General features: G+C 39.6%; 10 protein-coding genes across 20 annotated transcripts; 7 read left to right on the forward strand and 3 right to left on the reverse strand.

The window, feature by feature from the left end:
• Nucleotides 1-23,391: 23,391 nt before the first annotated feature.
• Nucleotides 23,392-37,340, forward strand: LOC122574340 (obg-like ATPase 1). Of its 5 annotated transcripts, XM_043741843.1 has the most exons (14): nt 23,418-23,506; nt 23,594-23,694; nt 23,771-23,932; nt 24,013-24,896; nt 25,270-25,451; nt 31,767-31,827; nt 33,271-33,398; nt 33,753-33,928; nt 34,511-34,588; nt 34,666-34,763; nt 34,909-35,049; nt 36,272-36,368; nt 36,444-36,566; nt 36,699-37,340. In XM_043741843.1, exons 5-14 carry the CDS (start codon nt 25,271-25,273, stop codon nt 36,807-36,809), a joined length of 1,194 nt encoding a protein of 397 aa, XP_043597778.1. In that variant the 5' UTR covers nt 23,418-23,506; nt 23,594-23,694; nt 23,771-23,932; nt 24,013-24,896; nt 25,270; the 3' UTR covers nt 36,810-37,340. The 5 variants fall into 5 exon arrangements, with proteins under 5 accessions (XP_043597777.1, XP_043597778.1, XP_043597775.1 ...); XM_043741840.1 differs by lacking the exon at nt 24,013-24,896; XM_043741841.1 differs by lacking the exon at nt 24,013-24,896 and having other exon boundaries at nt 23,431-23,506; nt 23,573-23,694.
• LOC122574343 (uronyl 2-sulfotransferase-like) lies at nt 25,382-41,514 on the reverse strand. 3 transcript variants are annotated; one of them, XR_006319007.1, is made up of 7 exons: nt 40,438-41,514; nt 39,654-39,863; nt 38,969-39,129; nt 38,756-38,827; nt 38,520-38,680; nt 38,175-38,445; nt 37,915-38,056 (listed from the first exon to the last, which is right to left on the reverse strand). XR_006319007.1 is itself a non-coding variant. In XM_043741853.1 (6 exons), exons 1-6 carry the CDS (start codon nt 40,591-40,593, stop codon nt 25,513-25,515), a joined length of 768 nt encoding a protein of 255 aa, XP_043597788.1. In that variant the 5' UTR covers nt 40,594-41,514; the 3' UTR covers nt 25,382-25,512. The 3 variants fall into 3 exon arrangements, 2 of the variants coding, with proteins under 2 accessions (XP_043597788.1, XP_043597787.1); XM_043741853.1 differs by lacking the exons at nt 37,915-38,056; nt 38,175-38,445 and adding an exon at nt 25,382-25,520; XM_043741852.1 differs by having other exon boundaries at nt 38,049-38,445.
• Nucleotides 41,515-41,645: 131 nt separating this feature from the next.
• LOC122574342 (protein kintoun) lies at nt 41,646-45,128 on the forward strand. 3 transcript variants are annotated; one of them, XM_043741850.1, is made up of 5 exons: nt 41,646-42,239; nt 42,324-43,544; nt 43,616-43,832; nt 43,890-44,040; nt 44,120-45,128. In XM_043741850.1, the coding sequence occupies exons 1-5, from the start codon at nt 41,715-41,717 to the stop codon at nt 44,394-44,396; spliced, it is 2,391 nt and encodes a 796-aa protein (XP_043597785.1). In that variant the 5' UTR covers nt 41,646-41,714; the 3' UTR covers nt 44,397-45,128. The 3 variants fall into 3 exon arrangements, with proteins under 3 accessions (XP_043597785.1, XP_043597786.1, XP_043597784.1); XM_043741851.1 differs by having other exon boundaries at nt 43,616-43,817; XM_043741849.1 differs by having other exon boundaries at nt 43,616-44,040.
• A 4,868-nt stretch (nt 45,129-49,996) lies between these two features.
• Nucleotides 49,997-79,193, forward strand: LOC122574341 (potassium voltage-gated channel subfamily H member 8). Of its 3 annotated transcripts, none has more exons than XM_043741845.1 (16): nt 49,997-50,320; nt 52,196-52,306; nt 67,228-67,461; nt 68,344-68,475; nt 69,079-69,206; nt 69,381-69,609; nt 71,026-71,189; nt 71,804-72,017; nt 73,334-73,513; nt 73,747-73,946; nt 74,217-74,466; nt 74,551-74,813; nt 75,125-75,273; nt 75,338-75,506; nt 75,579-75,951; nt 76,172-79,193. In XM_043741845.1, exons 2-16 carry the CDS (start codon nt 52,231-52,233, stop codon nt 76,381-76,383), a joined length of 2,973 nt encoding a protein of 990 aa, XP_043597780.1. In that variant the 5' UTR covers nt 49,997-50,320; nt 52,196-52,230; the 3' UTR covers nt 76,384-79,193. The 3 variants fall into 3 exon arrangements, with proteins under 3 accessions (XP_043597780.1, XP_043597782.1, XP_043597783.1); XM_043741847.1 differs by having other exon boundaries at nt 75,350-75,506; XM_043741848.1 differs by having other exon boundaries at nt 68,344-68,457.
• A 2,346-nt stretch (nt 79,194-81,539) lies between these two features.
• Nucleotides 81,540-83,955, forward strand: LOC122574101 (mitochondrial 2-oxoglutarate/malate carrier protein-like). The gene is made up of 6 exons (XM_043741254.1): nt 81,540-81,840; nt 82,166-82,381; nt 82,475-82,605; nt 82,672-82,842; nt 82,916-83,015; nt 83,094-83,955. Exons 1-6 carry the CDS (start codon nt 81,782-81,784, stop codon nt 83,296-83,298), a joined length of 882 nt encoding a protein of 293 aa, XP_043597189.1. The 5' UTR covers nt 81,540-81,781; the 3' UTR covers nt 83,299-83,955.
• Nucleotides 83,956-84,095: 140 nt separating this feature from the next.
• LOC122574099 (DNA repair protein REV1) lies at nt 84,096-88,392 on the forward strand. Its single transcript, XM_043741251.1, has 6 exons — nt 84,096-84,434; nt 84,512-85,886; nt 85,973-86,414; nt 86,482-87,667; nt 87,890-88,032; nt 88,195-88,392. The coding sequence occupies exons 1-6, from the start codon at nt 84,381-84,383 to the stop codon at nt 88,346-88,348; spliced, it is 3,354 nt and encodes a 1,117-aa protein (XP_043597186.1). The 5' UTR covers nt 84,096-84,380; the 3' UTR covers nt 88,349-88,392.
• Nucleotides 88,393-88,553: 161 nt separating this feature from the next.
• On the reverse strand, nt 88,554-92,586 carry LOC122574100 (GMP synthase [glutamine-hydrolyzing]). The gene is made up of 9 exons (XM_043741253.1): nt 92,435-92,586; nt 91,361-91,635; nt 91,034-91,246; nt 90,656-90,953; nt 90,011-90,488; nt 89,686-89,927; nt 89,422-89,592; nt 88,904-89,335; nt 88,554-88,781 (listed from the first exon to the last, which is right to left on the reverse strand). Exons 2-9 carry the CDS (start codon nt 91,579-91,581, stop codon nt 88,680-88,682), a joined length of 2,157 nt encoding a protein of 718 aa, XP_043597188.1. The 5' UTR covers nt 91,582-91,635; nt 92,435-92,586; the 3' UTR covers nt 88,554-88,679.
• Nucleotides 92,587-93,262: 676 nt separating this feature from the next.
• Nucleotides 93,263-94,101, forward strand: LOC122574382 (cytochrome b5 domain-containing protein 1). The gene is made up of 2 exons (XM_043741898.1): nt 93,263-93,760; nt 93,862-94,101. Exons 1-2 carry the CDS (start codon nt 93,263-93,265, stop codon nt 94,099-94,101), a joined length of 738 nt encoding a protein of 245 aa, XP_043597833.1.
• Nucleotides 94,102-94,218: 117 nt separating this feature from the next.
• Nucleotides 94,219-96,711, forward strand: LOC122574057 (probable malate dehydrogenase, mitochondrial). Its single transcript, XM_043741146.1, has 6 exons — nt 94,219-94,504; nt 94,576-94,865; nt 95,531-95,788; nt 95,868-96,000; nt 96,288-96,490; nt 96,547-96,711. Exons 1-6 carry the CDS (start codon nt 94,330-94,332, stop codon nt 96,640-96,642), a joined length of 1,155 nt encoding a protein of 384 aa, XP_043597081.1. The 5' UTR covers nt 94,219-94,329; the 3' UTR covers nt 96,643-96,711.
• A 10,256-nt stretch (nt 96,712-106,967) lies between these two features.
• Nucleotides 106,968-110,788, reverse strand: LOC122574068. The gene is made up of 9 exons (XM_043741172.1): nt 110,677-110,788; nt 109,905-110,241; nt 109,271-109,380; nt 108,970-109,143; nt 108,721-108,907; nt 108,211-108,445; nt 107,978-108,131; nt 107,712-107,873; nt 106,968-107,561 (listed from the first exon to the last, which is right to left on the reverse strand). Exons 4-9 carry the CDS (start codon nt 109,021-109,023, stop codon nt 107,406-107,408), a joined length of 948 nt encoding a protein of 315 aa, XP_043597107.1. The 5' UTR covers nt 109,024-109,143; nt 109,271-109,380; nt 109,905-110,241; nt 110,677-110,788; the 3' UTR covers nt 106,968-107,405.
• Nucleotides 110,789-144,179: the final 33,391 nt, after the last annotated feature.

Here is a 144,179-nt window from a genome sequence, read left to right on the forward strand (position 1 = left end):
CGTTCACGACGTAATCTCAATTATAGACGACTTAAATAATAATACAAATTAGAAGAATGGACCTCCTGAGAAGATAATTTCGCGGTAGCGGCCGATATTAGATACGGCTGAAGCGAGGAGAGTAGCAGGACCTCCCAGCTGTCCTCCCACTGCGCGCAGATTACAATAATTACCATTCTTATTTACCTTCTCTGGCTCTGCGGGGCCCTCGGCCTTTCTCCACGTCAATTACATCCGTCAAAGTTTCTCGCTTTAATCTCCAGATTAATCGCGGCCCTCAAACTTCGCGCAATTCCAGTTTCGGCACGTGGATGTCTTATCCAACGCGAAAAGATTATTTTCGTCGCCGATCGTTAACACAACCGAGGCGAACCTGTTGTGTCTCAAACGTTGCGTCATGGATTTCTAGTAAACGAATCGGCAAGATTCCACTCGTAGAGAATCTTTCTCGGCTTCTGTCGTGCACAGACGTTATTGTTCCAGATCTATGATTTTATGATTCGCAATTTCCACTCGCTGATTCCGACACGCGATTTCCTTCCGTAATACGATTTGGTTACGTCGTTTCGAAACAAAGTTACACACTGTGAGCTTTCTAATCTATTAATTCGTTGATCTTCCTTCTCGGCCCATTTAGCTACCTACACAAATTGAATTCTATTTGTCGATTAACGCGAGTGGACAAGCTTCTTTCGTTGTAATAACTTTGATTCGTTATTTTCTTCCTTCTTAATTTCTACTACATATTTCGGATCGTTATCGCAGCTACATACTTCTGATCCGATTATTACATTCCATGCGACTAGAAGGTGTCCCGATTTCCACGAACGGCAATGTATATACGCACTCACCGAGTCAGGTTCTCGCGTACCTGATCCGCTAAGGACTCGAAGCTTCGCCGCGTACATAGGATCGTATATAGGGGAATGGTATAGACGGGAATGCAGGAACGAGACGCGTCGGTCGACGTAGCAAGGTGTGAACGGGGCGCTAGTAAACCGAGCAAACAACGAAGACAATAAGTTGGCAAGTCTCACGGTGGGACGTAGGCAGGCGGTCGCACGTGCTGAGAGGAAACTCGAGACACCAGCAATCATCGCGGCGTCCACCGTTAAGGGAAGAGAGAAGCGAAACGAGTGAAAGAGGAGGGATAGTTCGGTGCGGCACCTCCTGGGACGATAATTCGATGTAGGGGCACCCTGAAGTACCCGGCGTGCCCCATCGGCAGGAGGTCACCGGTTACGCCCCTGAGATATGCGCAAGAACTGTACGCGGCCACCCTTTGCTGCTTTGCGGACCCGATACAAGCGTTTTCCTCTCGCGCGCTCTTTTCCCTTTCTCTTTGTGCCTCTTCTTTATTTCTTTCCACTCTTTTTTCTTTTTCTTTTTTTTCATTTCATTTCTTTTACCATAGGACGTCTGCAACTACGCAGCGGAGGGTTGCGCGCGTTGCATTTCGGCCGGTACCGAAAGAATCGCGAACCCGTTTTCACGTGAACGCCCACCGGAAACAGCTGAACTGGCGCCTGAATGGTCCGTCGATAGAAGATATAAAAGTACTGGGATCCGATTACGAGGACACGCGGTACGTTGGGTGACCGTTTCTCATTGAACGCGTGTCAAATCCTTTTGAGACATTCTCGCTTGGCCTTCTTTATTAATCGAAGCACGATAGTCGATCGACTATGCCCGCGGCTCCAACGATCGGCAGCCGTTCCCTCTTTCGATATTTGTTTTCTATGCATCGTGCGAGGGCCTGGCAGAGATTAAACGATTCGTTACGGCGCTTAACGAATGGAAGAAATATTGCATTTCGAGACGGGGTTCCTTTTCGGACCACGTTTCGACCAAACGGATGTCGGTAGAACAAAGGAAAATCCTTCGCGGTATCCTCGCTGGATGAAACTCCGCCTACTCTACCCTTATTACGACTTCTTTTCCGTTGCTTTTGTCGGCGAACTGAAATTCCTCAGGAAGCTATCGCGATCCCAGGAATAATCAGACTTTTATCTCAGGCGCAAATATAAGATTCGACGGCGGTACTCACGTTGAGATTTGAATCGAAGAACGAAAGGTGTCGTGTTAAACACGTGTTAACACATGGTGCCTCGATTTCCCGTGTCACGACGACAGACCGCAAAGGAGCGGTCCTCCAGATGTTGGAGATACGGTCACTTCGTTATATTTTCTGTGGAAGACGAGCATCGTCATCTGGGAGGCAACAGTTGGTCGCAAAAGCACGGTTTTCAAAACGTCAAGTAAAACGGTTCGTTTTAGTCTGCACCAACGATCAGTGTGTTGCTCGAAACGATCGATTAACGAACAGTAAGTCGGTACGCGAAATAAAGTTGAAAGCTCACGAAAGTATCGACTCGTTGGAACGTCCCATCTACCATTCTAATGTCGAAGGAAGCTAAAGTTTAATCCTTCGCAGCGTGCAATTTAACACGAACCTTACCAGGCCCGGTGACATAGGATTATATAAAACGATATAAGAATTTACATACAGTTAGACGAACAAAAGGAATAACGACGAATATACAACTGTAAATTAAATTTTGAAACCGGTCATTTCACCGGACCTGGTAAGGTTAATGTTGAAGCACTTGGTCATTATTCCCTGATAGTCTGTTCAACATAAATCTACTTAAAAGATAGAAAGCCGGGAAACTTCGAACGTTTCAAAGAATCTTGAAAAATGAAACGATGTTAAATAGGACACGCGATTATAACACGCAACAAACTTGATCATTGCGTACCAAGTTCAGGATAGAATTTTAAGACGTCAAAGCTAAGTGACTGAAATCCTAACTCCGACTCGTTACGTTATAAATAAAGAGAACAGAACGAAGGTAACGCGTGTCGCCGTCACGCGTTTTTCCTCGTTCGGTTTGCCTTGAATGTCGAAGGGCAGTCCAGGGGCACGCCCTCACCCCTGCGAGAATAATTCCGATTTTGGCTGGTACATGCGCTTCGTAGAGCGACGGGTGCAATCTTTATCCACGAGTGAATGACGCGTGTAGAGCTACCGGCTCCAGGGAAGTTCTTACAGCACGCGCAGGGGCGTATCAAGGACGCCTCGTACGAACGCCCCTGTCGACCCCTAGGTGGTCCAGGGCGTCACTGGGTGGTACGCTTTAATTCCAGACCAGCGAGTCCTTCCTTTTCACTCGTTGAGAGCCCATTCCATCTCGGTTCTACAGATTCTCCGTTACCGTCGTAAATATTATTTTCCATCGAGATGAACGCTACGATTTTAATAACCGACCGCGATGTTAATCGTAATTCGTTAGACGATAGAGGTCGCGTCACGAGAAACGAGTCGACCGCTTCTTTGATGCGGCGTTCTTTTTCTTTTTTTTCTTTTTTTAGAATGAATTTGAATCAAGTGGTATTTAATAAATTCCAATTAACGATGGGACAGGGACCAGCAGGATCCGGTAGTCGAATCGCAAATCGTATAAACACACACACGGCTCATTAGCCACAGGGAACAGGATCGGTTACCTTTTATAGTCGAAGGTGGCAGAAGACACCGCCTTCTACAGCAGGAGAAAGAGTGCAGGTTTACGACAGGGCATAAAGTCTATAGGCATCGGCCGAAGGAATATCTTCCCTGTGGTCCTTCGTTATTTTTTCCCCTCTTTTATTCCGACTATGATTTCCACGACGATACGCCACGCGGGTTCGTCATCATTTTGCGATTCTAAAAAGAAAAACCACGCGAGAATACGGCTTCCGTGATCATAGAAGGCTACGGTGTTTGTTCAAAGTTTCCATATAGACGTAAATAGGACAATGACGTGGATCAGTGGTGGATGAACGGCGCAAAGTGTATTTTTGCGTTAGTCGCGAATAACTGGCGAACCGAAAGTAGCTGGATTCCCGTGACAAAGAAAGTCACGCGGAGCGTTTCGAGAAACTGAGACCAAATTTCACAGTATTCGCGAAAACGAGCAAAAAATGATAGATTCGGTAGTAGATTCGGTCGATGAATCGTGGTACGTACCGCTGTAGTTTTAGTTTTCCGTAGAGACAAGAACGGTGACTGCACCGGTTGACAAGTTTGGTAAGATCGATACACTTTGAAAGGGCTGATAATGGGAAAACCGATGTGGTCTGAGCGTACCTTCACGGCGATAATAATACGCTTACGTTTACAACTTCTCAACGTAGGGATCTACCACTTCCTTGTGTATACGATTCGTAAGCCTTGGCCCGTGAGTAATAACAGACTGACAATAAGTAGTATCGATTGCGAGTACAGATGTTCAACTAGAAAACGTTTTCTTTTTCTCTTTTCTTTTCTTTTTCCCCTCTATCAACCAATTATCAACACGGAAGAATAAGAATCTACGTATGTACGTGGCATCTTGAAAAATCCACGTTGGATATAAACTCGTAACGAGTCTTTTTTCCCCGATAATTATGCTGGATTTCCAAGTAAACGCAATGATATGATACATAACGGTGAAAATGGCGCCGCAAGTGAATTTATGCGTATCGAGCCTGGCACGCGAACAGAATCGAGAATAATACAAGGAGGGTTGTTAAACAGAGTTGAGATAATTGAAGCACCGAGTCGTCCCATTTTCGATTCCCATTTTCTGCGGCTGGTAGCAAGTGAATTCTAGTTTGCAAGGGAGGGCCGACGATTCTCTACGGTACCTGCGAATCACGAACGCGCAAGATAACTGATAGAAAGACAGAGTAACGGTAACGGCAATTCAGAAATCGAGGAACGGGTTGTAATTAGTTGGCATGGAGCAGAAAGCAAAGGGCGTCGAGCCAGCGTCGGCGGTGGCGTAGCGGCAATTGCGCGTTTGTAATTAATTAAATAACGATATAATTGGCTCATAGAGCAATTAGTTGATTGATACGCGAGACTCTGACGAGCGAGGGAAGAGAGAGAGAGAGAGAGAGAGAGGCGGCGTATAGACGGGACAAGCGAAACGGAGAAAGAGAGGAACAGAGAGCGATGCGAAGCCAGAGGGAAATTGTTTCACAGAAGTTGCATGCCAGTCAAACGATGAATAGGGGTGTAATTTATTTGTAATTTGCATTCGATTTACGTGTGAAATTTATCGCGATTCAGTCTGCCTCGGGGCAATAAATTAATCGTAAATTAAACGTAAGGCTACAAAAAGTATCTTGTATATAATTCATCATTCCGCGAATTCCGCTAGGAACTGAAAGAAACTAACGATCGTTGTTCCCGTGCGCTAATAGTCTGAGAAAAAACGATTAATTGAGATCGAAGATAAGTCAAGTGTGAGAAGGCAAGCCAAGAGTGAAAATAACCTAACAGTGGTAAACACGAAGAATTCTATCTGTAAGCGATCAATTTGTCGCAAGAGAGATCGTTCCTTCGATACTCTTTCACACTCTGTACCTTCTTAGCATTCGCCGACTTATCTCCGTCGGAGGGAATTTTCCGTGCGAAACAAAGGAATAACAACGTGTAAAGTCCGATGTAAGTCATCGTGTAAGACGTCGACGTGGTTCTTCGGTGAACGCAGGCGGCGCCAACGAATCCTTTGATGGTTCGCCGCATGGTCGCTTTTTCAGGTAGCCACAGACGCATTAGTCACTCTTCTCGTTCTCTTCGCTTGTCTCTCTTCAAGGCAGAGGATGCTGAGCGCACAGGTATCTAAATGAGCTGCTCAGAATTGTTAATAGGCGCTACAGCCGCGAACAACGCGTGTCTCATCGACGTGAATATTTCCTTTTCATAGCCGTATCATCCCCAAACCGTGTCACGTTCTTTCAATTAAGAACAGTCGTGCCACGTCGCCGGTCCAACAATATCGCCAAAATACGAACGCCGGAAAGTTTCGCGAAGCTCGTGTAACAAAATGTCGAGGGGGAAAAAAGAGCAACGCGACAGGGACGTATCGTTTTATTTTTCAGCGAAAAAGTGGTTCATTCAAGTTCCAGCGTCTTTGTTCTTTAGGAAATCAAGTATGAAGCCATCAAGCTGCCAGTAAATCGCGAGCCGCGGCACAGCCTCTGTTTTTCTGTACCTCCAATCTCGGCGCCAGTCAGAAAGCCAAATCATGGCCTCATTATAAAGTAATTAAAACCCATTACTAATGCTATCCTTTATCGAGAGAAGCAAAGGGCAGAAGCCGACACAATGAAACGGCAGTCAGACCCTCGTCTTCTCGCCGCGGCTCGTATCTAGAACCTCGATTTTGGCTGCATAATCCAATAGTAATACGAAGCACGACAGGACACCTCAAAGTCGGACCCTTCGATCCGTCAATATCCGTCCTACGATGAACTTTCAATAGGGTTTTCGCGTGTTTTAATAGAATTTGCTCGCCGATGAACGACGAACGAGAAACGTCCGTTGCCGTGGTGGACAAGCTTCTCGATATACTTTCATTTTTTCCTGTTGCACGACGATGACTAATGAGTTTGAATCGTTCCACAGCGTAGCACGACTCGTATCGTTGGATCGTTGCGAAACTGTATTTCGTGAATGTAAGGACAATTTTACGAGATACGCGAGAACAAACGTCAGGAAGCTCGTTATCGAGTTAAGCACAGTTAGTATCAAGAAAAACTAGAAGTAAAACTTGCACTGCAATTTACTCGATCGTCCGTTTCGTCTTATGGAAGCCCATTCTTCAAAAAGTCCCACGATTATTATCGAAATCGTTCGTTCTGAATTTTCCGCCATCTTATCACGCTGTCGAAGAATCAGTTCGCTGCAGAGTCACAGTTTCGTACACGCGGAACGTCGACGTAATTAGAAAAATCGACCAATCAGCTTTCAGGAAACGACGGCGACAAAAAGTGAGCTGGAAGAAATAAAACTATGACGAGGCCAGTGGCGCCAGGGCTCCTCCAACTCATTACTCGATTCTCCTCGCTAACCCTTCATCAAGTTTCGAAACTCAGTTTCAAAATTTACTTCGTGCACTAGTTAATATATCGTACGACGAAAAGAAAAAAGATTGTTTTTTTAGAACAGCGTAAATGTCGCTATTAGGCGACGCATACCGATCGAAACGATTCGAAACGAGTGGAAATCCGGATGGCGTTACTAATTCGTTCTCGATCGAGGGAAAGCGGCGATTTTAAAACGGGATCACCTCGCGTTTGACCGTGGCGAACGAAACGAAAAGAAGGATAAACAAACGGGACGGTGTTCATCGATCATCTTAACGAAGGGAACGAATTCAGGTACCTCAAGGGCCGGCAGAATGGTCCGAACAATCGAATTCCAAGCCTTTAAACATTTCCCGAGAAGACTGATAATTCGCAAAAGGCATTCATTCCGTCCGTTAAAATTTCCTCCTTTGGAACGAACCTTCATTTTCTCCGACTGGTGAGATGGTTTGTGATTAGAGAGGTGCGACATTTTCGCGATCTTATCAACGAGTTAAGTATCGCGTTTCGTAGTCCGACAAAGCCGGCTTGGCAAAGGTACTTGCGATGATGGGTGTAGATACAAATTGGGGTCGAGAGAGTAAAGGTCCAATCGACCAGCAAGAGATCTTATCCGTCTAATGGACAAAAGCCACTGCAGGCAAAATCAAGAGTCGCTTAGTTCAAGATCTACGCGCGAGCTAGTCGCTTTCTGAAATTGAAATTCTTTTAATCGCCTGGCTACGTTCCCTGTGCGCCTCGTTCTTACGAACGTGGAAAACAAAGGAAGGGAACGTGGAGTGGCTGACAGAGGCGGATTAAAAGACAGTTAATTCGATTCGAACCGTCACCTTTTACCATTTACGTTCGTCTCGTTAATCCGTAAAAAGAAATGGAAGCTGTCAGGGAGCACAATGGCTTCGAGAACCAAGTGGTGACTGGTGGGAATTTTGGCCGACCAACGTTTCCATCGTCCGATCGATTACGAAACACGTAAGTTAATTAGCCACTTTGCTGGCCAAGTACGATCCATGTTCTAAACCGAATGGATCGTTAGCCACTTGTACAAAATACTTTCTGTTCGATGCCACTGATTTCCGACGATTATACTATCCGCCGGAGACGCGAAACGGCGTTTCTCTGAAAATCTAAAATTCTCTTTCGGCGGCGACGACGACGAGAAAGCGAAGAGAATGGTAAGAATCCGGCTTCGCCAGTAGATTATCGTGTAACGTAGATAAAAGAAGCGCAGAAGATGAATCAGTGTGCGAGAGAAATACCTTGGTCCTTTATAGATTTACTCACGCCCCCGGAACCTTGTTTACGTGGCCGTAACCATCCGTCGCTAAACATTTATCGTCTCCTTGAACAAAACCTCGATAACGTTATTATTACCATTATACTGTACCCGAGGCGTTCCCTAAGTGCTTTTCGCTCTGAAGTATCGAAAGTGCTTTTTAAGATGAGATCGCGCCTGGATCGAGAAGCATCTCCCGTTGCATCCGGGATCGTCCGAACGCGGTAATGCTGCAACCGTAAATTGATGGACGTTCACCGTACAGTAATTGAAACTCTTGAACTTAGCAAATGAAATCTCGGACCGGTGATTGGTATTATTATTCCGGACAAACGTTCTGGCGAAATTATAAGCCTCGTACGCGTAACTTTATCGAAACTCTTGTAAAATTCACGGTCTCCTCTACGCATATGTAATTGCACGTATTTCTGCGTCCTTTTATTTGCCTTTCCACCATGTTTCGCTTAATAAAGGCGTATTCTATAAAACGCGAACCGTCGTATCGTAAAGTTAGCGCAACCATAATCCCTGCCGTTGTCCAGATTGTTCGTCGTTGACGAGGTGTTAAGAAAGCATCGTTCCTCGCGTGGCTATTTACGCGGACCGTGATTTACAGCATCGTATTCAACGTCGCGCCGTTTCTAAAGACTCGTAGATCCCGTTGACCGGGAGTAGAAGTTTGAAACATCCTCGAGTTTCACGTTCAGCGTTCTGCGTTTCCCTTTGGAGTACGCGCGGCGGCCACCACTTTCAACTTCCACGTCCCGATCTTTTATAGGACGAGAGAATCGATGCTGTTTGGTGGACCGTCGTAAATTGTACGCAGGCTGGCGCGTATTGTGCTCGGTGATTTACCGGTGCAAGTCCATTAGTCGTAAAGCAACGCTCCTCTCGCCATTGCTAGATGACGGACGATAAGACAAACTGCGTTTCCAGCGTATAATACCTAGCGGCGGTGGCTCTATGCAGGAACGACGCGATCGCTAGTGCCAGCAACGGTTCCAACTTCTCTTTCATCGACAGTCGAAGCTTCGCTCTTTTTCTCCGCCGATCTCCGTTCCACTCGCCGCCGTAATTTACGATCTTGGCCTCGTCATTACGAGTCGAATGGCTCGACCTTCGTTACCGCTCTTCGCAGATAGGCAAAGATAAAACCGACGAACCCCTTTCTGCTCGGTAATGCGCGTTATAACCCTCCTATAACGAGCTGTACTATACTACGAATCGTTGAAACAACATAATCCATGCTACCTGTCTGTGTTCGTTCCTCCAACGTTTCGTGATTCGTAGATTTCGCTTAATAAGAGTATCACGCAGCGAGAATTATTTATCAAGCAAATACCAGTTCGTTTAAAACATGCCGCGTGCAAGAAAAGTTTGTAATCTTCGCTAATAGAGACAACAGCGATAAAAAGGGACGATTCGGTTCTTTTGATAGATACCGCGGCGACGACGTTTAATCACGCGAGCGCGGAATATTATTCGCGTTCTGCGATCGCCATCTTTCCTGTAAGGGAGATTTTAATTAAACTCCGAGCCCTATTCGCTGCGTTGTAACGCGCAACGAAAATTTACAACAGCCCGTTTGTTTGCCATTTCGATCGTCGCTGAGTATAATTATCCGCCTAAGACGTAGGTAGCATATACCGGCGATTCTAACGATAGCCCGCGATAGACCGCTTTCGTAGCAAGATTTAAACACATTTTACAACGTGACGCGGCAAGAAAACGCTCGAGTTCTTTCCACCCTTCACTCGCATATCTTATGCGAAGGCAGGGTTCATCTGGACGATGAGGCAGATAACAAGGCTCCTGCACGCGTACACGGTAACCTCGATACAAAATCCTCATTACGCTCCGTGGAACTCTATTTTTGTTCGACAAATAATGGTAATTACGTTGGTAGCGAGCGATTAAAGACGCAAATGAGGCAGGATACGCGGGCATCGCGCAGTTTTGCCAACGTTCCGCCGTGCAAAATCGCGTCCGCGGAAAAACTGGACGATAGGCGAACGCTCGTCCTACGTGTAATAATTGCCACCCCGCAAGAAACCTAACGAGATGGACATTAATGTAGCCGTTGCACGCGCATGCCAGAAAGGATGTCTACGATTTTATGAGATTTTGCACGCAGCGCGAGATAACGTTCGATGCTGATACGTAAAACGAGCATAGGCGAGTACTCGCGATTTTAGTTCGATATACGCGAAATACCTAACGTCGAAGTAAGCGAAATACGCGAAACGCACGATTGTGTCCATGTTCGTGGGCGGTCTAACGTAATAAGAGTATGATAGACGATGTTCCCGTAAATGAACGACAGAGATCTATTCGTGTATTATACATCCTTCCTGTGTGCTTAATTATAGGCACGATTGCGTCACGGCACAGGGAAACAATGTATGCCACGAAACGACGGTCTTATTATTCAGAAAGGATGTTCATTTACGTATGTTTGTTGGTAAAATCGACGCTATCGAACTGGACTCGCTATACCGGAAAATAAGAGTGAAGCAGGCTTATCCAAGTCAGCTAAGATTAGATATCTCAAAGCTCGGTCTCCGACTTTACACAGAATAATCGAACTCGTTGTATCACGTATTTCCAAACGATCTGCGTCGACAGCAACAATTATTTACACGTCGTTGTAACATTTGTATACCGATGGAGTGCAAGTTCATTAAATATCATCATTGACAGTACGCTCTCGTGTCGTATTTAGCGACTACAAAAAGCTTGCTGTTACGAAAATGGCATGTAGAGTCTGGTGAAAAAATCGTCAAACTCGGCTAACCTCGACAAGTCTATTTTATCATATATATATAGATATATATTTCTCGTAATTGAATTTAACGAATTACGAGATGACGCGAGCACCAAAGAGATATTTCGCAGCTTTGGAAATCGGCGTCTCGACAAATTCAAAGCAAATGTAACGGTACTTTGGAATCGCAGCTAGTGAATATATTTACCAGTCTGGTTTTCTTTGTGATGCTGCATTTCCGTGACGAGCGACGGGTCCGGTTCTTATTGTATCGATTTTCCTAGTCGGTTTCCTAGATCAGAAAAAGTCCTAGCAGGATCGCGACACAATGTTCCGTCTTGCTATCGTACCTGGTCCGAGGAACATAATAAAATTGTAAAACGTATCGGACAGGAAGCGTCCGTGGGCGTATCAAAATTTGTATACCGTGGAAAATATATATCGTTTTACGAGTAGCAAAGGTGGACATCGAATCGCCTACCTAAATGGCTAAATCGGACAGATTTCACGGTAATTTTTACCTCTGTTTCTTGCAGCTGTGGTTTAAAGATACACGCGAATTTTCTAGCGAAAATTTTTCTAGGAAAGTTACCAAGTGCCAATTGCTTTCTACGATCATCGGAGATACACGTGGCTTTTTCGGGACATCAGCTGCCGAAGGATACCGAATGGTACACGCATACTGCTTTAGAAAACAACGTGCTTATTTCGTGATTCGATCAGATACCATTGTATCGTTCGCGATGATTGCAGTCATTACGTGCCCGATGCCGCATTAGAATTCGTACCGGTAGAAGAACGATTATTCGGCATCGAAACGTACACGGTCGGCAACAGATTTGTAGGAAATTTGATCAGATGTATTCAAACAGAAGCGAAAGACCAACTACTGTTTTACGAATTATCGTTATTCTCGGTTATTTAATAAATGGCAATAAACTTTCACTGGGGTAAAAATGACATAAATTGCAACGGTCGGGGGAAACTTTAATAATTTGAACTCGAGACATCGATAACGCGATGGAAACAGCTTTCGTTGTTCCAGCAAAGAGTCGTATATCTTAAAAGTACCAAGGGATTCTTATTTAGCTTTTTGTTTGATCGAAGGAAAGTAAGATGTATGAAAGGCGTACCGTTCGAATAATTACGAACCGCGCTGTAGGCTTTTCAAAATATTGAAATAGTTGGTAAATGAATTCCCAACGTTGTACGTATAGACGATTAACAGGATCAGAGATAAAATACTAAGAATTATAGCGACGTGAAAGACAGATTGTGATTTAAGCAGCCTGCAGGGGCATGAGAATTAATTAATCTTCGAGGTATCATTAATCAGTTTCAACAAGAAAAACAGGTTGGTAACAGTTCTTCGAGATTCGAAAGATTTCAGGTTAAATCCGTTCATTGGATTGTAATTAGTAGATTGCGGATATTTATGCAAATGTATACTTTTATGAATAAAACTGAACCAGTGTAACCTAAATGGAGATTTCTTTCGCTATTTAAATATTACTTTAGTCGAACATTTGGTATACTTCAAGTACGCTTTTGCATATTTAAATTCCCCACAAATCAGTGAATAATAACGAATAAATGTTCCACAGTAGGGAATAAATGATCACAGTGTAATAATCATGATCGACAACTGCCATTTTTTCCTTCCGATTTGCGGGTAGCGGGCCTACGACATTTATATTGCATTTTCTCTATCGATTATAGTTAGGATAAAAACGATTGTAATATACCGTATAATTTGAAACGTTTTCTTTTTACTTTTTCTTTTTTTTTTCTTTTGTTTTGAATAGCGATTAACATACTAGATATTCGATTACGTTGAGAGCACAATTATCGTTGCTAAATTTGACGGCAATTCGTGGAAGCAAAGGAGCTTGACAAAGTTCCATGAAAGGAGCGCGAAGCTCAAAGACGGCTAAATTTCCTCAAAGGAGCCGGAAGTCTCCTGAAAACGGAGAACACACTTTCTCGTTTCGTTCTTCCTGTCACTCGAGACCCTTTTACCAGCACCCTAAAAACCCGCTCCTCCCTCCGCCGCACGTTAATAGCTGATTCTTTACCTAATGGGGTTGCTGCTGGTCGGCATTCGTCATTCTTCTTTCGACGCTCGCTGTCGGATGGAAGCGCTTATTATTTGGCAACAGGACCATCGGTTCTGGTGGGAGTCGACGGTCATGCCCATCGCACGAGTCTCGATATATTGTATTTTTAGGGCGTGCACGCTTCGAACCTTAACCTCTGTTTGTCAATTTGCACGTACGTGTCACTGCGCCATCATCGATGATCGTACACTATCGTTCAAAAGTACGCGGACACTTGCTTACTTTTCCGTAGAATGTAATTTAGTTACAAAATCACGAATACAAAGGTCCGAAACGATTTTATCCTTTGTTTGAGTTATCGTAAATTATTTATTTATTTACTTGTTTTCGATCAACGAGTCGCACTCTTTGATAAGATTCGTACGGTAATATAAAATACACGCGAACACAGACCTATGACTCGACGAAATTTATTTTTAAATGCTACTGCGTAAGAAAATGATCGTTGTCCGTAAGAAATTTACTAGAAAGCGGCAATTAACGCTTTCGATCGTTAGCTTTGATCGCTGGTATTAATTCGTTCGTTTCAGTAACATTCGCGTACGGTTAATGTACCGGGTTGGCAACTAAATAACTGCGGATTTTGTCATTACCACCTAATGACAAAATCCGCAATCACTTAGTTGCCAACCCAATAAATCGATCAGAGTAACAACACGCGAGAATCGATCGTACCACGACTACAGTTAATAAAATCGGGTAAACAGTCTCCCTTTAGCACGAATCAAAGAGAAACCTCGAATTTCCGTACAAACTGCGTTGTATCCATATAAAATTCTACTCGTTACGCAAATTAATAAATATTTCTCGTTCACACTTCTCCGAGCGATGTACGGGTCCGGTAGAGAAGACGCGTGCAAAGCACGAGTGTGCAGCTGCAACTATCACGCCCCCGACACACCCCTAGGGATGCAGGGGGTAGCACGCGTTATTCGTTTTCGAATAACAGTGTATTCACGCGAACGCGTGCTCCCTTAGCACTCCCTCGTCCTCTATGCAAACGAAATACACGGTCGACGCGACACCTTCGAATTCCAAACACAGACTGGCTAAAATTTCACAAATAGGATCACCTTAGCTCCGAAGACACCGATACCTGTCATCGAGGACAACCTTGAAGATATATAGGATTATTCTCTCGCTAACGTATACAAAGTTACACGTCGAAGCTCGTGTATACTTAAAAAGTGCCATTTTCATAACCGGATATTTTTCTACTCTGTTATTTCAATTCAAATCACTCCCTTTATTTTTTCTCGCTACGGTGACAACTTGTGAAAGTCTAGCAAGTTTGGCCCGATGCTTCTTTTTATAGAATTTCCATTCATTCGGATTATATTGGTCGAACTTGGAACTGATCTGAAGATAGAACGTAGAAGACATTTATTGCAAATATATATTTGGCAAATGGTTAGTACACGGCATGAATAGCCACTTCAAAACTATAACATTGAAAGAAAATATTGAAACTTATCAATGTAACGACTAATCGACCGTTTAAACGCTTTCGCGATCTCTCGCGAACGTCTCGTGGCTTCTACGTGCGATTTCGGATTTGCTTGAAACTTTACCGATACAACTACGATGCAACTAGGATATTCCATTTCGTTACAGTGCTATTCTAATGAAATTTCAGAATGCTTCGTACTATGTATAAAAGATGCCTACAAATGTTGGAATATTTTCACGTACGCGAACTGTACAGATATATCGACGAAACATGGAAGAAGAAGATCATTGACGATGTTGGAGTTTTCCAGTGAGTCTTCTCTATCCAGCAGTGTGGTAGATCATGAATGGGTGGGGAACCCTAAGGGTCCGCCTTTCGAGTAAACTACTACAACTACCAATATCGGTACCAGCACTACCACCTCCACCGACGCCGTGGCTGCCACCCCCGGGGGCAGTAATCTCGCATGGAGATCCGGCTTAAACGATAGGCCCTGTTTCCAGCGCCGCCCTCGTACGCGAGACTCTTAATTTCCAAGCAAAACGAGTACGCCGCAGCCACCACCCGATCGCTCGGTTTCCACGAAAATACTTTGCGTCCAGTTCTTCGTCGCCGTTTACCGAAAGAACCGCTCGATGCCATGTTATTATACGTGGCTTGGATATTTCCATATCGCGCGACTAGGCGAGGTTAATGCTACCATCAGAACCGAGCCAACCCCTTTTTCGAAGATGGCGCGCTATTAAAGAGATTCCCTTTTTCTCTCTTCCTCCGGAGAAAATGGTCCCATGTCCCTAGCACCGAGTTGCCAAGCTACATAGTACGGCTACGTGCTGGTTATGTTGCAAACTCGAGCGACTCGATGCATGTATCGCTTAATCGTCCATGTTACGCACACGGTGCATCCTTGCCAGCCCGATCCCTCGATATCGACGCGAACGAGACGATTCGTTCCATCGCACGCAACGCGCCACAGTTCCTTTTGTTCTGTAATTAGCGGAGGAAAGATTGTCAAAAGTATATACACTGTAGAGCATAGAGCGAAGGATGAGGTTAAACGCGATCGCGTGGAGGGAAAGAAGCATCCGTTTACACAGAGAAGAAGAGCGAAATTGCGGGCGAGGTGGAGGGAAAGAAAGGCAGAAAGGGACGCAGAAAAGTAGACGGCCATGATGGTTTGATATAGCCTGGAGGAATATAAAACGAGGAGAGATATCATCGCGCCGGTGAGTCGGAATAAAACTATAAACCGGAGGAAACAATTACCCTGACTGCTCGGTAGAAGATGCGGCTAATGATAAGTGGTTGGCTGCTCTCGGGCCCTTCCATAGTCGCCGTATTGCCTTTGGTCGTCTCTTCCAGCGCCATTTTCACCGCGCCGATAGTTTCTATCCGTCCTCGCCTCTTTCTTTCTCCGTTTTCTCTTCTTTATTTTTCCCGATTCGCGTAATCATTGCGCAAGATCGTTGCAACAACGCGAGCAATTATTTTATCAAGGCAGCCGACCTACCGGTCGACCATCTCGCCGAAAGCCAGCGCAACATTTTTCCGTTTTTATACGCGCCGAGATCGACCGGCAAATCCCGGTCATTTTCAAGATTACACGGACAGGTGACACGTAGCTATGTAAAAAGTAAGTAAAGGGCGGCCGTATGAAAAATTCATGTGCACGTCCGAGATGGAAAGCAACGTTTCAACCGCGACTAAGTCGTAAACGAGCCTATCCGCAATTACATCGATTACGCTCGATGTTTTCCGTTTATTCCACTTTACCGAAGGAAGTCCACGCCGAGTGGTTGATACGAACACGCGCAAAAATCTTCCGACGATAGACACCTCTGCTCTATCTGCACGTTTATGGTTTCCTTTCGGTCGCTCGTATACCAACGTGAAATCGGAAGAAAAAGAAACTCGCGATCGGTAGAACACGGTGCTCGCGAGAGCACCGGCAAAGCGATTTTCGTATTTCAATTTCCTTGTCTGACCGGGCAAAGTATGCATCTTCTAAAAAGACTCGGGAGCTTTGCACACGGTCGTTTTCTTTCGCGTGGCGAAGATCACAGTGTTCACAGAAGGCATCTAATTGCCAACCTCTCGCATCTCGCGCTCCCCCATAAACTTAACGACCGGCTTAACGGTTGGCCCTGCCGGTATGCTAAAGAGCGTTTCTTCGGCTATTTCGCGAAGTACCCTGTTAAAGACTCCGATGGGCCGTTGTAACGTTTGAACGGTGCAAAAGACCGCGTTCTATGCGAGACGCCCGTTCATTTGGCCAATGCGGAATCGTAAAATCGCGAAATTAATACGTAACGGACTCATTAACGCAACGACCTATCGTTTTGTCCCGGTGTTTCGCGCACGAAACAGCCGAACGCGGTCAAACAAAGACACCTTTCGTCGAAGGTTTCTTCGCTACGCGACGTTTCCACGGCCGCGAAAGTCGATGATAAGTCGCGGATGCCGGTCGTTCGCTGCGTGTTCCAGCCATAGCTGACGTTATTCGATTTTTGCAACAGTTTGCATGATTCTGATTCGAGCGATTGAGAAAAAGTGTAGGGTTTTGAGGGGGGGAGGTGCAGACGGCGGAGGGTCCGTGATTGGTGGGACATTAGTGTAATGAGAGTCTTGAGTTAAGGGGTAAAACGTGGTAGCAGCTACCGCGGCGTGTATCCGCCATGATTAGAGCCTCTGCTGCATTTTCGCCGATATCGTGAGTTCGCGAAATCGCTCCTGCAATTTTAATCCGGTCTCGAGACTCTTCTTTCGTCCAAAGGGGAAAAAGGAATGTCGGTGGTGTACGATGGACTCGTACAAGCCGGCAAAAAATAAAAAGAAAGGCCGACTGAACGGAAGGCAGATCCAATCTTGCCAATCGACAGGTAGAGTTATATACCGATGGATATTCGTACGCGCATCTATCAAAGTACATTAATCACCAACACATCCAACGCGCGCAATGTGTGTGAACGATGAAAACGTTGTACGTTGCTATCAATATGATTTATGACTCGACGTAACGATGTACTCCTGGCGTCGCAACACGCGCTACGCGTTTGCTGCCGTGTCACGTTAACGGAGAACGCCGCAATTTCTGTATCATTGTATCTTTCCGAGTCTATCTTCTCGTGAATATTTTACTAAGGTTCTACGTCGTTTCCTAGTTCCCGTGTATTGCAATTTACCAACCTCGTGCAATCCACTTTTGCCGCACGACTTTTTCTCCAACCGATTCCTACACGTACTTACACGCACGCACGCCTTACCGGTTGCCTGCATTTAGGGGCACACGGTTCTCGCGAACTTTACGCTTTGTCCCGTAAAACTATTTTTACCCAATTATCCTTTCCTGTTTGCGATAGTCGTATGCGAACGATAAGCAATGGCAAAAAATTCGGAACCTTCGAGGCTATCGGCGCTAACCATGGGATCGTAGTCGAACACGATAAGCAGCGTAAATTTTGTAACAATGTTTCCTTCGCAGAAGAGGTTGTACCGAGGCACGATAGTCGTTGTAAGTTACAGAGTTACCCTCTAATCATAAACGCGAGTCTGACTGCAGTCCGGATGCGAGGAAGCACGTGTTGTGCCGGTTCCGCCAGCAGGTCGGCCAGTCTCGTCCATGAGCATTACGTATTCAGTGGCCAGCGCCATTTTGCCTCGACCATTTTTGCCGATCAAATCTTAATTGTTGGCTGGCGGCTGTCTAAGGAGGCGTGGCCACTGGTTGGTTCAGTTTCTGCCACGCGATGCACGAACGCGTTGCTTTTCTTCTTCTTCTTCTTCTTCTTCTTCCTCTTCTTCTTCTTCTTCTTCTACTACTACTACTTCTTCTTATAGCTGTACAAGAAGCGCGATACATCGCGACTTTCGAATCGTTTTTGATCCGCTGCCGTTTACTGGTTAAAACTGCTCAGCCCGTGCTCCAATCAGACCGGATCGTTCCAGCTATGCAAAATCAAAGACCGATGCCTCATCTTCATTCTCGCGTAATACTCGCGCAACGATGCACAAGCAACAAAACTGTAACATCGCGAACGCGCACCGTGCCTACCAATGTCGAAGATGTTACGTAGCGTCGAATATGTCGCTTCCTTTCAACCTGTTTAACTCATCGGGACGAGTCATCTCTTCGGTAAAATCATTTCTTTCCTTTATCAATCCTCTACTTTCTGCCGCGTTCTTTCATTTTTCGGCCAAATTAAATTACACGAGCAACGTTACTTATGAACGTTGCTATTTGAAATTGATTTGTCTCCGTTGATTTTGAATGTCGTAACTATAGAAATTTCCGTTTCTTCTTTTTATTTCTTGTTCACTGTGTGTACGTATACTGCTCTTCAATAAGTTAGCTGACAGAGCGTAAAACAAGTTTCAGGGTGAAATATCGTCGCTCCAACAGATCCAAACGTTGGAAAATGTCGATTATCCTGAAAGAATCGCAGGCACCGTTTGCGCGAATTTGCAACGAATCTGCAAGAATCAGTTTGTGAAAATATGCAACGGCAAGAGTGTAGATCAAGTATGTAGAAAATCTCGGAGCAACGATAGGCGGAGAACAGGTTCGCAGACTGAAACACCGGATTTCTGCGCTGTAAAACTCACTGTTGCGCCATCGTATGCCTTGTGTTAATTAATTTTCAACAAATTGTCCGTTGAACAGCGACAGTTAGAAGCGTGTTAAGAAACGAATTTTCTCTGTGTCTCGCTAATTAATTTTAATCATTGCGCGCGTCCAGATATAATAACAGGTGTATACGACTTACGCGCGTTATAATAATGCGAGATAATATTTTTATAGTTTGTTCTAATTAATAGCATCAACAGCCTTGAGATATTATTAACACCTTATCGATTAATCCCAGAGGTGTAGGATATTATTATATCCACGTTGCCGGTGGGACAAATCGACGTATCACACTCGTTTACCGCCTAACTATTAACGCGATATGGCGATCCGTTCGTGATACTTCGATGAGCGAAGCAACGACAAAAAATAATTAATGAAATTGTAGAATTTATTCGTTGTGTTCGAGTTCACGCGTGCAGAATGCGAACAACGTGATTACCCGTTGATAATTATCCAAATTAATATTGTTGTCGGGGCAATCTGTTCTGTAGGTACATGACAGAATGATGGTTGTGCGTATTGCTGCTAACCTTCTCGCTATAATGACACGTATTACTCTGATTGGTAACAATTGGTAACAATTGACGGGCGGAACCGAGCCTCGGAGGTTCCGCTACTTTGCCCGTGTTGTTTACGACCAGAACTTCGAAACGTTACACCTTAATTGCGTGGCTACATGCTCGAAGAATTATCAAGGCTTCTTTACGCCCCTATGCAATTAGTTATTAGGGATGTTCTTCTAGCCTATCTCGATACAGTGTTTATAATCTGTTTCATCCTGAACGCGTATAATTTGAAAGTTCTGTAGGATAAAAATCCGATGATTTCCACATTGACGTGCTGTTTTTCGATTTTATTTCGCGTTTCCTTCCTCCCCGAAAGCATAAAATCACAGCAACGTATCCTAAATTAGAAGATAACGTTACTTCTTAACGAAGAAGTTGTCGAAGGCAAAAAGGTATTTCCACGATTGCAACATTTCTCAGACAATCTCCGACGACTCGTTAGCTAACAAATTCTTTCTAATCGCCCCGTATCTTCCTGCGTAATTTTCCTTTTCCTACGGCCAGTCATGTGCCGAATATGGTTATGCAAAGGAAGAAAGGAAACGGCGAGTTATAATGCTCCTAAACGATGCAGCAACAGCTGAGAAAAGCGAGAGCGGTCATTCTATAATCTTCAATTTGCCTCGTAAAAACGTGAAACAGCGGATGCAACGTGGAAGCAGCATCGTATTTTATGAGCTCGTAATGCAGCCAATGAACCGTTTCTAGCGTTTATCCGACTTGCTGGCAACTTATTACAACATCGTTATCTTCCAGCAACATTTTTTTCAATTTTATTCGCGTTAAGTGGACCAAGTCGCTGGTTAATATCGAGTTATTGAATCCACTTATACGCGTGATTCTTGAAGCATCATGTGCGATCATGTGTACAATGATAGGTACACCAAAGGCTTTCCATCGAACCTAAATCAAGTTAAAAGTAAAATTACCATTTTATACGTATAATACGTGCCGCGTAAAACAAAATGGGATAATTTTCCAGTTGCTTGTCGTTACGCTTTAATAATTTTATGTCTGTAATTATCATGGTTCAGAAAGCGTCAATGCACTCGGTAGATCTAACAATTAAAGTTTCGTACTAATTACGTATCGATTTACTTGTTCAAATACCATGCACGTGTAAAGTTTGACATTTGACCGATTTTACGACCTTCCTATATCATGCAGATTATCATACCTGTCGACGGTTACTCGCTTCTTGCCATAAATCATCTTATAAATGTCCTTTCTCTCTGCCTGGTTTCCAATACCGATACGAAAGAGGCGAGAAACTCGAGAATATGAACGTCGAATTTAAAGTTAATTGGCAGCTTCGTGCACCTACTTTTCTAGTTTGGAATGTTAAGTAAAGATATCAATTAACGTAGACGTCGATTAAGTCATCTTTAACGGTGATTGTAGTGCGCGTATTATAGCGGGATACGAAACAAAAATTTTATGCGCCGTCTAATTGGCCCACGCTCGATGGTTTCGATGTTATTTCCTCGTAAAGACGAGTCCTGCATGTTTCTCATTAAACGATCGTTTTCTACATTTATTATCTACCAATGCAAACTCTGTTCTTATTTCTCGCACCCTGTTATTCGGTGCTCCATTTACGGTCCGTCTTCTATTTTTTCTAGTAATAAAAACACTCGGCATATTCGAGAACACCGCGACCAAACGACTGACTGCTCGAATGTTACGGTGTACAATCGCTTTTAAGTAATTGACAGCCCGTAAGGTGCGTACTATTTGAACAGATATTAAATGCCTTTTCTTTCTTCGATCTTTCCGCTTTCTTCGAGAGCTCGCTACTTTGGCCGCTGCTTCGAACGAGCAAGTTACTTTTTATTTACTATAGTTATTTCGCATTTCTTTGCTGTTTGTTTCGTAACTTTGCCATTCGCATTTGCTCGTGCCTCTCGATTCACTAAAAAGCTAATAAATATTGAATGTTCCGGATGCTTCTGATTCGATGGCCAGGTATTGCGGTTCGAACGAGTTAGGATTCGTTTTCTTCGTATTTGCGACTTCCAAAACACCGTTTAACGCGAACATGATTCAAATAGAAATTTCTTACGCAACTAATAAGATTATTCGTTCGTTGCAACCCGGCGGTGCATCGTGGTCAAATAAATCTTCGGGCAACGAGCAGCGCGTCGGCGTTTTCGCCGGAATTAGTAACGCAATCCTTCAATTCGGCGCATATCTAATCTGCCGAAATTCCTATAATTCGCCGGGCTTTAATATGCTTTTCATCGAAATTGTCGAAGCAATAAGAAAGGGCAGAAGGAAGGAGAGCTTCGATCGTGCGCTACGCTGGCAAGATGCTCCAGTGCACCAGTGACGTCAGCGAGTTTGCGGTCTTCAAATTACAATATCACGAAAACGAGCGAGTTGAGATGGTACGGACTACGGGGCCGAACAGAGGTAGGAGAAAGGTCCTTTCCGCCAGCCGTGCGCTCGTGGAATAATAGCCTGCTGATTATATGCATTATATGGGCCGAGATTGATACGGTTCGTAATAAAATAATTGAAATAATCATACGGCACAAGGTCGACACAATGTTAGAAATCTGTTCGCCAAATGAAACATCAGTTAACGCAATATCGTGCTCGCAAGAAATATGTCTGTGGCGTAATTGAAATCTCACGAAGTTATGCAAATTACATAATACGTTCGGCTTCCACGGTGAACGTTATGCGTTCTTGCAATTAAAGCGAACTAAGCAATTCTGGAAATTAAGAGAGCACGAGGAAAACTCTTTTCACGTAACGGTCATTTTCCTTTCTATGGTAGAAAACGAATTTCTCGTTGAAATACAATGTCGGTGTCAACGATCGTCGGCATCCTTCCCTGATCCAGTCTCACGGCGCCAGACATAAAGGCACGCATACACGCACACATCTGCATACTCGGTTATCCTTTTTTCTCCATTCCGAGGCAATCTTAATATTATCCTTCGAATTACGGCCCTCCGGTGATCAACGGCGTGCGTTCCCATCACATACGCACACCGTCGAATTAGACTCCGATAATCGCGGCCGTATTTCCAAGCACAACACTCCTCTTTGCATAGGATGTTGCGTTACGTAACGAATCACAGCCAAGTTAACGCTAGAGAATTGTCGAACTCGTGAAAGCGAAGAATAAACCATGGCATTTGCAGTGTTAGTTGCATCAACGATAGGGTTTAAAAGGCGCTTTTATTCCGCTCCAACGAAATCACAGTTTTACGCTATGATTTCAATCACGAGTATTTTTTAGCGTTGAAGTGGTTTTGCACATTTGTTTGGGGAGGAGCGTGCGTGTTTATGGTTTCCGCGAAAGCATTGCAATCAACCCTCTCTGATGGCCCCTTTTTCTCCCACGGATTAAAGGTAGCGTTTCATTCCACAAAGCTATTCCTAGAATCATAATGAACTTGTTTGAAGAATAGATACTTCAGGATCAGATCATTGAAACGAACGAAAGTATCGTTTCAAGAAAAGCACCAAGTAATTAAATATCGAAACAGCGAATAATAGTGTATAATAATGGAAAAAAGCAAATGAAAAGAGTACGATACTATTGTTCGAGATATAATTCAAAACGTACTTGATTACTCACTTTTTATTTTAATTTGTAGCTTCGTCGTTCCGTTTTTCCTTTATTTAATCTTCTTTTATCCAATCGACAAAGTTCTCGGCTGGTAATATAGATATCTGTTTCGCTACTAAAGGCCGGTCGAACGTGTGACGTCGACGTCAGTGCAGTGCTGTGTTCCTATCTTTGCCACGCGTTGTGCAGTGATATTTACCTAGGAACAATACGAAAAATACTCGAGGTATTTAATCGATACTTAATTATCCAATCATCTCTGTAGCGGGCGAGAACAGCGTTATTCTCGTAGATTTTCATATAATTTCCACAGAAGCAGGTAACGTACGTGCATGCAAAAATGATGCAACGTTTGTTGTGCTGATAGAAACATACACGTGGCTCTTACGTACGAACGAACGGCTCGAGCATACTGTAAGAATGTTAAAAAATAAATAACTGGAAATTGTTAAAGTTAGCAATCTATAAATAACTCGCTCTCCTTCTAAAGTAAGGTTAAGATCTGGTGTGCATCTTGCGTTTGCTTCGGGAATCTAGTGCTACGTGGCAGCACCGTACAATACACCTAAAGCTCGAAGCACCCCCAATCCAGCCGACACGGTACTAAGGATTGGCGCCTCTTTCGAATTTCAAATTTCGAAATGTATATCACGTACGTTTTACTCGATTCCTTTTTAACTCGACGAGCTATCGCCTTTAATAAAGTATTGCTATATTTCTATCGAGGTAAAGGTAGAACAGGTAGAAGAAGCGATCGATAAAGCGGAGGCAGCGATGGCGAGACGATGTCGTAAAAGCAGAGGCGACGGTGATACCACGGCGCCAGAGCGGCTGTTGAGTAGCATCGCGGGCGGGTCCTTTCTTCTCTTCCATTATCGTAATCTGCAAATTTCGTGGGCACCGTGATGAAGAACGGTTGGAGGTGGCGCGGTTTCGAGTTAAACTGTCCGAGAGAGTAGATAGTTTCGGGGATAGACGGAGAGGAAGAGGAAAGCCAGTCGGGATGGCTGATCGTGTGAAAAGGAACGAGAAAGGAAGGGTAGAGAGAGGGATCCGAAAGACGAGACAGAGGAAGAGGAATCGCAAAGTCGGTGGCGGATTGGCGGCCTAAGGCGCGGTTGCAGATTCCCGGCGTGATGCCGGTGATTCGCGGCTTTGGTGCCCAGTAATCGTCGGTCCCCTTACCCGACGTATTCCTCCTCCCTCGCATCTTTGCTCGGGAGAATCCACCTCGTCCCTTCTTCTTTCTCGTCGAATTCGCTTCTCCGCACTTTCGTTCGCCTCCCTTTGCTTCCCTTGGCCTTCCCCGGGTCTCTCCCTTCGCCTCCCGTAGGCGTCTCGTACCTGTTTCATCCTTTTGATATGGCGCGGGCCCCGTTGTACAGCGAGCGAAGGATGAAAAGAAAGAAGGGGGGCAATCTTGCGGTAAATACAGCAATCGCTTGATGTGCCGTCCGCATTAATATAATTAGTCACCCCGAGCGCTCGAAAGCGACCCGATGTTTGAGAAGCCGACTCTCTCCACTCTGCTCTCTTGCTTCATTCTACTCCGCTCTGTCCGCCGTGCCTTGATTCTGTTCGAAGTATCAAGAGGCCGGGGGGCACTGCGTGCATAGGTAGGTGAAACATGGTGGACTGTTAAAGATTCCGAGGGTTGGAGGAACAAGGGCGTGGCCGATGTTGGATCATTTTCATTTCTGTCCATGCAAACTGATATATCACCCCTCTCCACCCCCTCTCTCCCTATAAATATGCAGACGCGGTCATTTTTGCATGCTGCGTTAGTACGTAGACAAAGACGAGTCGGTAAACCTGGCCATCGTGAAGCGAATAGTGTCGCTGTGGAAATGAATGGAACTTTTCCAATCGAACCGAACCTTCGACAAACGTGTTACACGATTTGCTTCTAATCAGTGTTGAATTCTTGAGATCGCGATACGCTTTCGTATGAATGTGTGCAATGACGATACATTTATATTTCTGTCATAGAATGGCGCCAAAGAAAATCGAAGAACCTGAAAGGAAGCCGCTTATTGGCCGCGTAGGTACCAATTTGAAAGTTGGTATAGTAGGCATACCTAACGTAGGAAAATCAACCTTCTTCAACGTTCTCACGAAAAGCCAGGCTGCTGCTGAGAACTTCCCCTTCTGCACCATCGATCCCAATGAAAATAAGTATTCACATTTTCTTCTTATGCATGTTTATTATAGACTGCGGATTTCCGTGCAAATTTATATTTCTGCAAGTAAAGAACAAAAAGAAATTAAAGAAATGGAACTTGGCTGGAGACTCGTTTCGCTTACTAAAAGTTAGGACGAGTACTTCGCTTTGGAAATTTTCTGTATTTGTCTATATTATATTGACTTTACCTTTAAATTTCATCTATGATTGCATATACACTCGCAGTCTAACAATCATAATAGCGATATCGTGTTGTACGTCGCAGAAAATCTTTTGTACAGCACATGATACAATCGAATTGAAATTTAATTCAATTTTTTACTATACGAAGCAACATTTTTTAGATGCTCCGACCTAATAACTTTAATCGTACTTCGCGTCTGCCACTGCGAATATTTAACCTGATATTAAATCGCATGTCGTTTGTTTGCAACTCTGTGTAAAAGATTTATATAGTAACCTGAAAATGAGATATATCCAACGATGTGTGATAAAACATCGCGTCCCAAGATAAAGGAAGAGCACGAAGATGAGCACGAGAAGTTTTACGCAGATGCGTCGTTTATTATAAAGAAGAGTTTCTTCCGATTCATCAAGGGATATCCTCGCCCGAAGTATTCTCCTTCCTGGCCCGAAGCTCATCAATGTGTGTACCCAAAAGCTAACTCTTACTACGTCTTCCACGAAGATACGAATCCATTTACTAGATTTCCCGCCAAATGCGAGTCGAGAGAGTATGGAAATGTCCGAGCACACTTTGAACCCTCTCAAGAACCTCACGAGATTCGCGATCCCTACGACGAAACCGAAGCGAGAAACAAATATCTGGCAAGCGAACCAACTTGTTTCGTCGTTCTGGGAAAACCTGACTTGAACACTACGAAACTTGCGACTATGATCGCGGACTCTTGGAATTGCGTTTTGATTTCTCCGTTATCGCTTATGAAACAGGAAATCCAGCAAAATAGCGAAAAAGGTAAATTCATGGCAGACGTGTTGAAAACAGGCGAATGTTTAGGTCCAGAAATTATCATGAATTTGATAGCGAGTCGTCTTAATAAAAGGGACGTGTTTCACAAAGGGTACGTTGTAGAAGGATTGCCGTTAATTCCAAACGAGACACTCGATTATTCTTTCTATCCAAATATTTCCACCGAGAAGCTGGATCCAGAAAATGACGAGAATTTTATGAAGATTTTCAACACGTCGGTTCCTAGAACCTGTAACACAGCGAACGAAGAAGCGACCAAACATCACGACGTGTCGGATAATAGCAAAGATATTTCCACTTCTCGCGATCAGAAGGTAGAGAATCAAGTATGTATCGTATTGGAAAATCCACGTTACGAGCATTTTATCTCAAGTCAGATCGAAGATATTTTCGCAACGTGGCCCATAAAACCATCGATAATCGTCTACGTAATGTGCCCTGACGCAGATGCGACGATAAAGCGTGCACATTTTCGTATAGATCCGACAACTGGTCGCACCGTGGACACGAGTTTCGCTGGTATGAGCAAACATATCGAGATTTTATTTTCTCATAACAAAATGAAGAATAACATGAACGTTTCCTTTGAATTGTATCAAGAGTTGACGAAGGAAGAACGAGTTTTAGACGAGAACCAGGGGAAATACTTACTGAAACGACCTTCTGACGAAAGATCCAACGTAGAATCGCAATGTGCAGTGTACAAACGTCTGGCACTGCCTACGATCGAGAAATGGATCTTGCTGTACAACCCGCAGAACATAATTCGCGTGGATGGTCGTACACCTGTATCGCTAATGTTCCAAATTTTTATCTCGCGGCTACGCACATTGCCAGTGCCGCGTGTGATTGTTCCGCGAAGATTCGCGAATCACGCTGCGTTAGAATTCGAGGGTGAATCGCCAGTGATACCCGTAACTGGCGACGAATTCGAAGATAAGTCGAACGAGGAAGCGTTCCAAGATCTGAGAAACAGAGAAACCGTTTCGCCTCTATTCCCTTGGAGACTGTCGTCCTGGAATTTTCTTTGTCCCGTCGAATTAACAAAGGGAAGGACCGCGGAAGGATTAGCAAAACACGCCGTTCGATTTATGAACAAAGTCTTCTTTCTTTCGTCGAACGAGGCTGCTGATTTATTTATCGAAAATCCAAGAACTTTTATTTCTCCTCTGTCTCCACGGCCGACCTGTAAAATCGTAGTATTTGGACCTGACTATTCTGGCAAATCTGATCTCTGCGACGAATTGGCGCGAGCGTTAAAAGGTACGATAATAAACGCGAAGGAAATTGGAAAATCTTCGGCGAACGTTAACTCGTATATTTATTCGTCGGATCATGCGATTGTGGAAGCTATACGGAGGGTGCCGAGAGAAGAGATCGATATTGAAACATGGAGAGACGGAGGTTACATCGTAGATGGTATGTATCCCAATATCGATTCTTGGAAAACAATCGTGGAAGATTCGGAGATCATCTTCGAGGATGCGATTCTTTTGTTCGACGAGGACCCTTATGATTGTTTGATATCAAAATGGCGCAAAATTCGTGGCATCGAAAAGGACGAGCAATTCGAAGAAAGCTTCGAAGACCTTGGAGATGAAGAGGGCGAGGATGAGGTGCAAGGTCTGGTCGAATATATTCGACACATTCAGAGGTTTGAATCGGATTGGGAAGCGATACGAGAAAGAACGATGGATACTTGCAGAAATCTTATTACCTGCGATGTTGGTAAAATCACCGATGTCTCGAAATACGTTGTGGATCGAATCAAGGATCGTTACACGGATAAAGCAAGAGTTATGACTGACGAGGAGAAGGAAAGAGAAAGGGATCTTGCAGAATATATCGGCATGACCGATGACACGGAAAATATCGAGGAAGAAGAAGAGGAAGAAAGGGGAGGTGAAAGGGAAACGGCGGAATTACCTTCTAAGGAAGATAATCGTCGCTTTGGAGACACTAATTACTACTGTCCAGTGGCGTTATTAAGATACAATATATTTTGGAAAGGCAAAGAAGAGTTCAGCGCTATTTTTATGGATAAGATATATCACCTATCTAGTCTCACAGCTCTCGAGGAATTTTTACGTGGCCCGCAAAAACTGGGTCTTCCATTGAAAAGGCCTTTATCTTTAATTCCACCCCTTCGTATGAGTATCATTGGTCCATCAGGAAGTGGGAAAAGCACGTTGTCGGACGCGATATCTCGAGAATATGGTCTGCTTCATATAGATTACTTTAACTGTTTCACTACGTACATGGGAACCCGTGGAATGCGACCATTGTCCCACAGAGACGTTCTTGTTCTATCAAACGAACTTCCCAGTGAGGTAGAATTGCCGGCAGATCTGAGCGACGAGAGATACAACAGCGACTCTGATACAATTCTGACATTTATTCGAAGTTATTGGAGAGACGGCAGTGTGCTTCTTCCTGAAAGAATGCACGACGAATGTTTATCGCGATTTTTCAAAGGACTTTACAGCGAATCCGGTGCCGTATTCGATCAGTTTCCAAGCTGTCCGCGAGACGTAGAAACTGCTGTAAGAGAGTACACGGTGCCCGAGATAATAATAGAACTTCGTTGCGGTAGAGAGACGGTATCGGACAGAGTAATACCGAAATTACTCGCGTCATGGGAACAAAATTTGGAAGAGAAGAAACGTATCGAACAATTACGATACGCTACACAGCTTGAAGATTATCGAAGAGATCGAGATATTTGGATGAAAAGAACGCTGGATGAGATGATCAGTCAGCGATATATCGGGGAAGAAGAAGATAACGCGGAGCACGAATACAAGGACGAAGACGACATACTCATGGAGGAACACATGCCGAACGATGATACGGATTTGGAGGAAATGGAAGTGAAAAGGTTTGAATTAGAAGAAACGTGGTATCGAGAGAATCCCGAGCCTGTGCTGTTCACCGACTGGGAAGATTTTGAAACAGCGAGACGAAGAATCGAGCAGGAATTTTTCAGCAAGTATGAAACTGATTCTCAAAAGATAGCTGCTATCAGGAGCCTTCTGGAAAATGAATCGATACCGTATATCGTAGTGGATGCCGAAGCAGATATAAAAGACGTTTTACTACGAATTATGAGAATTCTCGAGCCTTACGTTCGTCGAGATATTTCTATCCTGGAGAAGATCTATACGATCGATCTTGAAACAGCCGACACTCTGCTTGATTGCGGCTATTATCTTTTAAGTTCCTTTGGCCGCTGGTGTCCTGTGCAGTTGCGTCAAAATAACGTTCCTCTGCAAATGTTTCTGCCACTGGAATCTGTGCAGGAGATTTATCCCGTCATACACAGACAATTCGTCTACTTCTTCGGCGGCAAAGACGCTCAGACCGTATTTTTAGAGAGTCCGTTCGAGTATCTCGAACGAGATTCTTGCGCGCCTATTATTCCATTTCGGCTCTCTATCGTTGGCCCACCGAAATGCGGGAAAACGACTCTTGCGCAACGATTTGCCAACAAATACGGCGTAAAGGTGATAACGCGAGGAGCCGCTCTGCGTTACATCGTCAAATATTTTCCTTGGACAGATTGGGCGCAATTGACGGAGTCCTCTCTTCGTGCAGGTCGGACGGTTCCAACGGAATGCGTAAACCTTGCCGTTGAAATGTATTCCATCGATCCTAATGTGATTTCTCAAGGTTTCGTGCTCGATGGTTTTCCCTTAAACCGCAAAGAATACGAGCAACTGACGTTTCTAGGTCTTCAACCAATGATCACCGTCGACCTGAAAGCGAATCTAGCTTTTTGTCTCGACCGTTTGTCTCGCGCATCCGACGAACGAACGACAAAACCACCTACCTTCTCGAGTAGCTTTTTATCTCATCGCTATGCCGTTTGGGAAGTCGATCAGGGACACTTTCGAACTTGGTTAAAAAGTTTCACTCAGAACGTAATAGAAGTAGACGCGGCTAAGTGTATGTGGTATGTGTGGAGCCAAGCTGATCGACGCGTATGTTCGAGATACACGATCATCAGATCGTACTTTCGTGAAAGTGACTACGATAAAATTCACAGCTTGAAATATATGAGCGTCTCGCCGTACGAATTTAGGAGACGACAAAGCCGGTTCGAGTCCTATTGTCCTCTTTGCTTGTACTACGAGAACACGATGAAGACTTCGGGACCTCCGGATCATCGAGGCACGATTCAATTTAGGGAACACTTCTACTGGATTTGTTCGCGACATATCAATGAATTTATTCAACGTCCGCAAAAATATCTTCCACCAGCGAACAACGCGTATCCACCGGCAGATCGTCCGCGAATTTTAACCGAAACGATCGACTTGGAACATTCGTGTTGGGCTAGACGTTTGCAAGTCAGAGGATTTTGCTTGGTAACGTACTTCGATGGACTACCAAGTCGCAAACTTGTACCTGGGAAAATAGTTCTAGCAGCTTTGTACAAAGACAATTTATACCTGTTCTGTACGGAAGATTGTCGCGATAAATTTTTAGCGCAACCCGATAAATACGCGAACGTTCAAATGAAATTTTTATATACGATGCCAACGATCGACGTGAAATCTCTGCCAAATGTTGGTTTCTTGGAGCAAACGGTTTCCAAGTTAATAATCAAAGCCGTAAACGAAATCAGCGTAGATCGGCCGAAATTACCAGGTTTATCGCCTTCGGCTACCGCCGCCGTTTACATCGGTGTATACTTAAAGGCTCGTAACACATGTTGCGGCTTAAAAGAAACTGAGTTGTACAAAACAATTAGCAGGAGAATGTACAGTCGTGAAATGATTATCAAAGCAGCGACCCGAACGATGAAGAAAAGGATAAACCCTTTCATACATGTACCTGTATATAAGAAACAGGTTAATCCTACTCGCAAATACGCTGGACGATTGTCTATGTTATCTCATATATACGTAACTAAGTCTAGTTCAATTACGTTTCGTCGAACATCACCGACACAAATTTTAGCCGATCCCGATGATAGAAAAACGTAGATAACATTAAACACATTGCGAACAGATAACGTGTCCTATTATTTTCTATTACAAATTTTATCGAATCTCGACGACGAATCATCGGACGAATAAATTAATTATTTCGTACTTTAATCGTGCCCAAATATTATTATAAAACTTTACATCTCAGTCTAATAAACACTTTGTAAATAGACAATAAACAACGTATAGATAATCTACTGTGTGACTGGAATTTCTTTTCCCAATATCCTATTATCTTTTCATTAATATAAAATGACGCGTGTTATTTGTTAAGAAAAATTAACCGTATTTGTCGTCTAACTAGAACTTTATCTTTCAGCACGTCGCGTACCCGTTCCTGACGCAAGATTCGATTACCTGTGCGAATATTTTAAGCCAGCTAGGTACGTATCAAACCTGCTACTACATACCGGTGAAAATATTGTTCGATCGTAACGACAAATATCTGATACGCGTTATTCTATTATCGAACAAAAGTGACAAGTCTACCAGAAAATGCGCCCTCGCAATGGGAAACGAGTTGGAATAACCATTGACATTTCCATACTCCTTTGCTTTTATTTCCACAAGGCAGGGATAGGGAGGAGAGAAAGCGGTACGTGATCTGCAATGCAGATTCGACAAAATTCGTCTACGCGACGTATAACTCACGTTGAATATCAGCCGACTTGACGTACGTTTTTCTTTTACTCGCTTGCGGCATACTATTATTTAAGATAACATTTCACAAGATATTTCGAAAACTTAGATTTATATGCGATATTGGCTGGATTATTTTGTGTTAGAAAGATCAATGTATGCCCTCCGAGGAGAGGCTAGAAAAGATTAATTAAAATTTCACGTGACACTCGAAACTAATCAAACGCGATGAAAGTTCCACCGAAACACATGGAAACCGCTATACGTGCTGTGGTATGCATCAACTTGTCGATGAAAGCCGTGTTTACCGTGCCTCGCGTTATCACGCTGGCTCGTTCACACGACGAGATTGAATGTACAGAGCAGCAGGAAGATTGGAAAGCAAAGCGTATGTTCGCTTCACGGTAAAATATTCTTCGACGCTGTTGTCGCTGGTAAACAGTTAAACTTAACCATGGCAGAGCGCAAAAGAGAAAGAGAGAGAGAGAGAGAGCGGCATAGAATCGATGAACTTCAAAGTATAACGAAGTAACGAAAAATTATCGAGTGAAAGACGAATCGAGTTTGCTTTGCGACACGTGCTTTCCTCGGAATTCAACTAATTTGAAGAGATTAAAACTCGCTACCGTGCTAGATCAAAGAGCGTGTCTTGCATCCTGGTCACCCATGGCACCCAACTCCGGAACACTGTCGCCAACGGCCAACGACACTGCAAAGTCCGAATGGCTGTCACGTGTCAGATGATTCAACGATCCCTAATGAAAGCCACCTAACATGGCACTCCCCTTCTTGCTCATTTTACTAACGCCTCTCTTCAAAGGCTAATTGTTTAATGATGCTACTTGCATTAGCATTTAAATACAGCTCGTTGTCACTGCGACACCCTCGTTTAAATTCTAGGCGCGTGCATGTTACAGTGTAAATACATCGTCAGTCGTATTCTATTCGTACTTACAAGAAAAAGTCGCGAATGCTCCCGGCTCCGATTTGGATGAATCTTTGTAGGGACGAGGAACAGCCGAAAATAGTATATATATATATATATATCTTTTAGCTGCGGTGACTCGGGTTCGAAGGCTGAAACCGCCCTCCAAAGTTCGATCTCTTAAGAGCAACAGAGTTCGCGACTTTTGCTTCTTGAACGAATCGAGAATCGCGATGAGACGCGTCCTTATTTGCGGTTTCAGCAAAGTTCCAGCTTTCTTAAATGTCGTGGACATTGCTGGCTTGGTCAAAGGTGCCGCGGAAGGACAAGGCCTGGGAAACAATTTCTTATCGCACATCAACGCTTGCGATGGGATTTTTCATCTTTGCCGTAAGTCCAGCATAAACATTCGATTCGATACGAAGCTCTTTATATAGGAGCAAGCGACGACGTTGCTGTCCCAGATGAACAATAAGTGATAAAATCGATTACGTTAAAGGGAAGGTAGCGTTGCCGATGAGATCGAGAGATTAGTTTATCATCGTGTTTGCTCCTTCCGTGCATTGCACATGCAATCATGGACACGAATTTATCTTGCAACACGCACGAGTAGCTTACAGACGCAAGAGTACTATATACGTTATAGCTTTGGTTAACAGTTTTCATAGAACTGTATCGATTCTAGAAAATAAATTCCCGAAACTAAGCGGATTAATATCGTATTTTCGACGATCTGTGACGTAGGAGCGTTCGACGACGACGACGTTACTCACGTGGAAGGAGACGTGAATCCCGTGAGAGATCTCGAGATAATTAGCGAGGAATTACGGTTGAAAGATATCGAGTTTTTAAATGGTCATCTGGAGAAATTGGAGAAGCTCGTTGTCCGAGGAAACGACAAGAAACTAAAGCCTGAATACGTAAGTAGTAATTTATGTCTGAAGATTTGATGCGTTTTAACGTCGTTAACCCTGCGCATCGAAAGAAATACATTAGGACGTTTAAAGAAACTCGTTCTCTTTTGACGTTCGGATTGAGAAACGAAGGAAATCATTGTAAATGTAGGCATATCGTAGAGTCTGAACGAAATTACCGAGGAAATTAAGAGAGCTCGGTCGGTACACTACTTCCTAGAACGAATCAATCGAATTACCCTCTTTCCGTGGATTGACCCACGGCAATTTCCGATCTCTCCCCTCGTTCTAGACTTTGCAATTTGCTAAAACTTTTCGAGAGTTCCAAGCTACCTCCTCGTCTTCTCTCTCGGTCAAAGTAATAGAGAGGCGTTTCGTTAGTGTACAATCCTCTAATCACAGTTCGATCTCGGGATTATTCCACTTGGTAGCGTACTTACTTACGAACTTACTCGTCTGGCCGACTATTATCGTTAGCGGAACACTGATCTTTTTCAAATCCAGTATTTTCGCACGGTAGTGGTAAAAAATACAATCTGTTGGAGAAAGCTAACGCTTACAGATATAATCGAGTGCTTTTCTGTGCAGGATACGCTATTGAAAGTGAAAGGTATAATGGTGGATGAAAAGAGGCATATCAGGTTTGCCGACTGGAGTGCTACTGACGTAAGTTAATCGTATCGCTTTGCAAATGAAAAATTTTAATGCTATTTCAATGTTATTCTGGTCGTTGGTGTTTTTAGATCGAGGCTCTCAATAAATATTTATTCCTCACGTCAAAGCCAGTCATTTATTTAGTTAATCTGTCCGAAAAGGATTACATACGTAAGAAGAATAAATGGTATGTATATATCGTTTATTATCTGGGATTTATATGTATATTATCATTATTTGACGCTTTAAACAAACGACGGTCGATCATTATAATATATTAATTAACATGCCAATTTTTCCTTATGCCTATAACACTCTCATGTAAATTTCAGGTTAATCAAAATCAAAGAATGGGTTGATAAGAACGATCCAGGAGCTATTTTAATCCCATTCAGTGGAACTTTCGAAAATAAACTTTTCGATATGGATGACGCAGAGCGTGCGAAATATCAAGAAGAGAACAAAGTTACTAGGTGAGTAACGGTGTCTGTAATTCGTTACATAGCTCTATCTGTATCTTTTAAATGAACGCGAAACTATCTTTATACTTGCAAATGAAACGACCGCCAAAATAAGCAGTGCGTTGCGTGAATTTGAAAGAAAAGAAAAAAATAGACAGAGGGAGAGGGAGAGAGTGAAAGGAAGGGAGAAGGACGAACGTAAAAATCGTAAAATTCGTAAAGCCTAATCCTCCCCTGCTTTAAAACCTAAGAAAGTCAGGTTCCCATATTTAGCTATGCACCAGGTTATCTACTAATGGTAATAACAATGGAGGGCTCGGTTTAAGCGTCTAGACTAGCCCTACTTTCATGTAGGGTGACCAATAAAAACTGCGGCATCTTTACTGTGGCGCATTATATTTTTACGAACGGCTATTCAAATTCTTGCAAAATTGCATAAAAACCCCTCCTATCCTCCCGGGCACACCGGTATAACCAGGGAGACGAGTGGAATGAGGATCAACCGGTTCAGTTGGCTAGTGGGTCATTCGCGAACAAACTCAACCCGTGTTATGCACGGTAAACTCGATCAAGTTCGTGTACATTTTCAACATTGTTATACTGTAACATACTATATGTTATGCCGATAAAAGTAATCGACGTACACAACTATAATGCGTTGGATAAAGAAAAATTTTCTTCGTTATATAAATTTATGTTGCAAATTATTTTGGACCGGAGGGCATTGCATAATTATAGCTAGCGTGGAAAATATAAAATCGTTACCAATGATACCTATAATCTGGCATTGATGGTTAGAAATCTAAATTCTTCGGCAAATTTTGTCGATCCCTCGAAATGATCGTATAAGGTAGGTTCTCTTGGTAATCACAGGGGACAAACGAAAGATTTCTAGATACCGCGATTTTATTTCGAGACCGCAGATAACCAAGGCGCCGAAGTAGATCTCGGACAGAGTTAGAGTGATAAAATTGCGGTATTAAGTCGTTCAGCTTTATGTGTATTCTCTGAAGTCTCGAAGTTCGTCGGGCTCACGGAACAGGATGGCTTCCCTTCTTGTACCCTGTCATTAGACGATATTCGGTTCGAGACAATCATATTCCACAGTCCTGTTTTTCGGCCACCCCTTCTTTGAACCAAGAATTCATTTTTTTCTGCCCTCCCCCCTTCTCTCGCCTTCTTTTTTCTAATACGAGTTGAAAATTTGCTGTTTCACCTTACGAATCGTTTTTAGCGCGCTTGACAAGATTATCGTTCAAGGATACAAAGCGTTGCAATTGCAGTACTTCTTTACAGCCGGGCACGATGAAGTGAAAGCATGGACGATCCAGGTAAATCAATCTTTTGATTGTGATCTTTTTCAATGTTCTTTCATGATCTTATCCGTGATTCTTTCGTTACTTCAGAAAGGTACAAAAGCACCTCAAGCTGCTGGGAAGATTCACACAGATTTCGAGAAGGGATTCATCATGGCTGAAGTCATGAAATTCGACGATTTTAAAAACGAAGGATCGGAAGCAGCGGTAAAGGTGAGTATCGTACTGTGTGATATTTAACACAAATCGAATGATTTTCATTGTTTTTATTTTCCAGTTGTTCTATCATACGTGTATGTAAATGTGGCTATATTAATCATTTCTTTTTTTTTCATTTTACAATAGGCCGCCGGAAAATATAGGCAACAAGGGCGAAACTACGTCGTCGAGGACGGAGACATCGTTTTCTTCAAGTTTAACGCTGGTGCTGGATTAAAGGATGCTAAGAAAAAGTGATGGCACGTTTTACTCATGTTGTTGCTCGTTCATCTGTACATCAACATGATCGCCATGTTTTGTTGCACGCGCGATTTGCGCATGAAACGATCAAAATCGCTTTCTGATACTCCTTAATTTCACTTTTCGTTCAATTTAAGATCGTATAATATCATAGTTGGTATCGATAGTAACGTTTTTATAGCAAGATTTCGAATTCGACTCAAATAGATATTTTTATATGTTCTATTACGCTATAAAGATAAAATATCCTATGCTTATACGATCAAGGTAATTTGTCAATTCTATCGTATCAATGTTGGTAATTACGTATAGATAGTACATATACCATTTCTTTTATTTTATACAAGATCTTAACTTGCATTTCTAAACAACAATAAATGTAAATAAATGATAAGAGCTTGATGATAATAATACGCTGCTTTCTACCACTCGGAATAACCAGTAAACCACAAAACGATCATTGTACGTTTTCTAATGTTTCTTTGTATATTTCCATATTTATTCTAAATATATTTCTTTAAAAGATAACTATCTAATACCTCCTCCCTCGAGAATAGTAAAATCGTGTTTGAAGTTTGCTTTGTACATTTAAAATATTACGATTATAAGGATAACTATCTAATCCAGCTATAATGTAGGTATTTTATCGGATTTTGCATCGTACGAACTGAATATCAACGAAATATCCTCTTTATATCATGCTTAAAGGGGACAAAATGCTTAGATTCTTATACTTTTAATTATATGCTAATAAACGTAATTAATATCAAGTTTAAACAAATTAGTATAGATTATTGTATATTACAATAACAAAAATATACGTATTTGGAACTTCGCATGACACAATTTTTGTACGTGCTGTGATTATTCCCAATCGATGATCACTGCTCAATAAAAGTTTCGATTTTTATCTACCCTATGAGTATTATCAGAGAGGAAATTTCTACCAATGCATCGAAAGACAACGAGGATACTTTAACGTAGTTTACACGTTGAAAACAGCTATTGTAGAAACATAAGTGTAACGCTGATGTGGAAAACGTATAAATTATTGCTACCGTTACGATAAATTTATAATAAAAATGTAAAAATTAATAAATTATAAACTATGAAGATTGAAAAGTAGTTTCTTCTGTATATCCTATATTTTCTAGAAATTCTCACTAAGCGAGTGGAGTCGACTCTAAGCAAATGAGACGCATATTGTTCCTGCGCAGTATTCTAATTTTATAGGAACTAAAATCCTGAAAGAAATCAGATATTTTGTTGCGCTCTGCACAATTTGGAACAGTACAATACATCTATCTGTCTCTCGTTTATACTATAGTAAAAATACAAAAGGGAAAGAATCCGTGATCATACCTTTCTTCCTAGAAAAATTTTTAATCAAATTTATTTCTGTATAAAATCATTATTATTGGAATATTTAATATCTTTGGTATATTTTGAAACTAGACACTTATCATCGTGTAAATTTCATGGCTTTAATCAATGTCGATCAATGTTTCGTTCAAAAGTCGATATTTTAACCACTGATAAAATTCTATCTCATCCTCAAGAAGCTTAAATAAAATATCTCTTTCTCGTGCTCTTAGCGTAAGTGTTGGATCGGAAAAGTGTCTTTTTCTCGGCTCTAAATGAAATGAATTGAAACTAGATTGAATCTAAAATCTTACCGCCTAATTATACTTAATTATAATTACTTACGAATCTTTCTGTAACTATGTTTAGCACCTCGAAAGAAATATGGAAATTTGTATTCCAGTACATCTATGGATTGTTCCATGTAATTTAATATACCGACAACAGGGTACCATTCAACGATGTTTGCCTTTGCCCGTTCTAACGCCCATTTGTTATTTATCTTTCTACAATTGATACGCGATACAGGGAAATAGAAAGGTTACCATGTACTACAAAGATGTAATTTACTAAATACTCACGCGCATCGAGGATCTTGACCACAGAACGTAGGTATGGCTCTATGAAGCATGTCACTTCGCCTTTCACGATATCTGAAAAGTAACAAATGCATCTTTAAGTACAATTAATAGTTGCGCACCACGTAAGCTTATTTACATGCATAATATACCAGTAACAATTAACAAAATACAAATAAAACGAAAAATTCTACCGAAAACAAATTTGATTTTTACCTCCGCAAATTGTGCGCACATATAGGATTTCTCACTAGGGAAATAAACGTCGGAGACTCTCTTCCAAACTTGGAGAAGTTCAGAAATCTAACATCTCCGTCGAAACTCAGAGGAATCGCTTCCTGTCTAATGATATTAGTAATTTCTTCTACTAACAGTTCCTGCAAAATAGTTAGCCAAAGTTATTTATAAGCTGAGTAACGCTGAACAACCGGCATCTGCTGTATCGTCTAAAACTGCAAACTAAAAATGTCACGATGATTATTTACCATACTGAAAATACATCGAATCTTTTAACATTTATCAACTTTTCTATCGTATTTCGTGCAGTCGCGCCACCTCTATCTGGCTTTAGCTAGACTTGCTCCAAATAGGTATTTCCGACACCGCTACTTTAATTGGAAAGATGAAAGTGGCACAACTTCGATTGCAACACTGAAAACCGACTCTGACATGAGCGTAAAGTGCAACAACCACTACACGGTACTATGATTAAATTTTCCCAAGATTTATGCGGCCAATGAATCAGCAGCTGATTCATATTTCTTACGTTATTGTTCTGCATTCGATCTATGCAGTTGCCATTTGAAATAGTACTACCATTATTTCGTGTTATTGGACGAGCATTAATATCGAGAACAGTAATTCAAAAACTATCTTATGAACGTCGTGTACGAGATTATACCTCTTGCAGAGTTGATAGAAGCCCATGATCGCCAGGTGGTAATCGTATATGTTTAAACGCATTGTAACCCTGCAGACGTTGTAGGATCAAGACTAACAATTCAGCTCCAGCATCAGGTACACGCGTCAGCATTAAAACATGCTGGTTCATTTTAGGCAAACTTCCACGAGCACCCAATTCAGCAAGAGAAGGTGTAACGTATCGATACGTCTGCACAGTAAATCATATTAATAATCGTTGTATCATAGCGGCTGCAACAAGCTAATAATATAATGGATTTATATATGCAAATTCAAGTTTATATGAGAACGGCTAAAAAAGTAGAAGCTATACAATGATTTGTTTTACTTAATAAATACTATAACGCGTACTACTGTATTTTGAATATTTTATTTATCGTTGCATATTATATGCATTTTTCCATCTTTTCCCGTGAACGTATAAAAATCTCTAATCTGTTAACAAAATCAACAAAATGTATAAAGTATCATACGTAATCAGGAAACTCTCCAATTCTCTATCATACGCAATAAACTCGTTTGTAAATCGTAAAAGGGAAAGATCGCTTTCCAATAATTACATCGTTCACAGACGCACTTTCACTGCACTACAATCTAAACGCGACCAGTATCCTATTGGAAAAGGAAACAATTTTCAAACAGTATCATATCAAATTGTATCGAAAGTCGAAAATATTTCATGGAAAGTGAAAGATTTCACCGTATACATACATTGAAGTACTTAGTTTGCCCTCGTCTGAATCGTTTAATTGGATACAATTTACCTGACCTTTATGGACTTCCTGTTCTCCAGCGTAAGGCTTTTCTATGCTACTTCCCGTGTCGTTTACAGTTTCCACTGTTGATTTCGAATTTAAAACAATGAAGAAAACTGTCAAGCAAACAGCGACACTAGTTAGCAAGCCACGATTTCGCCTCATCTCAAAACGAGACTCGACTGGTTGTGATCCTTCGATGACGGCTATCTTTCTTCTTCAGATACTATTTTGCCAATAATCCTGATCACGAACATCGAAAGTCTGAGTCACGGATTATCAGCGTTTGTTTCTACCAAGTAACTAAAGAGAATGTCAGTGGGTCAGAGACTTCGTACTGCTTGATCCCCACATCTTCACCTAAACTCCCACCAATAGTGGATCTCACGAAAAGCGAAACTTAGCTTTTCCAGATGCATTTATCGCGTTCACTGCATGCATAAACCGCGGTTTCCAACTAAACATCTGAGAGGTTTAACCGACTCGAGATATCAACAGAATAGACTAGAATACAGCTGTTTATGCATTTTGATATTCTTATGAACATAACGAAGGAGCTGCGAACTAAATAAAAATTCGTTTCATCCGCTAAGTATTATAGAAAGTACTTTACATTGGGTATATTCTATATATTTTTGGTTATTATACGCATTAAACTTTTGTACCTTTAAATTCTCGGGAGGTGCGAAATAACAAACCATTTCCATACGACATTTAGAATGTAGATCTATTCCTGTTCAACTAGGTTGCATCCTTCGTTTCTGTTACAAATTTTGTAGTGCATCCACCGACATACATATTCATAAAGTGAGACAGCAAAAACGGTGAAAGGCAGCGCAACTCTTTCATGCTAAATGATGATTCTACTTCTTTGCTATTCGATGCTTCTATCGACCTTCGTAACGCCGTTAATGTTTGTTCGATACGCCGGCATTTGCTTAAACAGCAAAAGAGGATGTTCGACTGAGAATTGAAAACGTTGAAATTAAGCAGATTCACACGATATTGCAACGTGATACTGTCTCTGCCAGTGAAAAAAGGTAAAGTGTCTTGACAGAGATCGGGAAAAAGGTTTTGTTTTAACAGCAAATATAGAAAAGACAGAGATACATAGAGCTAAAATAGAGAATACTAGAAAAAAGTAGCGCGAACGCCATTAGACGTTTCGAAGTTCCGTGTCTGACCGCTATTCAACCGGCCGGCGTAGTGGCGCAACCGTCCACGTGGTACAGCGATTCGCGATCATTCTACTGCGACTTTATTTGTAAACACTGTTGGGCTGAAAGATGGACGCTTACGATATACATAAGAAAAATTGGGAAGATTTAGACGTGACCAAAGAAGAGCTGAAAAATTTGACCGAGTGTCTGAAAAAGGAGGAGTTCCGCAAGATGTTGATCGAATACGTGGAAGAGGTGACTGATCCGAAAAATATGGAGGTCTATCAAAAAGAAATTACGTTGTTAGAGAAGAAACGGGGCGTCGACGTTACATTCGTTGCCCCACAGCCTAGTTACGTCATAAAAACCAGCATAAACGGAGACAAAAAATGTTTCCTAAATATTTGCACGAGCGAACTTACAGATCCGCCAAGCAGTCAACCTTCCTTCGAACAAGGTCATCATGGACAACAATGGTCTATTCCTTACTTGTTAACACCACCTCGTGATGACCTTGACAAAAAGAATGTGCGTTGTAAAGTCTTCGATGTGATATTTCATCCTGATACCATTTTCCTATCGACCAAACACACAGAACTTCGCAAAATCGTTAACAACACGGCTATAGATGGTGTCGAAAATAATTTTAATGTAAGTACCACTATTTTCTTGGATCATTGTACAAAGTTACTTATCTGTTCGTCCTTATCATTTGGTTTTTACTGAACGTGTTAGGTCAAATTGGATAGGAAAAATATAAAGTTTCCACAGATAAGATACAAAGGAATATGCCATCCAACTGTGATCAGAAAACCATCCAAGAGTCAACCTGAAGAGGAATTGGACATAGAACCAGAAATCTATCAGAAGCTAATGGCCAGTTACGACAAGAGCAGACAACCAAGACCCAAGCGTATGGAGAAAGTGCCAAAGCGGTCACCTTCTACCAAATATTATAACAAAAAAGCAAATAAAAGTGCAGACACAGATAACAAATTTACTACACCAAAATTTTCTATAAAACACCAATCCGACGTAGAGCTGGAAGATTTTAGCACTAACAGAAATGCAAAAATGAATGCTACGGTACCTAAGAGATTAATCATCACTATAGATCTACCGCTACTAAAAACTGCCACTGATGCTTCTCTAGATGTACAAGAACGTTATCTCAGCGTAAAGAGTATAAAACCTGCAAAATATTTATTGGAGCTTCCTCTACCTTATCGTGTGGATGCAGATGGCGGTAATGCTAAGTTTGATGCAAAACACAAGAAGCTTGTTGTTACACTGCCAGTTATACAACCAGTGGTATCGGTATCTAATACTAAAGAGGACAGTGGAGTAAATAGTGATCCTTGTAACTTTGGTAATACTGTGCCGCTACTACTAGAAGATTCTACAGAAGATTCTCCTAGTCAGAGTCATAAGAGTAACTCTACACCTAAATTAGTTGAAGAATGTGAAACAGTGCTTGCAACTACAAAAACGGAATATGAGAGCGAAAATGTAGAAGATTCTAGTGATACGACACTACGGACTAGCAAAAAGAATATAAGCACATTTTTAGATCCTAGCATTAAGTATTCACTGCCAACATTTATTTGTAATATATATAAGAATCAATTAACGATTACTGTAAATGTAAAAAATGTCAATCCAGATTCTATTCGCTATAGAATTTTACAAAATAATTTAGGGATACACACTTTACTAGCTTCTGTAGGTACAGGATTTTTTCCACAGCACTATTCGTTATGTTTAAAAATAACCGAGAATTCTGTAAATCCCGATTCGGTCACGGTCGAACCATGGGATAACAATGTTGTATTTACTATTACGTTAAAAGATTTGGAAAATTTAGCACAGTACTACGTCGGTATAGACGAAGATTTCATGGAACAGAAACATTTTCCTACCGTTGTGTCTTTCAAGAATCAACTGGAAGAATTATCGGTAAGTTTTTTAAATATCTATAGAAGTTGAAGCGAAAGATTATCTTGCACTCATTGACTCGTGCTTCACAGACTGAGGACGACGACTTCGAGGCGGATCGAAGAATCGACTTGCGAACAGAGGATGATGGTGTCCTTATAAATATTAGCTCGAATCATTTAGATACGGACGATGAAGCTGAACGACACAGTACAACATCAATGGAAGAACGATCAGATCATACTGTAACAAAGACTAGATCTGTTTCAGAGAGCAGCGGAGATGAGTTGATAAGTAATAATATAACAGGTACATTCCCAAAAAGTATATTAAGATCGCAACGCAATCATAATCTTTCGCGTTCAGTATCCGAATCGAGTGCCGATGAAATTGGAACGGCTGCATCGTCTATAGATTGCCATTACGATTCGATACCGGATCTAAATTCTGAATTAGATTGTTCCAGCTTAAAAAAGACAGTACGATTCAACGACGTAGTATCGCGACAACTATTCAGGTACTATCACAATAGCTATTGTATCGATACTTTCTTTTTTAATAATCATGTACATCGATCAACTTGTTTAATTTTTTAGATCGAATTCCAGTATTCTTGGTCAGCGTAAAAAGAACCAACGTAAATTACGAAATAAAAGGCGTGCTTATGAACGTAGAATGAGCGAAAGCGAAAATTCTGAAACGGAGGACCGTGATAAGTACAAAGGAAATCAAAAAAATACAGAAGTCTCTGAAACTGTAACGAGTATCAAAGAAGAAATGAATGAAATTCGTTCGAGCAACTCGGATGACACTGCCAAGGACGAGGTTAAAGCACAATTCAAGAACGACTTGATATTCGACCTTGATATGTAGATTTTGTTAGTTCACCAACAGAGGCGTTTTGTAATGTGTATGTGATAATTTTTTTAAAACAAATTTGAAAACTTTGAAAGCTTTTAAAGCGAATTAAGATGGTTTATTGACCGTCTTCGAGGAATGCGACAAAAATATGAAATCTACTTAGAATTATGTGATAATGTCTTGGTGAAATTGTATATTCGTACTAACGTAGAAGGTTCTCAAAGAAACAATACTAGATAGAATTTTTTCGTTCGATAGTTCAAAAACATCGACCTCACTCTATATAATATTTTATCTTCTATATTTATAAAATATAATGTGAAAATAAGAATCTTTTGAATGTTTCTCGCGCGATCTATTTTGAATTTTAACCATTTCGTATAGAAAAAGTAAAAGGATCGTGTTTTTAAAAATTTTTTGCGGAGAAATCTATTTTATAAAATGAATTATACGTAACGAGTACACCTTTACAACAATCACGATATAATCTACGTCACGATTAGATGTACAACATGTAACTCCATTGTTGGAGTAAATAACGCACTTGCTTTCTTAGTGAAGCGTTTGCCATATCAGCATGCACGTAACGCAATACTAGCATATTCTACTCAGCAGACAAATGGGAATAAAACTTCACGATACGATCGACTTTAATTCACTGTCGTTTCTATGAAATTTGATTCCAAAATTCTCAGACCGTACTATCATTATGAGAAACGTTTACAATATATTTTAAACAAATAACCAGTTGATTTTATTCACCCTATTTATATACCAAGTTATTTCCAACAGTGAATTTTCAAATTTTAATGAAACATCCGATGATTTTCTGTGTTTGAGAATCCTTGCCTCGTTGCTAGGCATTGTCTGTCGCGGCAGAACCGTTTCTATTCGAAACAGTACAAGTTCGCTTATCGTCGACAAGCAGTGGCCGTAAGGTGCGAAACAACGTTACATCGTAGTAGTAAAATGCGACAGAAAAGTGGGACAGCCAACACGGTGAAGGAAGTTGGCCCGCGGTAGGAGCTGCGGATGTGAGGTTGCTCGGAGTTGAAGCCCATCGATCCCGCTACCTGCGGGGGTGTAAGGTCGTTACACTCGCGTCTACCTATGTGCGAGCTGCATCGCATAGTTACTCGTATTATTCCTATTGATGCCCCGCCACGGGAGCGAGACAGCGACGACCCTCACGAATGCAACGTTCTAATTTCGCGGCACAGCCCCCTCTGCAACCACTACCACAGAATCATCGTGGTTCGCGACGACGGAGACGGGGTCGCGTCCTAATTCGCAAACACTCTAAGAGACGACCTAGGAGGACAAGGGCCTCTCGTCAAACACTACGAAGGTACTACCCTCTCTTGGGAATGCGAGCTAAAGAGTAGAACACATATCGCAAATCTGTCGACATTTCCAAGATTTTTTTATCTTCTCTCCGTTTCATCTTACCATCGATAGCATACGTTATATTATTATCATATTAAAAGGATTCGGTTACGAAAATATTTTTAGTACGATCAGCAACGAATGAAATAAAAATTAACCATTATCGCAGAGGATCGTTCTGTTTCGCGTTTCCTCGGCCAGCTCGATTTCAAATTGATTTAAGTTTGATAAAACTCACGCGATTAAATCGTGTAATAAATTTCGTGATTGAACCTGCTGACGAGATAAAGGTGGTAGGCCTGACTAGCACCAGGTCGATAAGTCGTCCACCTCTAGAGAGAGTCAGAGGTTGGCGTAGGTACACGAGGGTACACGTACCCCATGTACCGTAGTTACTGTAGACACGACATCGGCAATGCGGCAGCCGTTACGTCGTTATACCGTCCGGCCATCGCACCTGGCACCACTGGAAAACACAGACCAGGCCGACCGGTATCTAAAAGAGAATTACAGATGTTAAACGTCAGCGAGTTATTTGCCACAGCGGAGATCTTAGCAACCTCGTTCACCGGTAGAGATATTCGCACACCAGGATCACGTGGAACCAAAGAACTTATTGATAGATATTTATAACATAAATCCTCGGCGTGGGCGGTAGAATCACAATCGAATTCAATATAATAGTACCGAAGCTATCGGTTTCAAAGACTTATTAAAAATTTCTAATGTCTCAGACGTTTAAGTAATAGGAAATTTCTGTCTGCAACGATCGCGTTGTTTGTACAAAGATGTAATAACTCCTTTGAGCTTTCAAGAGGTCGGCTAACCTCGGAATAACTTCCCTGCGACCCAAAAGCGCATCCAGAAAGCTGCCATACATTCCGTGCTTAAACTAAAATAAACGTTTTGAGCATGTACTTTTATTATAGCGTATACATTTATATAATATACATTTATTCTGAGCACAATTCTTCGCACAAGTATTTTCTCGCCGCGAGAAAACTACGGTGCAGGAATATGTTAGTTTCTCGTTCAAAGGTAAAAGAAAAGTAAGGGTTGAATAGAACGGGAGGTAAGACGACGGGAAATGGACTCGTTAATTTTATCATCGTTCATGGTGAAATTGTTCGTACGACTTTTTGTTGTTTCGAACATTCCTTGGGGAAGCAAGGAAGATCCTTCAGTAAACCGGGAGGGAAAAGAATGGTAAGTATCCTTGGAACCTTCTTGCCTCTTTTTTATCTCAATTCGTCTCCTTTTCTCCATCCCTCCCTACGGAGTCAGGTATTCGAAGTAGTGGAGTATCGATTATATGGACCCTGCTTCGTGACCACGCGCCGTCTATACGCCGTGCTGCCCGGATAACCCACTGACACTGACAATTTTCGTGCAACACAGGCATTTTTTTATAGATTATTTTTTCTTCAGCCTATCAATATCGCGTTCTTTGCTGCATATTATTCGGTATTACGTTTCCATCTTATATAAGCAGAAAACATTCATTCACTTGTATCATGAGTTGATATTTCTCTCGACATGGTGAACTATTGTAAATTCGTGTTTGCAATTCCACGTTCGTATCCGTTGTAGCATGCACGATAGAAAAATAAATATATTTTCCACTTCGTGAAAGATTTTAGTCTCGCGCACTTTATAAAGACCTTCTGGCTAAGGGAACCCTACTTGGATTATTATAGAAAATGTATCGAACACCATTGTGGCAGACGAAGTGGGGTTCTATAAAGTAGGTGAAATCCACTTAAGAAAAAGCTGAGAAAAAATTCGAGAAGAGATCGAAATAGATTTTGATCGCGAAGTATCGAAGGAATTGACGTATTGGAATTTTTTCTATGAAATGGGGGATTACCAACTGATTGCAAGCTGATATGTTACCCCCAAGCGCTACGCTCGCAAGTGCATTGACGTCGCTGCTGAATTCGTGCCTGAAAATAGGCCGACATGTCGGATTTGCCTTTTACGTACATCACGTTTGAAGAAACTCTTTTTCGTTCGAGCAAAGAATATTTAAGTTGCGAAGATGACAAACGAACGGGAAAATTTTATTACAGGCGGTTGAAAAGATGTATACGTACAAATAACGGAAATTAATATAAAAATGAAAATGACACGAGGACGATACTCTAATAAGAAAGACATCATTGATCCTTCATTGGTCTGAATCTCTTGACTCCTGCCGCGTCTGCTATGTCACATACCGGTTCTACTGTCCATGTTTCGCTAAAACCATAGACTATAGAATTAAACAGTCGAAGGGGATTTTTTTTTACAACGATCTATATCAGAGACGCCTACAGATTGCATGCTCTGTTCACGATGGACTAACACGCAAATACAGTCATCGACCCTCTTCGGTGCGGCCATATTATACAATACTACGAAACTGACCTAAGTTAACGTTTCATTCAATATATACTCGTACGTACAATCACCACAAATACATATATCGAGTTGAGGGAAAAGTCGATGAAACGGTGCATGAAATCACAACGATGGTAATTTTCAGAGTTCCCGATCTATGATCGCGTTTCATTTATTACGGTACTTTCTACTCGCATATATTCCGTGGAAACAGGTTGATTGGAAAAGAAATAACTTTGATCTAAATAAACACGGATATATAATAAAGTGGCAGTATATAGTATAGTGGCGGCATAAATAGCTACAATGATAAGTACACGTTCTTCTGATAATTTAACTGAAATTATTTATTTTCGTTTATACGTTTCAGCCTGAAAATTATGTGCTCTTTAGGTGTCCGCTATAATTGCGAATAGATAGTTCTGTTCCTATTTACGTACTCAGAATTGTACATCGTGTTGCGATTAGCCGATAAACGACAAAATCGTCATACCGAAACTATCGAAGTAAATTTAAATTTTTCTGTCGACGGAAAATCGTTGGAAAATTCACGATACCGTGATAAGAAGCAAATTCATATATAGTCTACCAACATGGGCTTTAAAGGAACAATGAATTCCTTTATAGGAGCAATATGCATATGTGACTATAGAATATCCTACTCACTAGAGGCGGGTATCATGCATGCTTCGATATTACCATTTTCATAACGTTCAGCGTATTATGTATATGATATTTAATGCTATCTACGCGTTGATTTGTTGTGTCTTCTTAGAATGAAAGCTAACAAAATAAAAATCTTGCTTCGTTGCAAATCCTAGACAAAGACGCGAGACATTCTAAGTTATTTAAGATAATACCAAGCAAAGCACGTTCACATAACGAGAAGAAAAACTCGCTGAAATAAACGGGACATTTTCAAAGTCGTTGGGAATCTTTCGAGCATCTTTTTCTTTTAAATAATTCGTCTTGGATTCCGTATCGTCTTTTCTATAAAAGGGTTAATTGGGTTAAATTGGGTTAATTCCTACAATAATCTTTTACGAAAGTTTACTTCTGTTCAAGAAACTAATACTACGCGATGACACTATTGTTTATCCTGTCTGCTCTACAAAACAGAATAACAGTTTAATTAGTTTCTTCTCGTATGAAGAGATCAAATCTTTTTACGCATTGCGTTTCGCGTCGAAGCTAGACATAAAATATTAGATTTCCGCAATTTCGTTACATTCAGGAATTAGTCTAGTTTTACTTCAACGAAATCCTTTAATCTTTTAACGTATCACGAAGAAAAATTCCAGGCCGTGTTTCCATCGTTTAACCATTACGATCTTCGAAGTTTCTACGTCTCACTTTCGTTTCTACGGAAGAAAGTACTTCTAAGAAAATCCTTAACGTAAGATTGTAACGAGAGATCACGCATTGACGATTCTACCAATAACAAAGTACGATCCAAAAATGACTCAAAGAACGCGGGAGACTTCTTAATTTCTTATTCAACGCATCGTAGCCGATAAATCATACCGTTAAGTAAGATGTATTTGAGGTTTCGAACGTGATCAAAAATCTCCTATTTACATCAACGATCGTTCGATTGTTTTCTCGAACAGGACACGAGCCATCAATCATGCTGCCTGAGATAATCATCAAAGACTGTGCAACCAGCATGTTTGATCCTCGGTTGAAATCTTGACCCTGTTTTATGGCTCGCGGTACACACGCGTTTGGAAACGATCAACGCGCGTGCGTGTGCAGGTTACACAGTTTCGCATTAGTGTACTTATCAGAGTACACGTACGAACCTGCTTGTATGTACAGAGTAGAATAAGTGTATTGGTGTATACCTTCAACGGTTTACCACATGTTGCGCTTAGGTGCGCGGAGCGCAAGTCAGCCAGGAGCCCGGGCCATCAGGATAGAGAGAATTTCTCCCCTCGGCTCGGTCAGTTATGCGAGTACCAGCAAACGTTCCGCGTGTTTCCCGATTTCTTCGGTAATGTCGCGATAAAGCCTCGAATCAGTCGTAACGGGACGAATACGCGATTCACCTGGAACGTGTTCAGTGCACATTAGTGGGACACTTAAAGCAGAGGATACAAAAATAGGTGTAGTGTTTACGATACAATGCCTAATATGTTCTGCCACTGAGGTAGAACTTTTTTCTCGATAAGGTATGTATCTGTCACTGATTCTGCTTGCTAATTTCAATACTCGACTATCTGCATGCAAATTGAACAACAGGATGCAATCTTATTCGCATACACAAACGTCATTTTAAACGAATCACCGCTTACCCTAGATTCCTTTGTCATAATTCTCTAAGACCGTGTTTCGTGTCTAAAGACTAAAATGTGCTTCGTAAAATTGTAACTAGTATCTTGAAAACGTTGAAACGATGACAGTGTTGTTCGATCTATTAGGTAGCAATCGGTAGATCGGTAAATATGATGTCGTTAACCGATGTAAACGGTGATCCTTGAGCAAAGAATCCCTGGAAAGTAGATATTTTTTAGAATGTTTCGAATCAATTCTTTTAAAACATTACGCTCAATTTTTTGTAATGAAGTGAGTGACTGAAGAGAGTCGTTTGGCAAATGAGTCTATTTCGCACAAGAGGATAAACACGTAATGAATATATCCTATACCGTACCCTCTTCTCACACCTGTTACATTGCCCGAATCGCTATACGAATATATAGATTTGCTTTATAAATCAATCACACCTGTTTCGCGAATAAATGAAATGCTACGTTCCAGCTTTTTTTTAATTTTCCCTCAAAAAGAAGCAAATAAATTAAATCGCACGTTAATCTTTAGATGGGTTATTTTATACAAAGCCGTAGGTTAATTGCACTTGCTGGCAAGCAAGTCAAAATGAATGTTTCCACGCTGAACAATGACAAAAAGCGCAGAAACGAGCATTAATGCTTAATTGGTTCGCTATGCGTTTTTAATATAATTCATATATACATATATATCGTGTTTCATTTTAACTCTTCATTCGCGAATAATATTATTGTTTATTTACAAATAAATAACTCACCATTAAAAATTGACATCCCCTCTCCTTTTAATTTATCCTCGTTGAATCGAACGAATATTATTTCCAGCGTTCTCAGAAATAATCGAAGAGTTTTATCGTACCTGTAACCAAACTTTAACTCAGTATATACAATATGTTTCGGTGATAGCGGCGTTTAAGTTACAATGTTATGATACAATGACATGGTATCGCGATAATGTAAATATGAGATTCCCTGCGAACTATGTTAGTATAATTATAAATTAACGACTCGTATCCATGGATAATCCGAATGAAAGAAAAGTAAAATTTCAGTTGGATTAATTCCAGAAATCACAAATACCATTGAAGAACGTGAGTAACAATAGAACTGTCCAATAATGAAAAGCTATGAATATCACCGACTTCCACGCTTTTCAACGAGATCCCTGTTGCTGCAAATGCATTTCTGCGTCTACTCATAAAATTACACGATCAAGGAACGTGTGTGAAATCTCCTGTCAAAAAATATACGACCATTTCGCGGCTTTCAAAAACATAATTTGCGCGTATATATCTGAAACGAAAGAAAAGATTAAAGTCACGCTAAAGAGAACCACAGAGAATGGCAAAGATCGACGTGTAAAAATAGAATAAGAAAAAGATCGAAGTACATATTCTGTACAAGCTGTGTGGCCGCTTTCGGAACGTGTTAAATTAAAACTCTTGTCTAAAAATAACTTCATTCTAGTTTGCTTAAACCGCAATCATCTATCACTGCAACTACCGCACTACACGCAATCCTTTATTTTCATTGGACCACTGACCTACCTATCGAAGACTCAGACCTTTTTTCCTCATGCATATATTCCCAAGCTTTAGGCACGCTTATGCATAAAGCACAAACGATCTCAAGCTTTATATCCGAATATGCGCATTTACATTTTACGTGTGTATAAGTGTGTGCATACATGCCGAGCGCATAATTGGCGCAAGAATATCGCATGACTTGGACTGAAACAAAATTCTCTTCGCTATTTTACAGATTCGAGCGCCTGACAGCGCGGCGGGGCGGCCCCAATGCCGGTCAGGAAGGGCCTCCTCGCCCCACAAAATACTTTCTTAGATACTATCGCCACTCGTTTCGATGGAACCCGTAAGTATATTCAACACAATCATCCGATCAAATCTGCTTATTCAATTATTTCGAAAATGGACGAATTTGAAAAACTGCGGTCACTCGTACACAAGTTATACAAGTTGTCAGTGTTAATAGACGTGTTTGCTTCTTGATATACGTAACGAGTTTAATTAAAAGATAATTGAAACGTCACAAATAAATTTCAGAAATCACAAGTTACGCGATTATGCCATTTTACAAAGAAGATTATAAACTTCTGGAGAGACGTAGCTTGACACCGTTTACTTGTTCGTCCTAATATCATTAGCGGAATTTTACAAGTCACGAATCACAAGCGTTAATTAACTGCATATAATTGTCTAAACGAGACAAAAGATAAAAATCGGATTATAAAGTTTCATATGAAACATATCTTACATCTACGTTTACGATATCATGTAGTTCAAATACCGACGCACGGTAGTGTATATGGAAAATATCTATATTAAAAGTGTGAAAATATGTCTCAGGCAAGATGGATTGACCCGAGCATAGCTGTAGGAAAATATTATATAATAGAATTCCAACCACGTAACAGAAGCACATACACATAAGGTTTTTAGGGGTGCAAAGGAACGAACGTAGCATCGTACCATTCGATTAGGCTCAATCCTGACGCTCCAAGGCGACCCTCGTTTACGCGTCGTTGGATTAGAACGAAACGATTTGTCAATATAAAAAGTCTCGAGCGGGTCTAGTGGTTTGCGAAAAGGAACGCAACGCGTGATCGATTACCTGTGTACTATCATTCGATCAGACATGTATATATATATACATATCTATTTTTCATCGAGACGTTTCGTTCGAAGAAAGAATTTGGAATTTAAAACAATCTTGAACTATATCTGGTTGTATAAAATTTCATAGGTTACAACGCGTTTGCCTTTGTCTTATCGTTTTCGTCTTCCGACACGATGTTTAATAAGTTCAGACTATCGGCACGTGTCGCTATTTACCAAACGCTCGATCAAGCTGCAAATTAATACAGAAGAGTCTCTCGGTACATACTTGCCGGGCCTATTGACGTTGTCGTCGTTAATTCGTATATCGATATTACGCCTAGCAACGTTAATAACGCGCGAAAACGAATTGCCTCTGGTGTATTGGAGCCCTAGTAAACTTTCGTCGTGATAACCGTAACGCGTGAGTGCGCACAGTTCGACAGCAATTCGCAAAATAGTGGAAAGAAAGAATCGAACGAGATCATCTTTCGTAACATTGGCTATTCCGTAGCTTCCCCTGAGACACCAACTTGATTATCTTCAACCTCTCCCTTTGTCGTACAAAGATAGAGTTCTTGGGTCTAAAAGAAAAGTAATCTAAACTGAACGTGTCGTCAGTGCCTTGACGCGATCCCTTCTCTTTAACTTTCGACTTTCGATAAAACAAACGAGTGCTTACGAGTCGCTTGCGACAGACCGGTAAACCGATAAGAATTAAAAGCTACGCGTTTACGGTTGCTGTTATTGAAAAACACGTGGACGATTAGCGTGCCGAAAACAGCCGCGTACGCTGAATTCGGCGCACCTGCAATCTTTTGGAACGAGTTTTGCATTTAAGATCACTCGCTTAGGCTCCCTAGAGGCGTTTCTTCGGAAAAGATTCGTGCAATGGATACGAAATTAAAAGCCCGCCGATATACTGATAGAAACTTCGGGCCTACGAGTCAAGAAAAACTAATTACGAGAAAGGGGCTACGAATCGTCGTCATCATCTTCGTAAGAGAATTACAGGAAAGTTACGTCCTAGGAAAGTAATGGAATCGCATCTTTTCCCTCTTTCCAGATGCTGACGAAATTGCATTTCTATCTATCTAACTAATCCTCGGCGGTGCAGTTTGATTTAGTCGAGGGGTTTAAATCGGCGACATTTACTTTCAACCAGATAGTGTACATATTACATACGCGTATTTGCATAAGCCGTTCTTTTCAGGCCTTAAAACGTGTCCCACTCTTCCATACATCGCGACACTTGCGTAATATTGTACTAGCATCTGCGTAAGAATTAATTTTACGGTAACACACGGTCCCTAGGACTAAGACGATTAAAACTACTTAACGTATTAAAACAGGAAACTTCATTTTCATTCTGGCACTTGTGAACCATAAGTAGAGCCGCGCATGTTCATACACTCGTGGAAAATTTAAAAGCGTAGATATATATAATATAGGTATAAAAATTATATGCGTATAATATGCATATAATATACAGAGAAAATAAGTTATATTTAAAACAGCTGCGAGTACGAGATGTTCAGCGTAACAACAAAGTTACTTACGTTATTTTAACTCGTTCGTTTCAGTGTGCTTAATACAGCATTTTCGAATAAGATGATCCTACAAACTCGCATTCAGAAAAACAGCATATGTCTTGTTTTGCGCTTAACACGACACACAGTGGTGAGAATTTGTATAAAACTCCGCGATAAGAAGAATAAAAGCAGATAGTGTAAGTAGGTAGTTTTTCAATTTGTTCAGTATTAGCAGGATATTTCCCATTCCATGTTTTCCGTAATGAAAATCCATCTTCGAGATAAATTCGATCTGCTCGATCACGCGCCAAACTATGTTTGCGTTAGTTCAAATAACTTAGAGTACCGATCAAGCACCGGGCACTTGCTTGTTTACCACACTTGCGAGGCGATCGTGTCGTTATAGTGCGATGCTTCGTCGCTTCGAGAGGATACGACGACCCTAGAATTATGCTATTACGCTCGATCTTGGTGTTCCATCAAATACTACAGTTTCTCTACAAACTCGATTTCTCGCCAGAAAACGCAAACATTCTGTGTTCCCTTCTTCGTGAAATAATTAGTAGAAATAATAGCATCGTTAAGACCGAAACACTTAACGACATAATAGCATCTGTCATTCAGCTTGGTCCAAAAAAATACCGTCATATTACGTAAATGAACTGTGGCTCGAAAGATTTAGAACAGTTATTATATCAACTTGGAAAAATGATAAATTAACAATCAATTATAAATTAACAAAACAAAATATAATGGCATGTCCATTTAAATTGACACTTGCTGCAACGAAGAAAGCAGTTAATTAAAATATTATTTTTTATTTTCTTTACTTTTAACTTGAATTTACTAGAAAATTCATGTAATTCAAGGTTCACAATTAACATGAAATATGTATCGAAGTTTTATTAAAAATAAAAAATAAAAGATTCTTAAGCGAGAGCGCGTATCCCAAACTTTGAAAGGAATAAATTTTTCACGCGTATTACGAATTGATCCGAAGGATTTCAATCAGGTGAGAGATCGATGAAAAAGAAAATGCGTTTGAATTGAAATTCGTGACATTTCCATTGTGAACACGTTGATTTCGACGGGAGAAAAGGGAAATAATTGCTCGTTAACGACATTCGAAGTACCTATCCGAGGATATTTTTGGCACTCTCTTTCTTTCTCCGAGCGTGTTTGGCGCATCGCCAACTGGGGTAAAGGATGGTTGACGACTGTTCAAACACTCGTTTGTCTTTGCTGACCAAGACTCATGGAGGACCGATCGGAATATTCGTTTTAGCAAAGATTTTTTCACGTCTATCTGCATCTTTTTTTTATCGATTCAAAAGAACCACTTTAACGAAAAAATTTCACCGTATACAAGAGGCAACAGAAAATATAGCGTTATCGAGTACGTTCATTTGTCGTTACGTATAAACGTATGTATATATTGTATCTATTCAAAACCAGCAAATCTATCCAGTTTAACGACCGTGTATATTCGTATACGCACCAATAGCCAACCGTAGAACCCTTTGAAAAGGTTTTCGGTAAAACATTGAACTTTGATCTTTTGTATATGCAAATGCTCCCATATGGAAGTATATAGTTATTTCGTTTTAATTTTTATTCAAAACAAAATAATTTTCAACAACGAAAATGTATAGGGAAACTTTCATGCAAGTTCAAGTATAGTGAACTCTGTGACAACACGGTGTTTCAACATTCAGTTCGCAAAGATGTACAACCCTCTTGGCCGTGGAATATGAATATCCCCTAGTTTTATTACAGAGTCCGTCGACCCCAGACAGGGTATAGAATATTAATCTAACATCGACGCCGTGAAAATCGACGTTATTCCCTCCCCTACGTACATACGTGCTTACAATCTGATTCTGATAAGTTCAACTAGACGTTCGAACGACAAAAATATTCGACTTCTCATCTGTTTCTTTCGTTTTCCATTTGCTTTTATTCATTTTTGTAAATTATATCAAATCAAATTTTATAACACTTCGAAAGTAGCTTTGTTGCAATTCTAATCAAAAAGGAATGCTTCTTATCTCTGCCTCGAGAATATCCTTTTGCAACAATTCTACAAATACGTTCCTAACTCTACTAAATTATATATATATTCATAATTATTCTAATAAATATATAATCCATAATTCTGGAAAGCGTTTCTCGAACCTCAGATGGCAAATAGTTTATATACAAATTTTGTTCGACGATACAATATGTTACAATATATCTGTAGGATATTTATAAGACCGATTGTAAACATGAGGAAAATGAAGAAGTTTCATGTACAAAAACATTGGCTGAGTCTCATTTTTCAAATCGTAAATAATTTAATTTTGCCCTGGAAATCCCTGCGTACAATACACAAGTAACATTGTGTTTAGCAATTTTGCTAAATTCCCTTGACCTGAGATATATGACATTTCCCTCTTACAAGAAGTATGGCGGAAATTAATTTCACTTTCTTCGATGTAGAAAAAGCGCTCTTGTATTTTCGCTTGAAATGAAAAGATGTTTTACATTTTGGAAGAAACGCTTCGTGCAAGTTATAGAAAAAAGCTGCTTTGTTTTACGGAAGAAAATAGCCCATTAAAAACGACCGAGTAACAGTAAATGCTGAGTGGCGAATAAGTGGGAAATAAGGGAGGTCAAAAGAGAGCTCCTCTTTGTACGGATGACCTATTTATTATCCTAGTGATTATCATCAATCATTTGCTTAACATCGTTCCTCGGGAGAAAAAATTGATGATCATCTTGTACCGAAGCAGGAAAACAATTTTATAAGAGACGGCTGGAAACTTGCAAACAGTAATTTTTCCAGCGACGTGTGATTCATCTATTACCTCTGCGTCGCTTTTGCTTCTCCCTCACAGACCCTCAAGCAGATTTCCAATGCATTCATTATGAAAATTTTTATTAGTTTCGATGCTCCAACTATTCAACTATGGAATTATAATGAAAAATACTTGTTACTTAATCTTCGCGACTCGTACAAAGTGAGTCCCATCAACGATAATTAATCAGGAAAAAAGAGTTCAATTAATAACTGTTCTTGCATCGTAAGGGTATCAAAAACGTGCAATATTCCTACAAAAGGAAAGAGATGGAAAATGTATGGAAGAAGATACATATACGTATCTCTTTTTTTTTAACGATTTGGTCCGTAACACGTCGCTTGAGGGTTAATATTTACGGAAATTACCTTTCTCTTCTTCTGTATCGCTACACAACGTTGAAACCTGTTTCTCCGAAGTAGTAACGATCGAGTAAACGCCAGACAGAAAGTCGAAACACGTGACACTACTTACTTAACAACGATCTCTAATTACGACAGAAGCATGAAAAATGAATAGAAAAGTTAACAAGAAGATTGTACAAAAGTAGGAAGGAATTAAAAACGTAACTTCATTCAATATTTCTGACAGTTTCAAAATTCTACGTGAACGTTACTTCTCGACCGGTATACGAATATTTCAAACCACTATACATACCTGTCACGACATTTATACGCGCGTATAACAGCGACACAACTTGCATACACTTTCATCGAATTCGAAACTGCATATCACTGTATGACCTCAAAACATTCCACTAATAGTCAGGTTCTTCACAGATAAATGCGTCAAATGACAAGCATTTCCAACAGGCTTTTGTATCTATTATATATATATATATACACATGGTGTTTCTAATAAAAATACTACTACTGCTACTAATGAAGAAACATTCTTATAGTTGAGAAGCATTCTTAAAAAGAAAAAACAAGAATAAAAATAATTCTGAATTAAAAAAATTGTAAACACCTAACACGCAACGATCTTGCAACGAAGTTATATACATTTTGGTAAAATTTTATTTTGTAATTTCTTGCCGCTTCTTTTTACGCATAATATTATTATTTATTACTTTATTAATTATCGAAAATCAAATAATTGAATGTTTCGTGACAAATATATTCCCGGAACTAATGTTTTTGTTACGATGCAAGCCTCTCAAAAGCTCTCAATTGCTATCGATTTGGCAGCTTGTACAGGAGCGCGTAATTCCTCTACGTACTAAGAATTAATTGCAATGTAGCGTCAGGCTATGGTAAATTTCACAAGCTTCGCAAGTGGATAAGCATGTAACTTGTCTAGCAACTGTGTTCAAAGTTAGAATTGATACGGGATATTGGGTAAATGAGAATTCGTACGGATACGTAAGTCTAAAGGCGAATCAACTTCTGAAGACAAAACTAGCTAGAATCACGTGCAAATATATATAGTGTGAATGTATCCTAACATAAATTACAAGCGACGTGTGAGTAAATATTATAGTCCATCTTTAACTCGTAGGTTACGCTAACTGCGTGATATTCTTGCCGTGAGGAAAATTTAGGAACTTTCATGAAAGAAACCTACGGATCCATGCTAAACATACATTTAAATGCTCGGCATATTTTCAAATGAAATAGTCGAATTGTTATGAAATTATGGTTTATTTTGTAAAGCTTTCAGACCTAACAATGGCATGTCCTTTTCATTTTTCGATATTCCTTTCTATCTATAAGGTGACATTAAGAAATAAAAAGAAATTCAGTTATTGATCGACGCGGCGATACCTAATGATTGTACAATATCAATGACACTTATCTTATCGTGACACTCAACATTGCGAGTAAAAGTAACGACGCAGGGCGTTTCCGAGAAAGACACATACATTTATCGATTTAAGTTATAGTCTTTGCTCAATGAAAGTATATCTAACCGCATAAGTGGTTCGAACAGGAATAAATCGTTTATGGTTTACGCCGTTTATGGTAATAAAACGATATCGCATAGAAAATGAGACAACTAAGAGGCAATTACAGAACATTGTTTCTCCAGATGTGCCACGGTTTATGAGCAACGGGGAAATCGTCAATTATCGTTTCATTTCTTCCATGAGACGCATTCATCGTTCAATAAGTGAAAATCCTTTCAGGATGGTCTTAAATGAAAAGACGGTGGGCAAATTTTTTCAAAAGGTATATGGTTAAGCTACTCGATAGGAAAGCTTAATCGCTTCATATTCCGGCCCGAGAAGGGTATTCTAAAGCAAAGGGGGACCTAACTTGTGGGGTAAGAGAAAATATAGCAGACACCATCGAGTGAATAGAAATCGCCCTTTATTTCAAACGGTGTTTCAAAGAAAATGTCACTGTTAGTTTTCTTTCTCTGTTTTAACTACATAGCTTTGTTAATAAAGAATAATATTTTTAAATAATGTATAGTAACGAGCATGCAAAAGTCTGACAAAAGTACTTTGAACGCTCAAGATGGAAAACCTTTATGAATATATTATGTATGCTATAGAAAACTTTTTGAAATTTCATTAACACTGTAATTATATACGACTAGCAATATTATAAAATTTCTATATTACATTATAAAACTTAAAACCAATCTAGAAATGAAAGTTTCACTTTAATGAAAGTTAACTTTACCGATCCCACTAAATGTCGTTACTTTTAATACAAAAGGGTAATTAACTGTGTAAGTAATTTCGCCATTTCAAACTCTATCTAAACTAATTCGTAATTATTACTGGGAATAAATATTCGAAAGCCGTTCTACATTTATTCTCTTCGAAGCACAAGAAATGTATCTTTAAATCTCATACTAGAGAAAAGAAACGAAAATAAACCCTTTTACGATATAGTTAGCTAAATATTTATATGCTCACCAGTCTATACTCGAAGTAAGACGAAGTAACTGAAATTTTATTAAATTATAAAGCGAAGATGATATTTGAAATCTCATCGAGTTGCCGTTTCCACGGGACATACTTATACAAAGGCAAGTATTGGAAAAGATATGTCTCGTAAGTGGGCCAATTCTTTGCGTCTAACGGCAATTGGTTTCTAGAATATTGGACTTTTGTGTTTCCATATTCCGAGGGAAAGTTGCCTACCCCTGGAGAGACTTTTGCGAAATGAACCAATTTAAAGCACGGAACAAGAATCTAACCATTCCATTTGCTTCACAATTCCACGTATTCGAAATTTTGTAGAAATCTGATTAAGGGGAGCGGTACACTACGACCTTAGTGGAAATTGCTAAGTTATCATCGTCAGCGACCTCAATCATGGGTGATAAAGTTCCACTGGTAATGAGACTCTCGGCCTTCCTCGTTAAATCGCATCGAAGAACGAAGAGTATAAATATGAAATGTCGTTTCTAGTCGTGCAAAAATTTTCGACAAATGCCCAGTATATATCATCTATAGAGAACAACAGATAAAAAGTTCCTTGTATTATTTATAAGATCGCTATGCTATATATATATATATATGATTCTGAAACAGAAGCCCCCACTGTGAAAAAAACTGAACGTAACACGAAGATTTTTCTTAGATACAGAGAAGATGTGACTCATCTTACAATGGAGGTCGACCTTTGTCACAATCCTTTCAAGAATATTACGTCCGTAACAATACTTGCAATTTTACGTGATTACAAAATGTAATTGATCTCGTTCAAAAACAAATTAAAACTCTCCTTTCCTCTTCGAAAAGAAAAAATAATTCGTGTTGAATCTTCAAATACGAAGTTGGATTAATTGATCGTGTTTCGATGATTCAAACCGCCGGCGTCGATAATACACGGCGGGCTTGTTGGATTAAAGAGAAAATAATGTTAGTTTTATGGATATAAAAATGAAATAATTTACCACGACGTAATTATTTTATTTAATCCAATTCGATGCTTATTACGTTTTTACGATTGTATTCCACCATCTTTCGAAGTTTTTTCCGTATCGTCTTCGGAGAAGGAAATCGCTTCCGTTGCTTCCATACCGCCAATTCAATATAAACGACTACTTTTTCCACGGGGAACTCTTAACTGTATCGAAAACGAGTCGATATAATTTACTGCTGGATTTTCTCTACCTTGGCCGATCCGCACCGTAATTTCAAGTTTGATTGAACCACTTTCTTGTATTTTCTACAATTAATGTCGTATCGGAATTGTATTGGATTCATCCGTTAAACGTTCAACTGCTACGGTCTTACCTATCTTATTACGAAGAAACAGTCCCATCGAAAAATGTTACACGTGCTGTAATCAATTAAGACTAAAAATGAGAGACTGATGATACTCGGAGATAGGTAGGAAACGCAAGTTTCCCCTTTATTTGCAAATACTTTGACAGAGTCCATGATACGTGATATAAAGCATAAGGTCGACATGTTTGAATAATGCCATTTAATCCGCAATGGCCACGATATCGTCATAGTTAAACGTAAATGTGAAATTTTCATTACCACGCGAACACGATACGTTCGACACGTTCCTAAATTTACAATAAAGTATCACGTTTTCTTAATCCCTTTGTGAACTCAATCTGTTTGTTTTACGAATGAATTTTTATTAAAAGGTTAATTAAAACGTTACGCTTTAACTCTTGATGCGAGCTATCCAAAAGTATATAAAATATCCAGGATATAAAACCATCTATAATATTTAACAGATAATTCCATTCCCTTAATTATAGATATTTATCAACGTTTCAATTTGCATTCCACTTGTGAGGTCTGCAGCAAAGCTAACATTCGGCGTCATCAATTCGTGCGTTTCTCTCATGTGGCGTCACCTTGAAGTGTAGTGCTGGATTGTGTTAAGTTTATCTTTGTAGGATCGTTCCTAGAAAAATTAATCTTCTTATCGATTCACTATAATATTAATTATCCAATCGAACAATTGTGTTCAATTTGTTCTTTCCTCAGAATACCTGTTCTTTTTTTTTATAAAAGTCAATAACAATATGCAATTTAGTTGACTTCAAAATACGGCATTTTCATATATCGATTTGAGATACATCATAAACGTAGATTGCAATGAAATTGAATGTGCAGTACAATATACCTATCTTTCATACGTTTCTTCGTTTCTACCATCATCACCTTTACTTCATTTCACTTCTCTGCAAAAACTATACAGGAATCGATATTGTTGACGCATCCAATTGTTTGTCAGGAATTTCGCGCATTTTTAGTTATTCAAACAATGTGCGCTATATCATAAAGTCGTACGAATAATTATGGCAGGCTACCCTTAATAATAAGGGTAGAATAGATTATAAATATAAAACGAGGAGAATTAAAATTAAGATCTGAAAACGTGCATTATATCTACAAGTATAAAATATCCAAATCATTCCCAAATAACGTAAAACTTATGTTAAAAGCATCTAGCTGGACGTAACTTTAGCTGAATTAATCACAATAGCTACGGTAACACGTGTGTCGTATCCATTTAATTATTTTGCGGTTACTGGGAAAATATGACTAACAACTTACGATGTAGTTATCGCTTTTCAATATGAAAACATGAAAATTTGCATGATCCGTTTCTCTCTCTTTCTCTCTCTCTCTCCCTCTCGCTGAATACGCTTGCGGCTTGAAAAATATCCTCTGACCATTTGATCGAGTTTTAAATCACGGTTCTTTATCGATTTATCGTGAAACGCAGCGTATCATATCGTTCTTACCGCTTCAAATTTGTGCATTCACGTTCAATGATATTAGGGCACATAATGGTCGCGTACGGAACACCATAAACGACCTAGATTATGTGGAAAACGATTAGTATTTTAGCTTTGCGTAGATAACGGTTCAAAGCATAGAGTAAAATTTAACGAAAACTGTTTGCAAAAATTATAGAACAAATGATAATTATACATAATTAACGAGATCGATAGAAATATGTGGACTTTCTATAGCTGGAAGTTTCAAACGATGCAACGATTTTTAAAGATTTTATGAATCCTCTAACGATTATTCAGGTTCCTAATTGCGCGTAAATGTTCTAATGCCTGTGAAAGGAGGCTGGTATATTGTGCAAAAGTGGCCGGAAAATTATTTATATAAAAAAAGCACATTGGGAAGTTTCTGAAAACAACGCCTGTAACCCTACGGTAAATCTATAGATACGAGGTGTATTTTCTAATAAACTACTTGAGGTATTATGAAATTTTTATCGATTTCGAGAATGTAAAAAGAGCTATCATAATTATCCATTCGAACGTAGCTAATAATGAAAAAAAAAAAAAAAAATGACGACTGAAACTTCTGATATAACTTATTCCTTTTAATTATTTTAACTCGTTCGTTTTTCTTTTTACAGTGCTTACTAATTAATCAGTCGAAGATAATACCATATTTAAAGATAACTGACCATTACACGATAAATTGAAATCCCACTCGGGATAAAACAGCGCTTCCTATTTCATAACGGTTTAGTTGCGCCTGTGTACGTGCTCATTTTTTACATTTAATTAACACCCAAGCGTAAGAAATACATAATATGCACCAAATACACGTTCATAATCTTTGGAACGTACATAGAGAGAAAACTGGCGATAAACAAACGTTCGAGATATTCACATAGTCGAATATGACTCTCGCATATTCGACAAAAGCAAGCACTGCTTCTCTCCCTGTTTGTTTTTCTCGATGCAGATTTTCTCCCATGCATAGCTACCATCATAAAATCTATATTTATTTAAAATGCACTTTTCATGGTCTACTGCTATTTTTACCGTGCTCCTTCGTTATTTACGACGTTCGGTTTATTTACTAGGATTACGAGTTTTTCTCGCACGAATTTAGAAAACTGCAACAAACTCCTATTTACATACGCGTCCTTGTATCGTCATCAAGCAAGCTTAAAGACAGCCGTGTCTCTTGTTGCTAGCGATCCGTCAACCTGCGAATTCTTAAAAGAAACTCAAACGTTCTTTCAGATTTTCATTCCTTAGAACAAATAGAATAATAGAACATTTTTCTGGCACTGGTCTATGCTCCATATGTTCCTAAGCGTAAGCAAGACAATCGACTCCATTAGTCTTTGTCAAGATCCGACTGAAACTGTAGCGTGTTACGCCGCTTTTAGCAACTGATGCGATGTGATCGTAAACCCTGTCGTTCTCGTAGCCGACAGTTTGAACGTGTTAGTGTACCTGTGAATAGTACAGCTGGAAATTCGAACGATGATTTCGTATTACGCGTATACCTATGTACATGTTTGTGTACCTGCGTACAGCAGAACTATAAATTCGAAAGACGATTTCATACATATTTATTAGAAATAAGTAAACATAGCCGAGGAGAAAAGCACATGTAATAAGGTCTGTGAAGAACGTCCGTAATTAAAGAGGAACTGCGAACCCGCTGTGTCTCTCGCTTAATTATCCCTCTCATCCTGTCTGAGATCGTAGAAACGTTTGCTTTATACGATACTTCTGTATATATCAGATATAATTACAATTTACCATTCCCATGACAAATGCGTAGAAATCCTGACGTTTTCAAAGAAGCATTGGCTCTTTAATCGTATTTTGAATCTTGGTCAAACGTACGTGTATTTTATCGAATCAAAATTAGTTTGTAATTACGAATTCCACGAATTACATTTATTTGCGCGTTTTTAATCCTGAGTTCTATCGTTAAAAAATGTCTTAGGTGTAAAAAGCTGCAGGCGAATTCAAGAGAATTTAATCTTGATTTCATATTGAAAATTCTCTTAGATCGTTAGAAATCTTTTTATACGGTGAAACGAGAACGAAGTTCGGACATGAAAATTCGACTGCAGCAGAATTAAATCCAAATGTAATCAAAGATAAAAAAAAAACACGATACGAATAAGAAAAGATGATCAGCAAATTAAAATAAATTAATATTTAAACTTTACCCCTAAATCATATTTTTATCTTACAACCCTTCGTAACTGAACTCCCTACCGAACATGTGACAATCACTATTTTCCACGCTGCATAAAGGGTGGCTTAATCGTCAATCACCATGATCCGTTAAAAAATTGCGCGAGATTGTTTAGACGTGATCGTTCACCGAAAAAAGAAAAAAGTTTCTGTCCATGCATTTATCTCGAGCAATTCACCAGCATACTTTAATTAAAAATCCAAACTTAAATACACTCGTCGAGGAATTAATGATAATTAAAAGAAGATGAAATTGGACCGAACCCCTTTGATAAACAGACAGACATTGATTTTATTTTGAAGAAACAAGGAAGCGTCGGGAGTTGAAGTCTCACAAAAGGCTGTGGGAAGATGAAAGTGTTTCAGGGGTGAGCGTAAAATTAAAAATAGCACCGTCGTTACCCTGAAAGAAATTATGCGTGACGTCAGTGACGTTGACAAAGCTATTAACCAATGAACCACCATATGATGCAGGCGTGCATTACGTTCACGTAATCATCGAAATCTTGTTTACTTTCCTCAATTTCGATAATTGTATTCCGGAAGAACGTAGTGTGGCGAAAGTATTTGAACGATTATGTATCTACACGTGTAGTAATATGTGTGTTATATGAAACACTTTGAGACTTCATTAGCATCGTAATCAATTCGTCATAATTATATCGACAAAATTTAAGCTCAATTTGAAAATCCACATAGAGATTACGAGATATTTATTGCAAACATATATACATATCGTGATCTCAACGAATTATATCTACAATAAATATTTTGTAACTTTTGTATACATCTTTATATCCGTTTCAAACTTTGTCAATGTGATTATGATAATTTCATCTCGTTAAAGTGCAAGTAAAAATTCGAAATGTTTCGTATAACATACGCAATATATCGAGGTACTATAACTTTCGTCGAATTGCTTTCACCAACAAATTCGACGTAAACACACGTATCACTTACTTTTTTGCGCTTATTTAAAGCTAATCGACAGTTCAATCAGACTTTTGTTCTCCTTTCTTTTCCGATTTTTCTTTTTCAATATGACGAAATTGTGAAATAAAGAGTAATCGAAAAAATGGACGCGATGTATGGAAAGTTAATTGGCAAGATCCATGTTCTCGCTAACGGGAAATAACAACGAACACATACGACAGAGGGTACGATATAAATAAGTACAAGCTTTTCTGACAATAAAACTGAAATTATTGTTTGCTTGCAAACATATTTTTGCCAGAAGTGCTGCTGTGTATCGTATACTCGTCACCGTTTTATGCGAAATATATTCTTAGTCTAAATATCTTGTACCTTTTATTTGCATAAAAGCTTTTGCAGATTCGTGCATTCTGAGATTAAAACTTTTCTTTTTACTAATACCGTGCGCCATTAGTAACAAATACTCGATTTGATGCTGCGACCCGATAATCCTTGTATTCAAAAAGATAATGTTCACGATCATGGAGAGACCTCTCTATTTATACGCGTCTTGTGCAACTTCGCCACGGGTAGCGAACGAACTGCGATTTAAAATTGTTTTGGCTCGAGCGTGGCAAAGTTCGACGACGACGGTCACATTGATTTATACATTAATCTGATTAATCTATGGCCAATCATTACGTTTAACTAATATTTTCTTTCTTCCTTTTTCGAGCAACCGTTAGCCGATTTTCGTCTCCGAGTGTCGTCGCTGTAGCAGTAGCAGTAAAATTTATAAAATATTTCTTATGATACACATGATCTATTCATAAAAGAATACTTTGCTGACGTACTGTACTGTATACGCTCGACGTATGTAGTTTATAATGAAAACTCGAGAATAAATAGATAGTTAAGTAGAAAAGATTAAATAGAAACCACGTTATTGTAGTTGTTTGCTTTAATGGAATATTCGCCTTTGTTCGCAGACAGCAACTTTGTGCTGGGAAATGCACAGGTTCCGTCGCTCTACCCGATCGTTTATTGCTCTGACGGTTTCTGCGAGCTGACAGGATTCGCGCGAGCGCAAATCATGCAAAAGGGTTGCGCTTGCAAGTTTCTCTATGGCCCGGAAACGAAAGAAGAGGAAAGAGCGATGATCGACAAGAGCCTCGAGAGCAAAACAGAGCTGAAGATGGAAGTCGTATTCTATAAAAAGACCGGTAAGCTTCGTTCGTTCTTTCTTCCGCGTTAGAAAACGATCCATTTCAATCACAGACATTCAATTCGCCAAGCAAGGAATTGAGTGATTACCAACGTTTAGCAATCTAACATTTGGTTACAGAATGCAGATAATTCTCCTAATTAATGGTAATTCAAATTGATCCCTTAGAAACCAATTTGTGGAATATCCTGGCAAAACCAGATTTCACCAAATATGACATATTACGCACGAATAGATTCGTTTTAACGCTCTAATAATTTATTATTTAATTACGCTGAAATTATCTTTCAAAGTTATTATTACTGAAATTTTTCACCATAAAAATCTTCGCATTGTCGTTGATTTTTCAACGATGATACAATACATAGGCAAACATATAGATTGTAACTCATTTAATGAAAAATTCACTGAAAGATTCATAAAATTATTCATGTAAATATATTTTAATAAAATGTAAAAATACTATCTCGTGAATTTTATTCGCCGAGATTAAATATCAATGTTGCTACATGAAATAATCGTGTGATTTGTAATAATGGTGAAAAAGTGGGATTTAACGTTACTGGTCACAATGGTACGATGTAAATGCATGCAAAAATAACACAGGTGCAGCAAAATACATTTAATCAAGATAATCGATTGGATCAAATCGGTTCTATCGTGTTTGTACAACACCACCTGTCTATGTTTCCGATACGAGTTTTACTATTGGCTTTTTGCGTTCGAACCATTGACAGTGGAAATGAAAAATTCATAGCTAGAACGAAAAAAAAAAAGAAAAGAAAAGAAAAGAGAGAAAACAGGAAGAAAAGCGTTTTTGCTTATAAATTTCAGATGATCGACGTTTTAATCGAGATTTAGAACGCGACTTTGATTGCAGGAAGTCCATTCGACTGTCTGCTCGATATTGTTCCGATCAAAAATGAAAAGGGCGACGTCGTTCTGTTTCTGGCTTCGCATAAGGATATCACCCACACGAAGAACCTTCAGCTGTGTGAGTTGCACGATAGTGGTGAGTTCTAGCCAAGCTTCGCTGCTGAACTCAGTCTGACGAAACGATTTTCTCTGGAATGCATTTCGATCGACGTGACTGATGAATTGCATTCCAAAGTATCCGAGCACGGACCCATACATCGGGTATGGATTAAACGTTCCCAATGTACATACTTTTTCAACGTATCTAACGTTTCGTGCTTCTTACACCGCGATCACGCTACACGCTGCACGTAAATACCTAATGCAACGATTATTATGAAAGCAAAGACACCAAAGAGCACAAATCAGAAGCTTCCAATAGTTTGCTTTTCTTGTAGAATTTACGCGTAATGGCATTGCACGTGTTAGTCATTTACAAAATTGACCTAGAAAAGCTACGTATGTACGTATCCCATAGGAATGGGCGGTATTTCTACGGTGTACGCTATTTTTTCCCGACAAAAAAAGTTATCGAAGATCAAAGGAAAAAAAGTGTTAACCGATACCACGTTATCGCTTACATATAAATAATTAAATATAAATATACATTCTTCGTCAAACTCCTTCACTGCATACAGCGTACAGCTTTAAACTGTACAAAGAGTAAAGTATATACGGCGATGGTACAATTATATTTCAGATGCAAATGGCGGTCTCGATCCAGAAGCGCCTCCAGCTAATTATGGCAGAAGAAGGAGTCGCGCCGTCCTTTATCAATTATCAGGCCATTACAAACAGGACAATAAGCACAAAATTAAATTGAATAATGTAAGTGCTACCATTCCAGTTTTAATCACTTCTAAGAACAGCTCCAACCATTTCATTTACCTTGCAAACCCAAGGTTTACCCTTATATTTACATTCACATTTAGCGATTTACAAAAATATCTGAACATTTACCTACCACAGAAAGCTTTCACGTATGATGTACTATTATTATAGAACCTTCTGCATTCCACCGCACCACCCTTGCCAGAATACAAAACGACGGGAATCAAAAAATCTCAGTTCATTCTAAGCCATTACGGTGGCTTTAAGTCTTGCTGGGACTGGTTAATACTCCTTGCGACGTTTTACGTGGCGATCGTCGTCCCTTTTAACGCGAGTTTCATTAACATCGATAGGCCTACGATGGTTAGCGACGTTGTTGTCGAAGCGCTCTTTATAACCGGTGGGTATCATTTCTTCAACTTATTTGTCTCATTCGGGACTGATTTAAAATATTGAAGGACCGAGGAGAGAACAGACCTTTATCGTAATCAGCCTAAAATTACTAATCGGAGACAGTTCGATATATCGATTGGCGATGCTTTTAAAGTAATTCAGCCAAAAAGGAACGCGAACGGTACTCTTCTCGTCCAATTGGTAATTCGAGAAGCTCGTTAAGTTCGAAAGCAACGATTCCTCGCTTCCCTGTTTCCAATCCGCCTTATACTTGTACAATCGTTGGTTTCAACTACTAGCCCCATTCAGTGCAATTTTCTTCGCGCGAATGCAGAGAAATTTAATTTAATCTCGATATATTTGTTTATTTATTCGTATAAGACCAATATACAAAAGAAAACAAGAAGTTCCGTTACCGTGCTAGTAATATCGGTTTTATTTCAATTTTCGTGATGCAGCGAATTCCCCTTGAGTCAGTTTTCGCAAGTAATGCGACATTCGCTTTGCAAACACTGAATTGATTTATATTCAAAGCGAATATCGAATAACGATGTCCAAAGTAAGAACTCTTCACTGGTGTTCGACGAGATCGTATCTCTTCGAGGATAGAAATCATAATTTTATTTGTCAGTACAATATAGGGCAGTTTAAACTCGTCCAACCTGATTTTCTCACAACGTCCAGTCGAATAAAAAATCGTATTATATTACGTCTATGTTATAATGAAATTTTCGTATTTCGTATTTATGTCTAGAAAAATATACTGATGAATTTTAGATGGAGAAAGTTAAAACATCCTGTGAAAGGAGGATTTTATCAGTCGATGCGTATCGTTCCTCTCATCCAATTTATCTATATTCGAAAACCTAGTATTCGTATGCATAACTCGATATGAAATTACTTGGGCTCGTTTAGCCAATTCGTAAATAAGTATGACGAGCGAATATTGAGATAGAAATCCTGTTTGCTAACGAGATTAAAAGCAGTTCATCCTGCGGAAATAAAGTTCCTTAACGCGCTGCATTTTCGCATCGAGAAACTCAATAAGGGAAGGGAAGGGATCGCGAGAGTAGTTTGTCTCTTTGATCAAAACACAAACAGAGGTTCGATGTTTCTACTCGCTAAAATTTCTATTCTGTGGTATGATCAAAGTTTGTAGGATTAGAATTAATTGAAAAGTACAAGCGAGAAAGACGATAGGTCACGTTTTACATTTTTTACAGAGCAACAGTTTTAAGATTCGGTACCTCGTCGAACAATCTCGTGTTACCAAAATCGTCTGTGTACTTCACTTTAAAGTTAAACGCATGATTTTCACCCTTTTGTCGAATTTTCCTCCTCCGGTCTTCAATTAGAATTATCGAAAACGAAAGCGATGGTTAAACATTGAAAACGATAGTTAAAATCACACGTCTTCCCGCAGATATCATTCTAAACTTTAGGACAACGTACGTAAGCAGGAAAGGTGAAGTTGTCAGCAACAGCAAAAGTATAGCCGTGAACTATTTAAAGGGTTGGTTTTTCGTCGATCTTGTCGCTGCTTTGCCTTTCGATTTTCTCTATGCTTCTGACGTTTACAGCGGCGAGGTGAGTAATTCGTAACCATTTTAAATTATTTAGATAGCTCGACCCTGAAACTTTTATACTACGCGTACTAATATAGCCGTGTTGCAAGCTGCAAGTTAACTTAAAATTGCCTTGTAAAATCCGTATCTCGATTGCGAATAATAAAGTTTCTTTTCTAACTCAAAATCTCTGGATGTTGATCTCCTGTTGAGAAATGTAAGGAAGACACGTGTACGATACGCTATTTGTACATTTGAAAACGAGTTATGAATGAAGTTCATTTAGGGAAGGTCCGCGTATTATTAAATTGAACGACATACCGATTCCAAGCTTCGCGTTCTCTCCGGAACACGGTCACATATCAGCTTGAATCGAACGACATATCTCGACATGAATGGTACAATCTAGTCGTCGTGAGTCTATAACGTGTGTACAAGAATACGTAATTAACGTCAGTTATTATCAAAGCGGATATTTAACATATGGAAATCCGACATCGATTTGCTACAATACCATTTTTTCGATAAATTAGTATGTACATATTTAGCATCGAAACGAATTACAACTAATATCATCGATCTAAATACTTCGATTAACGTATTTCATGTTTATTAATAGAGCATCTTTTATCATAGGAATCGGGACATGGTAACATTCATTTAGTAAAGCTGACAAGATTATTAAGGCTCGCGCGGTTACTTCAAAAGATGGATAGATATTCGCAGTACAGTGCCGTCATTCTGACGATGTTAATGCTTTTTTTCATCTTGGTGGCACATTGGTTGGCTTGCATTTGGTTCGTTATCGCGGAAAAAGAAAGGTTGAGAAACGACGATGATTGGGATCTCGGTAAGTTCCATCTTCATATAATAATATCATTTTTATAAGACACAAATTCACGAAACTTTTACAGTTGAAGTTAAGTTCAATGAAACGCTTGAATATCTACGAGTCGAGATATAATCCTTTCCTCTTTAACATTTACATGGACAAAAGAATATTCGCGCAAAAAGGTAGTTGTAAATTTTCCATAACAATTTCATACGCGCTCTAACGAAAATCAATACGAATATTATGAAATTGCTTTAGGAATTATTCTTTCCACCTTATTACGTCAATTCGCGACTAACAAATAAAAATTCCCGCATAAAACTTTAAATATTAAAATTTCAAATTTCTTTACGTGCTTCTTGCGCAAGCACATACGGTCTTCGGCATTTACGACAGCTTTCTCGCGTTTTCATATGGTTTTTAGTACGTCGTGTATCTGTATATTTTACATAAATAAGATAAGGTTCCGTTTATCGCATTGCTGCACCAGAAATGTGCGAGTAACACGAGCTAGCGACTCTAGCGTGGAATTCTATATCACCCAAGCTAGCAGGCGGCGTTTGTTAAAAAATCAATTCGTCGTTAGCAGACGTAACTTTTTACAACTTTAACCATCAACGCTGCGAACGATAGTGCTTTATAAAACAATTGCTTCTTTCCCGGGTCGCGTTTATTACATTCTCTAATAACTGCATTATTGATCTTTTTAATACGCTATTAAATTTTATTACAATTTTGTGAAATGATCAGAATTTTCCAAAGATGCCTCCATAGCAGGGCAGCGTTGCAACGTCAAGTACTTTATCGCTCAAATCGTTTAAAATAATATTTGATAGAATTCTAAGAAGAAGAAATAGAAAGTTTTGGGATAATGGGATATTCATCATGCGCGAACAGTTTGATTGCCTATGCAAGAGTTAAGCAACAACCGTACATTTTGAATAAAAAGCTCCGTGTCTACGTATTTAAGTATACAGATTGATCTTGCATGATTCGATTCAAGGAATTTTGTTTTGGAGAGCACTACGTTCTAGATGGAATCGATGCACGGAGAAAGTTGAAACTGTAGTCGTATTAGTCTACAAACTTTTCTCTTACGGGAAAGTGTATCGCATAACTTAACTGCAGACGTTTGCCTCTAGACATACTCTCGTAATAATACTGTTTAATACACTACTGTTTAATCCGTTCGCGTAAACGAATAATATCTGATTAAAAAAAAAAGCTGAGAGGGAACATACAACGCAATTCTATGAACGCGACAATTATAGAAATATTTGATAGAGAATAAACTACTGACGTTCAAATCGATTTTGATCGGACGCATTTTACAGGCTGGATTCACACACTGGCAGAAAAGCTAAAAATCTCCGTGGAGAATGTAACGCACGCGGAAAGTTACATCACAGCGTTGTACTTTACGTGCAGTAGTTTAACATCGGTAGGATTTGGAAATGTGTCGGCCAATACATTCTCCGAAAAGTTCTTCTCCATTTGCACGATGCTCATTGGTGGTCAGTAATCATCATCGATCAATATGTTATATATTATTCCGTAAGGATTATCAATTAATTATTCAAGTTAATTAACGAAGTATTATTAGTTGCTGCACGCGTATTTAATCAATATAAGAATTTGCATACACGTGTATTAGGGGGAAATAATATTAATTAATACGGAATAAACATTGAATGGAAAACTTACGATAGAAAATGTTTCCACATTGTACATATCGTGTATGCTACAGCTCTGATGCATGCCGTCGTGTTTGGTAACGTGACAGCGATTATTCAAAGAATTTACTCTAGAAGATCGCTATACCAAACAAAACTGCGGGATCTCAAGGATTTTTTCGTATTGCATCAGATCCCCGAAGAACTGAAACAGCGAATGCAAGACTATTTCCAAACTATGTGGTCTTTAAATCACGGTATCGATATACACGAGGTAAATCAATCACGTGAACGCTATGATTCAAAGGCTTATAAAGAAAAAGATTCTTGTTCGCGTTTCTTCTTTTCCAGGCAACCAAAAGAATACTCTAACGATCTGTTGTAATATCTATGCAATGTATTTCGATATCTGTTACCTAAAAGATCGAAAAATCTGACAAGAGATCTTTATTATGAGCCTTTCGATTACGCTGTATCATATAAAATTGCCAAACGTATTGTAATTCGCAATTAGTCAAGATTACGCGAGATTTACTGCTTTTAGACCTTGAAACAATTTCCCGAGGAACTGCGGGGTGACGTTTCGATGCATTTACATCGCGAAATATTAAATTTACCGATATTCGAAGCTGCTTCTCAGGGTTGTCTCAAACTGCTTTCTCTTCGCATTAAAAATAATTTTTGTGCCCCTGGCGAATTTTTAATTCACAAAGGAGATGCACTTTCCTACATATATTATTTATGCAACGGCTCGATGGAAGTTGTGCAAAACAACATGGTCGTCGCGATTTTAGGTACGATATCACAGTGTTCGTAGTTTCGATTATATTGGAAAAATCAGGACTGAAATCTCACAAGGTGTTTGATTTCGTTTAAAGGCAAAGGCGATCTAGTAGGTTGTGACATAAACGTTCATCTGCAACACGGCAGTAACGGTGGTGGAGCAGGTGGCGGAGGAGCCGCGGACGTAGTAGTCAAATCAAGTTGTGACGTTAAAGCGTTGACTTATTGTGATTTGAAATGCATAAATATGCATGGATTAGTCGAGGTACTTCGACTGTATCCCGAGTATCAGCATGAATTTGCAAATGACATACAACATGATCTCACTTACAATATACGAGAGGGATACGAAGCTGAGGTAACTATTAACATTTAATATCACAGTGTAATTGAAGAGCTTTCTGAAAAATCAACCCATAAATCTACTAGTGTAATAAATACCGCACAAAAGTATCTGGACATTTCTATACGTTTCTTGTAACAGTAAAATATCAAAATGTACAAATTAATGGCAAATTATTGATTGAAACAAACATTACGTATACTACCGTTTTATAAACTCTGTTTCCATGAAGCTTCTGAAACCCGATATTCATATTGACAGCGTGAAATAATAAGAGTAAAAGAAACAAAGATTCATACGAATGTTTCTTAATTATCTACCTTTAGCAAGAGTCAGATATGAACGGACCATCGTTAACGTTACCATCGATTAGCGAAGACGACGAAAATGTGCCTGACGAAGGGGAGACTTCACCTTTGTCACCACCAAATAAATCGCCTTTACATACGACGAGTCCTAGACATGCTAAATTCAGGTGAGCTTTCACCATATTTGTTCACTCATAAGAAATTCTTCAAATATCCTACATCGTATAATAGGGATGACTACAGAGAAGCGAGAAGAACCGGAAGAGGAGTTCTAGTAAGAGGGAGAGCGGCTCAGGTAATCGCTCAAGAATCAATGGAGGAACATATTCGAGGATCGGTGGAGAGACTCGACACACAATTTTCTACGTTACACCAAGACGTTGCCACGTTGAGTTACGAGGTAAATATTGCGGTAAACGTTCGTTCCACTCTCAACTGGTCTAACGTTCCCGATTGTTTCGTATAAAAATAGGTGAGGAATGCCATTCAAGCTCTGCAAATATTAGCGTGTTCGCCTCAAAGTAATCCAAATTTGCCAACGCCCGCGAGTCGTGGGAGTGGCGTTTTGGCGAGAAGTTCGTCTCATCCGCCCGATGCTATATGTTGGGACCCACCTAGAAGAATGTCAGATGCATCCACGCAAACCGACTGGCCTGTGGATATGTTCGAGTCCTGGATTCGAGCAAATCCTCAACGAGTTCTGAGGATCCTCGAACTCGATCCGGATACTCTTTTGAGACAACCACCGTCTCCTACACCATCGCCATCTTCTCCTCCGCCACCGCCATACGAGCCCTTGTCACCTATTGTTGGGACACCGCCGCAATCACCGTCTCTCGCGCAAGGTAACCATTCGAATTTAATTTCTTTTTTCACTTATTATCGAAAAACGTGCAAGCAGTTAAAATATGAGTTCTACAAGTATTCTTAAAATATCGAGCTTTTCGTCGTTGTGACTGGAAGGAATACAATTGCGAAGAATGAGCGACACAAGAACAGTGGAGTTAAATTTTTAGATTGCAGTCTTTTGAAAAGTTGTAATATACAGGAAAGTTATTGTTTCAGGAAACGCTGATTTCGTTTACGGTAATAATCATGGAGATCGACACATTCCTCGTTTATATAAACCAACAAACTCTACGTGGGATCGCGAGAACAAGTTATCGCACAGATTTAGTGCCGGCGATGCCGAGAACGCGTCTTTATATCCAGCGTTTAGCACTCTACGCCGACTTCCTGAATCTCGATCGTTGAAATTCGATCCTTTTGATAGCTGAACGTTTCCAGAAACATATCAGGGTTATAAGCCTTAGAAGAACACGTAACCCAGCAAGGCAAGATGTTTGTACACGAGACAAGAGCAAAAGACAAATTTCATGACTAAAATAGAGCAACGAGAAGCAAAACCACTCATTTTAAGTGTTCAAATTCGTTCATTTTTTATCACCTGTATTTCGACTCCTATGAAATCTAGAATCAACAGTTTGGTCATTTTTTTACGGATTGGAATACTTGAATTCAATCGATAGTTAGCAACGAACGATCGACATTGTCTTCATCCCAAAAACAATCCTACGATAATTGAATAAATTTCTGTATAGTATAGCAATGATATAAGAATTTTTTACGACACGAAACATGTCCAAAGAGAGAAAAATGAGAGGATCGCCAGCATTGATAAGCTATAAATACACGTACGAGTATATCTATAACCTTGCTCATCCGAGAGACATTTACATTTATTGAGGGACTCGACATCTCATCGTCTGATCCGAATCTCTAGAATGGAATACGTGTACAATCATAAATTTTAATCTAAAAAATATATCGTATGCGAAGTGAATTGTTGGTACATTTTTTCATGATCTAAAAGATATTTTGAAAAGGTATTTTTTAACTAATTTCTATATTATTATCGAGGATGTTTAAAAAAAATTCGGATAACGATATAAAATGTTGGAAATCTACTTTCTTTTATAGAAAATTGTTGCTTCTGTCATTCCATACGCATACGTGTCGCTGTGATTGATTATACCTAGTTAGCAGAAACTATGTCGTTTATTTAAAGATGTTCTCTTGCAGTAATCTTGCTGTAAATAAATCAGCAAAACGTATTACTTAAGAGCATTCGTGTTTTCACTTTCACATATGTGAGAAGAACGTTCAACGTTCAATATCGCAAAGTCTTCGCCTCAATAGACTTTAAGATCTATCGGCGAGAACGAAGTTTTAAACTTTAGCGTAGCAATAATATGCACAACAGATTTCGATGTATCCGCTGACGTCCAAATTAGACAGTAGTTATTGTAAAGTAGTATTCATCATCGCAGTAAAGATGTTGATTTCAAGGTAGGTAAGACAAGTACTTTAATGAAGGGGGTTATTCAAATGATTAATTTGAAAATTAATGTATCATACGAGATTATTACGCGGGAGATGTATCCGATTGTAAGTATTTCTTGAACAAATTCAATGTAAATAGTATATCGCTATTAAAAATATGTGATAAGGCACGGCTTTGGCCATGCACGACAATTGTATTCGTTCATCTTTCATCGTCATTTGTGAAACATCAAAAAATTATTCGTCTACTTATGATATCGGCCATCCACGATTCAGTACCTACAATTTGATTTCAACGAATACAAAAATTGAAACATAAGATGATCAATCGTTTAACCTACTTACATTCTCATTCCTTGAGCGCACAAACAATGATGCAATACCAATGTTTTCTAAAATAATCGTTCGAATATATTACATCATAGAGATAAAACGTGTAAAGTACGATATTTGTATTTATTATATCATAATTTCACAAATGTCAATGAAAGCAGCTGTTTTATAAATATTTCATATATTTTGTTATACTATTTCTATGCTCCTCACCTTATAATTCAAGCTAAACATATTGTAATATTTAACCTACTCTCACGTATTCTACTACTTTTTACACTCTCCGAGAAACTAACTACGAAAGAAACATTTGTCATCTTAACATTTATGAAAATGTCAGTAAGCACAAAATATGATTATTCCTTAACGCACATTTCACTGTGCTCCAAGTTGACGAAATTTAAGGATAACGTACTAAACCGTGCAATCACGGTACAGTATAATCATTTTAATTCAACTATCAGATTGAGAATGAAGAGGAAAAAGAAAATTGTTGTTTATGTCTGATATGATACAACATAAATTTATGCATCTAATGTATAGATGTACGGATACACGTATACATACAGGCGTATGTATACTATCACCACTTCCCTGTATGAACTTATTGTTGGTTAATAAGTTTATGCCAAACATAGAAGGAAAGAAATATCAAATTATCAAAGGTATAGCTAAATTTAATTAAATTTTTTATCATACACTTTTTAACCAATCTAGTTAGAAAACTTTAAATCAACGGCCTTAAAATAAAATCTTATTGTTCTCACTATTCTTGCATACCGAAGATAATCTAGAATCTAGGAATATGGTTTCTACGTAACTGACGCCTATGATTTTCCGTATAAACTTGGTATATCAAATTACAAAACACCTCTGAAAGCCACATTCAGATTGAATCGTGAAAAAATACATATACATACATACTGTCCGAACAAAACATTTTACATCGTTTTTATACCTAATTGTCGAGTGCAGTTTTCCAGGGGCGTCAAATATCGAATTATGTTATATCAATCGCAAATATAAATATTGTACAGAAAGAGAGGCATATAATTCGAAAATGATAGAATATATTTATGATTACATTACGATTGATGGGATCTTGAAAATACTAATGTTAATAAATAATCTTCGAAATGTAATCTTCTTTTAAATAACTTGGCTAAAATACGCCTATCGTACACGTACGAACTCTTCATCAATTATTTCGAGAGGAAAAATACTATTAATTTAATGTGCATATTATTCTTTTCGGTATAACAAAAAACTGAGCAGCAAATACAATTAACAAAAGAAGAGTCAACCTGCTAAAATCTTTCAGACGTTTGTAAATATTGTTATCTGCTTACTGTACAGTGTGTATCGTACAATTGGTTCTTTGTTCACTCGTCTCATTATAAAAAAAGAAGAAATAAATATAATTACAGAAATGTTTGGTCTAAACTTTTCTTTCGTGTAATCGCATGTTACTTTTGAATATTATTTTATATTTCTCTCATATGGATTTAAAATATCGAAATACTCTGTTAAACAAGTAACGGAATATTTTTCAATATGGCTTCCATTCGTTTTTATGAGTGCAACCATTTTACGCCATATTTGCATATCGTTGTGAATCAACGGTACGATCTCGAATCTCGACTATATATATTTATTGTTACCCAGACATGTTTCGATACAAAAGGATTCCCGGGTGCATTGAAACAATGAATCAAGTATCGAAAAAGATCAAATGACTACATATAGAACAAGATTCTTAAAAACATAATCGATATTCATATATATATAAAGATTTCTATCGTAAATCATACACATACATAATATATATGTATGTACACATTCTCCGAACTATGCATACGTTAAAAATTTTCAACTTCAGTGCTATTCTATAATATTGCATTTCAAAAAGATACATCAATATTACGTATAGCTCTGTATATTTTGTATAAATACGTCAAATTAATCGTTGTCTGAACAAGAAAGCCACATATTACAAAACAAAGTAGGTATCATTGGCGTCGCACTTGCAACGAGGATCGTGGTATATTCTACTCTTTGATCGATATATATATATATCAATATTTTCTACTTTATACGGATTTATAACCATATTATGTATGTTACGTGATCATACTCGACTTACTTGTCCACGAAAAGAAGCTTTTCTCAAGTGCTTTTTGTTGGTCCTGCTGCAGCTGCTTGTCATCCCCTTTTTCCAATCACACTCACAAATCACTCTAATAAAGTTCGCGTCGCATCGGCAGGAAACTGCACACGTACGTTAGTTTAGGACGGGTTACTATCTAAGTCAACAAAATTCATAAATTATTAAAATGAAAATTATATAAAATTAAATAAACATAAATCTAATGAGAAAAATACAGTTTACATTTTTAATTTAATTTTTTACATTTATAAATATCTAATTCAGTTTAAACAATCTTTTCCATCAAAGTGTTCCCCATATTCTCATATTTTTGCACGACTTTTTGAATGTCACACGTAGTGTCACATGACCTCACATTTTCAGTTACCAATTCGGTACGCGACTTTTTCGTCTCCGTAAATTTCTTAACAAATTGTTTAAAAATTTTGCGAATTTGAAATACATAGTGTTCGGAAATGTGAAGAAAACATTCAGTACAAGGAAACGAAGTGATTGTGGTGTGTTTTTTCAAATATTCAATGTAATGTTGAAAAATATTTAAATATAATTTCATTGCAGCTATTATGCGAAAATTCTCGAAATTTGACGTGCCTATGCCAACAAATCTTTCTGCTTCATAATTTTCTCTCTTCTATTTTTAAATACAATTTTCATTCTTCGTTCTTCACTCGTCTTTCAAATGACGGGTTCTCACGTGTAATATTTAATTACATAATACATAAAACAATAATTAATTATAATTTATTAAACTATATCTTTTCTTCTATGGCAGCTATTTAGGATCTGCGTCTCTTATGGTCACTACCTGCAATAAGAAGCTCTCCACGAATGGTGAGTTTTCTGTTATTTTCTATTACTTTCTTTTACACCAAAATAAAGGGAGTGAGACAGTATTACGAAATTAACTATCGTGTTTCTAGAAATTCTGTATGGGTATATATATAGATTCGTTTGATGATAAATTTGAATATAGAAAGACCACTTCATGATAATTAGTAAGACAACATTTTTTGAATAATTTTTTAATTATTTAATGAAGACAAGAAATACTAAAAATTTAATTTAAATTCATTTGAATTTGAACCAATGGAATATATTTGTTCGTTTATAACAAAATGTAACAAATTAAAAATTACGTAATATCTAAATTATATTATTCATTTTTATACACGTCTTAATAAATTTTAAGACTATCTTCTTTTCATGATTTTATTATCTCTTTACATCTGAAGTGACCGTCTCCCCTCTCTCCCTTCCCCTCTCTCACTCTCTTAATACATATATAAGTATGTACATATATATGCATGGATGTGTGTTATTATCGATAGTCGACATTCAAAAATTTTTTGAAATTTGAATGCAATTTAAATAATAAAATTTTATAAAATTAAACTATCATTATTAAACTAATAATTAACAATTTTTACGTAAAATAATTCTGCATTATCGGTATTATTTTATCATCGTCGTTATCACAGTCGTTATTATCGCTTTAATTCAATGATAGTTGAGTTTATCAAAATTCTTTATCAAGTGTGGTACATATGACAAGTAACTTTGTGCTACGAGATGTCGCTAAAATACAAAAAATTGATAATTCAGTATGGGCTGGTATGGGAAAGGTTAAGCGAAGGATGGAATTTCTCGGATATTTGATAATCTTCCATTTAGATCATTTTAGTGCTCTCAACAAGTCTATATTAAGCTGGTGCTTATTTTTCTGCTTTTAAAATTTTGTAAATATCACGTTCGCGTCTACAACATTTTAGGCAACATCTAATTTAAAAATTTCCTTTTAATTGTCAATATAAGTGTCATACAATATTGTTAAAATGAGTAATCAAAAGACAGTGCCAACTTCAATAAACTTCCTTTTTGGGGGAACAGCAGGGTTTGTTATTTTTATCATCTTAATTCATTCATTTGATTAAGAACACAATATACATTGTATATAGACATTCTAGGAAATTCAAGCAAAAGACAGTTGTCTGAACACTTGCTTTGATTCAAGTATTAATTTTAGCTATAAAAAATAAATTTAACGTATTTGCATATATTTTCATGAAATATTTGTATCTGATGATATTTTAAAATAGATATTACAACTTACATAAGAGTCTGTATTAGCTTTCATATCTTCCTATATAGGAATAGTTCCATGGCCACTTTACTATCAATGATTAGAAAGCTAAATTTAATTAATTACTTTATTTTAGAATGGCTGCAACATGTGTTGTTCAACCATTAGATTTAATAAAAAATCGAATGCAACTAAGTGGTACTAAGACATCAACAATAAATGTAATATCTTCAATCTTAAAAAATGAGGGTGCTTTAGCTTTATATGCAGGCTTATCTGCTGGTTTATTGCGTCAAGCTTCATATACAACTACAAGACTTGGTACATATGAATGGCTGTCACAATTAATTTCGTGAGTACATGTATATTGAGAACATGGCCAATGTAAAGAAAGGTACCATGTGCCAAATACAGTCATTTAATATTTCTTGTGATATTTGTTTAGAAAAGACAGCCAACCAAATTTTATAATGAAAGTATTGATAGGTTGTACTGCTGGTTGTGTAGGAGCATTTGTCGGTACTCCAGCTGAAGTTGCATTAATTAGAATGACTGCCGATGGTAGACTACCTATTGGTACGCTCATTGTTAGTTGAATATTGAACAGAGGTTTTCCAATTCTTAGAAATGATGTATTTTTAGCTGAGAGACGCAATTATAAAAATGCATTTAATGCATTAGTTCGAATAATCAAAGAGGAGGGCTTTTTAGCATTGTGGAGAGGTACTATTCCAACAATGGGAAGGGCTATGGTTGTAAATGCAGCTCAATTGGCATCATATTCTCAATCTAAAGAAATGTTACTTAACACTGGTTTGTAAACATGTAAATAAGTAAGAATCAAATGATTAACACTGGGATAATGTTTTTTTATATATTTGGATAGGATATTTTGAAAACAATATCACATTACATTTTGTAAGTTCTATGATATCAGGTTTAGTAACTACCACTGCCTCTATGCCAGTTGATATTGCTAAAACAAGGTAAAGTTTCAAAAAAAGTAAATTAGTGAAACAGTTAATGAAAACGCTTTCACACTTTGCATTATTAATGACTTGCAGGATTCAAAATATGAAAATTGTGGATGGTAAACCAGAATTTAAAGGTGCAGTAGATGTTATAATTCAGGTGTGCCGAAATGAAGGAATATTTTCATTGTGGAAAGGTTTCTTTCCTTATTATGCTCGTCTAGGTCCACATACTGTCTTGACATTTGTTTTTGTAGAACAAATGCGTGATTTTTACAGAACATATGATGCACTTTAATACACAAGTATGCAGTGAATTTTCAAAATGTCTAAGCAGCATTTTTATCTATGTTTCGTTTTATATCTAACCTTTCACAAGTTATATGCTTAGACTGAATGTTCACTCTTTCAATATAGCTTTTGTTTGTGCGTTAATATTTGATAGACATACATGTATCTCGTACATAATGCACGCACAATAATTATTAATTTTATATTTTACATGTTGAATATCTTGATAGCTTATGCAAACCTCAGCTTAAAGTTCGTCAAAGATTAGGTTACAGTACATACATACGTAACAAATCATACATGTGTTTACGTTGATAAACAAATCTTCTTATTGCTTTACGGAAACAATACATTCTATTAACATTCTTCGCAGATATCATTTTATATGATTTTTATTTTTTTATTTGTTATTCTTATAAAAACTGTATATTTTCTGAAATATGTATTCCTACAAATATGTATAAAAACTTAATATTACGAAATTATAAATTAATTGTCTACAATAAATATCATTTCATAAAATTTGAAACTACGAATGAGACATTGGGATGTATAAATACTAAGTAACGAGTATATAGTTACTATCAATTTTACATGTATATATATATACTACTTAAATTGTATATATAATTGTTTAATAAACGAAAAAAGTTATTTTTGTGTATATTAATGTGGTCTTCAGTGAGAGATAAGTAAATTATCCAATAACTCTCCCCAGAAGAATCGTTTGAATCGGGCGTTTAATACAAGTGGTTAATATATAAAGACAGCATGAAGTGATTTATCGTTACGTATTATATTTATCGCAAAGGTTGCAATGTTACGTATAATATTGAAAACTAATTAATATGAATAATTTCTGTTCTATATAACGTTACATTTCCAATACTATTTAAATGATTGGTTCGTGTATTTAAATTATGTTCAGAATGTTCAACAAGGTATTTCATTTGCATAAGGTTATATGGGAATGAATATTTTTATCAAATATAAAAAGTCCGTCTATATACATATGAAATATGATAATTACATGATAGTTTCATTTTAAAGAATTTCATACTCCTCTTATATGATACAAAATTTGTTACAATGTCAAGAAAAAGGAAAAGCAAAGCTTGGGGGGAAGATGGATTTGAAGATTGGGTATGTAAAAGACATTTAGAACTTTTTAATAAAAGTAAACAAATTAAATGTAGAACAGAATAATGGGATAATTTTAGGGTGGATACATGGCTGCAAAGCAAGCGAAATTAGAAGAACAATTTCACAATGGAGCAGACAATGAAATTAAAACGTCTAATATATTTGAAGGAATAGCAATTTTTGTAAATGGTTACACTAATCCAACTGCAGATGAACTTCGTCATTTAATGATGCAACATGGGGGCACATATCACCACTATATGAGGCCAAAAGCGACAACTCATATTATTGCATCTAATTTGCCATATTCAAAAATAATGTTATATAGGAAAAGTCAAAACCCAATTCCTATATGTAAATCTGAATGGATTATGGATAGTATAAAGGCTGGTAGAATTTTAAATTTTCAAAAGTATTTGCTTTATTCTCATTGTACAGATGTACAACCACAATTAAAGTGTGCAATACAAAATACAGGAAATAAAACAGATGATACTTTTCAAACACATAATGTACAAAGAAATAATGAAGTAAATAGTTTAAAAATTGATAATAGTAGAACTAAAACAATAAAACATACTTCTATACAAGAAAATACCTTCAATCCTGTATTACCAATGAGTTCAAGAGATACTCATTCCACAAAAAATTTGGAATTTATATCAGAATTTTATAATAATTCACGATTACATCACATTGCAACAATGGGAGCAACATTTAAAGAGTATGTTAATGAACTGAGAGATAAAAATAATGGAGAATTTCCAGGTCTTATTAGATTAAAAGATATTAGATTGAATAGATCATTATTTGGTTCTCAATTAGAATTTAATATTGTCCCAAATGATTTACAAGAGGAAAACAAGATGATAGATAGTCAAGATTGTATTATAATGCACATAGATATGGATTGCTTCTTTGTCTCAGTTGGTCTTAGAGATAGGCCAGAGTTGAGAGGCTTACCGATTGCAGTAACACATGCAAAAGGCAATAAGGATGGAGAACACGGTTCATTATCAGAAATAGCATCTTGTTCTTATGAAGCAAGGAAAGCTGGCGTAAAAAATGGCATGTTCTTAGGAGAGGCATTAAAAATATGTCCTAATTTAAAACCAATACCATATAATTTTGAAGGCTATACAGAAGTTTCCTACATGTTGTACGATATTGTAGCATCATACACGTTAGATATTGAAGCAGTTAGTTGTGATGAGATGTATGCAGACTGTACAAAAATATTGGAAGAATCTTCTTTAACACCAATGGAATTTGCAACTATAATTCGACAGGAAATAAAAGAGAAAACTGGCTGTCCTGTATCAACAGGGTTTGGAAGTAATAAATTATTGGCAAGATTAGCAACAAGAAAAGCAAAGCCAGATGGTCAGTTTTATATACAACAGGAACATATTAGTGACTGTGTTAGCACCTTCAATGTGCAAGACTTGCCAGGTAGGGTATTTTGGGCGTTAATTCAGTTAATTGATAATGCTATGTATATTCTATATTTGTTTAAAAATCTTAATCATTTAAATTAGGGGTTGGGTGGACAACAACACATAAATTAAACAATCTTAATGTACGAACATGTGCAGAGTTGCAAGCAATCTCATTGCCGACGTTACAGAAAGAATTTGGTAAAAAAACGGGTGATATATTATATAACATGTGTCGCGGTGTAGATCATTCAAAGCTTAATTTAGAACACGTTAGAAAATCTGTTTCGGCAGAGGTAAATTATGGAATAAGGTTTGAAAACAACGATGATGCAGTAGACTTTTTAAAAAAGTTATGTCGCGAAGTATGTAATCGATTAAATAAAATTAACGCAAAAGGCAGATGCATCACCTTAAAACTTTTAATTAGAGCAAAAGAAGCACCTAAAGAAACTGAAAAATTTATGGGACATGGTTTATGCGATTACGTAACGAGATCAAAAAATCTTATCTCTTCCATTAACGATGTCGATATTATAACAAAGTAAGTCAAAAATCGTTTTAATATTTTTGCGTAAAGCAATAGAATAATTTATTCGTGTTTACTTTAGGGAAGTTATTATACTCTGGAATCAAATGCAAAAAGTTCCTGAAGATGCAAGGGGCATCGGTATACAAATATCTAAACTAGAAATATTAAAAAATAAATCCCGTGGTACGACTTTATTAAATTTCATTAAAAATAAACCAAGTAGCACAGTTCAACAAACTATTGAAACAAATAAAGGCAACGAAGTTCAACCCTTAACACATTCGGATGTTGTCGCAGTAGTTTCTAACGACGTTGATAATGAGCAAAAATTGCACGTTCCATCTGGTATCAACGAATCAGTCTTTTCTGAACTTCCGGAGGAAATAAGAAATGAAATTTTGTATCCTAACAAAAGTAAAGGATTATCAGATGATAATAAAGATGGAGCAGCAACTGTTAGCGTACAAAATACGAACAAAACACAGCCACAGAAAAGTGTACAAATGCATCAAGAGAATTTTTTTAAACAAACAAAACCTGGCATTTCCAGACCAAAGGTGGAAATGCCACCTATTCAAGAGATCGATATGTCTGTTTTAATAGAACTACCTGAAGATATACGAAATGAAATTCTTAATGAATACAGTGCTAATAAAAATCAAAATCAAACGAATGCGAATGCAAATGAAAATAATAAATCTTCAATCAGTAAAGCAGCAACTTCTACAGAAAATAAATGCGATGAGCAAAATATATCTTATTCACAAGTAGATCCAGAGTTTTTAGCTGCATTACCGGAAGATCTAAGACGCGATGTTCAAATGTATTGCACTGCCAAAAATGCAGAATACAATTCGAAAATAAGAAAGAATGGGACGAATAATAATGGATTGGTAAGAAATAACGAAAACACGAAACAGATTAAAAAAGGGGAACCTAATTCCAAAAATAAAAATAACAATAAAAATGGCAAAGCGACACATTCTAAAAATAAAAAAAAGAACGGACAAACATTAAACAAAGCATTGAAAAACGTAAATGAACTTGAACAGACATCGAAGAGTAAAACTAATACGGGTATTGCAAAATTCATAATGCCTCCCGTGGAGAAAACCGAATCTGTGAATGATCGAATTACTAGGGATGATACGGAGGCTATTCTTTCTCATAATCGTACTATCTCAGAAGATAATGACAGCGCGAATCAACATCAAGATATTTTAATTGACCTCGTAAATCGTTTACTTAATCTACCTCTGAAACAGGTAGCTGTTATTTATCACTATAGATTATTTTCTTTCTTTGATACATTTTGTCGGATGGATTAAAAAATGTTAAAGCGATCAGTTGGTATTTAATTTCAAGCAAGTCACTTATGAAGGAGTGAGTGCTCGATATGCATGCTTGATAATCCGGCTGGTCATCATGTCACCCGTTTAAACATAAATTTTGTAGAATTAATGCAAGTATAAAATACACGGTTGCAGGTAAAAATACAAATACAAACGTGGATCACTAATTCTAAAATCGTGAATGAAGTAGACTTTTTATCGCTTGCGACATTTCTTAGCATGCTCCCGGAGAAAAGACGCATCGAAGATTTACACGTATTATTGAAAACCATGCATAGGTAATCTATTATGCAAATTTCATACGCACACCCTTGTAATAGGTGGATATTGAGTAATATAACACAGAGGATTCAGGGAATAGATATTTTACTCAGTTATGATTGATAAATAAAAATGATATTAAAGATAATACATTAACTTATTTATGTTCGTATTTTTAGATGTATGACAAAAACTGGAAATTGCATTTGGCATGGGACATATAGGAAAACAGTAAAATACGTTCAACATTATATGCAAATTGAATATAACAGTAACCTCATGGTACCACCAATCAAATGCAACCTTTTGCAATGTAACAGTGATGTAATGTAAATTTTTCGAAATTTAATAAATTAATATTTTTACAATGAGGTTAATAAGAAACCTATTTACAAGCAAACATGATACTTACCTTCAATTTCATTGAACACAGTATCAGTATTCTTTAGGTAACATATTAATTTACAATCGAGAACATATTTTTTTCTGAAAGAACTATGCTCAAAGGTTTCATATAAATCGGTAAGAAGTCATAAACTTCGAATTCGTACGTATTTTTGTAATATATATATATATATATTTTTAAATATATTTTTTACTTTGTAGTTGTTACGCGCTGGGAAGGTGAAAAAATAGAAAGGGGTGAGTTAGAGATGAGCGTTTACTACTCCCATTCGGTAGTTCCTGGCGGTTTAGATGTTAAGTCGTATAAAACACGCGAGATACCGGGTATTGAAGATATTTCGGTCACCAATTTCTTCACCACCTATGGAAAAAAAGAAGTATTGACTTCTTATGCTTATATTTATTATATCGAATGTGTATATATACACACACACACACACACAGACACACACACACGCACGCACATATATATATCAAACTTACATGTAGTGGCAATTCCTTCCCAGGAATAGCTGGTGTGCCAGTCATAAAATCATTAGTAACGAATGGCCTAAGAACAACTGAACGTTGGCATGAGGGTATTCGAGAAGCAGCGTCGCGATCGAAATGTATGGGAATTAAAACTACTGGCATTTGACTGATTGCTCCCATACAACCATTAGTAGCTAATACTAAGTTTGCTACGTGATCTGCTTGTCGAAGCGTAGCTATCACATTCGATGTAAGATGAGTTGGTGTGATATCCGTTACAGAATGATGTAGGTGAGGACCAAAAATGAAGCACACACGATTTACATTATGACATACTCGCGGAATTAGTTTTGCGAGGAACAATAGATCCTTCCAATCTATACCCTCGGACAAATTTTCTTCGCTAGATAACCCTACTACATAGCTGTAACTTCTTCGATCTCCCTACATTGTACAGTAAACGTTTTAATCCTTGTAATCAGTCAGGTGGGTTTATTAATCAGATTATTCGTAAGTGATGAACGTTATACCTGTACTCCTACACTGCGTATGGGCAAGAGTGTTGCAGAAATATGTCGGTAACTTGAAAGCTGTCGTAAATATTGGCGTTCAGATTCACTAGTCGCACCTTCTACGCGATTTAGTAATCCGTGTTTCTTTTGAAGCATTTGTTCGTATTCGGCCATTATTTTAACTATCACCTTGGATCGAATTATTAATTTGTTATTTTATGCATATTTTATGGAGAAGGTGTACTTTATTATTCATTTAATCGATACCGTAAACGAAAATACCTGTGTTTCTGAAAAGTCCTTATCCATATAAGGTTCGTCTGCACATAGAATGCGTACAGCAAGTCCAGGACCGGGATACGGATGACGAGCAACTAACGATGCTGGTAATCCAAGATCACATCCTAATTGTCTTACTTCATCCTTATGAAAATCTTTTAAAGGTTCTACTATATGACCTTGTGCTCTTAATGCTCTAACGAGTTCACTGTCATTGTGATGCGTTTTTATCGCATCTGCTTTACCTGATAGAAGTGTTTATATTTTATGTAAATTTGTTGCTTCTAACAGATATGAAAGAACAATGCATTTACGACTATTAATTTACCACTAGCTAATGCACTCGCACTTTCTATAAGGTCAGGCCTAAGAGTGCCTTGTCCAAGAAATACTTCTTCTGGCTTCAAACCCATCTCTGCCATTGCTTCATTGGCTACTCTCACAAAAACATCTCCTATGATTTTTCGTTTCTCTTCTGGGTTGGTCGTCGCACACAACATTTTAGTTAATCTAGTTCTTGGGCTAGTTGCTGTTCCACATATTCCTTTGTTGTTTATAGTATTTGCATTTGTTACTGGAGTAACGTTATCCAAGGGTACTGATGTAGTTCCTTGCATGAAGCAGCGACCGGCATTGACGACTCTTAATCGAATTCCCAATTGTGCTAAACTTTGTTCCACAAATTGTGTCTCTCCTTTCCGCATAAAGCCATTATTGATATGCAAAGCTATGACTTGTTCCTTATTTAAAGCTTTATGTAATAGTGCTGCACATACCGTAGAATCCACACCGCCACTCACTAATAACTATGATTGTTTTTTTTCTATTTTAATTGACAATCACATTTTATCATACATTATACTACATTTTTCAAATATTTTCAACAATTTTACGAATCTTTTCAAGGAATACGAATTCTAGTAAATTTTTAATAAAATTACCTAAATGCTGATTATATAAACCTGTATCTTACCAAAACTTTTTTGTTGCCAACTGTATCTTTGATATACTGGATACACTGTGCCTCTCGACCACGCAGCGTATAATTACCAGTGAGGCCAGCAATACCAAACAAAAAATTGTGTAACATTGTTTTTCCATTAGGTGTAAGATCTACTTCTGGGTGAAATTGTACCCCATACAAATTCATTTTATCGCTTGCTATTCCCGCTATAAAGTTTGATGATCTCCCAGTGATATGAAAGCTATCAGCCACCCTATCTATACTGTCTCCATGTGTTAACAGTACCATTTGCTCTTTCTCCAAGCCCCTGACAAATTATTCATTTTTTAAATATCTTACACTTAAAGATAGAAGCATGAAATGGATCATTTGTTTCGACTCACTTACTTAAATAATAGGCACTTGGAGTCTATTTCAATGGGAAACTGACCGTCTTCTCTGCCTTCTTTACTTATTACTGTACCACCAAATTCTTTATTCATCATTTGCATTCCATAACAAATACCTAGTACTGGAATTCCTATTCTGAAGATGTCTGCATCATATTTAGGTGCATCTTCTGCATATACTGAACTTGGCCCTCCAGAAATTATGATAGCTCTAAAAATTTATATTCAAAAGAATATAATTAGTGTTTGTATATTCATATATACATATGTATATATATATAAATACCCGGTTTCTAATATAAAAACATATGATTTGTGATCTTACTTATAACCCTTTTCTTGGAGAGTGAATGCAGATGTATCCAAGGGCAGAATTTCACTGTGCACATTTAATTCACGAATTTTTCGATCTATCACTTTACCATATTGTGCCCCCGCATCCAGAATGGCCACTTTTTCATCAACACATGCCATGCCCAATGTTGCTTCGTTAGCTCCATTATTTCTCTCCGCGCGAAACAATAATCCGTCCGCGCTTTTTTCCATTTCAAAATTTCTTGTATTGCTATTGCTATTGCTATTGCGGTGATTTGAATAATCCTATAAGGATATGATAAATTCAATGAGAAATCAAATATAAGTAAACAAATAATAAAATAACACATAAATCTATTTTTAGCTTCCCTGAGAGTATACTCAAACTTAGCTGCTATAATGTAACAAAGAACAGAATAAGGAAAAATTTTTCCATTTGTTAAAATTAAAAAAAATGTCGTGGCAGAGGAAAATTATACGATTGTAGTTAATAGTAAAGCAAATAATTTAAAAAAATTATCCTTTATATTATCATTTGAAGTTAGATCAGCAGTTTATTAGGAAATAATTCTAAGTTACATACTACCTCAAGTTCATTGTTTATTAATTACTGTATCATTTTCATGTTATTGAAAACAGATGAGCAAAATTGAATTACACACCACAATTACAAATATAAAGTTTTTTTTACTATATGAAACTGATGTTATAAGCTTCTCATTTTAACAGATGGAAAAGATATACAAACCACCCTGTTACAAATAATATCTAAAGATATCGCTGCGTGTAAATGCTATTATAGTATGTCACAACCCAGTATAAGTTCTGACAACTACTGTACATTATAGATATTTGATTCATATGGGAAATTTATTTGAAGATATATACGTGCATATTTTATATTATTTAACGAACGACCTAAATGATGTTTTGAAAAGAACCATTAAATATGACGTTCAGCAAAAAATAAATAACCGGCCGTAAATTTTATGAGCACGTTTCTTAGAAACCAGAGTACTATAATAGCATATCTACTACATATATCATCTTTTTAGAGACCAGTAAAACGCATCAAAAGACTTACCAAATTATACGAGGCACAGAATATTTCACGCCTAAATCACCAACTAACGTAAAATTAATTACAGCAAAACAGAATGTGCACTCTTTAGACGAGGCAGCCATTCAATCGCCTGCAATAGTCACAATGCAGTGACTGCCTTCAGCTTGAAAGTAACGTAGGAAACCAACAGTATAATCTAAAAGTTCCTAGCAAAATTCAATACTTATTACATTAGTCGATCAATTTCTGAAAAAATATCATCTTATGTGGTGATTGATGATTGCTACTTCGCCTACCTACCGACGCTCCATGATTTAATATTTTTTCTTCGACTACTGTCTCTCTAGTTATCAAATTTGCCTATGATCCGTCTAGTTTTTTCGTGGAATAGGACTAACATGAAAATAGTAAATTCTGACATTTATTGAGCAGCATTTTTTCGGTATGTTTAAGGATTATACGTGTTTAATGTTTTTTATATATTTACATACTAAAGCATACGCGTAAATATACCACAAGGTTAATTGTGATCTGTCTCTATGATGTTTAATCGAATGTTAATTCAATACTCTTGGCTATATCAAAATTACAGCAGTCATATTTGACGTGTTAAAATAAAAAAAATTATCTTATCGCGCGAATGTTTTCTTGATTTAAAATGTTTCGACATAGTTGCTTAACATTGCTTTAAAGCACATGTATGTATGTATATATATATATATGTATATATATATATATATATATATATTTATTTATTTATATTATATAGTACATTCAAATGAAAATCACCCACGACAAATTTCAGTAAAAGGGAGAAAACATAATAACGGGTATTGCAGATTCTGTAAAATGTCATTTTTAAGTCAATCTTGTTTGTTGGAGGAAAAAGATATTCGTAGAACTAGTAAAGATTTTACAGATGACGTATCCAAGGCAGTCAAGTATTTTCTGCCGACAGAAATTGCTGTTCATAATACAGACATTGATTGCTGGATTTCGTATCATGACGTGGTGTATGATTTGACTGATCTTTGTAAAATTTGGGCTAATAAAAGGGAGATCAAACCAATATTAGCTTATGCTGGTAAAGATATAAGTCATTGGTTTGATCACGAAAAAAACGACATTAAACATTACATACATCCTGTTACGGGAGTATTGGTACCATACTGTCCTCATGGTCCGATTCCGGATGTAATACCTTCCGTAGTACCTTGCAGTACTTGGCGACCGTTAGATAAATGTCCTTGGTGGCTCGATGAAAAGTATAAAAAAGGATACTTAACCAAAAATGCACGTCCATGTAGAATTTTAAATGTCCTCGTCGGAGTGCAAGTTATTATAATGGTAGAATACTAGATGTTTATCATGTTCAAAGAAACAGATCTTTATTTTATTGTAATAAAAGGTGTTTACAATCGACGTGTTAATGAAAGAATTTCGTAAAGGTCTGTGAGGAAGATTCCATTAGGCGTATTCAAGAACGTGCTCTTATTTATAACGAAAATGGAAAGTCTTATACGTGGAAGTTTGAAGGGAAGGATTTGAATATCGATTTAACTTTGACGGAAAATGGTATTCCAGATGAACGGGATCGTTTTGCCGCTTGCGGCCTCCCCGAAGATTATTATATTCCATGTCTCATGTGTTACTACAATGAAAAATCTAATAATAATACAGATGAATAGACAGAAATGGTGGGAAAAAATTCTAGGGGCTATACATATTTATATGAAAGTAAAATGAACATGAATTATTATTGGAAGAAAAGTTTCCTACGGTATCATCGTACAATAGTTAAAGCAAATACAAAAGATGGCACCACGACCACTTTAGTAAACATAAGTCAGCTAACTTTCATTTAAGGAAATGAGAACTTTATCTCGTTCAGTAGGCCTTTATAAAATTTAACGACAATGTTTTCACCTATAACGATTCGTACCTTTCGAAATTTGACATCGCGTATTTCTCACGGCAGATATTTTTATCCTCTGACTAAAAAGAACTCTTTTCAAATTACTAGTACACAAATTGATGCCTTCTCTTCGAAATCTATGAAAGTAGCTATTTTGGGTGCTGCTAGCAAGACTGGTAATTTAGGTTACATTCCCTTCCTTTTTCTGCTGTATATTTTACATACTGATTACGTTGTCACGCTGTAGGGAATAGTCTTTCACTGTTTCTGAAGCAGTCACCTCTGATCGATGAACTGGCAATTTTCGATAATAAATGCGTTTATGGTCTTGCGCTGGATTTGAATTATATCGACACGAGGTGCAAGGTTAGTACGTGTAATTATCCTGAAACGAGTCTCGAGCACACGCTCGAAGGAGCGAAAATAGTAATGATCGTAGCAGATGACAGGATCAAAGAGAACCAACACGAAGTCTTGAAATCTAATGCAGATAAGCTATCAGATCTACTGCCGAACGTTATTAAATTTTCACCTCAGGTAACGAACTAGGCCGATTAATGATTATGTTCTTTTTATTATGAAAGAGTATCTCTTGGATATTTTACTCGCGAAAAATATAGTCACACATATAAATTTTCGTACACCTTTTGAAACAGACCTTTTTCTTCTTCTTTTTTTTTTTAAACGAAGCACATAACGACGTATAATAAATGTTTCTTAATACAGGTATAAAAGAGTAATGAAAAAGTTATTAATTGTTTTGGTATAGAACACATTTACTTTGCAGTAAAATTTTGTAGCATTTTATTTCAGTAATAAATGGATGTTTTATAGGGTATTTAGGCTTATAACTGAGACAATAAAGATGCGTTATGGCTTCGTATAATGGCACAACGCCATGTTTTTTTTTTTATATGTAGCAGCTGACCTCGGCTTTTAACGCCCTCGCAGCTTCATCAATTACAAGCAGGTTGTTTTCGACATTCTTCGTGACGATTTCAGACAAGGACAAGGATATTTGTCTCTGGTCATCTACATACCATTTCCTTTATAGCGATGTCGATGATGTGTTCCTTTTCGTGCCTTGTCTATTTTATTTCCGACCAAATTTAGCTTTGCAAACCTTTTTAAGGTCCGACCTGCGAGGCGTCGATTTCAATGTCGACCTCTATGGCGAATATCTTTGGCCTCTTTTACTTTAGGCTATGGTCGCAGTCGTAATGAATCCGATAAATAGTTTAATACCTCTGGCAATGGAAATGTACAAAAAGGCTGGAATTTACGAGTACAATCGTCTTTTCGGTGTAATTAATTATAATTGTCTTAGAGCGAATACCTTCGCTGCAAAATTTATTGGTGTCGAACCAGAATGTATGATAGTACCTGTAATTGGCGGAGGTTGTCCGAAAACGTGTATTCCACTTTTCTCTCAAGCAAAACCTTCCACCGAATTATCTCAGGTTGTAAAAGTTTCACTAAACGTTTCACAGTGCCTTTTTGATTATCGCCGAGTAATCGATTAGTCTGTTAATTAATTAGATAGAGGCTAGCAGATTGACACAGGCTGTAAGAATACCCGACGAAGAGTTACTCACATCGAGCAAAGTTAAAGAGAAAACATTTTTAACTGTGTCTTTTGCGGCTGCAAGATTTTGCATGTCTCTTTGTAAAGGTATTGTTACACTACCGTCCATAAATTACAGAATTCTTAGTTTGTCAAAAAATAGGGTATAAATTATTAATAAATTAATAAATTATTAATTATTCATTATTATTGGAAACAAGTTTTTATCTACCAAGTTTTTCAAAGCCATTCTTTATCACACGGTTATGGTCGTTTTTCATCTCATGATGAAAATTAGCAAGTGTTTCCTGTTTTATGGACGGGAGTGCACATCAAATACACAATATTTTTCATAATTAGATCTGAAATTCACATTTCGTTATTGAATTATTTAGCCTTACGACATGAAAGAAACGTCGTGGAATATGCATATGTCAGATCATGCATGATACCACAACTAACATATTTCGCTGCTCCCTTGGAATTAGGTCCTAATGGAATTCAAAGATATTTGGGTATTCCACCTTTGAGCGATTACGAGTGCGAGCTTCTTAAAGCGGCTATACCTTTTTTAAAGGAAGCTATCAAACTTGGAGAGGTAACGAAGTAAAAGAATTATTGAAAAAACAAAATGACATCCTTGACTCTTCGCAGACTCTTGCTCTTGGACACGAAAACATTTCTTCCGAAGTATGCCTGCAACATACCGATTCGTGTGATCAAATAAATTCGCCTCGTACATCTTCTTAACAAGCGATAATCGAAAGTACCAAATATTGTCTTTCGTACACTACTTCTTTTTTTTTTTATTAAAAAACAATAATCGAGAAAATGCATCGAATCACGTAAAAATGGCTTCGATCAGATATATGTATAAAGTTTTCGAAATATACGTATAATGTTTAAGAAAGTACGGTCAAAGTTTCATTTAACAAAGCGACATATCATTTGCACCAACCTAATTTGAACGTTTACTATATGAACATGCTTGTTCCGTCTTATACTCTATCGACATTATTATCGCATATGCGCATAGATATAACGGTGATGCTCTAATTATAACAAGTCCGTTGGTTTCGTTTCGCGAGTCTCGAATTTACTCGTTCGTTGTAGTTGTGTATAGTAAGCAACTTAACTAGCGTTGCCTAAACAAGGAAGTCTTTGGATCTGATAAGGACAAATACAACTCTGGTCTCAAAGATTCTAGAAGCGAACGCGGTTTTCGAAGAGCCACCGCATCACCGTGTCTCAGGTTACCAGGTAGATACGTGCAACAAAAGTAGAAGAAACTCGTCCTTTCCGCATTCCCGACACGCCATGGTGTTCCCAAGTGTGCGCGGCGACTGCAGACAAGATACGGACGACTGCAGCTGGCAACTCTTTGGCAGAAGGGATTATTGCGAAGTTACCGAGAGAGGGAGAACGCGCGGGTGTTACCTATTGCAAATCTTCGCTAAGCAAGTCTTAAACTCCCTATATTCCAGCGCGATTCAACCATAACTACGGCGAACAGCGTAACAAAAATATAACAAATACAAGGTAGAAAACACAAGCATCGCACAGTGATCCAGTAGGTTTGATTGCTCGATGATCTAAAAAGCATAATGATTTATTAGTTTATAGATTGCATGCGGCTATTATCCAGTGAATTTAATTCAAACGATAATATATAGCTTTCAGGCTTGAAAATTGCATTATTTTTCCAATGGTTTCGAGGTTAAACGTTGCTATTTAAAGAGCCGTTGTTCGATCCTGTGTGTGCTACCATACCTACGCACCATCTTCATCGAATTGTACTGCCACGCAAACTCGTTCCTCTTATATCGTTATTAACACATGCTCGTCCTTTTTCATCGTACGTCTCTTATTCCATTATTCGTTTTTTCGATTCCATTACGCCGATCCATTGATTCGAGGCATAATCCGATGCTTTTAATGAAACCTCGATTGCAGCTAATGCACTGCTTAAATAGCTTCGAGTAACTATCCATCTTTCTGCTATAAACACCACCAGTCGACCTTGATGGTGTAAGCGATGAGAATCGTTCTGATGGGAACGATGAGTTTCAACGTGCTATCGACGCATATAAAGCGGTAAACCGAGTGGAAAAGAAAACAATTAAAGATAGGCACGATTGTTGTTTCTCGTCGATAAAAATCTCGCAGTAGATTGCATAGTAATTTTCAGCAATGTAGATACTAGAATTTGTAATCTTTTAATCAGACGGATCATCACTGGCGGAAGTTTGAAAATCGGATGTTTCTCTGATTCGTCTTTGACAGAACATCATACGTGGACGTGTACGCTTTTACGTGGTTCTTGCTACCGTAACTTAGGTATGTTGGTAACGCCAGCAACTCGCGGAGCAGGAAATTAATCGCATAGTTTCTCACGACATAATAGTTGCAATACCCATCTGCTAGTATTCTCGTCTCCGCAATTTGTGTCCATCATGCGCTAAAAACTTGGTGTCTATCGATAATTGCTTTAATTACAACGATGTTAACGGCTTCTGAAATCTTAAAAATACACGTGCAAAGTTTTTCTCGCCTAATGAGAGCGAACTTACGTTAACTGGTATATTTAACGACGGCCGTTGGTCAACTAAAATCCGGGGGTTCGTTTAGAAATTCCATTCACATACCGCTGCTTCGTACTGCATTTTCGACGTATACTATCGTTCAAAAGTATTCGCACACACACACACACATACACACACGTGCGTTTGCTTATCCTCGATAATACGCGATTTAATTGCAGAATCGCGAATAAAAGTTAGACGCCGGGAAATAAATGGGAGCAGTATGAGCGTATTAGTGTATTTCTTCTATCGGGATTCGATATTTTTACGATGCAAGTTGCGTCGACAAAATGTTTTAATCGATCCAACGATCCACGCGATCGTAGGTATTCGTATAACTGTCAACATCGATCGAACGAGCTCAACGATTCTACCATCTAGAAATACATAAGCTTGTTGGTATTCGAGCATTAGAACGCCTCACACGATCGCTTTTTCTCCGGCAAGGCTGGCGCCGTCTGGCTCTTTCTTGTTGAATTCTTCTAATCAAAGAGGTTATCGAGGATTGCGTAGTATCGATCGGCCGTTCTTCTGCTCAAGGACGTAGATTGGAGGACATACATTGCGATTAAGAAGAGAAATCGTTCCAAGTGTAATAGGGGAGAAAGAATCCGTCTTAATGTCACGTTGCGTGAGAAAATCCTTTGAATCCCTCCGACCGTGTCACCATATAGTACATTTTCTCTCGTTAATCGTTTCATATGCGTTTTCCTCCTGGTTTCCTTTCCATTACGAACAATGTGTTAAAGAAACTGGTAAACACGGAGTACCGTATTACCAGTTAGTAAGCGTAATATTTTCGGTTTAACGCCGGTGATACAAATTCATTAGCGCGATCGTAATTTTTCATAGCCGCTAATTCGTCACCTAAGGCGTTCGCTCGAACGATCAACGTATCCTAAGGACCGGTTATGAGGATGTATTAGGAAGATAAGAGGATACAGCAGGACAAATGAGCGGGAGGTGAATGTCCGAGCTGAGACCATTTGCTGATATGCCAAGTATCAGCGAGTTAAGACGCTAATCGTATCAACTGACAGTCACCCTACATACCTTACCTTCGTTTCTGTCTCTTCTGTCTTTTCAATCGGTTTTAACGTACTTGCGAATCTCGGTACTATTCGTTGCGGTTACAACGAAAAATCATGGTATCGGTAGGTTACGTTCTAGTAGAATTTTTGTGCCGGTTGGTCGAAAGTATAGGATCCGTTTTCCACCCTGATAGACTATATGCTTCGCCGGTGATATGTATAGTAACAATAGTGGGTATTGGCTATACCCGAGATAGGTAGAGGAAAAAGAAGAAGGGGAAGAGCAGAAAAAGAAAGGGATGATGGGTGAACGGCCGCTGAATGGCACGACCTTCCGAGGAGGCCGGCTGAGCGGCCGACCGGCCGTACGACGTGGTTCTGCATGTGCACTCCCCCGCAAGAAGCTTCCGCGTTCGAAGAAGCACTTGAGGCTAGATGCGCGGAATATCGTGAGGAGCTTACGGTTTTTCGATGCAGGATAGAGCACAGACCAACGTACCATTGCTCGACATCGGGAAAATTCTACGAAATCTTTGCGCTAACACGCACAGATGCTGCTCGATGCTTGGGAATACGATCTCGGATCATCCATTTCGTTCGTATATTCGTTCGATCGCTCCGCTCCGCTCTGTCTCTCGATAAAGCGAAACCCAAGTCAAACTGTGTATCGAAGAGAAATCGATAGATCGCGGGGCAGTTATTGGTGTGCTTCGAGGCGATATTAAGTCGATTCGTTACGGCGTTACTCGCAGAGTTATCTGCCGAGTTGCATAGCGCGGCAGAAGATAGTGTGCCGTCAGCGTACATACCTGTCCCTACAATCCACATAATCTTATTTAAGTACGGTTCTAATAATAGTTCGAGCGAACTTTTTACCCCGTCGGTATTAGCGGACGGGGTATGTATATCCTATTTTCTCTCATTGTCAATGAAAAATACCTCGAGCCAGCAAACCGGCTGTACTCTCGCGGCAATACGGCTGCTCGCGTGGAGCTCTCTCAGCGGTGCGCAACGGGGCATAGGAGTGCAGTGACTTTGCACCGCGACTGCGCCTAACCTCGCAGATCGTCCACTAGTTTTCTCTCTTTTCTCCTTTCACTATTTACCTCCCTCTTTCTATGGTGCATTCAGATCCACCTACATCACCGCCATTGGCGCCTCTGCGATCCTCCGCAGAGATCCTGCTTCTTGGGCCAAGGCGAGAGCATTGTTGCCAGGAGCTTTTAAGGGCAAAGGCATAGTTCATGCGTCGGAATCGCACCAAGCGTGGCTTGTTTATGATACCGTGGCAACCAGATTGGCTTTTTCTCCTAGATCGACACGCGTGCTTTCGATGTTTCCACGACTATAGAAATCATAGTCGTGGAATTTAAAGTTAAATGCGATGTATCGAGATATCTCACAATATCAACTCGAGATATCAACCAAACGTTTGAACTTAATTCCTTGTTTTGCGAACTTTTAGAAATTAAAAAGTCTGTCTTTTTCTTCTAGATCGATATTGAACTTAAATTTCGAACGAATTTACATCTGATCCGCTACAAAGGCATTTCGAATAAATTTCTACACCGTTTTTAACCGTGATACTTGGAATCGTGACTTTTAGAAGAATTCTAGCAAACATCCTGGAAAAGAATTCTTACCGCGGCCTTGCCTTTACCGAAACACGTTTCATCGTTTAATACGTACATAGCGAGGCAATGTACCATGCACTTTTAAAACAATGTGCGTATCTGCTCGAGGCATCGCTGCTCGAATCCTTAGATACGAGAGTGGAACTGAAAGAGAAGAATCTCTTTCTTTCATGCAGCAGAGCGCGGCTGTCTTTAGTGAACCTAGACCTCGGAGGCATCCTTGAACTTGACGATACTCGCGAGGGCTGAGAAGAGAACTACGCGTTGCCACTCGAGGCACTTGTATCCAGTTATACGTGCATACTCCTATTTTCACATACTTCGCTTCGGTTGAAATTTCAGGGTAAAGTCGCAAGTGTTAGATGCCTCGTTTTTCTCAAGTGTTGAGAAAATTAAACTTTTAATTAGCAGAGGAATAAACGACGCGAACTTATCGAACAGTTTAATGGAAGCCGTGGAACGAAAATGATTAAATCATCGTTTTCTTCTTCAAAATTCTGTACGACTATCGCAGTTGGTAGCAAACAAGGTATAAAATATTCCGCTACGAGACGCCTGTTGCATTTGCAATAGCGACGCGACGTTGTAAACAAGCTGAATGTTAAAAATGAAATAATAAGCGTATTGTGACGTCGGGGATTCGTCGTTTATAACGTTCTGTCCTGAAATCTTTCATCTTTTCGTGCACGGTAAAAACATTCAAGAATAATTATAAATTATGATAGTCATGGGTGTCCCTCCGTCAAGAACTCGCGTAATTTAAGATCAACACAAGGAACCCCACCGCGAATACCAATTTTGCATAATCGCATATTCCACTCGGCTCTTCGCTATATCACGGCAGGGATTCACGCGTGCTTATTTTAGAATGTCTAGGCAATATCTTTGTATAATGGCCAAGATGCATGGACAACCGTAATTGTGCAGATTTAAATGTAAATACGAACAATGCTGCGAGTATGCTAAGTTGGAAATCCGGTAGTTTCACGGCAAGAAGAGGCGTTTTGTATCTCGTAAACTTGCACTTAACGCGAGCAGATATTCTCGTTTGGAGACGTCATATTTAAGCGAGTTTTAGCACGAGAAATTATTAGATAATCGTGGACTTAGAAACTAGTTATATAGTAACGTATGTATTACACCTACGTTTAAGAGATCGATTCTTTCTATTTTCTTGATTGCTTTGATGAACTTCAACTATTGAAAGTCTTCGGTGTACTTGAAAAATAAGTACGTTTCGAGCAACGAGCAAAGTAGAGTTTCTTCAGTTTGTTCAAGATGCAAGTTAGTCGATCGACTGTCGTTCCTCTAATACTTTACGATTTCAATTAAAGAATAATTCTTCCTTCCATAACGATGGTGTTATAATCTCACGTGTTTGCTTTATTCGGGATGCAACACCGTCAAACACAACGGTTTATCAATATTTGGCTGATTCGCGAATTATAATTTCTTACGAGGAACCAGATTTCGCCCAGGGACAAAATCCGCCGCGTGATCACGAGATATTCGATTCTCTATGAACATTTAGCGAAATACACAGCCATAGTTGCACAATATCTTTGGTAACGTGGAAAGTGTCGCGTTTCATGACCAGTTTTCGATCGTAATACTTCTGCGGCTATAGACCAACTACGTTAATGAGATCTTTGTAACGGGATGCGTTTCTTGCCTTGATACTGGTGCTGCTTTACGGAAAACAATAATTACCATCAACCGTATCATTCGTTAGATAACGAACTATAGAAAAACATAACGAATATCGAAATAATATGAAGGAAATCGTCATGTTGTAGTATTTACCGCGCGATAAAATTACTTTCTAGCAAGCAATTTTCGATCGAGATTTTTAAAAACCGGGACTTTCAGAAGAAATTTTATGACACTAGTATTACGACACATCGTTTCGATAAGTTCAGGTTGCATCACGTCACATTACGACTACATACTGATATACGTTGTTAATGAGTAGTCGGGGCTCACGGTACTCTGCGGCTTACCGCATGGATACCTTCATCAACTTTTTGATAGCTGCTGAGATCCGCTATAATAATACCGATGATGATGATGATGATAATGATGACAATAATAATATCATCAACAACAATAATAATAATGGCAGTATCTAATCGTAACACGAGTAATATTTTTCTGCAATGAACTTTCTAATCGTTCGTAACTAAGCGTAATTCCTGTACCGTGATCCGTGTATATTTAACAACAAGCATTAAACGACCATTAACTTTATAGATGTATTTTACGCTCGGCTGCTGGGAAAAAGGTTAAGAACCCGATATATCCATAAACTGATGTATCGCGAGCAGCGAAGGAATATACGGAACTTTCGTTTTTTTAACTCGGGTAAGAACTTTCGTTGTCTTTAAATGTAACAGGTTGTCTTCTCCTTCGTTCTTGCAACAAGATGGATTTATCATGTTTATCTCATATACGGTCCTCGTGTAAAGGCAATGGAGCCGTCGCTTTTCCCTTTTACGTTTGAAATACCGATGTCTGAAATACGCCATCTCATCCATATTTATTCTAATTATACTTTCACAAGTTTTATTTCACAAATTCTATCGATCTCGGATAATATCGTTTATGATGGTAAAATCGATCACGCAATAAACATGAATTACATAAGAGTAGAAAACTCGTCGTAGCCTCAGCGACGAATGCACTGCTCTGATTTATATTTTCATGGATCGGTGTTGGAGTGTTTGGCGCTCGTTGAGGACAATCTATACGTATCTCTCGGTGACCGCTCTTGCGTATAACGCGGTAAACGAAGACACGCGAACGTGGTTAGATACTCGACTGAAATTCTAGATCCACGCGTGTTTTCCTGGATTATAAATTATTCCGTTCTTCGGCGGAGAAAAGTCGCCAGATTTTCATCACCAATTTAGAAAATATAGGTATTGGTCGAGATCCGTCTTTTTCGTTCGTGATTACCATTGCCCCGAATGTAAAACTTGGTCCACTCTCGGAAACATTCGATTATATTGGATGGAATAGAACGATATACGTATACGTAGTAAACGTTCCTTGACAACAATGGTCCCAGTCATTTACCATAATGTCACATTGTTTCCGAGTAGCATGCTCATGGAACACACCCACGATTCTGTTTTACCAGATGGTAAAAAACGGATACAACAGATAAAGCGTACAGCTTTGATGATTATTATAAAATCATTTTCCTTTCTACCATGCCACAAATCTTGATTTAAAGCAGCGTTCCAGCATTCAGAGACACTCAATTCCTGTCATTCTGAGAACGATAATACAGTTCAAAATTATATGTTGCATACAGCGACTTGAGTGTATTTAGCGATACATGCGTTTTAATTGATATATATATATATATATATAGGTTTGATAAACGGTTCGATTTGATATCGTAACGATAAAGTGCAATCGTATCTATGTGTTCTTAAATATTATATCACTGATATTAGATCACTGAATACTTGATTATAGATAGATCTATATACGAGGCCGTATTTTCAAAGAGACATAAATGAAAAAAATGTATTAATTAAATTTTTCTATAACGACGTTAGCCAAAGTACGCGAGAGATGTCTCAGTACCTCCGCGTACGTAACAAGTTTCACTTGCGCGAGAGATTTCCGAAAACAGTGATTTCGCGAGCGAAGGGAGGGAAAGGAAATTCGCTGCTGGAAAATGATTTATCTTCGACTTTACAATCTGCTCGTTTCAAGTCCAACCGAGAAACGAACAATTTTTTTATCCGATTTATCTTTTACTTGTTTCCATCTCGTGCCGTAAATCTTAAAAAGGAATACATCGGTCTTCGAAGTTCGCGTTGTAACGAGAGAAACGATCGTTGGAATCCTTTCCACGGAGATCCTCTACGAACGATAGCAATCCAGTGTATACAGGTTGAAAATAGAAAAATCTTCTTTTATCCTGAAGTACGGACTTTATCGAACATGGAATTCGAATTCGGAGTAAATTATGCAATCGTCTTTTCCCGTTGTGATTGTCGTCTTCCTAGAGAGATCGTTCGTCTTGTTAACCGCCTCCACGAGCTACCGCGGTATCGCGGATATATCCACTCGTAGAATTGCGAAGCGGAAAGATCGCAAAGAGGGAGAGAAGGGAAGCGAACTCATCGTTAACTCTAACGGTCCCTCTGGATCTCGGTAGTCCCGTCTCTCTATGATCTCATGACCACGATCTTTGTGCTTTTCCTTAGATTCAACGATGCTTCTCTTCCTCTTCGACCGATCTCTCAAATTTGCCCTTCGGTTCTATTCGCGATGTACGTTCTCATTTTAATATCGAATGCCTCGAAACTTTTTCTAAATAAAATTATAACGTCGAGGAATATAATAATTATACGTTTGCAAGAAAAAGCCGATATAAGGTATATTTAATAGATAATATATAAAGGAAAAATCCAAATCGAAATGAATTTAATTATAGCTTATCTCGTAGCATATAAATTTTGTTTTATCTCTTATCTAGTTTTCTCGTTCCTTCGATGATCCTTCTCTTTCTGTCCGCTTATTTTTCCTCTCGCACGGCTCCTTGGTGTTTTACACGCTACGTAATCAGAGTCGTGACTACCGTTCGTTCGCACGATGGAGCCACACGAGGGATTTCGTTCGAAGCTGTTATGGATGGAGCGAAGCTTAACTCCCGATCAACTATCAACCAAGATCATAGGTTAGTTGGGGTCGGTACTCGTTTAACGCTCTTACCTTTGCCTAGATGTACTGACGGATATCTAACACATCGGCTTAAATGGGAAAACCGTTCTTAGATGTATTCCCTTCCTGACATTTTCTATTTGCAAGCAAAGAGAACGAAAGGAAATGTTCTTACAAATTACCAATTCCATCCTCTTCTTAACGAATAACAAATAATTTCGATTTATAACTGCTTAACGGTCGTAAGAATTTAATACCGCGAGGTACTGTCAGCATTTCGACATTAATGGCGTAATAACGTCCATGAGCGTTGCTTTATGACACCACGTCTAATGATTCGTAGTTAGATTATAGGAGCACCAACCGATCACGAAGATGAAAAGTACAGTGACGAACAAAAGTATCGCCATCGAACGTTTCCCTGCGAGATATCGCACGGTAAACGCAGTTTTTTAAACGTTTTAAAACATTTTTTCATTGGCTCCAGTCGGACTACGGTATAATCCCTTTCCTTGTGAATTTTATACCGTCTCAACAATATCTAGAAGCAACACAATCTCTTTCGCGATACCGTTCTATAGCTGTATACGACTATACCAGTTAGCATGATGTGCACTGACACTCCCTCTATCTAGAGAAAGATTTGCCGCTGCATTTATCGTGGGAATAGAAGAATGGATTCAGTGTTTGAATTCTGCATATCCCTCAACTAGCCACGTTTTATTTCCCCATTTACGTTTCATCCGTTATAATATGACAATTTATTACCGTAAAAATGTATAAGATGGTAATTCGAGAAAGGGACTTTAAATACGATATTAACCTATATGGTATGACAAGTGTTGCTCACGTTGGCTGAATACGAAACGATCGAAGAACGCCAAAACATAAATGGACGCGTGCAGCATGCGTTTGTCGGTGAATGATTAATAATTCTATCGCGTCCGATGGCTGGTTCCTCGTAAACTCGTTTCACTGGAAACGTCGTAACGCCGATCTTTTGTATCCCTATACGTTTCGCAATCTCTGTTCGACGACTTAAAAAAAAAAAAAAAAAAAAAAAGAACGTTTCTATTGCGAAATCTATCGCTATTAAAATTTGTACAATCGAAATTGCACCGATATCGGTCTCGCTATAAGCCGGGCTAGATCCTAGATATTAACGTTCGATAGTATTACTTGGCCGTAAAAAGTGTCTGACGTTTTATCTGGTGAAGTAGGTTACGCTATTACTCGGTGGAAAAAAAGTCGATGGAGCGAATGGTGACTGCAGGTCGGGTGGTGCAATCTCGGCAAAGTAAAAATTCCGTAGCCTGCGCCTGCGTTCCCTTCCTTGGCACGAAGTTTAAATGTTAGCTACAATAGCGTGCCATGTCAGCTGAATCGTGTCGAAACAAACGGGCGAGAGGTTCGACCGACGGACCTTCTATTCCAGTTAAACCTGCTGTACAGTTTGCATTAATGTTCTTTGGAAAACTATACAGAGCGAAATGTCTAAATCGCTTATCCGAAGGGAATTAATGGATGCATTAAACCGAATCTGTGTTTCCTCCGCTCGACATTCGCTGTAACTGGCCATTACGTTGTTATTCTTGCCGTTTCTCCGAATCGAGATCACGAATTTTATCGTAGTTCTTTAAAGTCTCGTACAGAATAATGTAATTATCGCGGAGCTGTACTAATCGGTGCCATAAGTTAGCGTGAATCACATCGTTAGGTTTCGACTCCGCCTCGGCCATTACCTAACGGAACAGCGAGAGTTTCATTAACAAAGTTGAAAGTGCAATTGAAAATCGTTGTTACGATCGCGTTGATTCGAAAGCGAAATTAACGCGTTCTCCGCTATATCGCGGCAGAGGTAGGCAAGAGTTACAATTAACTGTGAGGATTACTTTGTCGGTGGTCCGTCGTCCGCGATTCACTTGAAGGTACTTGAGATGAAAGAACAGCTCGTAAGCCCAACAGTCGATGGTTTCAGTGTTACGAGTTGCATTCGTTAGTTCGATCGGAGGCGATGTAGCGGTCAAAGCAATTGCTTGTAGCCAGCGTTTCAACTGAAGTAGATTTGTACACGTTTTGTTTCATCGAACAGGGAGAGAGAGAGAGAGAGAAAGGAAACGCGTAATTGCAAGTGCAAGGAATTTATGAGAGTCCTTACGGTCGTAGTGTCGTTAATGAGTTTCACTACAGCAGGTCTCATGATATCGATAAGTTTCCCAATAATCGTGGTGTCTTTTTTTACCGTAGTCACGTAAGTCGAAAGAGTGCCATTCCAATTCGGCGGTCCACATTGTGCGTTTTTCAACTCTCGCCTTTATAAAAAAAAAAGAAAAAAGTATCCTTTAGTTTGCTCTTTCCGCTTAATTTCTGATACTCGTCGTTTGTACCTACTTTTGAAAGAATGTTGGAATTATGTTGTCCATGATGTACTGTGACGGAGTAACGACGATTTTCTTTGTGCATGTCGCCAAGCTGCTGACTATAAATGCTAAAAGTTGTCCAAGCGGTCCAGGTCTTCGACGTACGTTACAACCAGTTATACCTCGCGATCGATAGTATTTTCTTTTACAGATTCCATGTCGCGATCGATTGCGATCGCACATCGAGAGAGAGTAGTAACTGGAAACTGCAGGAATCGGCGCAAATGTCCATTACGCGCGTACACGTGACTTGTATTTTCATTAACCCTTAAAGGCTATCACGAGTAAAATTTCACCCCGTGCGAATTTCGTTTTAGTACTATCGTCGTGTAATAATGCCACAGCAAACGATAATGTTGTTTACTCCTCGCGTAGTATCGCGAACAACGATAAAATATTCAATTCCATTTGGTTGAACCTGGTTAATTTGTTGATCGAAATGAATCTTCACCCGTGACAGCCTTTAAGGGTTAATAATTACCGCCGAAGTCTGAGATGCTACTTAGATCGCAATTTTTCGCGGTGGAAAGCGTAGATTGGCACTTGACTTTCCGATCGATCGCAGATTCGTTGAATTTATTATCTCTAACAGATTCCGGCATGTACTCGTTGACGAAGTCATTCAATTCGATGATCTTGCTTGGAAATGTTTCTAAACAATCGAGAGCCTACACGGAAATACAGTAAATGGTATAAGGGTTAAGTAGAATGGGATAATCGTATTTCGTACTTCTTGGTGAAGACGCTGGAGACACGAGGCCTCGCCATTTATCTCGGAAGTCATCACGATGTTTCACAAATAGTTGGCTAATAGTCGTAATTGAATATCTCACGTAAATTTGGACCAGCGTTCATCTTGGCATCCCCGTAGGGTGAAAACCAGCGACCACGATTATCGACTAACCTGCAAGGAATTCGGAAAATTTTCGACAATGAACGATCGCGATCTCCATCGTGGTTATAAGTATGAATACAAGTACGAATGTACGTGAATCGATGCTAGCAACGCGAACTTGTTAACTTTTCCTTACCTTGGAACGAAGTTACTGTTTTATCCGACCGTGATAAACTTGTCGTGAGATATACACTCGATATCTTTTTCTACGTGGCTCCCATTTGCACCGATTTTTCGAGAACGGAACTGCGAAACAGTCAAATGTAAAAAAAGAGTATCTACGACTCGTAACGTGTAAAACTATAGAAAATAAAACGCAAAGCGGAATAATAAACGAAATAAAGCAGTATTTAAATTCCATTTCTATAGACGTGCTCGTAAAAAAAAAAAAATATGAAATTACATAAAAATTCGTAGCCCGATAACGATATTTCAAGGGAGAGTGTTGAATGAACAACGTTTAATAGCATATTTTTCATCGCGTTGAAAAGGTAGCTGATAGATTCCACAACAGGTATCACGCATGTGGTCGTGTTATTACGACCACGAGTCTGTTTTCTACGAAACAGAGGCTCAAGATAAATAGTGTAACGAGCGATTCGCTGTGCGGTGTATAGAATGTATTCAAAAGCAGACGGTTAATGAGAATGCAATGGGCGCCTTAACTCCACCTAACATCGGCGAGCTGGAAACGGATGTGCTTCCAGATTTTTCCTAATTAAGATGTGGCCGGTGCAACTCCATTACGTAAAGCAACCATCTTGATTTACCGTTCGACTCGACGGCGATCCGGCTGCAACAAAACCTTTATGGTCACGAGAGAATTGGAAGGACTCGAAAAGGTCCGCGGCTCTTGTTCTACCTCCTTCTTCTTCTCTTTCTCTTTTCTTCTCCATGCTCTGGTTAGTCGTCGTTGTCGTCGTCTTCTTCTTCTTCTTCTTCTTCTCCTTCTTCCATGTCTTCCTCTCCTTCGCTGTTCTTTCCCTTCCTTTTCTTTTCTTTTCTTTACGTTCGTGTCCGTAAGTTTTGCGGAGGTGCCGAGGTGAGATCTCCTCAAAGATCTACCTACGATGCACGACCACTATTACCGGCACTGGCAAGGGTTGCCTGGAATGTGATGCAAATTTTATACGAATCAGTTACAGCGCGGACCGTCCAATACCTCTACGAATCTAAACCTTTGATAGGCTTGGTTAAGATCGTTGAATGGCAAGTGGCGATCTTCGGTATAAAAGCAGCAGTTTTCATAGGAAAAAGATTGTTCGGGTCTTATTGCAAGTTTTACAAGAAGATAGATAATACAGCAAAAAGATTGCGCTATCTGGAGTGTAAAGACTGATACGGATGTCGGCGGCTGACAGTGTGACCAAAGACGGCCTCGAACAGAATGAGAAGTGGAAGGAAGGAAAAGAAAAACAAGAACAGCCAGAAGAAGAAGAAGAAGAAGAAGAAGAAGAAGAAGAAGAAGAAGAAGAAGAAGTCAGGAGGTATCACGGCCGAAGACATTTCTATGCGCGCCCACTGTCAGCGAAGATAACTTACGACTTGGCGGAATGGTAATGACCGTGGCAGACATTCCGTCCTGTTGCAGATTTAATAGACTCGTCCTGATAGGGGGGTACGAAACATGTCACCGCTCGTGACCAACCGAGTCGAGCCAATGATTTATCTCGATGGACACGTCTTGTCAACACCATCACGATTTTGAATCCCAACCGGGCTACGGAATAGATTTGCTATCTTACGGCATTTCTTATCGCATGTTTCGAAATGCCGATGTCATTCGCAAGATCAGTTTTCGTAATGTCCTCCGATCCTTTTTAGAACAGAGCGTAGGGACTATACATATTCGATCCTATCGTCGAAGATTTCTGCAAGTAAAAAGTAATTCTTATATTCGAATTTAATTATAAGAAATTTAAAAATAACCAAGTACGTAGATTGCGATAATTATAGGTAGTAGACGAAGCATCGTTTGCCAAACAGGTATCTATCTGGTGATTAAAGTACTAGGCGTAAAAACGAATATCACTGGTTGAAGAATCCACTGGTCCGACCAAGATCCGCTTAATCTCTTTGCGATGTAAAATCTTGTTCTTTCACGATCGAGTTCTTACGAAGACGTCTGCCATTTTTAATTCAATTAACCTGTGGCTATCCGTTCGCAGGTTTGTATAATACGCGCGATCAGTCGGTAAATAACGCTAAATGATTCGATCGCGTATTTGTGCAAAGTATGTAACACGTTGATAGCCGAGCAGGCAGCAGCTCTAACGCAACGTGTTAGCTTACTGGAGCACGCGATCCTGTTGGGAGTAATCGTCATTTGCCGCTGTGTACGTACCATCTTATGTATTTCTTCGCGTAATCGCGTGCAACTTACTTACATTTACGTACAAGCGTGCAAACACAGATACAACGTGACCCGTTCGGTGAAAGCAGATTACAAAGATATATTTAAATACAAGAAGCACACCTATACAGGATTTGGTATAAAACCAAACTTATCCTTAATAATTATGTTCTTTTTATTCCCGCTCGTAAACAAGGTAATTGTTAACGATAAAAGCGGTCCGAGAGCTGTGATTATAAAAAATGGCGATAAACGATGATGTTTGTTAGAGACACGAGTAATTTACTTCGCGCAGTAACGAGGTCGACGGGGACCAGCGTAAACCTCAATAAAGATAAACTTAGCCCGGCTGCTAAATAGCTATATTTAAGCTCGCGTCTCTTTGTTCGTAAGATTGTCGTACTTACTTAATCGGATTGTTCCGAACGCTACGGACACGGTGTAATTCATGAAACGAATGTGAATAGATTTCATAATAGGAGAAACTCTTTAGTTGCTTTCTAATGGATTCTAGCCAATGAACCGTCGTTGTAAAGGGATTTTCGAGTTCCTTTGTTCGTGTCTCCTATTATACCGGCAATTTTCTTAATTCGAACCACACGCCTGCAGAAGGCAGAAAGAGGGAGAGGTAGGAAAGAAGCTAAACGATTTATCGTTGTCGCAATCGCGTTAATTGAGTTGGCACTGAACGCGTACGCGTTGACTCTCGATGAAGCACACGTCGCTCGGTCATGGAAGATTAAAGATAACACACGCGCGTTTAGCGTGGCAACAGTTGGGTTAGGTTTTTCCATGGAATCCGGCAATGCTACGTTTCGTCGTCGAGTTAAAGGACTGACGTAACGAGACGTGAGCTGCAACTCGATAAAGATAGGTCTTTGAAAACAACGGAAGTTGTACATGGTCGAACATTGACAGCGATCGGTAAGGAATCGATACTGTTATGCTATACGCAAGTATAAGTGCGACTGGGAGGTATTAGTATTAAACGAAGAACAGGATGTATAGATTACGGGACATCCTTGTAGAGTAATAGGTTTACCGTGACGTGAAAAATAAGGGGGAGAGATTTAACCGAGTTAGTTTATAGTCTCTTGATTATACCGACCCGAGGCGAGTAGTAGCGCGCGTGTTTCAGAACAGCCTTAGTCCGACCATCTGTCAGCACATCTGCTGTTAGCGAACGATTAGATCATTTCTCGATACCTTTTCATGCTGCAATTACCTTTTCGCAATGTATTACGCATTTGTATCGAAAGATTTATCGGCGCGTCGATCCGTGAATCTTCGAATAGGAAAATCGTTAACACTGTTTTGGTTTCTATCGTTGCGCCGATAAGCAGCCGCATGACTTATTATAGGAGGAGCGTTAATACGATGTAAAAGCCAGCCACGGATGAATAACTGGAGGCAGACCAAGCCGAAGATTGGTATGTCGTGAGCTTGCCGTAAAGTTGCAGCGGTGTAACGCCGTGGCGAATCTCCTAGCACCTATCTGAAATGGCATCTGGATTTTTGCAGACACTCGTGTCCTGCGAGCCGCGATATCGCGTATTCACGGTACGTTAGAGGCTCTGCTTCCACGCAGTGTCTTGCACGCTAATTACAACGTATCCGCGGCTGAGATTGAATGCGGGCGATATTTCATATAGGACAGAGCGCTCTTGCTTGCGCAACAACGTCTAATAACGATTGCGAAAGCGATACGTAAGCGAGGTTCCCGCAAGGGGATCGAGGCCGAAGAAAGTACATGCAGTCTGCTTCGTCTGTACAGAGAAAAAGGAGAAACGTATAGTGTCGCGCGATACCGAAACGGCACTATTCGCCGGATAAAGGACGATTCGAAGCTTCCTTTGGCTATTAGAACTTGATAACGCGTATCCTATCTTTTTTATTCGTATATAGCTCGCTTGTAATCGTTTCACCTCCGATTTTCTATTCGATTCGATAACATAATTGCCGTAATTAAGGAATCGTTGGACGCGAACAACTTACACAACGAAGTAAACAGCGAGACGTCGCGTTATGTATGTAGAAAACTCACGACCGAGAACAGAGGCACGATCGCAATTGGTAGTGCATGTGCCTTTCTAATTTTCGCATGGCGCAACGCGCGATTCTTCCTCTCAAGACCGAGTCTATTAGCATTTCTGGCTAATCGCGTTTCTACGAATCTAACTTAATTCCTACCACCTTCTAGATGATATGCACGTCAGGCGCAGCAAGATTTCAGCTTCGATTCACTTTTCATTCGATGATCGAGCAAAAAGGGCATATCGAACGTATTAAAGACTAATAACAAAACATGTGACAAAAATATTTTTGCTTTCTTTCTTTTCTTACAGACTCTTGTAAAAGAATATTTAATTTCTATTCGATACAGTGCAAAAATGATTTTCTCAACATCGCGATCAGATTTTACGTGGTTCGTCAGCTTTCTTTATTCTTTATTCGACGATTCTTTATCGCCGCTCTTGTTTGCTGGCGAGATTCGTCTTGACGGACCTGCGATTTCAAGCCACCTTTATTATAGTCGAAGATCTAGTTTTCTCCGGCTTATCGCGCGGCAACCATCTAAACGTTGTTGTCACGTAAGACCCATCGGGTAGAGATCCACTTACGACGGATGCGCGAACTCGTCCGAGGCATTGTGCACACCATGCAGGATAACCTGGACCTTATACGAGGCTGATTAACTCGAGGAACGTTCTTATTATCAGCGAACGAAACTACGTTACGGGTTTGCCGAAGCATAAACGTGAGTCGCGTTCGTGCTCGGTTCCGACTTTTATCATCGATATCTCGAAACGGTCGAGCCTTGATTTATCATTATGATCGTCTCGATATCAACGACACGGCTTGCCAATGTCGGGAAGTCGTTTCTTTTCGATAGATAATTCTAAGACATATTTCTCGTTATCGCGGAAGAAGTTAATGGCCAGACGCGAAAAGTTCACGCGCAAAATAATCATCCGTTCCGCATTCCACCCTCCACGATTTCGTGACGATGGTAGACGTGGTTCGTGGAGGGTAAAGTTTTGGGACGCGGGATACGAGGAAAGGTACTCATTTGTGTGTCCAAAGTGACGCAGCCGCGGAACACGCTCACCCAGAAGCAGGAACATCGTGTTCCTGCCATTACGGTTATTGCGAGCCGTGACAGAGGCATTTAGATTCAGCTGGAATGCAGCTCTGTAGCCGCAATAACAGGTAGACGTAAGGTAGTAACCAGTAGGAATCTCGCTTAAGGGGGTCGGTGTCTTTTCCTGTCTTTTCTTTCCTCTCTTTCTACATAGAATCTCGTGATTCGAGTGATTCGTGTGATTCACTTTCTACAACAATTACAGCAATGCGTTCCTTCCGCTCGGGTAGCATTTCAGATCGAAAAGATAACATGCCGTAGAAATATATCTTGAGAAATGGTACAGCCTTTGTATACAAGATCGAAAGCACGAAACTATAAATTTGCGCGTTAGAAATGCCCGATTTAAATAGGATAAATGCAAGTGCAAGTGGTGGAATATTATTCTTTACGGATTCAACGCTCGGCATTCCTTTAGAACACGACGTAAACATTACGATACGATAAAATACGATATAAATGACAAATGCACTCGGTGGAGCGCGCAGGCCGCTAATTATGCAGATTGGCACCTAACGTAATGCTCGTTAATTAACCGCATTGCCTATTTTATACGTTCAGGTGGGACGGAAGGACGGCCGGGCACGGCGCCATATTGCCACACCAGAGCTGCCTACGCTTTAAGCAATGTCGTGTGAAACGGTGAGTCGTTTACAATTTATTGCAAAACCACGCGCGACACTGTACGCTTTGAACATTCGTGTCTTTCGGTTATCGAAAAATATGTAACTTTCGACGATGGGTAGGTGGCTCGATGAAACGTCAAATTTTCCCCGCGCTGGTGAGATTATTTCAAGACTTTGGAGGAACGTCGAGGATTTACGATACAACCGTGAATTCATTGTCCTCGAAGGATCGAAAGGTCGGGCACGAAGGTCGAGACTCGATACCGTGATGACCTCTTTGATCGTGGCTCGTCTTCGGAGGTCGAACGGTTCGTAGGCGTTCCAGGAAGTCGCGACGATCCTCGAAGCCGTGTATGAGCGTGTTGCACATCCCTCCGGTACTTAAATCGCTTCTCACCTATGCTTGATAAAAGCCTAGGTTCCAGTGACGTTTATCGTCGGTGCATATACCTTTAAACGCATACGCGCCTATAGTCTACAGTCTACGATAAGAGTTTGCGCTACCACCGTCATCATCGTTTCCTAACATCGATAATTTATACTCCATTGTAAGCCCGTCAAATCCTGACGTCTTCATCCACCAAGGGTGTCTTCGATAATCGCGGTATCCACGCCCACGCGAACGTATCCCACTCTGTCTTTTCATCGGTATACGCGTGCTATTCAATTAAAACGACCATGACTGAGAACATTAACATCGGACCAACTTCTTTCATTTTTTCATGGGTGCGAGTTATTTGCCCGTAGGAAATTATGGCTACATAATGCGCAGAATGTTCTCTATCCGGTTGAAAATTCAATTAAACGCGTACGTGATCGCAAAAACGAACGAACGAACGCCTCTCTCGTAACAGTGAATTCGTAGCATTATTTATGGCGCGGCTTGCTTTTGTCCCTCGTCTTTTCTTCCAAGAACGCCGGTTCGTGTTATGCCAGACATGGTTCAGGGCGTGCCATCCACGTGGAGACGCGACTATGGGTTTGACGAACCTTGATAGCCTCTTCTCTGAGAAAGGATATCCGATTCGTGAGTCGATGAATTAGGAATTAGCATTAGTCGATGAAATAGCACGCGTACGTACGTATATTGTACTATTAGCACTCGATCGCATCCGCAGCTTTATCAAAAGGGTAAAAGATATCGATGAAAGTTGCGATGACCAGGGGGACTGTATCGTATCGCGATCTGCTCGCAACACGTATAAATTCCGTGCTCGCGTGTATCTCTGTTCTACCTGCGACATCTCTATTCTTCGCGGCAACATCGATAGCCTGAAAAACGTTTTATTATACCGCCGATTGTTCAAAGAAGGGACAACACTCTGGAGAAAAAGACGTAGCGTTTGTCTCTCGTCGACGCGGAGTCACGTGCCGAGATAAGTGCTCCTCAATTTGGAGACAATCGAATTCCTCCTCTGCATACAATTCTCAGGGTAACGGTGAGACACAACGCGTGACATCACGTATCCCCAGCTGGGTGACCAAGGTAGCTTGCTAAACAGGTGGCCATTTATTTTCTTCTCTCATTTCTTCTGTTTACCCTGCATCGATGTATTCGCGCCACGAACACGAGAAAAAGGCAGCCGTTTTCCTTCCCTGCGCAGAAAAGCGATAAATTTCCCAATCCTTCCTTTTTCCAAGTTCTAACGTTACGAAACGCAGGATACGTGTATAACGTTGCCCTTTCTATAACTCAGGTTAGGAGAAGGTGAGCAGCGCGCGATGGTCGTTTTAAAATCTCTCGGGGTGGTGTTGGCGAAAAGAACAACCACCCTCGTGAAGAACGTCGATTTGCAGGCATAACGTGCGGCAAAGCCTCGTGTAGGGTTTTAATTACTTTAGACAAATTCGAAACCGGAGACTCTCGCGACGCTGGTGGCCCTCTCGTGTTACCTTAGCTCGAAGACTCGCGCTTGTTAGGTACCCGCCACGCGGTGGTATGCACTGTTGTCGGTGGTATACGCTGCTGTCGGGACGTTGACTGGTTTATTTGGTGGTATCTTAAGTCTTTGCCTGCTGGGCAAAATTGAAAATCGAGGATGCGCTTCTATACGCCCTGGTAACGCGTTACCACGGATCGTGTTTCCCGGTAAATCGCTCTTCGATCGATGCTGCGCTGCCCGTCTTCTCTCCTAACAATTTTTTTTAACCACCCGGGAATGCCGAAATAATTGCTATGCTAATCGGAGCTGCTGATTTATCAATGGCTTACTTTGTGAATCGATGGCACGTGGTAGAACGTAGATTCGCTTATTTGTTTATCGCGCCGCTTGTATACAGCGTATGAGAAGTTAACGTTGCATCACCGTTGATTACTCGTTTGATCGTTGCATTATACAAACACGAAACGCGATGTCTCGGGTAAAATTACAACGACGACCAGTCAGCAAATACTTCGTATCAGGATTTAGGGATGTAACGTAAGATTCTGTAGACACGTGGCTCGAGTTCAACCCGTGTAACACCAGGGTGATGCCGTAATAGAGTATCGGTCTGATCATCTTTACTCAATGATTCGTTGGATCTGGAAGCCGTGTGTCTTTTATTATCCTTGCAAATAATTTTTGCAAATTCTCGGATCGTTATCTTGTACGTCTTCGTTGTAAAATCAATCGATTAATGGTTTCCTTGAATCAATTATCGCGTCTTCTATGAAACCATGTGTTCTAATGCTTCTGAGCGGATGTATTATGCATGCAGGTTTATGTTCAACGTACGATAGAAAATCTCGCGAGGTTTTTAAAACGAACAAGTTCACGTCATTTTGCGAAAAGTGTCGGATACCTCGAAGGAACTGACGTAACGCAGCTTCGATGTTGTCTATATCTTTGTGTCACGTTCCCTTGGGGCGAAAATCACTCGTTCACTTTCAAATATGCAAATCACTGCGCACGTTATGCGTCAGTGAACAGAGGAATTTCGAGCGGAAGGCTTGCGAATGAAATATGTTAGCTTGCTCTAACGATATAATTAGTTGCAAATACCCGATAAATATAAACATTTTTTCATCATCTTGAACAAAGATATTCGAGTTACCCCCTGTCGGAATCGATCGATTTCCCTGTAATTTCGGGCAGTTAGTCAACGATCTCTCGTAGTATCGAACGTTATCCGAATATTCTTGCAAACGAGAAAATAATTTCCCTTCTCGAGCTAGAAATACAAATTGGTATCGAGTATAGACGGGGCAAAGCTTAGTGTGCGCGAGCTAATGGTTCGAAAGTAATGCCCGCGAACTCTGTGTCCTGGTAGTCATAAAGTAGCGTGCAACAGGGCCCTGGCTTGTTCTACGACTTCTATTTGTAGGTGTTGCTCAAGCGCTGTATACACCCGACGGTGTATTATGGTGCACCGCCACTGTCGAGGCAAGTTAATGCTCTATCGTTACTTATTGGCCGCCCGTTGTTGCTGCCGTTGTATCGCGGTTTCGTCCCTTTGATTCTGTCTATGGTGGGTAGAAGAAGATTCGCTGGATACGCGCAAAGGAATGCCAGGCATTCGTATTAAATACCGGATCTAGCGATTTGTGGTCAGAACCATTGACAACGTCCCTTTATCCCCCGTAATCGAATATAGAGGCAAAAAACCAACAAAAATGGTTTAAAATTATCTTAACCGTCTTCCTCTCGCAAGAAAAGAAGAAAAGAGTTTTAGAGTGGTCGAACTGCTTCGTCGTTAGCCACATTTCTGCGTTAGATCCTATCTATCGGTGACCTTGCGGTGTGGCCGACATGTAACGCGAGATCCGTGTCCCATATGCGGGTGTAACATTTTATTTTAACACGGCTTGTAGTCGAAAGGACACGTACGTACGTCGTTCATCGAAGACCTCGTCGTGTTTCTGTTAGCAAGGTAAGGTACAGCCTAGTGCATTGACGCGTGATCATCGATCTGGGTTAACGTTTTTAGCGTCGAGTTTTGTCCGTCTGTAGCTTCGTTACTTCGATCGAATTCAATTAGCTCGCATCAGAAACTGTGTATGCATACAGCTATACTCTTATAGATTGCAAGATTCTTGTCGTTAATTTTATTATACGACCATGGCACTCCCATCCCATAATACGTAACGGGCAGTTTACTTTTAGAATTAGTTTTTGCTGATATCTCAAAGATTGGCAATTTTTAATAAACCGACGGTATCGTTATTTAGTGAATTATCGTTTTACGAGATTATCCTGGCCTGTTGAAAGGTTCGGTACCACCCGTGCGAAAAAGATATCGACCGACTCTTCTACCTTCTCGAACACGAGATTCTTCTTTCAAGATTCTCTTTGTTCGCCTGCCGCCATGTAGTTTGGCAAGGTAGAGAAGATGAAGGAGTAGGAGGGCGACGAGCAAAGGTGGGATGGTTTGAGAAAAAAGTTTCAGGCCTATCCTATGTATAGCAACGCGAGAACACGAACCTCGGGGGAAAAAGTTTTATGGTCGATCTCGTGCAAGTCTGAGAATCTCTGCTTGTTCGAACCTATGGTGGCCAAAAATAAAGGCATCGTTTATGGATCGCGATTGGTACACGAGATCAAGGATAAAGGGAGGTAGAAGTAATAGCGCAATTTTCAATTGACCCAGACCTCATCGGCGAATTCATAAATTACAGATTCGCCTCTTTGCATCTCCGATAATTCCACGGGATTGCCACAATGCGATCGGAAGAGCATGATCACGCATGCATTGTCCACACGTTGTAGCGTGTTAATCTATTATACTACAAGTTCCGCTAGAATTCTCTCAACCATGACTAACTCGAATCTCTCAACTATTCTTCGACGAACGAAGTAAATCGTTAAAAAGTTCCTTCTATACAGGATGCTTCGTTCATCTTCCATCTGAACAGATTGTTCTAGCGTTAAATCTCGCCACACGTAGCGTAATTACCGATACATATTCATTTCCTGTAGAACGCAGAAATTATTACACCTTCTATATTTCATATCAAAGATACGTAATATCGCGATGATAAAGAAACGACTAGCTTTTGAATCGTTCGTTCTGAACTCCTCGTGTCATCCTACGGTGCTATCAAGGGATTAAAGAATCCGAGATAAACGAAACATGGCGTTAGAGTGTGTTACTGGGTTTTACCAATGAAATTCAGCGGAATCTTAAAATCGAAAGTATATAGACAGAATGAGAAAATACCAGGATATATGTACATTGCGTGAACCTTAGTAACGGTTTCCGCGAGAAACGTCGCGTTGCGCGAGAACCTAAGGAGATAAGGAAAAATGAAGCGTCATTCTGTAAACGCATTACACGGCAACGAGATTTCTTGAACCGTTTCCAATAGCAATAAACTGCAGGAAGAACTGGGTGTGCGCGAAGCAGCCGCTTTTATAGCAAGCTGACCATAAACGTGGGTAGCCTTTGTCCGAGTAACAGTACTTTTGCTCGTTCTTCCCCTCTCTTTTCCTTACGTTCTACGATAAACATTACTCTTACTCTTATTCTGTTTTCCTCGCTCGAACCTACGTATGTGCTTGCGTAGAACGTACACGACTTTGCGTCTTATTCGAAAATATAGCTAACAATAAGCAAATAAAGCATAACGATAACGATAACGATCTCGATGAGAAATGGGAATTTTAACGCATTGGATCATTCTTCGAGATTCCACAGTTTCAAGCTATCTATCTTAATGGAGCATGACCTCTTTCAAACTGAACGTTCGTGTCCTTTAATTTTATTCACAAGCAGGGGAATTTCCATGCTGACCTGATATTATTATATTTCTAGAGAGCTTAGAGATTTGCCGGTAACGCATTACTCTCCGTCATTAGTGGAAAAATGTTTGCGCAACCTGAATACTCTAGTTAAATTCAGACAGGCTTAAGGCGGAACAGTCACACGTAAATATCTATCGCAGCCGTAGGTCGATCAGTGGAGTAGGTAGACAACTTGGTAGGTAGAATCGTCGCGATCTACAGTGGCGAGAATATAAATAGGTATAAGTAGGTATAGAATATAAATAGAATATCAATTATTTTTCGTTTATACATTTCAAATACATTTTTCCATGAAACACTATGCGTTCTTTGAATATTCGTCGTAGTATTACGAAAAATTTATGATACAACGAGGTTAACTCGGAAACAAATAGCAAACGTTTCATATCAGCTATGAAAAAGCACCTGAATCGAGAAAGCGCGTAGAGTGGGCGCAAAGGATCGTTCGAATTAATTTTGCAAAGAGCAACCGTTGCATTCGTAAAACGAAACGTCGATCTTCTCGGAGTCTGTCCTTTTGTCGAATTCTATCGAATTGTTTGGCCACTTTGTCGTAAAATTACGATCGAATTGTGGCAGGTTAAGGCCCACGCTTGGAACGCTGCTGGATTCGACCTCGATAAATACCACGAAACGTAGGTTGCGCAAAGTTTAATAGACCAGCAGGAAGGAGAGCCGTGGCAACGATACGATTGTTCGTGGTCCATTCGATTCGATCGCCCGCTGCACGAAATGCAATCCATTTTTACGCTGTTTCGGATATCGCATTGAATTTTGCATGAACTCGGTTGGAAGAGAATACGACAATCAAGCGTATCCAGGACACGTCGCTATACGGCTACGTAATGCGATATGCAGTCTCTTATTAAACTGACCACACGTGTGCATCGTTCCAAGATCCAGTGGTTGTCGATCTCGACTTTTCTTCCCTGGCAAGCCACAGATCACTGGTCTATCGTGAGTACAGCTCGAACACCGCTACATTCCGCGCTCGGACGAATCTTTGGTCGATCTATCAAGTCGTTCGATAATTTCGTTCGCGATTGTATGAAAAATACGAAACACATTTCACAGATATTTGTTGTTTGCTCTCCGGACGAATCTTAGAAAATAATCACATCTGTCACGAACGATTGCCATTTTCGACAGACAGATTTCATCTTTTCTACCATCTGGTTATCGATACTCGGATGGTACGTGATAGTAATTCGATGAACGGCGTGTATTTTCCATTTCCTTGCTTTCACCTTCTGCTTACCTCGATAATAACGATATGCGTGCCATAAATCTCATCGATCAATCTACGCGCCAACCAAAACTTGTACACACCGTACGCGTGTATAACTCGCTAATCAAACAGAAAAAGCGTTGCTTAGCGTTAAGGTATAATGCAATAAGTTATATAACTTTGCAACAGCCTGATAGCACATAGTAGGATATTTCTGTACGATCAGTGTAAAAGAGAAATTTAATTAGCGCTTCTAAAGTTTCTAAATCTTTTCGACTCGGTTCGGTCGATCAGCTTGACAGAGTCAATTTTAACTTTTAATTGGTCAGAATTGATTTCCTCTGCAAACGCAACATTCGATCGATAACCGATGGTAAGGCGTCAACGAATGCGCGAATATAAATCAATTTGGCTAGACTCGACGGAATTGTCACGAGACACGATCCGGTGCGTATCACGTTTTGAATATTTCACAATTACTTTTGGTCCTGACGATATTTATCGAGCCATTCCGACAGATAGCTTCTATTGATTCGAGTTTATGCGAGTGCTACTGACCGTACGTGACGACGTGGCAAAATCATCGTAACCATTGTCGCGTGGAATATCTAAACAATCGATATCACCAGCGTGCATTTATCGACCTCGTTTCTTAATTGCTATTTCTTTTGAAATATAGTAGAGCTTTCAATATCGAAGTTTATTTAGAATAAGGCGAATTGTTTGAACGACGTTCTGAAAAATGATCTTCGAACGTTTCGCTGTATATATCTATATGCCATTATATATACATACAAGTGCTTGAGTCGATAAGGTGCAATTACAAAATGTTCATTTCATAGAATTCGATATCTAATCTAATGCTCATCGAATACGAAAAGAGAGATTATTTGCGCACGTAGGCCTCGATACCTTGAATCGTTTATTTTTACCCTGGTTACTTATCAACGTGTAAAGCATTGTTATTGTGCATTCGCACAGTTCCCTCGCTAACTTTAGTTTCAAGTTGACACGTCGAATAAGATACCGATGATCAGTAAACTACGAACGTAATATTCGACGAAATATCACGGCGAGAATACGTATTATTACAGATATAAATTAACCTGCCTTGACTTTCTATTTATTTGTCACCTTCAATTCTATACGATATTTATCGTTTCTGTAAGAAACAATCGACCGAAATAAGAACGGAGGTGGCCTCTTTGCCTGTGAGAGATCGCAGGTGGAATGCATTTTTCACAGCCAACTTATTTAGTTTATTTATTTGCGATAAATCTTACGGGACGGTGTGAAACGAATAGGCGAACGATTATTCATTTGTCGATTAAAAAATTGCTACAGATGCGGTCAACGATATTGCCGACAATAAAAGTCGTCTCGGTCTGGGCACGCCCTTAGATACCTGATTCTCAGCCCCAAGGCTTTCAAAGCACCTACACGTAACACTTTCGTTACGTGCCGTAATTACAGACCGTATCGAACCTCGAGCTGCTTCGAGATTTATCAGGTCGCGAAGATGCCTATCCGGAATATTTCTTGTGCGCATTAACAAATTGCAACTGGCTCTCGATATATCTGGTGTTTAACTTATTCCACCGCCAAGAATATATTACCAGATGCGTACGTAGCTGGTTTTTGTACTTCTTTAGAATCAATGGAATATTGGGAAGTCGATGAATAACACGCAGCAAAAGTACACTTCATTCCACTTTTACACGATTTCTATTCGACATGATTTGTACAAAAATCCAATTTCTCTTTCACGTGATTTAATTTGATCTAACATAGTTCAAACGACCCCTTTTTATTGCAAAAAACGTCTTCTTTCAATTTAACCCTTTGTACCCTAAATTTATTATCGCGTTATCCTCTATCGGGTTTTGTATGGTACATTTATCAAATTAAAAAATGCATTCTCACGCGGGCGCGTAATGTGTTCGTACGAGTAAGATTTAATTAGAGATTTGTTCGAAAACAATTTATTACTTATATTGGCTTTTTCGCATCTAGATTCAACCTATCATGCTTCCATTTTTTCAAGAACCTATCTATCGCGCAGAAACGTGATCAGCTGTATCGATAATCTCGGTGTCTCGAAATCTTTGCTACGTTCGCTGGTCGTCAATGCGCAAAATATCAATCTGCCTCGCTGGTACTAAACGCTGGTTTGCCCGCCATGTATTTATAAAAGCGCGATTCATGCGAATGACAACGGTATAGTCGATCGATCGGTATCGACGCCCACACTTTTCAGAGTAGCAACCACTGCGCAACAAGCCACAAGTGCACATGCACATTTCTGCCAGCGATGAGGCACGAAGTGGGCCGCATGAACGAGTGCATTGCGTGGCGTTTGCATTCATAGATTTGCGCCTACTTGCAGCCGTGCAAATCCATTACGTGCGTCACTCTCACACACCTACGAAAAGTCACGATATTCTCAATGGTCGAGCGGAACTTTTGTAAAATTTCTCATTCACCGAACCGTGTTGCGCTATGTTCGTATACTCGATGCGACCTCGGTACGTGCCAAACGCGAACAGATTTCTTCCCAAAAGGTTTGCACAACCGGTGGACTAAAGGTTGAAGAATTCGATCCGATGACATTGGCTTACAAAATATCTCTTACTTCTTATGAAACGAGTTTCAATATGTGACTTTCTGTGTATTTTTTCTGCTGAATCGAAAAGTGCAGCGAGATTGTCTTTCTTACGTCAGATTTCTTTAATGACATGCAGTTCATACCAATACGCTTTTTGTAGCTTGACGGAACAACGATTTATTGAACTCGTCGTTTTATTTTTAACGATGTTAACGATGATATCGCGTTTACGCAATTTTTACACATTATGTTACAGCTTGATCCTTAATGGGTTAGTAGTTAGTGATTCATATAATTTCACGTATCTATTAACCAGTAATCTGTTACCTAGAAAGCGATAATCGACGATGATCTGTCGTTTGTAATCGGCCATCGTATCACAATTTTACTTGCCTCGATATCGTTTTTTTATACCCGAAATATATTAACGGAGTCGTTCGTCGTATCGATCGTTCACGTTAATCAGCTTTTCTAGGAAAAATATTCAAGTTGAAATTCAGGAAAATGATTTCCAAACGTCACAACGTGCTACGTCTGGAATCGTACGAATTACGTACATATAGCATTATTAACGAAATATCTATGAATTGAATAATTATTAAGCGATAAAAAGTGCAACCACGTAACCCAGCACGAAAAAGTATACAAGGATCCGTGGAAATATCTACCGTTAATAAAAACCTTGCGAGCCACTGTAATTAACGTCTTACGCCATTAATGCGTAATATTTACGCGCAAAAAAGGAATTCTCGTTTTATGTAGGAAGAAAGACATTTATAACGATAATGAATAAGTAAAGTCCCTGTAAAGATTGGTTTCGCCATGTATGCGAAAACCTGATCGGCACCGAGCGACGTTAATACGTGACAGGCATGTAACGTGTTATTTTACGCAACGGACAATTTTGGAACGCACATATTTATGAGGAAGGTTCATCGACTTTTATTTAACGCTTTGTCGTTACTGTTGCGTGCTAAACAAAGGAACAAACAGCTTTCTTCACGAGGTTGTCCTGTAAATGAACGTTCATCGACGTTCCAAGAAGACGTATAACCGTACGAAGATCATTCTCACCAGACTTATAGGAAGCTCAAACTTTTCAATGTTTTCGCGATACTTTTTCAGTCATAACGAACCGTAAATCGCAGGCTGAAAATTACAACGACGTGCATCAGAATTTTAAATTCATTTGAAACTTAAAATCGTCTAGCTTCGCAATTAATCAAATTACAACCTTACTCCCACTTACCGTCGTAATACATTTTTGCGACGCGAGAGACTATACTACACGTTGTAAAATAATAAACGGAGAACTGTGCTTTACAACAGCGATGCCTCGCTTACACCGCGACGATTCTCAGCTAATCAGTTTGAAAAAGCCGCTATGCGCAAAAGTTAGTTGAAGTCGTGGAAAGATTTTCCAGCGGTGTTTTACACTCGCGTGAGAAACGGTCGTAGGCAAGTGGATAGGTTCGATAGGAAAGGTTCGGCTTTCCACGAAGTCGGTACCTAGTCATTGTCAAAGGAATTAACTCGAACCCCCGGTTTTCTCACGCGATCTCGCCGCGCTCCGACTCTTATCCCGGCCTCGGTTAGATCGGAATGCAGGATGCACGTTGGTAACTACACTCGGCTAGGTGAGACGACAGTTTTCTACATATATAAGCAAACAGGATGGGTAGAACGCATGTTACATAGCCTCGTGTAACTGGCGAACGTGTAGACTCGCGGACGAAGGATCGGAAAGGCTGGATGGATGCGATGTGTATAGATGGGGATGGAAAGTGGGATCGGGAGAGCAATCGAGAGAGGAATCGAAGAGAGGAATCGGGAGGAGCGAGCGAGAAGCACGCCGAAGCGAACGAACCGGCCAACGAAAGAGGAAAAGAGGTTGATGAAGCAGAGGGAACGAGAAGCACAGCGAAAGAGAGAGGCTCGATTCTCGGGCGTCGGCGGCCGGCCTTGCAAGGACGTTCTCCTTTACTTCTTGTTCGTGCCTGGGCGACCGTCTTCGCAGTTGCCGTATTGCCGTGTTGCCGTGCAGGCAACTAACCCACCCGACCGGCCCAGCAAATAAACCAACCGCTAGCCAACGAATAACTCGACAGCCAACCCGGAGAACGAAATCTTGCGTAACGATCGTTGGATCTTCGGTCCTCCGACCGGGATCCTGTCCATTCCTACCACTACCATTCACAAGTATTCCGTCGTTTGTCTCTCTTCGATAAGATTCGTATTTCGATTAGAAAATTGTGATCAGACAGCGATGATTTCATTCGTCGTAGTTTGCTACTGTCGTAGACACGTAGGACGGAACATGGCGATTAATTTTTAAATTTAGATCGTTCGAATTCGGACAAGTAACCCGGATCAAGTATAGTATTCCCTCGTCGTTGAACTATATATACTGTGCTTTTATTTTATCAACGTCTGCTAACTCTATGTACATGCACGCGGCCGAGATAAGATCAAAGACCAGAATTAGATCAAAGAGTATCGCTTTTAAATATATTTCGTGTACTTACGATAGTTTACAAGCGTCGACTTACTTGCAAGATACTTCTCGATTAGCATATTCGAGAGATTCTGGTTCGGTATATCCCTCGTTGGGAATTGTTGGTTGATCGAAAGCCTTTATCCGATAGCGAGCAGACGAAAGCACAGAGAGCCATCTTAATGCGGTATCTACGGTATTCCGGGGTTAGTTTCATCGTTAACCCCGAGAATACTCTCGGCTAAGTTCATCCGCCACGTAATTACAGACACAGGCTATTATCTAGCCGAGCTTCCTCGCGGAGTAGTTACGCCGGAATGGAAAGGAACACTTATTAGAAGTTAACGAATATTTATGGAACGGCTCGCGTCTATCCAACGTTCGTGCGACTATCGTACGTGAGTTGGCGAGCAAGGAAGCGAACGAACTTGGAATTCCTGTTTTATAAACGATCGCGAAGCTGGAAAAAACCGCATGGCGATTTTTCGACACGGCGAAACTCGTTCAATTTGAAATCCAATTAACGGCCTTGATGGCCGAGTTGACGCGATCTTCGTTTTGTCGCAACCAAATTCAGTTGTACTTGCTTGACAGACGTACCGATCAGACGCAGTTATTCGTCCTCCTACGTCGACCACGTAGATCATCGCGCGTATAGTACGTATATTCGCTCGTATAGAAACGTATCTCAAGGACGTCGATCGGCCTTGTTGACGTCGTAATTGATAAGGATAGCCGACGATAAGCTCTCGTCGTGATGTTGCGATTACGCGAATTTATCGCTTTATCTACACTTCGTCTATCTTTCGCCGGCTCGAGTACGTTGAGGATACACGACTGTCGAGTGTTTTATACACTCTCGGGAATACCGATCTAATAAAATAACTTCGTCTCGAAGCTATTTCTAACTGTCCATCTTCGTTATCCAAATCGTCGATCTTATTGTTTCGTTTTACGAGAGACGCATCTAACAGCGAAAAGTATTTTTATGTTTTAGTAAAAGTATGTTTCGTCGTATAACTCTGATAGAATCTATAACGCTGTTCGCCAAAAATATCGCAACGTTTCAAACACGAGGTCGCACGAATGTGTTGGAATTTTCGTTGACGAACAGCGTGTCACAAAGGATATAAACTAACGAACACGAAGATGGTACCCCGCTGAGGGTAGCTACCCACACGACAATCAAACAGCTAAAAAAATCCACCAAATGTTCAAATTGGACAAATTGTGAATGTAAATTATTAAATAAAAAAGAAAAAAAAAAAGAACGAGCAGCGTGTAACGTTTTACTCGTAATAAACCCGACAGAATCTACGACGTTTCGATCGACGTTGGAATGCAATTCTTTCACAAATCCCAGTGTTCACCCGATCGATTTCGAGTTCGTAAAACTAGACGAATAAAAGATGTCGGTTTCCATGGGCTTTCTCCGTATCGTATCTCATGCGAGATCCAACCCGTGGAAGCAGCAGCTCGAGACGGTCCAGAGGTAAGCGTAACGGCCTTGCAAGGTTCCTTTCAAGGTCGACTCTAATGTTCTCCCCTTTTTCCCTTCTTCCGTCTCCCCTTTCGCCCCTTCGTCACCGTCACTCTATTTCTTTTTTCACTCCGCTTCGGAGCCCGTCACGCGGCTCTCTCTGTACCTCGCTTCCTCTTTCTCCTTTTATCGACCCGCAGCCTCTCTTTCTCCGTCCCTTTCTCCCTTTCGGCACTGCGTTTGGCTTTCCTCGGCCCTCTTCTTCCTGTTGCCACGTGAAAGTATGCATCCTCTATGGTGTTGGGCGTTCGTCCGGACAACTCCGCGAGCTCTGGCGGGCAATTACGAAAAATCGAAAGGTATGCGGCTTAAAAATATCTTCGTCAACGAGCCAGGGACAACGAAGAAACCTCGTGAAATAGCATTTAGCGTGAAAGTTATGCTCGCGAGAAAAAGGTATCGGCGTCAATTTAAACGTTCGCTTCTATAGATTTTTATCGTTCCTAGCAAATCGTTACCATCGAACAGGATCCGCAATGTAGAGGCAGTCGATCTGAAAAGAGGTCACCGATCTTTTGCAATCGGCGATCACAATACCTATAAGGCATTGCCCACGCGATCCAGAGTTATGCCAGAGAGAAATGTACACGCGCTGTGCCCAGCTGCACGTGCTCCGACATGTGTGAAATCAGTTCACGTGCAAACCTATTTTCAATCGCGAGCTTCGTGCACCTGTACGCTAATTCAGGTCGTACATCGGCTGTTTGTTGTTGAGACCAGCACGAAAATTTTTACGATTCTCCGTTCGTTACGAAGATTACAGGCGGGAAAAATAAGTAATTCAATGGTTAAGAAAATGTACTTTGATATAATGTACAGTGATTTATGATAATATTTGAACATTCGTCGTTTTTACGTATTTATCGTACGCGTTACATGAAATATTTCATACTATCGTTAGCACGATTTTTACGACATTTCTACGATTTTTATGTTTACGCTAATAGAATTTGTAACCAGTCTTGTCATGTTTCTTCACTCTGGTGTTCGATCGTCGTCGTCGATAATGTGTCGATATGCGTCTTTTATCAATCTTATCAATTTCGCTGTTCATCCTATTGGATCACGCGTACCTGTACTTTGAGCTTGACACTTGTGAAATTATAAAATTCGCTTGTAATTGTCAATACGGACTTTATCCCTCGTCTTTTTATTTCCATTATCGATCGATCGATGTTCGTTTCTAATGACTACGCGTTATCGGGTCGTTAAGATTCTTCTTTGCTCGTAATTGCGCGTCAAAGAAAAGCGAAACCGTGGATTAATCAACCACGATTTCGATAGACTTCAATAATAGGAGGAAAGAAAAAAAAAAAAAAAGAAATAGAAAAATTATAAATGAAACGTTGCGTTTATAAGGCAACTCTGGTTGTAAACGAGGTCGAAGGTTATTACTGTGCAGTGTCAATATTATTGCCATTGAACGATGCCAAGCAGTCTAGAAACAAAACATTATCGGAGAGATTTGAATTACGACTCGATGATAAAAGGTCAGATAAGAGAGCGTCGTAAAATTGAAGATTTAAAGAACGTTTCCAAGAAGAATAATCACTCCCCATTGTTTTCTTCGGACATTATCTTTTTCGTGTTTTATTTAAATTCAATTTTAGTATTGGAAAGATATCGCAGTTGGGTGAATGGCCGGCGAAAAGTCAATCGTTGCAGCTCGGCAGCTCCGAGAGAAAAAGTCTGGCGTGGGAAATTCCAGTTGGAAATAGGAAGCGGAGGCTAGGAAGGTTCGACCGTGTGGCCCCGTGAACCAACGGAACAATTAATTAATTAGAAAAGCCGATTATATACGAAACAAAAGGGGCTCTCGTCACGATGCGAATTGAATATTTATCATCACGGTGTTGTCACATCGTGCAGAAGGGAAAGGCGGGTCAAAGGTGAACGATACGGAATCTGCTTGTTTGCCAGCGAAAGTGATATCGCCCGAGCGACCTACAAAGGTTGCGGATCGTATCACCTTTAACCATTTTGCTGATCCGTTCGAAAGTCGAATTCGTGACAGCGTGACAAAGCCGGTCTTCCCTTACTCTGTTCCGTTTGCTTCCGTTCCGTAGCTTTCGCGACATACCGCTCGCTGTGAAGAAAATCGATGACAAAGAGAAAGAGAGAGAGAGAGAGAGAGAAGAGAATAGTTACAGAAAGTTTCTCATTTTTTCAAAAGATTTGTATTAGTTGTCTTTCCAAAAGAACGATCTGGCAACAATTTTCTTATATTTTGAGATTCTTATATTGCTCCTTACGCTGTCCGATATTCTTTAGAACAAAGGAAAAGTAACGCCACGAAACAATTGGAGCATCTCTGTCCGTGTCGAATGATCGACTTGGATTTATCGCGTCAACGTGTAAGTTTAAATTTAATCAAGACGAAATACGCTCTGCTATACTTTAAAAAACACGGTATCCGACTTGTAAAAGTTAGTGGTTGATTTTGAAAGAATTCACAAGCTCGCGTTTCCCACGAATAGAACGCGCGAGTAGCGGATAACTGTAATTACCGTTGAAGCGAAAGATTCTATAAGGACGGACGGCGAGGTCGACATCTTCTAAAAGAACTGTAGTCTCTAACTAGTCTAAAACTAGCTGGCGCGCGTTCGCCTTATGAATTTTAAACGCTAAATTCCATCGCTCGTTATCGGATGTATGGTAACAACCGCGAACGATTTAATCCCGCTAATTGCGTCTGCTCCGAGAAATCGCCTACATTCTTGGTCGGGTCACCGAGTATCGTCAACTCTAACTACGTATGTACTTTGTCGTTTGTCACGATAGCATCGACGGACGGGTCGTCCCAGAAAGCGTGGAACGCGAGCTCAGAATCTCGTTAATCGCAGGATACGCGAGCTAGTTTAATAATCGCCGCGGCGATATCTTATTTTCCAAGAAAGAGCCTCGTCTCTTCTCGATTAATCGATCGGTACATTTGCATACGGTACTGGTACAGAAACAGACCAGAACCGGCACATAAATTATCTCCAACGATTCAGATCCAGGAAGTGCGGTGAAACCGTGTTGTAGTCGACTTAAAACGGCGCGCTGTGTCCTTCGCATGGGAATAACGCTCGCTCCCTATGCAAAGGTAGCTTCACGGAGGCTCATGAGACAGGTCATTTGTCATAGTCATAGCGAAAGAATGAAACGAGCCACGCGGAATAGTACAGCATTTACGAAGATCGCTTCTCTCTCCGGTCGTTCTTTTCGATTACGCGTACAAAGAAGCGAAATGGCCGAACGAATTTTAGCACGAGCCAACTCGAGGCTCAACGAATTTGGGAAAGTTTTGAACATGTGACAAAAAACGCAAAAAGTACAAGAAGATACGCAAGGGAACAAAGAGCCAACTGGTAGAGTAAGTCGTTTCTACCAGGAAGAGGAAGAGGTCCGAGGTCCTGAAATAAATCATGTCTAATGATGGAACGGGAATAGTCGTACGGTTTACGCTGTAACGCCAGCTTTCGTTCCGTGGATGCGAATTGTTTGCTATAAGTCACTCGTCGGGACCTTGGATTACGCGCGTAAAAGCCAGCATCAACGACGTATCGGAGAGAATTACAGAAGTGAATTTTTCCTTTTTGTCCCTTTTGTACTCGTATTCCGAATATAACGCGATTGTACACGCCTCCGCTTTCACCGTGATGATCGATATAAAACTCATCGGAGGCGACAGCATCTCTCGAAAACTTGCCAGCCTTCGGCCGAATGCGTTCGTTTGTTCGTCGAGTAACTCGATCCCTTTATAAACGAAATGCTTTCTCTTGCTCGCCTGTTTTTAACGCGCTTGCTTCCTGTACGAACGTCGTAAATCTCTCTTGGAAAGGTGTTGGAAAATAATCTGTCTGTCAAATACCCGTTATACAGACGACCTTCACGTTGACAGAAGACGTCCTCTAACGAGATTAGATAGATAACCCATTGACTTATTACGTTTCTAGGAAGTAAAGTATATTTGTCGAAGTGGAGCTTCGGTTTGCGATATAACGCGATAAAATACAGCAACATGTGTCTATGTAGGTAGAGAAATGTAGTTCGTTATTTGAGAGATTTGGACGAAACTTCGTTGGTTCGAATAATAGCGAAAAATAGTATATTCAGATACGTAGGTCTAAAACACGTCGAAGAGAGCAGAAAAGGAACGTCTGTATCCAGGAACGCGAGTGAACCAACTCGAAAAACCGGAGGTCTATTTGCTGAGACTCGAACGTGCAATCAACGAGCAAGGGAACGAGACGACTCCTCGGAGAACGAATCAATGCGTGAGACGAAATGGAACGCCTTCGTTAAAACGACGAGCAATTTACCGAGACTCGCTTTGCCTGTGCGCGAAGCAAACAGCGAGATTCCATGGAAATTGCTCGATAACTTATTACCGTGAACACGCTGTTACGCGTACGCAGCATCTGGTTCTACGAGAATTTCTAAAACCGGGGTTACTAGCTCGAGCCTCTGAATTCGATATCTATCTCTTTCTTTACGGCCCGCAAGGCTGCGAGTAATTACATACGGTTCTCCTGGTTACAAATAAATAGATACGGACAACGATCATTTTTCTTACGATTTGAACTCAGATCTTAGGTAAAATTTATCGAGTACGTTTGAAACTTGATTCGTACAACGAACATTTTCAACGAGACAAATCTCATTGACGAATCTCCTACCCAAAAGTAGAAGTGAATTTCAACGCATTTCACGTATTCTTAATTCGTCGAGTTTCTTTCATCATTCTTTAAAAATAAAGCCAGTCTCTCTTCCAAAGATCATCTCGCAGAGGAAAAGCAAACGATATGTGTCATGCACTCAAGTATTGTCCGTTAGATGGTCGTTGAATCGCAACGTAACGTCGTTTAAAGATCGATTAACGAGCTAGACTGCGAGACTTCGATCGAGGACGATCAACATCTCTTATCTGTGGTTCGATTCATGCGAATTAATTGGTCGATATCGAGATGCGATACACCATGTGGTCAGGCTGTAGTATTCTTTGGATCGCTTTGATCGTTAAACATTAACCAGATGTCGTAACGCGGTTCATCTGCGTCGAACGAGGTTAAATCTCGATGCAGCATTACGTAAATACCAACCGAAAGAACTTACTTTGTAAACAGTGCGAGTCGATACACGGAAACGTATCGCCAATTATTTATATATAAACGATTATATAGAAACGTTAATTCTACGAGGCGATTCGTTTACGTCACGGCACAATTGCAAGTAGACGTCGATTATGAAACAGTATTTAAAGGCGTTAAAGTCGTTGGAAAAATTCATAGAAACGTCAATTGCGAGATACACCGTACGACGAAACGTTGCACGAAACTACATGGTCTTTGACTTTCGGAGCAATATTTTTAATAGACGTATCATTGACAATTCGAGAAATCGGTCGACTCAAGCAATACAAAGAGCATACAGAGCATGCAGATTAAAATGATCTCAATAAGTCAAGGCGTATTAATTGATGGCAATTAAACGAATCTCCAAGAAGCTCGCCTAGTTGCGATCAGGTCGCGCGTCAGCGTAATTGTCGTTCCAGTAAAAAGTCGGATCGCCTTGAGGTCGGATAGATTACGTCTTATCGCACGCATCTTCTCTCAATTGGTTCGAGTCGCGAAACCTTCTGAACCGCGACTTACAAACTTTGTCGATCTTTCGAGAACCGATATCCAAACAGTGTGGAGAGTACACGCAAGGTAGCTGCTTACGTCCGACAATTGTGTTCCGGTGGCGTACAATGCCGGTTCGATTTATCGGAGGTCGTTTCGATTTGCCACGGTTCGTTCGAACGTACGCGTGCGATTTGTAACGTGCAAGCAGCAGCTCTTTGATCGAGTGCAACGTTCGACTGGGCAACGTTCCTCTTTCTTTCCCTCTCACCGGTGCACCTATTGCGACGCGCGATCCCGTCTAGCTAGGAAAGAATGCGAGTTGTTCCGCGTGTTTTCCTACTAGGCCGTCACAATGCGGCTCTCTGCAACTCCGTGTACACAGCCCTTTCGCGTAACAGACACTGCCGCGGAACACAACAGACGGCGACTCGCACAGTGTGCAGCTTTGTCTTCGCCTAACAATAGGTAGCTGCGTAATTTTTGGTAGTACGTATATCGATATATTTATTATACTACGCTCGCGGGAACAATCGGCTCGCCTTTCTAAAGATCCGAGTCGTTCGAGACTGCTAACTTTCACAGGCTCTCTGTGCACTTGCATTGGGTAATGGATTAAAAAGAAAAAAAAAAAGAACATCGGTAATCGTATTACGCAAGGGACGCAATACTCGCTCGATAGATGTTCGTGCAATTCGCAAATAAGGCCGTTCCGCGAATGTAAACTCAGCCCGTAATCGACGCCGCAGGCTATTGCGAGAAACGTCACCTCGCCAAGGAACTTTTCCACCTCGTACATACTTAGCCTCTCACTTACCAACCGCTGCGACTCGATCGGTGAATGACGAACGACCAGAATTCACGGAAGAATTTATTTCGCGTGCCGAATCTCGTCGAGAGTGTGAGAACTTTGATTCGCCTTAACGATACGTTTGATCAACGAATTTTATTAAAATATACGAACGCAACAACAGAAACGGAGCTTAACCAGAGATTTCTTTCACTTTTACGTATTAATAACTTTATTTTTCATATTTCGTACATTCCTGCGCATCTTAAATATCGCGTGAAAATCTCGTGAACTTGGTAGACACGCTCCTCTCGGTATAATTCGAACCAAATCGAGCAGGGAATAATCGCTCATTGTCGGTCTGTTAGGCAAGCGATACAGTTTCCTCGTTCATAAACCGAATGTTTCGAACGCGTAACATGCGTGTAACATATCGCTGAAGTATTATGCGAATCGTTCGCGTCGCCGTTGGCAGCGTCGTGTTGCAGGTTTCCAAGCACGAACAACAGGTAACACTGACAATAGCGACAACAAGAACAAAGCTGGCAGCGCTTTAAGGCCGTGGGCGAAGTCGGCTTTGTCGGTGCGTTCAACTGGCTCCATTAGCTAGTCGAGCAACAGATTCAAATTCCTTTGCGTTCGTTACGCGATCACTCGATGTTTTCTACCCGTCATTCTCATTGCATGTACTTGGTAGACGCATTGCCATCCGTATGCAACCGAAACACCATTACCGATCTAACGAAAGTAACCATTAGAGTCGGAGAAAACGTACGCTGCAGCTTGAGCTATACATGGTGTCTTAGGTTCTTCTTTGCAAAAACCAGCTAACATACGAAGACTACAGATGAAATAAGTCACGTAACAGCTAAATTAAACCAACTATTATTCGTTTCTTATAAAACACGGTGGATCTATCGCTTGTTTTCAAAAGAAATTTACTTTATTTCATCGCCCGTATTAAAATACTTCTTTTTAGCCATTATGCAATATAACTGGCTTTCCTCAGAGCTGTAGCAACATTTATTTGCTCTTTTACCAGATATCAGGCTGAAGCAAGAGAATTATAAAACTCATCGATCTTAACAGAGTAACCTTGTGCAAACAACGATCTTACGCTATAGATAGCGCTTTATTAGCTCTAGGGATTATAGGGTCAGTCAATATTCCAATAATTATAGGCTTCTGTCTCTCAATAAATCGTAAACTTTCATGGATAATCAGTTGAGGATTCACAGAATTCATGCGTTGCTCTAAATTTTCTAGCTTTGGCGGGTATTGTTAGAATTCTAACTGCCATTTCGGCAGTGTGAAAAGTTCGTCAATGGCTACGTTTTATAGCTTACTGATATTTTTTGTTTGCTACTTTTTAGAAATGATTTACTGCAAATAATTTACGATGGCCACTAAAAGTTCGAAGGCTACCGTTCCCAGCTAAGTAAAGAAAACGTGAAGTCAATTGAAAGGGAACCTGCGATATGATCTATCGAAATATAGTGGTATCTTTGCAAGGGTAGTATCTTTGACGCTTGATCCGTTCTACAACAAATGTTGAGAACGATATCTATCGTAAACGGGTTTATGCGAGAGTTCGTTCTTCGATATACCGCGGAAAAAGAAATGCGAAAGATGCGAAAAAATTAGTAATCTTGGCGATTAAAACATTTTCCTCGTTAAATACACGAGTTGTCGGGCATTGTTCTCTGTTACATCCGAAGCAATGTGATCGATGGTTATTCCCATCGTTATCCGATGATCTCTCGCTACGGTTTCGGTTCCTCAAGTTCGCGTAACGATTAGAAACTACACGAATGCACGTTGAACTAATTCCCTGCACTACGCGATATGCCGATGAAGCTACGTAAATCATCAAAATCCTCCGGTAGTTTATCAGCCTCGATCTCTTCTTTTTCTCCGTTTCAACGTCCCGAACGGTTTACCCATTGATTAACCTTTGTGATTAGACGAATACGAGTAGACTCGCCGCAGTTCAAGCTTTGCCCGAAGTACGTACATATTCACGTTCGTTGTACTAAGTTGTATTAAGTGTTGGAGAGAATGGCGAGAACAAATATTTAACGTCAACATCGAATGGAAGACAGTTTTAGCGTAGGATCGACAACGTATTGTGTGAGGAATGGTAACGCCTTGAATATTAAGCGACGTGAAAATCCATTTTGTAGCAAAAACGTGGAACACCCTGTATACCGGCGGATCGACTAACGTCGAATCGATTCGAAAGCGAATGTTGGACGTCTATTTAGAGACGAGCTATCTGTTGCAGATCTCGCGGATAGGTGAGCTCTTTTCATGCAAGCCCTTGCGTAATCTGGTGCCGGTCTATGAAGGTTCGATATCTACCGGCGAAAGTTAAGTACCTTGGTAATTCTATATTTTACTAGAAGCTATAGTTTATTAGAAGGCAGCGTTCACCTTGGCGTAGAAATGGAAAGTACGAATTTTAAACGGTAACCGCGTCCTCGCTGCAACAACAAGGAACTGTCTGTTGCAAACGATATTCAACAGGCATCAACTTGTGGAAACATTCCGTACAGTATTAAAAGTACTTTTGCGTATAATTTGCAAACTGAATAAGTTGGACAGCAAATTGTATACACCTGTACAGAAGAATCATTCGATACGTTCACCTTGACGACATACCTACCTCAATTTCATCAAAATCGATGGCGCGTTCTGTATTCTAAACGATTGCCAAAGTCGTTGCTGCTCCTTGTTGTTACTACATCGAGCACGCAGCTTTACAGCGCGCCGTTTATTCCCGGTAGAAATACAAGCGCGCTTTACAATTACGCGACTCTGCGTCGTCGTGACTGTGGAACGTTTAACGTCCGCCTCGCACGCGCTGCAGTTTTATCGTTACATAATTCGCGTAACATTACGTTAGCGGAGAACGCAATCGTATCAAAGTCGTTGCGTCGCTTCGACGCTGATTCAAAGGCGACACGCGCGACTGCATGATCGGTAAATCAATCGTAACCGATCGAAGCTGTTTTAATTATGGTAAAACTTGGATATATTGAAAAATGTAAATGTAGGTTCGTTACGCACGCCGTTTATGTCAAATTACCGCATCGACCGCGTCTTGCATCGTAATCGCGCCGATGAAAAACCTGCACGATATTTTCCATGCGCATTCAGAACGTCGTTTGCTCCCTGTGATTAAACCCGGTGAAAAATTCTGGATATATTGTACGGTGCGCACTGTAGTTAGGAAGCTGCCCGAGGTGGAATATTTTTCTTCCACGGAATATATTTTCTAGGTACCGCGTTTCAACTTGGTACACGGCTTACTGATGTCTGGTGCATAACAATTACGAACGAATGCACGAATGTCGTACGGCCAACGACCTTCCTTCTAACCGGCATTCTTTGGCATTCAGCCTGAAACATTGTCATTATCCAGGGGACGCCATTGTACATCCGCTCGGCATTGTCATTACTTCTTCTTATTCCGTAAAAAACGTCCTACGGGGGCGTTGAAAGGTCGCCTTCTACTTCTGCCTACTTGCCGATGACACTCCCTACAGCGCGTGTTCAACCGAGTCGATGATATAAATTATCATTAATATCTGGAGTCTTTGGGGACGATGCAGGAAGAAAGCAACCTCCGGTCGTAATCGACTTTAAAGATGATCGAAACGGGAGATTGAAATTTAGTGGAAATTTATTCACAGGCTTTTCGTATAAAAATGAGAGACGACACGCAGCGGATATCTCTCGGCGATATTGCGAAATAATTTTGAAATAATTTTTCAATTCGCTTGTAAGCTCTCGAACGTACTACTAACGAAAGCAGTAAAACGCTAAGAGACATCCTTGAAGGATCAGGTCGTTCGCGTGGAAAAAAAATGGAGACCGTCGTTTGGCGACCTCGACTCGTTTGGTTCGTTGTTCTCCGTGCAAAATATTCGAAGGGTCACGGTTGTATTACCTATATGTGTATCCGATAGCCTTGGTTCAAAAACATACGCGCCAATATGGTAGTTATGTTTAATGTCAACGACTCGCCAAGTATCTTCTCCCCAGATACTTAGGAAGAACGACAATCGTGGTTGTCCTTGGAACAATACGGATGCGTACACCCTCGTACACAAGTACCAAGATATGTACATATAAGTACAGGATAGGTCTGACAAATCGTCAGAAAATGATTAAAATTTCTTAGGAATTATTTAATTCGAAATCGCATTAAATTATAAAGAACTCGTATATTCGTGATCGTAAAAATAATCTCATCGGTTTGGAATAATATAGTTGTTCTTTTTCTCTCTTCACTAGCGTACATTTTTTGAATGCAAAATTATTCGTCACTGCTTGTTATCGGAAAGTTCTGGCAGTAAAATAAAATTCAACATCGATCGATCGTGGCTTCATCGTGACTATGTTTTATTTATCAGGATACTTCGGAGTTGGGAGCCGTTCGTGTTTGCGCGTCAACGACGCGGCTGGCCACTCCACGCTTTGATCTGCTGCTTTAATTATCTCTATCTTTCGATTCTCGTTACCATCCACGCTGTACGACAGTTTCCGACAGTCTCGATATCCAGCAATGTGACAGATAAAAAATTTTCAGTTTCCACTCTCGCAACGACACGATAAAATACGTACAGGTGATCCGCGTCTATTCGGTTCACAAAAGTTTTCCACGTTAAGCGTTGAAATATTTTAACGAATATAGTTCGATCAGTGTGATAAATTTAACAACGCAAACATAATTTTACGTCGCTAATATCTTTCAATATGTTTTCTCGTACAGAAGCTGTTGTTATTTCCGTATTTAGAGGCAGGATCACGATAGCTATTATTTTATTCTTTGGATAAATCCATCACACCGATCTGAGCCGATAAACCTTTATTGCACTTTCTTACATGGACTAGTAATAGAAACAAAAGAACATTTTAAACCTATCGATTATACCTAGAACTGTCTTCTAGTTACTATTTATTATAACTAGCGCATCTGCATATGGATGGCGAGCACGAACTCACGTTGTTATTTTCAACAGAATCGAAGAAAAATAACACCTTCTCGCAAGTCTATACATACAGGATATCGTGTCATGATTCTCGACTCCCTTTTCATTTTCCGTTACTTTTCCCTTTCCTCGTTTTTCTCTGTCTTCGTCCCGGCGTAAATCGCGTTGTGGTTCGAGGGGTGACTGTCTGACAACTCAATCCTACATTGGGAGAGGCATTTCTATTTTTATACACGGCCGGACAGCGGATTCTATCCGAGGCTCATAAACCGGATTGGTATCTTGGAATCTAAGGGGGTAACATCGATGGCATATACGCACACCTACTCGTGAACCCGTGCTCGCAAATGTACACAGTCGTGCATTCCGTGCGTTTGGCTTATTTCCACTTCGCAACGCCATATCTCACCTTGCTCGCGGTAATAAATGCCCGCTACGGAAGACCGATCGCAAAAAGCGAAATCCTCGATTACTCGCCAACTCGTAAAAGTGGTTTCCATTATCGAGCTGCAGGGATATTTCGTGCTCTTTCTTCGAACGCGAGATCGACACCTCTATTTGGTGCCAAGTTCCGCGAAAATCATTTTCTCGTCAAGGTCGGAATTCAAGACAGTCATACGTTGCTGAATCGACTAATAATAATCGGTAAATCGAGATAAATTACAAGTGGTGGATAGCGAATGTCGCGTTTATCATTTTCTTTATTAAAGCATAATCCGGTGATTTGTAATTCGCGATGAAACGTGATTTATGCAGCGAAAGGTCCAATAATAGTATTACGATTCTCGAAGTTATACCTGTTTCCTCTGTAATTATCCTAATTATGGACGGAGGTGTAGATACATCGGTACCAACGTCACGAGATATTTACACGGAGAACAATGAGCTTAATCACCTAGCCGAACCCACCTCGTTGTACGACTAATCGAATGATAAACGACAAATGGATGATCAAACAAAGGCGCGTACACAGAAAGCAGACGATTCTATCAATCTCTATTTCCAACGTAAAACACTTCACCGAGCCCGATCTCTTCGTTCGCGATTAACTCGCATCATCATAAACTCTACCGCGCCTCCTTCGTTCGCTCTTATTTACAGGAACGCGATGACGATGTATCCCTCGTAATTAAATTCACTTTCTACGAATATGAAACTTTCTCTGCGTCTAAAAGACAAACGAGCGTATCCAAAATTACGCGTACAAGTTCCCCGCTTTTTACACGCGTCGAAAGCTTAAAAGCGATAATTGATACACATATACGCGTACCGTGGTTACGGTTATAGTCGTTAGCCTTCAACGTCGAGGGTTCCCTTTCCGGTAGAAAGTTCATCTCGTTGCCAATCACGCGGATGCATACGCGCATGTACCTCGTCCACGTCGAGCATCGTCGCGACGCAGTTGGGAACCACTTTTGGCGCCAGACGTCACCTGGAATGCGGTTTCAACTCCTCCGGGTGGACTTTTCATACCACGTGTATCTCCCACGCGACACACGTGCCTCTCATAGCCGTGGAGATGATACTTTTAATATTCACGCGTGACCGGCCAGAGGCTCGCGGCTGAAGATGGGATCAAGGAAAATAGACGGGGACAGTGTCCCCGTGATTCCGACGATTTTCACTTTCTAGAGCCTGCAGAATCGCGCCGAAGAAGTTAATGGCGGAGAACTTAATAAGTATAATCCGGTGTACGATCGGGCGGGCGTGTACTCGTACGGATCGTAAATACAGTTCACGCGCGTGACACCCAACTTTATGAAGAGTAATATTCATGGGGATAATACCGGGGTCCAAAGCAAACGTAGAGAAGTTCGACTCATAATCGTTATCTGGCTAGGTATCGAGGCTATTAAGCATCCGTTTATAGAGTGCACGGACCCTCGAGTGTTACGCGTTGTAAAAGAATTTTCTTCGCGACGATAAATTAATAGACAAAAGGAACAGCAACGCCACAGCGTTCACTGCCATTCGTGCTGTACGAAGTCGAACGGTAATAACATAATAATACCATGGATGCCATCTGGCTAATTTATTCGCGATCCAAGCGTACCGGCTAAAAAGTTAAATACCGGCTTAACGGTGAGCTGCAGCGATCTAGACGAGTCCGGCACATGTCGCGTCACCGTACCCTGTCCGAGTGCTCGGCTGGCACAATCCTTCTCTATTCGTTTTGTTTCTCGTACTGGTTGAGAGAAACGGCCACGAGTCGAAGGAGCAGTTTCCAAAGAAACTCTGCCCTCTTTGGTTCAAACGTCTTACCTAACATTTTTTACAAATATTTTTAATTCCACGCGTGTTTTCTCCTCTTAACTCTTTCAGTATCGGTATATGATCGCTGTATGCAAGAAAATGACAAAACTAAGATAGTTTCGTATCGACGACTAAACGTTTTAGATCGGAAAGGAAGGAAAACAAAGATGATAGAAAGGAAGAGGGTGTTTTGAAACGATGGATAGGATATTTCAAGTAAAGACCGCGTAGTTATCTTCTTCGTCGGTATTCAAGGTGTGTATTCCTAAAGCGTTTCGTGAAAAGAGATACGAGACAGCAGGGAAAAAGAAAGTGAATCGGCCACGAAACGTAATTTAGGTGTCTGCCGTGTGGTTGAGAGCAGAGCATCGTTTCGATGTACACATATACCTTCGAGTACGCGAAGGACCTGGCTCCATGAATGGAGTAAATTGCATTTTGTGGTGGAACCGTCCGAGCAATTTATTTTCACTTTCATTTACGACCGGACAGCGTACAGTTGCACCGAAATACCAGCAACCCGTATATAGTCGCTGCGCGTATGTCCTTGAAACCTTTCGCCTTTCCTTTTCGGCATCGATAACGAATTGAATTTTTTCTTTTTTTTTTTATCTATTTCCCAGGGTGGGAGCGTCTAATGGACAACGTGTTTATCGGTTTCCTTACGAATTACAAGAAATATCGCTTCTTTGGTTCGCTGTGATCACAGTTCCTATCTTACGTCTAGTCATTGCTATATTACGTATCATATATTCGCTTGCCTATATCGCTATATTGGTAATTTAACACAGAACAGTCACGTTCTAGCGAAAACTTAATATGTCCGCGTAAAAGAGAAGAAGAGACGAAATTGATGTACGGAAAAGTTGAATCGCTCGAAAGAAACGAAGAAAATATTTTATCGAGACACGATTTAAGGTACTTCTAATATGATTATTCGTGGCAATGAATCGCTATAAAGGGAAATGAGCAACTCGAAACCCAGAGAGAACGACGCATACGAGTAATAATGAGATTCTATGAATATGGTAATGGACTTTTGGCCGCGATTAGGTGTCAGTCAGAGCAAATGACGTGTCCCGAGCTACGCAAACGAGAATAAAATTGCCATTAACCGGTAAGTAAAGTACCTCCCGCGTTTATAACATACACAGTTCTTAAGCGCTATAGCTACTTCAGCTAAGCAGCTGTGCATTTATAATTGGATCTTTGGAGAAAGATTACGAAGAATTCATCGATATAGACGATTCAAATTTTCGTCTTTTGCTTAAAGATGGCCAACTAGTTTCGATAATTTTACCATTTGTTCAACGAGCACATCGAATGGTCTGTTTAGAAATCCATTTCTTCTAATTATCATTGCAAATTTAACCGAGGTTCTACCTACCTTAGTGCATCATTAGCTTTCTGCCAGGATACGCGACGTTATCAGAAGAACGAGAAACCTACTTATTAATCCATCAACTTCGATTATTATTCCATTGCCTTCCAGCTTTTAATCGATGCTTTATCGAAATGTATTCCCGCGATGCGCATTTAGAGAGTCGTCCAACGATGTTACCGACGTTAATTCGATGACTCGTTGGACAAAAAACGGTCACGATGGGAACGATAAATTATCGAATAACGAAGTAATTAGGTATCCTCTGATACACTTCTATGTTTATGCTGGAACATGTTTCTAA

This window comes from Bombus pyrosoma, linkage group LG13, assembly GCF_014825855.1.
Source record: "Bombus pyrosoma isolate SC7728 linkage group LG13, ASM1482585v1, whole genome shotgun sequence".
In the NCBI taxonomy this organism is placed as follows: domain Eukaryota; kingdom Metazoa; phylum Arthropoda; class Insecta; order Hymenoptera; family Apidae; genus Bombus; species Bombus pyrosoma.

Excerpts from the sequence above, each read along its gene's own strand:
- LOC122574382 (XM_043741898.1), top strand. The coding sequence starts at position 93,263 with ATGTCATTTTTAAGTCAATCTTGTTTGTTGGAGGAAAAAGATATTCGT. Across the intron at positions 93,761-93,861 it reads GAGTGCAAGTTATTATAATG|GTCTGTGAGGAAGATTCCAT; the intron begins GTAGAATACTAG and ends AATTTCGTAAAG.
- LOC122574101 (XM_043741254.1), top strand. The coding sequence starts at position 81,782 with ATGAGTAATCAAAAGACAGTGCCAACTTCAATAAACTTCCTTTTTGGG. Across the intron at positions 82,382-82,474 it reads TGGCTGTCACAATTAATTTC|AAAAGACAGCCAACCAAATT; the intron begins GTGAGTACATGT and ends ATATTTGTTTAG. Across the intron at positions 82,843-82,915 it reads AGAAATGTTACTTAACACTG|GATATTTTGAAAACAATATC; the intron begins GTTTGTAAACAT and ends ATATTTGGATAG.
- LOC122574340 (XM_043741844.1), top strand. The coding sequence starts at position 30,401 with ATGTGGTATGTGTGGAGCCAAGCTGATCGACGCGTATGTTCGAGATAC. Across the intron at positions 31,828-33,270 it reads GAATATTTTAAGCCAGCTAG|CAAAGTTCCAGCTTTCTTAA; the intron begins GTACGTATCAAA and ends TTGCGGTTTCAG. Across the intron at positions 34,589-34,665 it reads CCGACTGGAGTGCTACTGAC|ATCGAGGCTCTCAATAAATA; the intron begins GTAAGTTAATCG and ends TGGTGTTTTTAG.
- LOC122574099 (XM_043741251.1), top strand. The coding sequence starts at position 84,381 with ATGTCAAGAAAAAGGAAAAGCAAAGCTTGGGGGGAAGATGGATTTGAA. Across the intron at positions 85,887-85,972 it reads CAATGTGCAAGACTTGCCAG|GGGTTGGGTGGACAACAACA; the intron begins GTAGGGTATTTT and ends CATTTAAATTAG. Across the intron at positions 87,668-87,889 it reads TTAATCTACCTCTGAAACAG|GTAAAAATACAAATACAAAC; the intron begins GTAGCTGTTATT and ends ACACGGTTGCAG.
- LOC122574068 (XM_043741172.1), bottom strand. The coding sequence starts at position 109,023 with ATGACTTCCGAGATAAATGGCGAGGCCTCGTGTCTCCAGCGTCTTCAC. Across the intron at positions 108,132-108,210 it reads ATTCCAACATTCTTTCAAAA|GCGAGAGTTGAAAAACGCAC; the intron begins GTAGGTACAAAC and ends TTTTTTATAAAG. Across the intron at positions 107,562-107,711 it reads GACGACGGACCACCGACAAA|GTAATGGCCGAGGCGGAGTC; the intron begins GTAATCCTCACA and ends CTGTTCCGTTAG.
- LOC122574057 (XM_043741146.1), top strand. The coding sequence starts at position 94,330 with ATGTTTTCACCTATAACGATTCGTACCTTTCGAAATTTGACATCGCGT. Across the intron at positions 94,866-95,530 it reads TTATTAAATTTTCACCTCAG|GCTATGGTCGCAGTCGTAAT; the intron begins GTAACGAACTAG and ends CTTTTACTTTAG. Across the intron at positions 96,001-96,287 it reads TTGCATGTCTCTTTGTAAAG|CCTTACGACATGAAAGAAAC; the intron begins GTATTGTTACAC and ends TGAATTATTTAG.
- LOC122574341 (XM_043741845.1), top strand. The coding sequence starts at position 52,231 with ATGCCGGTCAGGAAGGGCCTCCTCGCCCCACAAAATACTTTCTTAGAT. Across the intron at positions 69,207-69,380 it reads ACAAAATTAAATTGAATAAT|AACCTTCTGCATTCCACCGC; the intron begins GTAAGTGCTACC and ends CTATTATTATAG. Across the intron at positions 75,274-75,337 it reads CCTAGACATGCTAAATTCAG|GGATGACTACAGAGAAGCGA; the intron begins GTGAGCTTTCAC and ends ATCGTATAATAG.
- LOC122574343 (XM_043741852.1), bottom strand. The coding sequence starts at position 40,593 with ATGAGGCGAAATCGTGGCTTGCTAACTAGTGTCGCTGTTTGCTTGACA. Across the intron at positions 39,130-39,653 it reads TTCTATCAACTCTGCAAGAG|GAACTGTTAGTAGAAGAAAT; the intron begins GTATAATCTCGT and ends ACTATTTTGCAG. Across the intron at positions 38,681-38,755 it reads GGTCAAGATCCTCGATGCGC|AAAGATAAATAACAAATGGG; the intron begins GTGAGTATTTAG and ends TATCAATTGTAG.
- LOC122574342 (XM_043741849.1), top strand. The coding sequence starts at position 41,715 with ATGGACGCTTACGATATACATAAGAAAAATTGGGAAGATTTAGACGTG. Across the intron at positions 42,240-42,323 it reads GTGTCGAAAATAATTTTAAT|GTCAAATTGGATAGGAAAAA; the intron begins GTAAGTACCACT and ends TGAACGTGTTAG. Across the intron at positions 44,041-44,119 it reads GTATCGCGACAACTATTCAG|ATCGAATTCCAGTATTCTTG; the intron begins GTACTATCACAA and ends TTAATTTTTTAG.
- LOC122574100 (XM_043741253.1), bottom strand. The coding sequence starts at position 91,581 with ATGGAAAAAAGCGCGGACGGATTATTGTTTCGCGCGGAGAGAAATAAT. Across the intron at positions 91,247-91,360 it reads CTCCAAGAAAAGGGTTATAA|AGCTATCATAATTTCTGGAG; the intron begins GTAAGATCACAA and ends ATAAATTTTTAG. Across the intron at positions 90,954-91,033 it reads TCCAAGTGCCTATTATTTAA|GGGCTTGGAGAAAGAGCAAA; the intron begins GTAAGTGAGTCG and ends ATAATTTGTCAG.